Source organism: Salmo salar, chromosome 01 (assembly GCF_965601325.2).
Source record: "Salmo salar chromosome 01, fSalSal1, whole genome shotgun sequence".
NCBI classification, from domain to species: Eukaryota; Metazoa; Chordata; class Actinopteri; order Salmoniformes; family Salmonidae; genus Salmo; species Salmo salar.
This window is the reverse complement of record NC_138291.1, coordinates 66,570,041-66,714,219: the sequence shown is the minus strand read 5'-3', so window position 1 is coordinate 66,714,219 and position 144,179 is coordinate 66,570,041. Positions and strand designations below refer to the sequence as shown.

The following is a 144,179-nucleotide window of genomic DNA, read 5'->3' as shown; positions in this document are numbered from 1 at the left end:
AAAATGTTAAGCAAATTGAACTTGCAATTTCATCCACTGAAAACATTCACCTTTAGAAAGACAGCAGTCTATTTGACATGCAGAGGAAAAATATGTAACTCTCAAAAGGTCTCCTGGGCCCTTAGGGGAGTGAATGTACTGCATTGCATCTCATTCCCTTTCCAGACAATGTCTTTTTCTAGTGATTGTTCCACAGAGCCAAAGTGCTTTGTCACTGTGATGACAGTGTGAATGTCTCCATAAAGGCTGAATCCTTCACATTTTCACTTAACTCTATGCTGGAGACAACATGGCAACCCTTTGACATTTACGCATTACTGGTTTTCCACAGTAAATAATTGTGTGACAGATCACAGGTTTTTGACTGCTAATCAATCACAACATTATATTGAGATTGAGTTCAGGAACACCACTGAGATTGTGTTCAGGTGCATCTTGTTTCCATTGATCATCCTTGAGATGTTTCTACAACTTGGAGTTCACTTGTGGTAAATTCATTGGACATGATTTGGAAAGGCCCACACTGGTCTATATAAGGTCCCATAGTTGACAGTGCATGTCAGAGAAAAAAACCAAGCCATGAGTTCAAAGGAATTTTCCGTAGAGCTCCAAGACAAGATTGTGTCGAGGCACAGATCTTGGGAAGGGTACCTAAACATTTCTGCAGCATTGAAGGTCCCCAAGAACACAGCAGCCTCCATCATTCTTGAATGGAAGAAGTTTGGAACCACCAAGACTCTTCCTAGAGCTGGACGCTCGCCCAAACTGAGCAATCGGGGGAGAAGGGCCTTGGTCAGGGAGGTGACCAAGAACCAGATGGTCACTATGACAGAGATCCAGAGGTTCTCTGTGGAGATACGAGAACCATCCAGAAGGGCAAACATCTCTGCAGCACTCTACCAATCAGGCCTTTAGGGAAGAGTGGCCAGATAGAAGCCACTCCTCAGTAAAAGGCACATGACAGCCCACTTAGAGTTTTCCAAAAGCACCTACTGTAAAGACTCTCAGACCATGAGAAACAGGATTCTCTGGTCTGATGAAACCAACACTGAATTATTTGGCCTGAATGCCAAGTGTCACGTCTGGAGGAAACCTGGCACCAACCCTACGGTGAAGCATGGTGGTGGCAGCATCATGCTGTGGGGATGTTTTTCAGTGGCAGGGACTTGGAGACTAGTCAGGATCAAGGGAAAGATTAAAGGAGAAAAGTACAGAGAGATCATTGATGAAAACCTGCTCCAGGTTCACCTTCAAACAGGACAACGACCATAAGCACACAGCCAAGACAATGCAGGATTGGCTTCGGGACAAGTCTCTGAATGTCATTGAATGACCGAGCCAGAGGCCGGACTTGAACCCGATCTAACATCTCTGGAGAGACCTGAAAATAGCTGTACAGCGACACTCCCCATCCAACCTGACAGAGCTTGAGAGGATCTGCAGAGAAGAATGGGAGATACTCCCCAAATACAGGTGTGTCAAGCTTGTAGTGTCATACCCAAGAAGACTTGAGGCTGTAATCCCTGCCAAAGGTGCTTCAACAAAGTACTGAGTAAAGGGTCTGAATACTTATGTAAATGTAATAATTCATCTTTTTTGTATATAATACATTTGCAAAAATAAAAAAATAAAAAACGTTTTTGCTTCATCATTATGGGATAGTGTGTGTAGATTGATAAGAACAAAAAAAACATTCAATCCATTTTAGAATTAGGCTCTAACTTAAAATTCAAGGGTTCTGAATACTTTCCGAAGGCACTGTATATCATACAGTGGACACCTAAGCCTATAGCCTATTCATGCAATACCCTGATGTTTTTAGTGTACATATTCACAAATTGGGTATGGGAATTTCCACGTGGAGTTGATTAATATCAACAAATAGGGCACTAACAGCTACTGTACCAGTGTAGCTAGCTAGCATGCTAACCGTATCTAGCTAGCTAGGAAAGCCAAGTCAGCCTGTGCTCATGGTTCTCACAGGAGAAGTAAAATGATAGGCTACAATGACTTTGCTCATGATCATGCACGCTGCAAATGACACACGTTTACGTTTACGTCATTTAGCAGACGCTCTTATCCAGAGCGACTTATATAGTTATATGTACATTCACTTTGTAAGTTCCTTGAATGTTCTATTGCAGGTGCCTTTTCATTATCTGGATAGACACTTGGTTTCTAGCTAATGTTATTTCAGTCAAAACAGTTGAATGTGTAGTGAAGCAAAACTTTAGTGGTCAAATTTGGCCCATGGCTCAGGCCAAGGTGCTAAGTGGACATGAGGCTGTTTGGCTCAACTCAATCGCAAACAGGAATAACTTTGCATCTGTTTATGAATAATAAACAATGCCATGCTGGTGGGTGGTAACATTCAAATAAAAACGCAGCCCTGAAATGAAACATAGGTTGAAAAAAAATGGTATGTCATCATAGGAAAAGATATCGCATTAAGACAGATTTCCACGAAGTGGGCAGTTCGGATTTGTCACTTCAAGCCTTAATATATCATACTTTGACAAAAAAATGTAAGTATATATTTCTTTATATACCTAAAGGGGTCCTAAAATTCAAAATCATATAGCAAAATGATCCATGGTATGACCATCTTAAAATAATTCCATATTTTGGCTTAGTTCCCTCCTACAGACAAAATGTACTACAAACAAAATCATTCTGATGCCCTGTAACATGCTTTCCCGCTGGGCACAGGAGTCAGTTCCACGTCGGAGTCAGTTTAACATCTATTTTTGTCAACTATCATGAATTCAACCAAAACTTTCACCCTGTCAATGGATTTAAGTTAAAAGTTGAGTGAAAAAATACTCAATTCCCTTGGCTTGATTACTTTTTGCAAATCCAATCAGTTTTCCACATTGATTCAACGTCATCACATTTAATTTTTTGGTTGAAATGTGGAAACAACGTTGATTCAATCAGTTTTTTCCCAGTTGCTTGAGTCAATGTTGTATTTTTAAATCAGCCATTAGACGTGTACAACATCAATCAATCAAAGTCTGATATGGCACATTCACACAGATCCAGATGTATAATACTTCCACTCCATGTCACTTAACTGAAGGGCATCTCCATTGCTGTGCTTATATGTTTTTGTATGTGGGGAGGTAGATATGCTGAATTGAAACCAGATGACCTGGAATTAACTCCTGGTCAGTTGGACAGAGTATCAGAATGACCCTGAGAAGAGCCCATTGATGGTGTGCAGCACAGAGGTGCAGACTGGTTAGGAATCGTTCTAGGACATTGTAGTCTGAATGGTTTAGGTTATCCCTTATTACATGAAGGCCGACAGCAAATTAGTTCTAGTACTGATCAAACTCTAATACAATTTAAGCAAAACATTATTTTATCTAAAAACAGACCACAACAAAACATTCACTTGACCTTGCATTTTACCCTTTAAAGAGGGCATATCTATATTCACTCCCATCCTATTTGAGTGCAGACCACAGCATATACCATCCATCAAGTGTTTAGTGGAAGGTGTTGTGGTAACTCTAGGGGGACAAACATGTAGAGTGATGGTGTAGCTGACCTCAAAGTGTCCATTTGATTAAGGCAGTAAACTGTGTGTATGTCTAAGAGTGAGTCCAAATTACGAGTCAAGTTGAAGTATCACTCAGTGTTTGAATAACTGCTCTGGGACATTTCCATGTAAAAGGACCCATGAGCATCAACATGTGAAGTTCATAGGAGCATGTCAAATTGGGTGTCAAGTGAAAGCTAAGAGTCTATATTTGTGAAATTAAGGCATAATACATTTTTCAACCATTTTCCATGCTAAGAATTAGGAATAAGCAAAGGCTTTGATTGCTGGTCAAACAGATGGAAAATAGGTCTTAGACAACATTTACCAGAAAAACAATAATGTTGAAGTAAAGACACCTGCCAACTAATATCAACACATATTTCATTTTCGAGAAATTATTTACATTGCAAGTTGAGGGATTTCCACAACAGTAGCCAGGCTATAAAAAGTATATTGTCCTGCTAATAGGAAACATTTGCATGATGGGCTATATTCTTTATTATAACCACAATGTCACATATCATTTGTATCTACCTTTCCAATTACTTTGAGTTTGGGATTTACAAATGTGCGCTTTAATTATTAGCTATATTGTTTTAGTTTGAACGTGCAGACTTTTTTTCTATTATTGATTGTTTTATGTAGGATGCTACATTTTTGACCAGTTGCAATTGGAAGTAGGCCTTTAAAAAAAATCTACTTCTATTAGGCTGTTAAGCCTCATAGCCTACCTCAGCCAGTTAAGTTATTTTATATAGGTCGAGGCTCCGAAGAAATAGACTCCAATTAAGTCCTCGTTGTTTGTAAAGTCAAAATAAAATGAAGATTATTGTTGAAATGAATTGCTCGACTGGTGTAGGTTTTCTTCATCTGTTGGTGTGCAACACTTGCATAACAAGTTAGCTACATTTTCAGCACCAGCATACGTTCACCTCCTATTGATTGCGCTGCGGTTGCGGCTAGTTGTTTTTTAAATTGAACCTTTTAATTAACTAGGCAAGTCAGGTAAGAACTGATTCTTATTTACAATGAAGACCTACCCCCGGCCAAACCCGGATGTCGCTGGGCCAATTGTGCGCCGCCCTATGGCACACCCAATGATGGTCGGATGTGATACAGCCTGAATTTGACCCATAGACTTTAATAAAGCCTCTTACACCAAGATGCAGTGACTTAGACCAATGCGCCACTCAGGAGCCATGACCAACATATATATTCGTCTGGTTCATCCTTGGGAGCAATTTCCAAATGCCTGAAGGTACCACATTCATCTGTACAAACAATAGTACGCAAGTATAAACACCTTGGGACCACGCAGCCATCATACCGCTCAGGAAGGAGACGCGTTCTGTCTCCTAGAGATGAACATACTTTGGTGCGAAAAGTGCAAATCAATCCCAGAACAACAGCAAAGGACCTTATGAAGATGCTGGAGGAAACAGGTACAAAAGTATCAATATCCACAGTAAAACGAGTCCTATATCGACATAACCTGAAAGGCCACTCAGCATAGAAGAAGCCACTGCTCCAAAACCAGCAATAAAATAACCAGACTACGGTTTGCAACTGCACATGGCGACAAAGATCGTACTTTTTGGAGAAATGTTCTCTGGTCTGATGAAACAAAAATATAACTTTTTGGCCATAACGACCATTGTTATGTTTGGAGGAAAAAGGGGGAGGCTTGCAAGCTGAAGAACACCATCCCAACCATGAAGTACATGGGTGGCAGCATCATGTTGTGGGGGTGCTTTGCTGCAGGAGGGACTGGTGCACTTCACAAAATAGATGGCATCATGAGAAAGAGAAATGATGTGGATATATTGAAGCAACATCTCAAGACATCAGTCAGGAAGTTAAAGCTTGTCGCAAATGGGTCTTCCAAATGGACAATGACCCAAAGCATACTTCCAGAGTTGTGGCAAAATGGCTTAAGGACAACAAAGTCAAGGTATTGAAGTGGCATTCACAAAGCCCTGACCTCAATCCTATAGAACATTTGTGGGCAGAACTGAAAAAGTGTGTGTGAGCAAGGAGGCCTACAAACCAGACTCACTTACACCAGCTCTGTCAGGAAGAATGGGCCAAAATTCACCCAACTTATTGTGGGACGCATGTTGAAGGCTACCCGAAACGTTTGACCCAAGTAAAAAATGTAAAGGCAGTGCTACCAAAAACGAATTGAGTCTATGTAAACTTCTGACCCACTGGGAATGTGATGAAAGAAATAAAACCTGAAATAAATAATTCTCTCTACTATTAGACATTTCACATTCTTAAAATTAAGTGGTGATCCTAACTAACCTAAAACAGGGAATTTTTACTAGGATTAAATGTCAGGAATTGTGAAAAACTGAGTTTAAATGTATTTGGCTAAGGTGTACACTATGTAAACTTCCAACTTCAACTGTGTATATATATATACAAATCTGAACATTAACCGTGTGTAGGTAGATACGTGTGTACTGTAGGTAGATGTGGAAAGATAGATACAAGTGATTTGTTGCAATTTGGGGGGGGGGGGGGGGGGTTCACACCTAGCTCAGCTACTAGACAATTCTTTAGTAAAGGTTGAATAGTCTATTGTTCACCTAATAGCCCATGCTGCTACGCTTGTGAAAAACTAATAATAATACTTTTTCCCCTTTCGAAATGTTACAGATTCCAATTGAAAAAGTGTTTTTAGCCACAATTGGCCCCAACCCCAATTAATACATTTGGGCACAGTCAATAGCCCGCTGGATTTCGGGATAGAATGTTGAAGGTTTGAAACCTGCTCCCTGCTCGTTTCATTACATTATTATGCTCGTCTCAGAGCAAATAGCCTGGTTTGTTACTCCCATCTCATTCCCCGCTCTCTTCCACGCGTCATTCAGCACGCTTGTGGGCGTGCTGGCAGGATGTACTGTTTATTATTCTGTATATATGATTTACATATCAGCCTTTACTTAAATCATGTTCCTAGTCTATTGCGTAGTTACAATGTGTAATCATTGATGTCCCAGGAGCAGTAAACACTGTTGAAGTGTATAATTGTAATACATACATGCAGACACAGCATCATTCACAGAATGGAGTTTGATACACCTGGTATTGGATATGACTGAAAAGAAAACATGCTAAATAGCGATTTTCGTGAATTAACTTTATAACAAAAGAATATGCACAATCGTTTGTCCCTACATTAACTAGCATATTCCTCTCAATTGTACATTTTTTGCTTGACTCGTTATGACGTTATAACTACTTACATTTGATTCCCCCGTAATGTTTTGTCAGCCATCATTGCTGAAGAAAGTCACCAGTGGCTCCCATCAAATTCGCCATTGGAACCACTTGATATGATTGTTCATTTAAAACTTTGCGACCCAAACTCATAATGAGTGCTCTAACTCCCCCTTGTGGTGGTCTGGAGCAATGAAGTCGTGAAGCTGGGTACCTCCTAAGTCCTGCGGTGTAAACTCAACTTTTAAAGGAGGAACCACTGTAGCTACAATATATGCTCTCTTGTGTAAATAAATTAAACAAGCTCCAGTAGACTAATCTTTTTGAGTGTGAACTATATTACTGTACTGTATTATACTATATTAGATGGAGTGGTCTTCACGCACATCGTTCAAACAATAATAAAGTAGGGAGAGAACATGTGATTCTGGTGCAGCACATGCAGCCTACAAACGTACAAGAATAGGCTAACGAATTAGATTTTAATTTTGAAATATATTAGGACCTATTTGTATAATTAGTAGGCTGACGCATATATACCTTTCATAATAGTTCCCCTAATATTATTAGCCTACCTCCTCTTTATCTCTCTATTGTTGCTTCATTCCTTTCTCAATATCAACAACTTAAATAAGTTGTCCTTATCTTCATCATTCTAATGATATCCTTGAATAATATACGACTAGATTTAGATGCAGAAGGCTTTCACTTCTCTTCACGAACAGTTATGGGTCTGAATAAATAACTGCTAGCCTAGCGCATTCGCTCTTCTTTCAAACTACCCATGAGGCGATTGGCTGCTGTATTTAACATTCAGCAAACAAGAGCTTGCGTCCCTCCTCGAATAGTCTATTGGTATAAGAATTAGTAAAAAAAATTATGTCATGCAATCTATTCTAGTCTATCTTTTCCTGCATGGGACGCGTGTGTATTGCGGAAGAATCAGAGGCTATAAATTAGCAGATTATTATGCATAACCCATCATTAATTCACTAAATATAAGGCTAATACTGCATTGACTGCATTACCTGAAAGAGGTAAGGTAGGACATCTATATATATAGGGCTATATATATCAATCTAGAACAGGATTATACTGTATATTTTGTACTGTAGTGTACTGAACTCTATTCTACTGTAATCTACAGTGCTCTACTGTGATGTCCAAACTTTTGTAACAGACAGATTTGGTCCGGACCAACTAAATGTGGTCTTGTTTGGGGGCGGAGCTCATTAGAATAGCCAGTGTGTAGAATAATATGCAAATATGCAAAGGAGGATATGGCATATTTTTACCTTGTACCTTTTCAGGATACATCACCATGAAGAGATTATATTCAGATCGATAATTATCAATTTCTGTATAGTACAGACAAGGGACCCATGATGTAAATCCGTTACCATAATTCTGTTACCGGATGTAAATCCACTTCACTTACTGTAGTTCAATAACCAAAATAGATGTTTTCAAAGTCAAGGTGTCATGTCATAGATGACACCCCATTCTATCTGCAGACATCTTTAAATCTTAATCAGAGCAGATATTTCGTTTTTGGAAAATGTGGTCACTTAAAAAAGAACATCTGCACAGTTCTTCCAATAAATGTGTTTTTGTACCCTGTTCGGTAACACTTCACTTTAAGGGAATGTATTAAACCATTTATAAATTGTGTAGTTTACCATTTATTAATCATTACTCACACATTTATAAACTATTTACTAATTATTAGTAAAATAGTTTTGCAGTCCCTAATCTAAAGTGACCGCTATTTATATTTCTCACATAAAGATGGGTATGCCATTGGTAGTCATTCCTGCAGTACCTGGTAAAAGAATATGCACACAACACAGGATGTGTAGGAAATCTATAAGTGACCCCAAACTTTTGAACAGTACTGGGTGTATATATATACACACACACACACTACCGTTCAAAAGTTTGGGATTACTTAGAGATTTTTTGTCCATTAAATTACATAAAATTTATCAGAAATATAGTGTAAACATTGTTCATGTTGTAAATGACTATTGTAGCTGGAAACGGCAGGTTTTTTATGGAATATCTACATAGGCATACAGAGGCCCATTATCAGCTGCCATCACTCCTGTGTTCCAATGGCACGTTGTGTTAGCTAATCCAAGTTTATAATTTTTAAAAGGATAATTGATCATTATAAAACCATTTTGCAATTATGTTAGCACAGCGGAAAATTGTTGTTCTGATTAAAGAAGTAATAAAACTGGCCTTCTTTAGACTAGTTGAGTATCTGGAGCATCAGCATTTGTGGGTTTGATTACAGGCTCAAAACGGCCAGAAACAAAGAACTTTCTTCTAAAACTCCCTTGTCTATTCTTGGTCTGAGAAATGAAGGCTATTCCATGCGAGAAATTGCCAAGAAACTGAAGATCTCATACAACGCTGTGTACTGATACCTTCACAGAACACCGCAAACTGGCTATAACCAGAATAGAAAGAAGTGGAAGGCCCCGGTGCACAACTGAGCAAGAGGACAAGTAGTTTGAGAAACAGACGCCTCACAAATCCTCAACTGGCAGCTTCATAGTAAAAACACCAGTCTCAACGTCAACAGTGAGGAGGCGACTCCGGGATGTTGGCCTTCTAGGCAGAGTTCCTCTGTCCAGTGTCTGTGTTCTTTTGCTCATCTTCAACTCATCTTTTTATTGGCCAGTCTGAGATATGCCTTTTTCTTTGTAACTCTGCCTAGAAGGCCAGCATCCAGGAGTCACCTCTTCACTGTTGACGTTGAGACTGCTGTTTTGCGGGTACTGTTTAATGAAGCTGCCAGTTGAGGACTTGTGAGACATCTGTATCTCAAACTAGACACTCTTAATATACTTGTCCTCTTGCTCAGTTGTGCACCGGGGTCACCTGGCCCACTTGAAGGGGCGGGACTGAAACAGGAATGGCGGACTGAACGTAGTTATGTAGAGCACCTCAAGATAAAAGCGTAATATTCAATATCGGCAAGTTAGACTAAATATTAGCACTACACAATCTGGTGGGTGATAACCTTCAATCTGGATAATAACACAAAACAAATCTTAAGACTAGAGAAATGTATCGACAAATATTACAAAAACAAGCGACACCCAGACATGACGGAGAGTAAGACAGGGGAACCGATTTCTAAACGAAAACGTGACTCTTCTACAGACACAGACGATTTAATATTTTCACCACAAGGAATGGTAAACATCGAAACCGTTCTTTTAAAATCAATAAATGACAAACTAGGTATACTTGAATTAGTCAGTAAGGATATAAAAGAGTTGAAGGCAAGCCTCGAGATGAGCGTTGAAAAAGCTGCGACATTGGAGAAGGAAACAAGCAAGCTAAAAGTGACAGTCAATAAGATTGAAACCAAAGTGAATGAACTTAAAAAGGAGAACACCGTTCTGAGAGAAGCCTTACTTGACATACAGACTAGATCCATGAGAAAGTATCGGGTACTTACAGGTATCCAAGAGAAAGAAGGAAAAGTTCCTTAGTCCCTAGTTAGAGAGTTCCTTTCTTACAGCGCTGCAGATTCCACGCGAAGCTATCGACAAAATCCAACTCGAACGTGTACACCGCTTCGGGCAGAGGTATGAACGCCCAATCGTTGTCAAATTTGCTTCATTTAAAGATCAAATAATGGTTAAAATCCTGGGTAAAAGACTTGCATGAATGACCAGTTCCCGAAGGAAATTGCAGAACGGCGTAAAGTTCTGTATCCAATTTTCAAGGAAAATAGATTAAAAGGGAAACGAGTAGCTCTTGTCGTCGATAAACTATATATTGATAACCAGTGACACAAAGACTACTCCATGGCTATTTAAAAAATTACAAAGTTCTTATAGACGTGGAAAATAATGAAACACAATTCTAGCCCGGTTATGGATTATAATAATACAATACAAAATATAGCTTTTCTATATATTTTCAAATATAACTAATTGGAACTCAAAAGCACTAATTCAACATGGTGAAGATTAAAACTCAGTAAACAGAAGGCACAGTATGTGTGGATGGTGCAGTGTGTGTTTTTTTTTGTTATGTTTGGGAAAGTGTGGCGTTGAGTGAGAATGGAAATGGTTGCATATCCCAGAACCAATGTATTGCTGTGAGCGGGGGTGTGAGAGAGCTTTCAATGTTGTTCAGATGATGGATTTCCTTTTTATAATGAATTATATGTCTTGTTTATTTATTTATTTATTGTCCTATCATGGTGGAACAGTGTTTCAAAATAAATTATACATTTGATTTATTTATTGTGGATCCTATCACGGGGAACTACATTTTAAAAATAAATCATGTATCTAATTTATTTATTTATGATCCTATATTGATGGAACGGTCCACAACCCTATACCTTAGACACCCACCTGAATGACCCAGATACTAAGGAGAAGTCCCTAACTGTTTTATGGGCCTGCTGTAAGCAGCAGCACTGCCCCCTCAAGATTCTGAGCCCACTTGGCAGGGTTGGTCCTGCAAAGCCAAAGCCCCCTAAAGGGAGAGCATACTACACAAGGAAATTCTCAAAGCTGTTAATGAGAACCTTGACGACCTTGTACCTAGCCGGTGGGGATTCCGGTGGGGTGCCCCCACCCAGGCAGTGGCAGTGCTGGCAACACTAGCTGCAGTAACCCATGGGGAGGGGGTCACACTCGGACATTCAGAGAGGGGGTATATTATTGTGGCCCTGGTGGAACAAAATCAAAATTCTGACTGCATGGAGATACTTGGGCGTATGGTCAATACGGGGGACTGTGTTGTGGGTGTTTCATGGAAAAGGTGTACATTTGACCTCCGTCATCTAGGACGTGACAATGGTTAATAAAATCTCTCCATTTATACCCATTTTTTTTTTTGCACAGTCTTGCAGGCTTTCTCATATAGCTGCAACTGTATATGCATTCGTAAATCAATACCTTTTTTGAGTTGGACTCTGGGATGGTGCAACTGTTGAGAATTATGAGCCTATGGTTGTGTGGGGTGAAAGGGTTGAGCGTGTATGTGCGTATCCCACAACTATTGCGAAGGAGTAAAAGATGCTAGGGACAATATAGGGTGATTACCAAGAATTGTTTGCTGATATAATAATTGCTTGCAATAATGTAATTTTGGTAATGGCGAGACTGGTGAGAGATAAAATCCTTTGCATAAATTTCCTACATTACTACAAATATGAATAGCTAATTATGGAAATTAAGAAACAGGATTTAAAACAATATATATACACAGTGCTGTGAAAAAGTATTGATTTCTTATTTTTTTGCACATTTGTCACACTAAAATGTTTCAGATCATCAAACAAATTGAAATATTACACAAAGATAACCCAAGTAAACACAAAACAGTTAAGTGATATAGTTGAAGTCGGAAGTTTACATACACTTAGGTTGGAGTCATTAAAACTTGTTTTTCAACCACTCCACAAATTTCTTGTTAACAAACTATAGTTTTGGCAAGTCGGTTAGGACATCTACTTTGTGCATGACACAAGTCGCTCTGGATAAGAGCGTCTGCTAAATGACTTAAATGTAAATGTAAGTAATTTTTCCAACAATTGTTTACAGACACATTTCACTCTATCACAATTCCAGTGGGTCAGAAGTTTACATACACTAAGTTGACTGTGCCTTTAAACAGCTTGGAAAATTCCAGAAAATGATGTCATGTCTTTAGAAGCTTCTGATAGGCTAATTGAAATCATATGAGTCAATTGGAGGTGTACATGTGGATGTATTTCAAGGCCTACCTTCAGACTCAGTGCCTCTTTGCTTGACATCATGGGAAAATAAAAATAAATCAGCTACGACCCCGGAAAAAAAATCGTAGATCTCCACAAGTCTGGTTCATTCTTGGGAGCAATTTCCAAACGTCTGAAGGTACCACGTTCCTCTGTACAAACAATAGTACGCAAGTATAAACACCATGGGACCACGCAGCCATCATACCGCTCAGGAAGGAGACGCGTTCTGTCTCCTAGAGATGGACGTACTTTGGTGCGAAAATGCAAATCAATCCCAGAACAACAGCAAAAGACCTTGTGAAGATGCTGGAGGAAACAGGTACAAAAGTATCTATAGCCACAGTAAAACGAGTCCTATATCGACATAACCTGAAAGGCCTCTCAGCAAGGAAGAAGCCACTGCTCCAAACCCGCCATAAAAAAGCCAGACTACGGTTTGCAACTGCACATGGGGACAAAGCTCGTACTTTTTGGAGAAATATCCTCGGGTCTGATGAAACAAAAATAGAACTGTTTGGCCATAATGACCATCGTTATGTTTGGAGGAAAAATGGGGAGGCTTGCAAGCCGAAGAACACCATCCCAATCGTGAAGCACGGGGGTGGCAGCATCATGTTGTGGGGGTGCTTTGCTGCAGGAGGGACTGGTGCACTTCACAAAATAGATGGCATCATAAGGAAAGAAAATTATGTGGATATATTGAAGCAACATCTCAAGACATCAGTCAGGAAATTAAAGCTTGGTTGCAAATGGGTGTTCCAAATTGACAATGACCCCAAGCATACTTCCAAAGTTGTGGCAAAATGGCTTAAGGACAACAAAGTCAAGGTATTGGAGTGGCCATCACAAAGCCCTGACCTCAATCCTATAGAACATTTGTGGGCAGAACGGAAAAGGTGTGTCGAGCAAGGAGGCCTACAAACCTGACTCAGTTACACCAGCTCTATCAGGAGGAATGGGCCATAATTCACCCAACTTATTGTGGGAAGCTTGTGGAAGGCTACCTGAAATGTTTGACCCAAGTTAAACAATTTAAAGGCAATGCTACCAAATACTAATTTAGTATGTAATCTTCTGACCCACTGGGAATGTGATGAAAGAAATAAAATATTAAATAAATCATCCTCTCTACTATTATTCTGACATTTCACATTCTTAAAATAAAGTGGTGATCCTAACTGACCTAAGAAAGGGCATTTTTACTTGGATTAAAACTTTTTCCTTGTGAAAAGCTGAGTTTAAATGTATTTGGCTGAGGTGTATGTAAACTTCCAACTTCAACTGTATATTTTTTGATTGCTATATATACACAATACAAATCGAGGTGAGGGCGATGGAAATGCATTTGGTGGTTGATCTTCTTCTGTTCTGTAAATGGCACTGTAAGCTCTTTTCGAAGGATGGATCCCAGTCTTTTCAGGGATATGGGGGATCGGGTGTGGTCTGCCGGGCATTGGGATGACAACCCAACTCGGGATGAGGAGGGCTTTTAGCGGGTGGAATAGTGGGGATCAATTGGAGGTTTACTTAGTAGCAATGCAAATATCATGGTACAGCTATATAGACACTCAGAAATTCAAAAGGGGTGATGGTTTTAATTAACAGTAATTTTGATCCAAATGTGCAAATTGTCAAAACAGATCATCAAGGTAGATGGATTATTTTAAATATGTTATTGGACAAAAAACAGATATGGCTTACTAACCTATACGGTCAAAATAATGATGATCCAAGCTTCTTTGAAAAGATATGTAAGAATTGATCAACTCTACAAGCAACACTACATTTACATTTTACATTTAAGTCATTTAGCAGACGCTCTTATCCAGAGCGACTTACAAATTGGTGCATTCACCTTATGATATCCAGTGGAACAACCACTTTACAATAGTGCATCTAAATCTTTTAAGGGGGGGGGGGGGGTTAGAAGGATTACTTTATCCTATCCTAGGTATTCCTTAAAGAGGTGGGGTTTCAGGTGTCTCCGGAAGGTGGTGATTGACTCCACTGTCCTGGCGTCGTGAGGGAGCTTGTTCCGAGCGGAAATGGAGGAAAACTCGCCTCCCTGCGGACCTGGCATCCTTTCACTCCCTCCTCTCTACATTCTCCTCTTCTGTCTCTGCTGCTAAAGCCACTTTCTACCACTCTAAATTCCAAGCATCTGCCTCTAACCCTAGGAAGCTCTTTGCTACCTTCTCCTCCCTCCTGAATCCTCCTCCCCCTCCCCCCCCCTCCTCCCTCTCTGCGGATGACTTCGTCAACCATTTTGAAAAGAAGGTTGACGACATCCGATCCTCGTTTGCTAAGTCAAACGACACCGCTGGTCCTGCTCACACTGCCCTACCCTGTGCTTTGACCTCTTTCTCCCCTCTCTCTCCAGATGAAATCTCGCGTCTTGTGACGGCCGGCCGCCCAACAACCTGCCCACTTGACCCTATCCCCTCCTCTCTTCTCCAGACCATTTCCGGAGACCTTCTCCCCTACCTCACCTTGCTCATCAACTCATCCTTGACCGCTGGCTACGTCCCTTCCATCTTCAAGAGAGCGAGAGTTGCACCCCTTCTGAAAAAACCTACACTCGATCCCTCCGATGTCAACAACTACAGACCAGTATCCCTTCTTTCTTTTCTCTCCAAAACTCTTGAACGTGCCGTCCTTGGCCAGCTCTCTTGCAATCTCTCTCAGAATGAACCTTCTTGATCCTAATCAGTCAGGTTTCAAGACTGGGCATTCAACTGAGACTGCTCTTCTCTGTGTCACGGAGGCTCTCCGCACTGCTAAAGCTAACTCTCTCTCCTCTGCTCTCATCCTTCTAGACCTATCTGCTGCCTTTGATACTGTGAACCATCAGATCCTCCTCTCCACCCTCTCCGAGCTGGGCATCTCCGGCACGGCCCACGCTTGGATTGCGTCCTACCTGACAGGTCGCTCCTACCAGGTGGCGTGGCGAGAATCTGTCTCCGCACCACGTGCTCTCACCACTGGTGTCCCCCAGGGCTCTGTTCTAGGCCCTCTCCTATTCTCGCTTTACACCAAGTCACTTGGCTCTGTCATATCCTCACATGGTCTCTCATATCATTAATATGCAGACGACACACAACTAATCGACACACAACGACACACAACTAATCGCATCTCTGCATGTCTGGCAGACATATCAGTGTGGATGACGGATCACCACCTCAAGCTGAACCTCGGCAAGACGGAGCTGCTCTTCCTCCCGGGGAAGGACTGCCCGTTCCATGATCTCGCCATCACGGTTGACAACTCCCTTGTGTCCTCCTCCCAGAGTGCTAAGAGCCTCGGCGTGACCCTGGACAACACCCTCTCGTTCTCCACTAACATCAAGGCGGTGACCCGATCCTGTAGGTTCATACTCTACAACATTCGCAGAGTACGACCCTGCCTCACACAGGAAGCGGCGCAGGTCCTAATCCAGGCACTTGTCATCTCCCGTCTGGATTACTGCAACTCGCTGTTGGTTGGGCTCCCTTCCTGTGCCATTAAACCCCTACAACTCATCCAGAACACCGCAGCCCGTCTGGTGTTCAACCTTCCCAAGTTCTCTCACGTCACCCCGCTCCTCCGCTCTCTCCACTGGCTTCCAGTTGAAGCTCGCATCCGCTACAAGACCATGGTGCTTGCCTACGGAGCTGTGAGGGGAACGGCACCTCCGTACCTTCAGGCTCTGATCAGGCCCTACACCCAAACAAGGGCACTGCGTTCATCCACCTCTGGCCTGCTCGCCTCCCTACCTCTGAGGAAGCACAGTTCCCGCTCAGCCCAGTCAAAACTGTTCGCTGCTCTGGCACCCCAATGGTGGAACAAGCTCCCTCACGACGCCAGGACAGCGGAGTCAATCACCACCTTCCGGAGACACCTGAAACCCCACCTCTTTAAGGAATACCTGGGATAGGATAAAGTAATCCTTCTAACCCCCCCCCCCCTTAAAAGATTTAGATGCACTATTGTAAAGTGGTTGTTCCACTGGATATTATAAGGTGAATGCACCAATTTGTAAGTCGCTCTGGATAAGAGCGTCTGCTAAATGACTTAAATGTAAATGTAATACACCACTCCCAGGAAAACTCCCTCGTACGCTTTTTGTCTGTCCCTTTCCACACTGCTAACGCAAGAGGAAGAACTGACTAAGAGGACTGCAAACATGACTGCAATATCATTTAAAAAGATAACTACAGGTGAGTGGGAGCAACAATATAAATGATGCGTGCAGTTAGGTGCAAATGTAGAATTAAGTTGTGGTAGCAGATCGCCCAAATTAGCATTAGAATCATTAACAAACAGAGTAATGATTGAAATTCTGACAATTGCTCGGAGATCGTCTCCTGCGTCGACCACTAGTCTAATGTATGACATTTTAGCTAATAATTTCAATTTAAGTGACCAGGTTGCAAGTAAACTAGTATTTTCGATAGCCAAACAAGTCTCAGACAAGAAGTTCATTCGTCCAAATGACAAAGAAACATTCATGCATCAAGTGTTTACACTTCCACTCTGAACAGCCTGAGTTCACAGGAGAAACATTGGCTGCTAGCGCTTGTCCTCCCTCTCCCTATCTCGATACAGATAAAATAGATTTTGTAAGAAATGCAAATTAAATTGTTATTGGGTTAAACAAGGACTTCACAGTTTACCATCAAACAAGAGAGAGCTAAGAGAATTTAGATGCACAAATTTCTATACTAAAGATTCAAATGTCTAGACTTCAGATTCAACGCAATGAAATGGAGCATGGGCTTCAACAGTCAAAGAAACATTATCTCCCTTACAAATAAATATTAGAGCGTGCAAGAGACCTTGCGAAATTCAAACAAACGCAGTAAATGGAAAGATGTTCAAATAGATTTACTTCAAACTAAAATCCCAGAGCAGAGAATCACAGATTAGAGCAGGTTAATTTATAGTTGGTGAGAAATGTTGAGGAGCTGCAAGTAAAAATGAAAAACCTTAAGCGTGGAAAAGAGAGCAATTTAAATAAACTTAGGTGTAAGAAGAGAAAGGAAAAAGAATTGCAAGATAAAATGGATGATTTAAACAATGAGAGAGTTTACTTGCAATCCCAACAAAGCACAGAAGAAACAGGTAGGGGCCTCTCCACACTAGTGGATGGTTGTGTGTTCAGTGACAACACTAGGCAGACAGTGATGGAGCTGACCTGTGCATTGGGGGTCAGTAGTAACAAAGCACCTCAAGCAATAGATTGCGTAGTAGAAAATATGGCAGAGATGCAAATTGATAGGTTATCTAGCATATCGCCATGTAAAAATATTACACTGGTGGCAAGACAGGTGTCATTGCAGCAAATTCAAGATATGAATGATGCATGAAAACGAGGTTACGCTGACCACTGATGGGACCAGTAAGCTGGGTCATAAATACGGAACAGCAGGTTTTTGTTTTAAAGACAGCTCTAGGCTTCATTTAGGGTTTAAGACAATAGGCATCTGGTTCTGCGCAATACACGTTTGACACCATTGTTGAAATGGTACAGGACGTTGTCAATAGTGGTAAAACATAGTTTTCACGTGATCATCACATCAAACACATATTTACAAAAATAACAAACTTAATTGGTGACAGAGCGAGCATAGAGAAAAAAATGTAATGAGATTCTATCCCAGTTCAGGTCAAAACATATTATCAGATATTGTAGATGACACAGAAAAGGCTAGACTTTCTCTTGTCAATAAGCTATTTTGCGGTATGCACGTTATTGATGGGCTGGCACATCAGGTGGGTACAACATTAGCTATGTGGGAATCCCTTATTTTCCAACTGGACAAGGTAGGTAGTACTAGTGTAGATCCCCCCCCCCCCCCCCCCCCCACACACACACACACACACACACACACACACATCAGGCGGTGAGAGTGGTACAGTTAAGCTTATCCAAACTGTATGTAAAGTGGTAGAGGAACGTGCATGTGAGAAGAGTTGCAAGCCAGTCAAATTCAGAACATTCTTGCTTAACAAGAATGGTTCAGACGACGTTCCTTTAGTTATTTTCAAAGGAAACCGCATAAATATGATGTTCCACAATGCAGCAGGTGTTTACTATCTCTACACTGACTTGTTGGACTTTACGAGACTCACCCAAAATGAAAACAGGTTAATTCAAGCCGTCCATGCTGATCTGAATGTCATTCAGTTCATTGCGGGATGTACAGTGAGGGAAAAAAGTATTTGATCACCTGCTGATTTTGTATGTTTGCCCACTGACAAATAAATTATCAGTCTATAATTTTCATGGTAGGTTTATTTGAACAGTGAGAGACAGAATAACAACAAAAAATCCAGAAAAACGCATGTCAAAAATGTTATAAATTGATTTGCATTTTAATGAGGGAAATAAGTATTTGACCCCCTCTCAATCAGAAAGATTTCTGGCTCCCAGGTGTCTTTTATACAGGTAACGAGCTGAGATTAGGAGCACACTCTTAAAGGGAGTGCTCCTAATCTCAGTTTGTTACCTGTATAAAAGACACCTGTCCACAGAAGCAATCAATCAATCAGATTCCAAACTCTCCACCATGGCCAAGACCAAAGAGCTCTCCAAGGATGTCAGGGACAAGATTGTAGACCTACACAAGGCTGGAATGGGCTACAAGACCATCGCCAAGCAGCTTGGTGAGAAGGTGACAACAGTTGGTGCGATTATTCACAAATGGAAGAAACACAAAAGAACTGTCAATCTCCCTCGGCCTGGGGCTCCATGCAAGATCTCACCTCGTGGAGTTGCAATGATCATGAGAACGGTGAGGAATCAGCCCAGAACTACACAGGAGAATCTTGTCAATGATCTCAAGGCAGCTGGGACCATAGTCACCAAGAAAACAATTGGTAACACACTACGCCGTGAAGGACTGAAATCCTGCAGCGCCCGCAAGGTCCCCCTGCTCAAGAAAGCACATATACATGCCCGTCTGAAGTTTGCCAATGAACATCTGAATGATTCAGAGGACAACTGGATGAAAGTGTTGTGGTCAGATGAGACCAAAATGGCGCTCTTTGGCATCAACTCAACTCGCCGTGTTTGGAGGAGAAGGAATGCTGCCTATGACCCCAAGAACACCATCCCCACCGTCAACCATGGAGGTGGAAACATTATGCTTTGGGGGTGTTTTTCTGCTAAGGGGACAGGACAACTTCATCGCATCAAAGGGACGATGGACGGGGCCATGAACTGTCAAATCTTGGGTGAGAACCTCCTTCCCTCAGCCAGGGCATTGAAAATGGGTCATGGATGGGTATTCCAGCATGACAATGACCCAAAACACACGGCCAAGGCAACAAAGGAATGGCTCAAGAAGAAGCACATTAAGGTCCTGGAGTGGCCTAGCCAGTCTCCAGACCTTAATCCCATAGAAAATCTGTGGAGGGAGCTAAAGTTTTGAGTTGCCAAACGTCAGCCTCGAAACCTTAATGACTTGGTGAAGATCTGCAAAGAGGAGTGGGACAAAATCCCTCCTGAGATGTGTGCAAACCTGGTGGCCAACTACAAGAAACGTCTGACCTCTGTGATTGCCAACAAGGGTTTTGCCACCAAGTGCATGCATTTCATTAGCATGCAATATAACCTACTTATATAGCAATATAACATTTTCCCATGGACTAAAATTGACGGTCGACCATATCCCGAGTATCTTAGATATAGGGCTTTACAATCATCCAAAGATACCTGCAATTTAACATGTAGTCAGGGCGCCACCTTCATTCTTAGCCTGACATATAATGGTTGGGAGTATTTCAGAAATAACATGGGGGGTGGGAAATGTATGTAGCATGCTTGTGTTGTAAACCTACACCTGTTGGGAAAAATGCAATAACATAGGTGTGTTTAAGATACTATAAGCCTGTCAGAAGTTGCACAAGTGAATGGCATCACAAGAATGAGGCAATTTGGTGCATTTTAATGTTTGGAAAATACACAGCAGAAGCCAATAGTGTTTGTGAACATTTCATAAATTGACAAGGAGTTGCATCAGTTCTCATATTCAAGTGAATGGCATCACATGAACTAAGAGGTTTGGTGCATTTTAATGTTTGGAAAACAACAAGGAACATGAACACCGGATAGCATAATAAAACCTCAAGTCAATGTAAGGTAAAATAAAAGAAATATGAGGCAACTCAGAAAATGAATGCAAAGAAAATAACAGAAATAAACTGACTACCCTACCTCATGTAATGAAACAAAAAACGCTGCAAATAATCAAAAAGCCTAACCTTGCGGTGACAATTAAGATGAAGCCGGTCACTGCTATAAAGCGTGTGATTGGGTTGTGAGTGCCTCAGAAATAATCTATTAGTCCCTCAATAAATGACAACATCGTTTTCATGTGAAAGCCGATTTGTTAGAGACGCGACCCACTCGTTCGTTCTTTGTGTTCAGTTGCATTGCTCGCTGGCAAAGTTCTTATCCCTTGCTTGCTGCTAACTAGCCAGCTAGCTACGACTAACTCTGCAGCCAGAATAGTTACTGTTTTCTATTGACATTCATTTGGATACATCCATAACAATGAGCTGATAATGCCTGATTTTACCTGGCATAGCTAGAAATGTTTGCCGCCTTGTCAGGACACTCGTCAGCACTGACTGATAATTACGAGATCACATTGCATTTCAAACAAGATGCAAGAAGCTAGCTAAATAGTTCGTTGCTAGCAAACCTGCCAATATGACAACCTATATAAAACACTATCAGTTGCTGAAAACAGCTGGTCAAAATAGAACCACGTGGGAAGATTTCACAGCCGTAGCGGCGGAGGGGACCGTAGAAATTAATGTTCATCACTCTCCACGTTAGGCCATCAGATGCGCCAAGAACATATACCTCTGCAAAAAGCAAATCAATGCAAGCTACGTTTTTTCCTCTTTGGACCTGCATTTACAATGTATCCAATTTCTGTTTGTTTAGATGTTGGTTTAGCTTTCAGTGTCCCGATATCTTTTCCAACTGTCCCGTTATCCATTATCTGGTTGTAATGTCCATTCGAGAATGCCCTTCTTGCCAATTACAAATTAGTATTCAACAATGCTGTGGTTTAATTCCCTGTAATGGTAGAATTCAATGGCTATAGTTCATTCTTACATGTTCAATGTTTGAGGTGCCTTTGAAAGCAAAGGTCTAATTGAAAACATTATTGGCGTTGTTGATTTTTTTTTCATAATAGGAATGATGGTTTGGTTACCTAAACTGGCAAGTAATTGTTTGGTTACCAAGACAACTACTGTCACTATCTAGTAAACTTGCTAGCTACTTCAGTGGAGTTTTAACACATTTCTACCTGCAAATTAACACATTTGTTAAATTATAGCCATGATATGAAAGAGATAATCATCTCGGGGCTCTGTTTTCTCACGAAGATAATGCAACTCCATTGAAGGTTAGTTCCACTCCGCTTGCACGTCGTGGAACACACCTTCCACGTCGTTCATTGTTTTTTCCAGAGAACGCATAGCCCCTAGTTGATTATCTCTTACATGTTGGTAACCAGTTGTATAAAAGTGAAAAAGCCCTCGAAACCGGTGATTGGAGGATAGATTGGCACGGTTTGCCGGCACTTGACTTAATCTCGGGTCTAACAACACCAGTGCCAATATATCCTCCAAACACCTGCTTCTCGGGCATTATCACTTAAATATTACATTGTTGCTGAACTCATGAGCGGCATGATTTTCCATGTTTGAAGCGGGCCTGTATAGGTCTATTTATTTTTATTGTTAATGTAACTATCCTAAATATAGATTGTGTCATGCCTTTATTTTGCATTTACATTTTTGGCATTCAGAGCATTCATCTTAAGATAGCTAGGTTGGACAACCACATATCACAGGCATAGTTTGTACACTTTTCCTCAATAAAATAGTTATTAGTAATTAGGGGAGTGAGGTGAGAAAGGGGATTATTTAAGATACTCTTTGAAGAGGTAGGATTTCAGGTGCTTTTGGAAGATTGGCAGGGACTCTGCTGTTCTAGCTTCAGGGGGAAGCTGGTTCCACTATTGGGGTGCCAGGACAGAGAAGAGCTTGGACTGGGCTGAATAAGTGGCATGGGTTTGATGGCACAAGCGGGGAGCCCAGCCAACAGCGTGTTGCTGTAGTCCAGACGGGAGATGCCAGGATTAGTACCTGCGCTACTTCCTGTGTGAGGTAGGGTCGTACTCTACGGATGTTGTAGAGCATGAACCTGCAGGAGCGAGTCACTGCTTTGATGTTTGCAGAAAACAATAGGGTGTAGTCCAGGGTCACGCCAAGGTTCTTTGCACTCTGGGAGGGTGACACTGTGGAGTTGTCAACTGTGATGGAGAGGTCTTTGAGCGGGCAGGCCTTCCCTGGGAGGAAGAGCAGCTCCGTCTTGTTGAGCTTGAGGTGGTGGGTCGACATCCAAGCTGAGATATCTGCCAGGAACTCTGAGATGCATGTCACCACCTGGGTGTCACCACCTGGGTGTCAGAAGGCATAGCAATGATAGGAGAGACCATGTGAGGATATGACGGAACTGAGTGACTTGATGTATAGAGAGAAGAGGATAGGGCCTAAATGCAATCCAAGAGTGTGCAGAGCCTGAGACGGCCAGCCCTGAGAGGGTAGAGAGGAGGATGTGATGGTTCACAGTGTCGAAGGCAGGGGATAGATCTAGGAGGATGAGTACAGAGGAGAGATAGAGTCAGCTTTGGCAGTGCGGAGAGCCTCTGTGAAACAGAGAAGAGCAGTCTCGGGTGAGTGACCCTTCTTGAAACCTGATTGGTTAGGGTCAACAATATTGTTCTGGGAAATAACAAGAGAGTTTATCAGAAACAGCACGCTCAATTGTTTTGGATAGAAAAGAAAGAAAGATCATGCAGGTCTATAGTTTTTGATGTCAGATGAGTTGTGTTGGTTTCTTGTGGAGGAGACTGCATCGGGTCATTTTTGAAGTCAGAGGGGACGCAGCCGGTGGTTGATGAGGGAAGCGAGACATGGGAGGTCTCCAGAGATGGTATGGAAAAGGGAGGAGAGGATGGGATCAAGCAGGCTGGTTGTCGGGCAGCCAGACATCACTAGTGGCATGATTTCTTCTGGAGAGAGGGGAGAAAGAGGTCAAGGCGTAGGTCAGTTCTTTAACGATCTGATATTTTGTTTACTAGGCGGCCTACTACTTCGCACCGCTGTTTTGTTCTGTTCACATTTGTTTGGATTCGCTGTTGTGGCGGTATTCTAAGCCAAACTGCTGTTCAGTATTTTTGGTTGCATGCATGAATAACTAAGCTATGACTTTCAGCATTTACTCTGCATTATTTTGATAAGACAGCTGTGTGTATGGCTGGATTCACATAGGCTGTTTGTAATAGGTGAATTGACCTATCTATCTTGTAGCTTATATTCATCACCAAAATGGCCTAGCTGTAGGGCACTGTCCATTGTGCTGATACAGAGCAGCAGAGATCAAAATCTCTTAATGATCTCGGATTCTCTGCATTTAAACGTTATGTTTATTGTGGTATAGCTTGATTATATAAGCAGAATTCGATATAATTCCATTGGAAGGACCCCAGGAAATGTTGCACCCTGCCGACTTCAACTGCTCTCTTAGTTAATTTATCCTGGTGCCGGTGTGGTGATATAACTCGATCCCTTGGAATAAGGCCATAGGAGAGCTTATTTCAAAGAGTGCTCCGTAAGCCACGCCCCAGTGGGCAGAGTTAGGCATGATGGACTGGGACACGTTTTAATATGAAGAAAAGCCTCTAATTTTACAATGGGTCCACCGTGGTTCTGTGTATGCTAGTTATGCCAATATATTGGAATACATTGAGTGAGTTGACAAACAGACCACGGGATGCCTTTTCACACAGATATTTATTTGTTAAAGGTCCACGGTGGGTCTGTGTAAACTATGCGGTTATATTGGAGACAGGTTTATAGCAGTGAATGTCATCTATTCATTTACTGTTATAGTATTTCTAAGTAGCAGCATACCAGCAAGGGAAAGTAATTGTTCTCACTTTATGATAGAACATTAAGATTTTTCTGACTGACTGGTGCTCTTTACCTGAATTGGTAGGATTTCCTTGTGATCACAACAAAACCACTTATTTTGTTCAGATAAACCAATGGTGCCCTCTTTGCACCATTCATAGTGACAATAGTGCTAGGTGGATCGTTTTTCTAGATCTGCAATAGGCTAACTAGCAATCATACCACACGTAAAAGCATTCAAAGCTGCATCAATTTTAAATATGAATCCACAAGAACAAATAGGAATAGATGATAGGCAGTGGAGAGGCCAGGTGCATCATTTCGCATTAAATAACAGTGAAGACATGACACACCGCTTAAAAAGCTCCCCTACTGATCTTGTTTAGGGACAATAAAATGATCCTACCTAGACTAGCCTAATTAATTAATAATTTCATTGTTGTTTTCAAGCAAGTACAAAATTATATTCTAGTCTGCAGTGAAAATGTAATTTCAATAACGGCACAAAATCCCTGTGATTTGAATGTTTCATTCAATGTGGATCTACTCTCGACAGTTTATAAGGTCTAGAAAGCCACAGTAGCAAGCCAGTCTGGCTGTATTCTTACTTCTGATACTGAATGCGCTGTCGGTTGCAGATCATCATTCTCCCAAGTTGTTCCATGATAATGTGACCACTTACAGTGCATTCGGAAAGTATTCAGACCCCTTGATCTTTTCCACATTTTGTTACGTTACAGCCTTATTCAAAAATGTATTCAATATTTTTTTACCCCTCATCAATCTACACATAATAACCCATAACGAAAAAGCAAAAACAGTTTTTTAGAAATGTTTGCAAATTTATAAACAATAACAAATGGAAACATTACATTTCCATAAGTATTGAGACCCTTTATTCAGTACTTTGTTGAAGTACCTTTCGCAGCGATTACAGCCTTGAGTTTTCTTGGAAAGGGATTGGGGGATACCTAGTGGGTATTGCGCTACAAGCTTGGCACACCTGTACTTGGAGTTTTTCCCATTCTTCTCTGCAGGTCCTCTCAAGCTCTGTCAAGTTGGATGGGGAACGTTGCTAAATAGCTATTTTCAGGTCTCTCCAGAGATTTTCGATTGGGTTCAGGTCCGGGCTCTGGCTGGGCCACTCAAGGACATTCAGAGACTTTTCCCAAAGACACTCCTGCGTTGTCTTGGCTGTGTGCTTAGGGTCATTTGGAAGGTGAACCTTCTCCCCCAGTCTGAGGTTCTGAGCGCACTGGAGCAGGTTTTCATCAAGGATCTCGCTGTACTTTGGTCTGTTCATCTTTGCCTCGATCCTGACTAGCCTCCCAGTCCCTGCCTCTGACAAACATCCCCACAGCATGCTGCTGCCACCACCATGTTTCACCGTAGGGATGGTGCCAGGTTTCCTCCAGACGTGACGCTTGGCATTCAGGCCAAAGAGTTCAATCTTGGGTTCATCAGACCAGAGAATCTTGTTTCTCATGGTCTGAGAGTCTTTAGGTGCCTTTTTGCAAACTCCAAGTGTGCTGTCATGTGCCTTTTACCGAGGAGTGGATTCCCCCTGGCAACTCTACCATAAAGGCCTAATTGGTGGAGTGCTGCAGTGATGGTTGTCTGTCTGGAAGGTTCTCCCATCTCCACAGAGGAACGCTAGAGCTCTGTCAGAGTGACCATCTGGTTCTAGGTCACCTCCCTGACCAAGGCCCTTCTCCGATTGCTCAGTTTGGTCGGGCGGCCAGCTCTAGGAAGAGTCTTGGTGGTTCCAAACATCTTCCATTCAAAAATGATGGAGGCCACTGTGCTCTTGGGGACCTTCAATGCAGCAGACATTTTTTGGTACCCTTCCCCAGATCTGTGCCTTAACACAGTCCTGTCTTGGAGCTCTATGGACAATTCCTTCAACCTTATGGCTTGATTTTTGCTCTGACGTGCACTGTCAACTGTGGGACCTTATATAGAGGTGTGTACCTTTCCAAATCATGTCCAATCAATTGAATTTACCACAGGTGAACTCCAATCAAGTTGTAGAAACATCTCAAGGATTCTTAATGGAAACAGGATGCATCTGAGCTCAATTTCGAGTCTCGTAGCAAAGGGTCTGAATACTTCTGTAAATAAGGTATTTCAGTTTAAAAAAATATCTAAATTAGCAACAACAAAAAAACAGTTTTCACTTTGTCATTATGGGCTATTGTGTGTAGATTGCTGAGGGGAAAAAAATATTTAATCAATTTTAGAATAAGGCTGTAACGTAACAAAGTGGAAAAAGTCAAAGGGTCTGAATACTTTCCGAAGGCACTGTATATCATAAAGTGGACACCTAAGCCTTTTGCCTATTTATGCAATGCCCTGATGCATTTAGTGCTCAAATCTCCGACAGCTGAACCGTGAGATGAACAATTATTGTTTTTGGAAAGTAGCCTAAACCCCCCCCCCCAAAAAAAGACTATAAAAAGTTTGCATATGCTTCACATCGAAACCCAATGAATACGGTTTTTGTAAGTTGTTATAGGCTGTTTGGAAATGGAAATGTGTCTCATTTGGCCAATATCCCTTGTTTATTGATGCCGCTTTTTGCACCAGGTTGGATCTGAATGCATATAGATGTCTGGTAAATTTCTCAAATGTCCAGTAAATTAAAATCTTCATGTTCACGTTGTCCGGCGGCAAATGTTCCTAAAGGAAACTCTGAAGTGCGCATATTGTTTTTATGCAGATATTAGAATATTCTCATGAAAATCTGTCACCAATTTGATGGAAAACTAGCTCTAGCCACCCTTTGGGAGAAGGACAATGGAATGCAGCCAAAGTTAATGGTCGCACACCTTTGAGTCAGTAGTAATAAAGGGTATTCTGTAAAAGAGAAAATAATTGACACAAGTTGTTGTAGTAGTAACGTTAGGTAAGACAATGGATCCAGAGCTGTATAGGTTAACTATGGACTTTAAAGTAGCAGACAGGTAGCAGGTAGAGGAGGCCCAGGTGGGATTGGGACAGGTACGTCCAGGTGTCAGGCCAGGGTGTCCTCAGTCATGGTCCAAGAGCCTCAGGCCCTCCGGAAGGAGAGACAGCGAAAGATTTAAAACATAATGGTTAGTGAGAGCATGGCTAAGAACATAGTACACCAAATGCACTGGGAGTAGAGAATAATCAATAGTGTTGCCATGGACACTGGATAATCTGACTAACACACACACACTTGTTTGACCTGGCTGTGATACTGTAGGCCTACTTATTTTACTTTTCTGAGTCAATTCAGGTAGCATTCAATGTCCTACTTTTCAAAGAAATACCATTTATTCAATTATTTTGTTTTCCTTTCTTGTTACCTGTTAAATAACAAACAACCATGGATAACCACAATGAAAGTAAGGTGGAGAAACACCCATGTCAGCCAGGCCCATCTTTTTAATAAAGAAACACCATTTATTTCAGTCTAGTTTATTAACATAAATCGTTTTGTTCTGGTCACAAGATAATCCAGAAAATTGCGGTAAATAGCGCCACACTCAGGCAGAAAATGGAATGTTCTATTCTCAGCCAGGCCCGTCTTTTAAAAGAAAACAATTAAATGATAGATCTATTTGAGCAAAAATAAGTTGTTTTGTTTGATAATAACAAAATCCTAACAATTCAAGACCGACAAAGTCAGGCAGAAAAATCTGAATGGTCTATCAAAGTGAGAACAATTACAGTGGGGGGAAAAAGTATTTGATCCCCTGCTGGTTTTGTACGTTTGCCCACTAACAAAGAAAGGATCCATGTATAATTTTAATGGTAGGTTTATTTGAACTGTGAGAGACAGAATAACAACAAAAAAATCCAGAAAAACACATATCAAAAATGTTATAAATTGATTTGCATTTTAATGAGGGAAATAAGTATTTGACCCCTCTCAATCAGAAAGATTTTTAGCTCCCAGGTGTCTTTTATACAGGTAACGAGCTGAGATTAGGAGCACACTCTTAAAGGGAGTGCTCCTAATCTCAGTTTGTTACCTTTATAAAAGACACCAGTCCACAGAAGCAGTCAATCAATCAGATTCCAAACTCTCCACCATGGCCAAGAACAAAGAGCTCTCCAAGGATGTCAGGGACAAGATTGTAGACCTACACAAGGCTGGAATGGGCTACAAGACCAAGCAGCTTGGTGAGAAGGTGACAACATTTGGTGCGATTATTCGCAAATGGAAGAAACACAAAAGAACTGTCAATATCCCTCGGCCTGGGGCTCCATGCAAGATCTCACCTCGTGGAGTTGCAATGATCATGAGAACGGTGAGGAATCAGCCCAGAACTACACGGGAGGATCTTGTCAATGATCTCAAGGCAGCTGGGACCATAGTCACCAAGAAAACAATTGGTAACACACTACCCCGTGAAGGACTGAAATCCTGCAGCGCCCACAAGGTCCCCCTGCTCAAGAATACATATACAAGCCTGTCTGAAGTTTGCCAATGAACATCTGAATGATTCAGAGGACACCTGGGTGAAAGTGTTGTGGTCAGATGAGACCAAAATGGAGCTCTTTGGCATCAACTCAACTCGCCGTGTTTGGAGGAGGAGGAATGCTGCCTATGACCCCAAGAACATCATCCCCTGTGCCATTAAACCCCTACAACTCACCCAGAACGCCGCAGCCCGTCTGGTGTTCAACCTTCCCAAGTTCTCTCACGTCACCCCGCTCCTCCGCTCTCTCCACTGGCTTCCAGTTGAAGCTCGCATCCGCTACAAGACCATGGTGCTTGCCTATGGAGCTGTGAGGGGAACGGCACCTCCGTACCTTCAGGCTCTGATCAGGCCCTACACCCAAACAAGGGCAGTGCGTTCATCCACCTCTGGCCTGCTGGCCCCCCTACCTCTGCGGAAGCACAGTTCCCGCTCAGCCCAGTCAAAACTGTTCGCTGCTCTGGCACCCCTATGGTGGAACAAGCTCCCTCACGACGCCAGGACAGCGGAGTCAATCACCACCTTCCGGAGACACCTAAAACCCCACCTCTTTAAGGAATACCTAGGATAGGATAAAGTAATCCTTCTAACCCCCCCCCCCCTTAAAAGATTTAGATGCACTATTGTAAAGTGGTTGTTCCACTGGATATCATAAGGTGAATGCACCAACTTGTAAGTCGCTCTGGATAAGAGCGTCTGCTAAATGACTTAAATGTAAATGTAAATGTCAAACATGGAGGGGGAAACTTTATGCTTTGGGGGTGTTTTTCAGCTAATGGGACAGGACAACTTCACCGCATCAAAGGGACGATGGACGGGGCCATGTACCGTCAAATCTTGGGTGAGAACCTCCTTCCCTCAGCCAGGGCATTGAAAATGGGTCATGGATGGGTATTCCAGCATGACAATGACCCAAAACACACGGCCAAGGCAACAAAGGAGTGGCTCAAGAAGCAGCACATTAAGGTCCTGGAGTGGCCTAGCCAGTCTCCAGACCTTAATCCCATAGAAACTCGGTAGAGGGAGCTGAAGGTTCGAGTTGCCAAACATCAGCCTCGAAACCTTAATGATTTGGAGAAGATCTGCAAAGAGGAGTGGGACAAAATCCCTCCTGAGATGTGCGCAAACCTGGTGGCCAACTACAAGAAACGTCTGACCTCTGTGATTGCCAACAAGGGTTTTGCCACCAAGTACTAAGTCATGTTTTGCAGAGGGGTCAAATACTTATTTCCCTCATTAAAATGCAAATCAATTTATAACATTTCTGGATGTTTTTGTTGTTATTCTGTCTCTCACTGTTCAAATAAACCTACCATTAAAATTATATGCTGATCATTTCTTTGTCAGTGGGCAAACGTACAAAATCAGCAGGGGATCAAATTTTTTCCCTCACTGTAGTTTCCTTGGCTGATATGGCTGCTACTTAGAAATACTACTGTTGACCTTTGACAAATATATCTCTGCGTGAAAAGGGGTCCCTGGACTGTTTTGTCAACTCGATCAATATATTCCAAACACTGGTGGTAACCAGATGATCACAATAATTGATTTAGCCTAGTAAATGATGCCCCTCTTTGGTATGTTCTATAGCGAATTGTCTGGGACTCGTTGTTGTTTCCATGTTTCATACCCAAAGATATTTTACTTATTAAGTCAAAGAAGAAATGAACAGCAATACAGTGGTCTCAAATATATTAGCATAATTAGGCTACACAGAATCACGGCGGACCCATCGTAAAATTAGTTTTTTTCTTTGTATGAAAACGTGCCCCAGTCCAACATGCCTAGCTCTGCCCACTGGTCCGTGGATTATGGAGCACGCTTTGAAATAAGTGCTTAAATCGCCTTATTCCAACTGATCGAGTTCTCACCACACCGGGTCTGCCTGTGATACGTAGCCTATGTAAATAAAGTGTATGTGCACATGTGTAATAAATGTTTTTATCATAAAACGACCATCATGTGACTGTACAGCTCCATTTCCCTACATACAAACTCTTTCACGTTGCTATTAACTATTAAAATGTGTAGGCTATACGTTAAGCCCCACACTGAAAACATTGTGTTGGGTGTTTTGCAACGTGTGTATAAACTAATGTTTAGTTGATTACATGTTGCATTGATTTTGCAAACTCAGTTTTCTACTCGTCTGAGCAGATTGTGATTTGGCAACATCATGTCTCAGCCATATCCTTTCTAGCCAGTGGCTACCTGTCATTCAAGGCAGGTGGGGCTTTTGAGGCCCACATTTTTGGGGGGCTTTCCTGTTTTGCATGCTATTTTGGCAATAATACATGTCACATATCAGTTTGCAAACAATGTAAAAAATATATAATTGAGTTAATAAAACTGCATACAAAAATGGTCTCTTTCTTTTGTTTTCTTGAGTAAGACAGCTTCAAAATGCAGCTGTTTCAGCCTAGCTCTGGCTTTCTGTGGTGGGGCAAGTCAGCAGAAAATACTGAGCGTTGCGCTGTGATTGGCTCAATGTTCTGTCACTCATGGGGACACTACGTCAAATCACATATCTACAGTAGCTTTGATTGGACTGATCATGTCAACATCATACTTTCAAAATCTTAGCTAGCAGTCATCATCATGAATCAAGTCGACAATCTACTGGCAAATCCTTTTTAATCCTTGTCATATGAAGATAAATAATAAGTATAAATTATAGATAAAACGTATTGGTGCTCATCGCCCATTGGACATAAACATTACACAACAAGTTGGAAATTGCGATTTCAACAATGCGTGGTTTGGAAGGAATCAGAGTGTCTAACTGCAAGCATTGCAAAGGTCCAAAGTTTAAGATTAAGGCCAGGCACCACAGGCAAGAATTTGGATTTTGCTTCCATTTGTCAATTTTCAGATTTTGGAATATTTTACAACTATAACTTCCATACTTTCATAAAATGTACAAATAAATCGTCAATAATGTATGTAAATACTTTTTGTATAATTTTATCCCAACTCTGTCAACCACACCTACCATAAATGTCGTTCTTGATAGCATGTTTCATATAGGACTTTAACCAATATTTTTAAAACGGGGGGTATGGTTACACTAGTGACCATACCCCCCGTGCATCCGGCAAAGGCGGAGGTGTTGCTAACATTTACGATAGCAAATTTCAATTTACAAAAAAAAAAACAATGACGTTTTCGTCTTTTGAGCTTCTAGTCATGAAATCTATGCAGCCTACTCACTCACTTTTTATAGCTACTGTTTACAGGCCTCCTGGGCCATATGCAGTGTTCCTCACTGAGTTCCCTGAATTCCTATCGGATCTTGTAGTCATAGCAGATAATATTCTAATTTTTGGTGACTTTAACATTCACATGGAAAAGTCCACAGACCCACTCCAAAAGGCTTTCGGAGCCATCATCGACTCAGTGGGTTTTGTCCAACATGTCTCTGGACCTACTCACTGCCACAGTCATACTCTGGACCTAGTTTTGTCCCATGGAATAAATGTTGTGGATCTAAATGTTTTTCCTCATAATCCTGGACTATCAGACCACCATTTTATTACGTTTGCAATTGCAACAAATAATCTGCTCAGACCCCAACCAAGGAGCATTAAAAGTCGTGCTATAAATTCTCAGACAACCCAAAGATTCCTTGATGCTCTTCCAGACTGCCTCTGCCTACCCAAGGACGTCAGAGGACAAAAATCAGTTAACCACCTAACCGAGGAACTCAATTTAACCTTGCGCAATACCCTAGACGCAGTTGCACCCCTAAAAACTAAAAACATCTGTCATAAGAAACTAGCTCCCTGGTATACAGAAAATACACGAGCTCTGAAGCAAGCTTCCAGAAAATTGGAACGGAAATGGCGCCACACCAAACTGGAAGTCTTCCGACTAGCTTGGAAAGACAGTACCGTGCAGTATCGAAGAGCCCTCACTGCTGCTCGATCATCCTATTTTTCCAACTTAATTGAGGAAAATAAGAACAATCCGAAATTTCTTTTTGATACTGTCGCAAAGCTAACTAAAAAGCAGCCTTCGCAAATGGAGGATGGCTTTCACTTCAGCAGTAATAAATTTATGAACTTCTTTGAGGAAAAGATCATGATCATTAGAAAGCAAATTACAGACTCCTCTTTAAATCTGGGTATTCCTCCAAAGCTCCATTGTCCTGAGTCTACACAACTCTGCCAGGACCTAGGATCAAGGGAGATACTAAAGTGTTTTAGTACTATATCTCTTGACGCAATGATGAAAATAATCATGGCCTCCAAACCCTCAAGCTGCATACTGGACCCTATTCCAACTAAACTACTGAAAGAGCTGCTTCCTGTGCTTGGCCCTCCTATGTTGAACATAATAAACGGCTCTCTATCCACCGGATGTGTACCAAGCTCACTAAAAGTGGCAGTAATAAAGCCTCTCTTGAAAAAGCCGAATCTTGATCCAGAAATTATTTAAAAAAATATCGGCCTATATCGAATCTTCCATTCCTCTCAAAAATTTTAGAAAAAGCTGTTGCACAGCAACTCACTGCCTTCCTGAAGACAAACAATGTATACGAAACGCTTCAGTCTGGTTTTAGACCCCATCATAGCACTGAGACTGCACTTGTGAAGGTGGTAAATGACCTTTTAATGACGTCAGACCGAGGCTCTGCATCTGTCCTCGTGCTCCTAGATCTTAGTGCCGCTTTTGATACCATCGATCACCACATTCTTTTGGAGAGATTGGAAACCCAAATTGGTCTACATGGACAAGTTCTGGCCTGGTTTAGATCTTATCTGTCGGAAAGATATCAGTTTGTCTCTGTGAATGGTTTGTCCTCTGACAAATCAATTGTAAATTTCGGTGTTCCTCAAGGTTCCGTTTTAGGACCACTATTGTTTACACTATATATTTTACCTCTTGGGGATGTCATTCGAAAACATAATGTTAAATTTCACTGCTATGCGGACGACACACAGCTGTACATTTCAATGAAACATGGTGAAGCCCCAAAATTGCCCTCGCTAGAAGCCTGTGTTTCAGACATAAAGAAGTGGATGGCTGCAAACTTTCTACTTTTAAACTCGGACAAAACAGAGATGCTTGTTCTAGGTCCCAAGAAACAAAGAGATCTTCTGTTGAATCTGACAATTAATCTGGATGGTTGTACAGTCGTCTCAAATAAAACTGTGAAGGACCTTGGCGTTACTCTGGACCCTGATCTCTCTTTTGAAGAACATATCAAGACTGTTTCAAGGACAGCTTTTTTCCATCTACGTAACATTGCAAAAATCAGAAATTTTCTGTCCAAAAATGACGCAGAAAAATTAATCCATGCTTTTGTTACTTCTAGGCTGGACTACTGCAATGCTCTACTTTCCGGCTACCCGGATAAAGCACTAAATAAACTTCAGTTAGTGCTAAATACGGCTGCTAGAATCCTGACTAGAACCAAAAAATGTGATCATATTACTCCAGTGCTAGCCTCCCTACACTGGCTTCCTGTTAAGGCAAGGGCTGATTTCAAGGTTTTACTGCTAACCTACAAAGCATTACATGGGCTTGCTCCTACCTATCTTTCCGATTTGGTCCTGCCGTACATACCTACACGTACGCTACGGTCACAAGACGCAGGCCTCCTAATTGTCCCTAGAATTTCTAAGCAAACGGCTGGAGGTAGGGCTTTCTCCTATAGAGCTCCATTTTTATGGAATGGTCTGCCTACCAATGTGAGAGACGCAGACTCAGTCTCAACCTTTAAGTCTTTACTGAAGACTTATCTCTTCAGTAGGTCCTATGATTAAGTATAGTCTGGCCCAGGGGTGTGAAGGTGAACGGAAAGGCTGGAGCAACGAACCACCCTTGCTGTCTCTGCCTTGCCGGTTCCCCTCTTTCCACTGGGATTCTCTGCCTCTAACCCTTTTACAGGGGCTGAGTCACTGGCCTACTGGTGTTCTTCCATGCCGTCCATGGGAGGGGTGCGTCACTTGAGTGGGTTGAGTCACTGACGTGGTCTTTCTGTCTGGGTTGGCGCCCCCCCCTTGGGTTGTGCCATGGCGGAGATCGTTGTGGGCTATACTTGGCCTTGTCTTAGGACGGTAAGTTGGTGGTTGGAGACATCCCTCTAGTGGTGTGGGGGCTGTGCTTTGGCAAAGTGGGTGGGGTTATATCCTGCCTGTTTGGACCTGTCCGGGGGTATCATCGGATGGGGCCACAGTGTCTTCTGATCCCTCCTGTCTCAGCCTCCAGTATTTATGCTGCAATAGTTTATGTGTCGGGGGGCTAGGGTCAGTCTGTTACATCTGGAGTATTTCTCTTGTCTTATCCGGTGTCCTGTGTGTATTTAAATATGCTCTCTCTAATTCTCTCTTTCTCTCTTTCTGTCTTTCTCTCGGAGGACCTGAGCCCTAGGACCATGCCTCAGGACTACCTGGTATGATGACTCCTTGCTGTCCCCAGTCCACCTGGCCGTGCTGCTGCTCCAGTTTCAACTGTTCTGCCTGCGGCTATGGAACCCTGACCTGTTCACCGGACGTGCTTGTTGCACCCTCGACAACTACTATGATTATTATTATTTGACCATGCTGGTCATTTATGAACATTTTAACATTTTAACATCTTGACCATGTTCTGTTATAATATCCACCCTGCACAGCCAGAAGAGGACTGGCCACCCCTCATAGCCTGGTTCCTCTCTAGGTTTCTTCCTAGGTTTTTGGCCTTTCTAGGGAGTTTTTCCTAGGGAGTTTTTCCTAGCCACCGTGCTTCTTTCACATGCTTTGCTTGCTGTTTGGGGTTTTAGGCTGGGTTTCTGTACAGCACTTTGAGAATATCAGCTGATGTACGAAGGGCTATATAAAAATAGATTTGATTTGATTTGATGTTGAATCATACATCATTCAAATGCTTGTTTTCCGGAGCATATCATTAGCTAGTCCACAAACAGTCAATGTAATTGCCCTGTCATTTCTACACTGCGTGCACAATTATTAGGCAAGTGAGTATTCTGATCTTATCATTATTTCTATTCACATTTTCGAACTCCAAACCATATAAACTTGAATGCTTATTGGATTTAATCGAAGTCCTTGTATGTGACAAATTGAGCAAAGTAATATGAGTGATATGAGAATTTGCCCAAAACTGCATATTTGCCCAACAGACCAGTATTCAAAGCAAATGCTCTATTGCTTGAAACAAATGTATTAAACGTGAAAATGTATTTGTAAAAGGTATATTTTGTTTATTTGTCAGTTTAGAAGAGATATATGAATAACAGCTGAATTAATGTGACATAAATTGTCATATTTATGGAAAGTACATTTTAATTGCATTAGCTTATCTTTATCGGCAATTTTCTCAAAATGACATATTCCCCGTGCGCCAATTTATTTTTCTCAGTCTTCAAAGGACTTTGATGTACATTCACATTATTCAACACACAGGTTCTTAGGTCTTATTGTCTTACTTTTACAGAGGCTTTTTTTTTATATCTTGTGTCGTTTTGATTTTAAGTGTAATTTTATGTGTAAATATATGCACAATATGCATCCGTCATACATGTCAATAGTGTTTAAATAATTCCATGAAATTACAATATTTTGATAAAATAATCTGTAAAAGTCTAACCATTATTGTCACAATAAAAAAATATATAAACAATTCTGCCTTGAAGTAATGTGTTGAAAAACAGATTCTAGTAATATGGAAATTAGCTCATATTTAAGGAGGGTTTGCATCATTTGCATATTTTAAATAAATAAAACTTGTAATACAATAATATATTTTATTTATGTATACTTTCAACTGGTAAATTACAATATTAGCCTATGGTGCCTGGCCTTAAGGGTCTCTTTTCCTAGTTTAAAATTATAAACATTCAACATTGGCCATGCTGTCAATGAAGCATGATTTGTGCCTTGCTCAAAACAACTGTCAACTGAAAAATCTGACTTTAGTGAGTTCAAGACAACTGGGATCTTGAGAGAAAACGAGCTACGACTGGGAAAATACGTTTTGAACTTTCATCCAAATGACCTCTGGCCTCTTTCTAGAGCTATGACCTGAAGATCACTGACATCATCATGATTCAACCTTTTTTTCCCCTGAGTTCCCAGTTGTCTTGAAAGCACCATAAATCCAGAGAATGCCAGACTTTGATGACAAAGTTTAATGTCAAAATTTGCCCTTGAAGGCCCACCGTGCCACCTTCCTGTTCAAGTGAACACAGCACAACAAGGTGAGTCCAAAAATGCCTGTATGCTGCTGTATAAATTATGTAATATGCCAGGGAGATATGTATACTGTAGCTAAGAAAGTAATACTAAGTGTATGTTGTGTAGTAAGTTGTTAGTAGCCCATGTGCCTCACCCTAATAATTTGGTCTATTTTCACCTCTTAATTTTGCCTACTGTTCTGACTTGGTGGTGCACAAGTAGCCTATAACCTGTTTTTGAGAAATATTTTCTGAAGGCACTTTAGCCTTCCATTTGTATTTTATATTTATACCTTTGCTTATTCTATCTGGTCATTAACACAGGCCTACAGCATTGCACCAGAATATTGTTTAAAAAAACATATAATCTGTGCTTCAGAACCAAAAAGTTGCGTGTCTTCATTGTTGATTAATGACCAGTCATCAGCATTGGCCACGAAGGTGGCACACACATCCATATTTGTGACCAGAAAGCCCTTGTTTAATTTTCTCCGGTATTGCCTGGCAAAAACAGAGTAGTGTACCTACCGGAACCTTAATATTATACATATAAAGTACTGTTTAGAAATCTGCTATGGACGCATCTTTGCCACAACATTGATCATTTTCATATTTCAGATAGACATAGTTTGGGTGGGTTATAAATAAACTACACGTAACAGTAAAAGTAAATCCGGAACACTCAAATTTTGGTATGGTTACATAGTCTGCAGTGGAGGTTGCAGGATTGGATAGAAAGCATGAACAGTCTGTAGCTTTTTTATTCCTCACACATATCGTAATTAATTCATATGTTATGTCTTCATCCCATAATTATTGAAGGTAGTGCAATGTTACAGCTATCTTTAGACATGCAGTTCCACCACTGAAGTATATATACAAACTGATCTCAGAGCATTTCATATTATTCTGTACGTAAATCCGAGGGCAGTCTATTTAGTATGATATGTTACTTTTCGTATGATTTATATTCATTTGTGGAAGTCCATCATCCATTCATATATTATGTTACGAATTACAATGCGTGTGATACGTTATGAATTTGAAAAATGTAGGATAATGTTAGCTAGGTGACTAAGTGGCTAAGACTTACATTAGCTAGCTGGCTAATGTTAGCTAGGCTAGGGGTTCAAGTTAAGGTTAGGGTTAAGAGTTATGGTTAAAGGGTTAAGGTCAGGGTTAGGGTTAGCTAAAAGGATTAAGGTTAGGCTTAGCTAACATGCTAAATGCAAAGTAGCTAAAAATAAGTAATTAATTGAAAAGTTTCTAATTAGTTAAAATGCTCAAGTTGTCCATGATCAGATTTGAACAAGCAACCTTTCGGTTGCTAGACATTCGCATTATTTCAGTTTTTGCATTAAGTTACCTTCTGTCTTATGTAACCATACCAAATGTAACATACAGTATCATACTCATAGACGTCTAGTCTATGAGACCATGCTGTGCATACAGGTAGGCAGGCCTATGATTCTGCTTTCTCTGGACTACAGAGAAGTGACAGTGTGACATGATATCCCTAGTTGATATTGTAAAACACTGTTTATTTCTGCATCTTGCGTTTTGAAAATGCATCACCATTTTATTTGCGCAGAAATTGCATGCGTGCGCGAGTTTCGCATGCTTTGAACCACTACTCTTTTGGGGTTGCGGGTTAAAAAGTTTGGAAACTCCTGAGCCATCAAACAGATTGCTGATTTGCCGTACAGCTATAAAATCGGTTGCAGGCCACACTCAAATTGCAGGGAGAGAGGATTGCCGTAAATGATTGTGCAGCTACAAAAAGTGTTTGGTGATCAAGAATATTAACCGTTTACTTTGCTAGGTCACATGCAATGGGGCAACAAGCAACAATTACTAGCATCTTTTGGTATGTCAAAATTGCTTGAAATTTATAATTTACTTATGAAGCTTGCATTTGGATTTTGTTGTTGAGATTAACATAAGGGCTGATTGGTAGTCTCAATAAATAGACACAGATTTGTAAATTGAACAAGTCATTGTCTGTATAGATTAATTGTTTTACTTGACTTGAGTCTTAACCTAAAAACTTGTCTCGACTCAACTTTCTCTTTAAATGCACGATTTGAACTTCACTCGACCCGTTCTACTTGGAACTTGTCTTGAGACTTGGACCTTATGACTTGAGACTTGTTTGTTACTCGAATAATAGTGACTTGATCCCAACTGTGCTATTTTTGTTGACAAAATTAACACTGCCCTAAAATCTACTTACCTGACGCAACCTGTTTACATATGGCAAGAATAGAGTGAGCTTCCTGACACAGAGGGTATTTGAATCGGTTGGTTTCAGAGGAGAGAAGAAGGAGAATGAGAAGAAGGAGAATGTAAATGTGTGTGCTGCTGTGTGTTGCTACGTTAGTCATGTCAAGTTTGGGCCAATGTATTTTGCTCCTTTTTTTCTTCATTTCTCCTTGGTCTTGAGCACATGAATGCTGTCGCCAATGATAGCTCACTAACCCGTTATTCAATAAATCCGGCACCAATTGGAAATCATCTTGCAACCTGTGCTGCCGACCGACAGTAGGTATCATCTCTAGTGATGGGTCGTTTGCGAACGAGTTGGCTCTAAGAGCCGGCTCCTGTAGGTAAACGTTGGGATCCGGCTCGCATATCAGAAGAGCCGAATCTATTTATAAAATTATTTTAAAAAATAAGATATGAATAATCAAAAGATTGAAATGAATAGAATTAACTAATTCAAAGAACAAAAAAATAAATAAAATAATACAGCCCTAAATGCTCAAGCGCATACATATTCGTTCTGACTGTCTGCTCCGACTAACAGCCTCACCTGTTGTTCCTGTCAATCAGAAACGCAGTGTCAACCAATGAACCAAAGATGCATGAGGGAGGGCCGAGCCAACTCACTCACAGTCACACACTTAGCAGCCGAGGAGAGAGAGGAAGGACAGCTGTGAAAACAACAGCTGGAAAATGAGTCAGAAGCAGCATTTGGATGCATTTTCATAATGTAGACAATGTTTGAGCATAGTGTAGAATTTGCCAAAACTAAATCGTGGAGGACAGAGGTTTTAGAAATTATGGCAATAGTCTAAATCCAATGTACACCATTCCAAGCAGGAAAACCCTTTCAAAATCACTTATTCCACAACTGTACAAGATCACAAAGGCGTCAGTGCAGGAAAGAGTCCAAAAGGCTACTGCAGTTTGTCTTACTGCTGGTCATCAAGAGTAACCACTTATTACATGTCGATTCATGTCACTTCATTGAAGATTTTTCGATGTCTAACTGTCTTCTGGACTGCTTTGAGTCCAGTGACAAACACACCTCAGAGAACTTGGCAGAATAACTGTTGAGAGTGGCCAGAGAATGGCAAGTAGATGGAAAAGTGGTCTGTTGTGTTAGCGACAATGCAGCTAACATAACCAAAGCCATGAAAATGTTTAAATGGACCCATCATCCATTTCTTGCCCACACAATCAACCTGATTTGTAAGAGATGCTCTGAAGGTGATGAAGCCCACTGTGGACAAAGTGAATGCAGCTGTGGAATACTTCCACAGGAGCACAGTAGGTGCTGAAAAACTAAAGTCTACACAACACCAGATGGGGATGCCTGAGCTGAGGCCTAAACAAGACTGCACTACAAGGTGGAATTAAATATTTTATATGTCGAAGTGGTTTCTTGAGTCAAAGGATGCCATTTATCTCTACCCTGGCCATTGTCAATGCACCTGTTGATGCTCTGACCCAAGAGGAATGGGAGGTGGTGGAGGAGGTGTGTAATGTGCTCTGTGTGTACCTTGTGTAGAGGAGTCAGGCGCAGGACAGCAGATATGAGTAAATAAACGTAATTTACTCAAAATAGACAAGTATAATACAATAAAGCGAGCCCACATAACGGACCGTCTTACATGCAAACAATTACTCACAAACAAACATGGGGGAACAGAGGGTAATAATGAACAAGTAATTGGGGGATTGAAACCAGGCGTGTAAGACAAAGACAAAACAAATGGAAAATGAAAAGTGGATCGGCGATGGCTAGAAGGCCGGTGACGTCGACCGCCGAACACCGCCCGAACAAGGAGAAGGACCGACTTTGGCGGAAGTCGTGACAGTACCCCCCCTTGATGCGCGGCTCCAGCAGCGCGCCGACCTCGGGGACGACCCGGAGGACGAGAAGCAGGGCGATCCAGGTGGAAACGGTGGAAATCCCGCAGCAACGAAGGGTCCAAGACGTCCTCCACCGGCACCCAGCATCTCTCCTCCGGACCGTACCCCTCCCACTCCACGAGGTACTGAAGGCCCCTCGCCCGACGCCTCGAGTCCAGGATGGCTCAAACAGCATACGCCGGGGCCCCCCTCGATGTGGAGGAACCTCCCGCACCTCAGACTCCTGGAGTGAATCAGCCACCACCGGCCTGAGGAGAGACACATGGAACGAGGGATTAATACGGTAACCTGGGGGAAGCTGTAACCTGTAGCATACCTCGTTCAGTCTCCTCAGGACTTTGAATGGCCCCACAAACCGCGGACCCAGCTTCCGGCAGGGGGGCAGGTTTCGGGTCGAGAGCCAGACCCGGTCCCGGGGCCTCACTGCGGTGGCGGTCGGTGCTCGCCTTCTGCCGCCTCACGGCCCGTTGCAGGTGCACATGTGCGGCGTCCCAGGTCTCCTCCGAGCGCTTAAACCATTCATCCACCGCAGGAGCTTTCATCTGGCTCTGATGCCAAGGTGCCAGAACCGGCTGATACCCCAGTATGCACTGGAAGGGAGAGAGGTTAGTGGAGGAGTGGCGGAGTGAGTTTTGGGCCATGAACGCTGCCCACTCCCCCGGCCGGTCCTGGTAATATGACCGCAGAAACCTACCTACATCCTGGTTTACTCTCTCCACCTGCCCGTTACTCTCGGGGTGAAAACCTGAGGTGAGGCTGACCGAGACCCCCAGACGTTCCATGAACGCTCTCCAGACCCTGTACGTGAACTGGGGACCTCAGGAACCCTGTAGTGCCGGAAGACGTGAGTGAACAGGGCCTCCGCAGTCTGTAGGGCCGTAGGGAGACCGGGCAAAGGGAGGAGACGGCAGGACTTAGAAAACCGATCCACAACGACCAGGATTGTGGTGTTGCCCTGTGAGGGAGGAAGATCCGTCAGGAAGTCCACCGACAGGTGCGACCACGACCGTTGTGGAACGGGTAGGGGTTGTAACTTCCCTCTGGGCAGGTGCCTGGGAGCCATGCACTGGGCGCACACCGAGCAGGAGGAAACATAAACCCTCACATCCTTGGCCAAGGTGGACCACCAGTACTTCCCACTAAGGCAACGCACCGTCCGACCGATGCCAGGATGACCAGAGGAGGTTGACGTGTGGGCCCAGTAGATTAGACGGTCGCAGACAGCAGACGGAACATACAGGCGCCCAGCTGGACACTGAGGGGGAGTGGGCTCTGTGTGTAACGCCCTCTCGATGTCCATGGATCCATGGACCGCTCCTCAGGGTCATACATCCAGGACAGTGCGTCTGCCTTAGCGTTCTGGGAACCTGGTCTGTAGGACAAAGTCAAAACAAAACGGGTAAAGAACATGGCCCACTTTGCTTGGCGAGGGTTCAGTCTCCTCGCCGCCCGGATGTACTCCAGATTGCGGTGGTCAGTCCAGATGAGGAAAGGGTGTTTAGACCCCTCAAGCCAATGTCTCCACGCCTTCAGAGCCTTACGAACAGCCAACAGCTCCCGGTCCCCCACATCATAGTTTGGCTCCGCAGGGCTGAGCTTCTTCGAAAAGAAAGCACAGGGGCGGAGCTTTGGTGGCGTGCCCGAGCGCTGAGAGAGCATGGCTCCTATCCCAGCCTCGGACGCGTCCACCTCCACTATGAACGCCAAAGAGGGATCCGGATGAGCCAGCACGGGAGCCGAGGTAAACAGAGCCTTCAAGTGACCAAAAGCCCTGTCCGCCTCAGCTGACCACTGCAGTCGCACCGGTCCCCCCTTCAGCAGTGAGGTAATGGGAGCCGCAACCTGACCATAACCCCGGATAAACCTCCGGTAGTAGTTGGCAAACCCTAGAAACCGCTGCACTTCCTTTACCATGGTGGGAGTCGGCCAATTACGCACGGCTGAAATGCGGTCACTCTCCATCTCCACCCCTGAAGTGGAAATGCGGTACCCTAAAAAGGAGACGGACTGTTGAAAGAACAGACATTTCTCAGCCTTGACATACAGGTCATGCTCCAACAGTCGACCAAGCACCCTGCGCACCAGGGACACATGCTCGGCGCATGTAGCGGAGTATATCAGAATGTCGTCGATATACACCACTACACCCTGCCCGCGCAGGTCCCGGAAAATCTCATCAACAAAGGCCTGGAAGACTGATGGAGCATTCATCAACCCGTACGGCATGATGAGGTACTCATAGTGCCCTGAGGTGGTACTAAATGCCGTCGTCCCCCTCCCGGATACGTGTAACCGATGTGAAATGGCTAGTTAGTTAGCGGTGGTGCGCGCTAATAGCATTTCAATCGGTGACGTCACTCGCTCTGAGACTTGAAGTAGGGTTGCCCCTTGCGTTGCAAGAGCCGCGGCCTTTGTGGCGCGATGGGTAACGATGCTTCGTGGGGTGTCAGTTGTTGATGTGTGCAAGGGTCCCTGGTTCGAGCCCGGGTTGGGGTGAAGAGAGGGACGGAACCTACACTGTTACATTGATGCTGTTGACCCGGATCATTGGTTGCTGCGGAAAAGGAGGAGGTCAAAGGGGGGGTGAGTGTAACCGATGTGAAATGGCTAGTTAGTTAGCGGTGGTGTGCGCTAATAGCGTTTCAATTGGTGACGTCACTCGCTCTGAGACTTGAAGTAGGGTTGCCCCTTGCGTTGCAAGGGCCGCGGCTTTTGTGGCGCGATGGGTAACGATGCTTCGTGGGGTGTCAGTTGTTGATGTGAGCAAGAAGAAGAAGCGCGCCCCGTGCATTGACTCGATCGCACTGGCAATGAGAGGCAGCGGGTAGCTGTACCTCCCTGTGATCTGATTGATACCCCGATAGTCAATACACGGGCGTAAACCTCCATCCTTCTTCTTCACAAAAAAGAAACTCGAGGAGGCAGGTGAAGTGGAGGGCCAAATGTATCCCTGCCCCAGGGATTCGGAGACATATAGCCATCGTCTCCTCCTGTGACAGAGGATTCACATGACTCCTGGGAAGTGCTGCGTCTACCAGGAGATTTATCGCACAATCCCCCCGTCGATGGGGTGGTAATTGAGTCGCCGCCGCCTTACAGAAGGCGAGAGCCAAATCGGCATATTCTGAGGGGATGCGCACGGTGGAGACCTGGTCTGGATTTTCTACCGTAGCCGCACCGATGGAAACTCCCACACACCTCCCTGAGCACTCTCGTGACCACCCCTTGAGAGCCCTCTGTTGCCACGAAATAGTGGGGTCATGACAGGCCAACCAGGGTAGGCCCAGCACCATGGGAAACGCAGGAGAATCAATAAGAAAGAGACTGATTCTCTCCTTGTGACCCTCCTGCATAACCATGCTTAGTGGAGCGGTGGCATCCCTAATCAGCCACGACCCTAATGGTCGACAATCTAGGGCATGCACAGGGAAGGGCATATCTACAGGAACAAGGGGGATCCCTAAACTATGAGCAAATGAACGGTCAATAAAATTCCCAGCTGCGCCTGAATCTACAAGCGCCTTATGCTGGGAATGCGGGGAAAACTCAGGAAATGTAATGAACACATACATGTGAGCAACAGGGGGCTCTGGGTGAGGCTGGTGCCGACTCACCTGGGGTGACACGATACTGCCCTGCCTGCTGCCTCGACTCCCTGAGGAACCCCCCCCAGCACCGACCAGCAGTGTGCCCTCTGCGGCCACAGATGGTGCAGGGAATGGCCCCTCCTCCGGTCGCCCTAAGTGCAGCACCTCCCAGCTCCATGGGTGTCGGAGCGGTGGTGCTGGAGGATGGAACTGACAGGCCCCGATCCGGACGTCCGCGGGTAGCCAGCAGGTTGTCCAGTCGGATGGACAGGTCCACCAGCTGGTCCAACGTGAGGGTGGTGTCACGGCAGGCCAACTCCCGACGGACGTCCTCGCGCAGACTGCACCGGTAGTGATCGATCAGGGCCCTGTCATTCCATCCCGCGCTGGCGGCCAGGGTCCGGAAGTCCAAAGCGAAATTCTGCGCGCTCCTCGTCCCCTGCCTCAGGTGGAACAGACTAGAGGTCGACCGATTAATCGGAATGGCCGATTAATTAGGGCTGATTTCAAGTTTTCATAACAATCGTAAATCGGTATTTTTGGACACCGATTTGGACGATTTATTTTTATAAGTCAGTTAAGAACACATTCTTATATCAATGACGGCCTAGGAACTAACTGCCTTGTTCAGGGGCAGAATGACAGATTTTTACCTTGTCAGCTCGGGGATTCAATCTTGCAACCTTACGGTTAACTAGTCTAACGCTCTAACCACCTGCTTTACATTGCACTCCACGAGGAGCCTGCCTGTCACGCGAATGCAGTAAGAAGCCAAGGTAAGTTGCTAGCTAGCATTAAACTTATCTTATAAAAACAATCAATCAATCATAATAACTAGTTAACTACACCTGGTTGATTATATTACTAGTTTATCTAGCCTGTCCTGCGTTGCATATAATCGCTTAGGTACACGTTGCTCCATAACCATAAACATCAATGCCTTTCTTAAAATCAATACACAAGTATATATTTTTAAACCTGCATATTTAGTTAATATTGCCTGCTAACATATTTATTTTAACTAGGTAAAATGTGTCACTTCTCTTGCAACAGAGTCAGGGTATATGCAGCAGTTTGGGCCGCCTGGCTCGTTGCGAACTGTGTGAAGACTATTTCTTCCTAACAAAGACAGCCGACTTCGCCAAACGCGGAATGATTTAACAAAAGCGCATTTGCGAAAAAAGCACAATCGTTGCACGAATGTACCTAACCATAAACATCAATGCCTTTCTTAAAATCAATACACAGAAGTATATATTTTCAAACCTGCATATTTAGCTAAAAGAAATCCAGGTTAGCAGGCAATATTAACCAGGTGAAATTGTGTCACTTCTCTTGCGTTCATTGCACTCAGTCAGGGTATATGCAACAGTTTGGGTTGCCTGGCACGTTGCGAACTAATTTGCCAGAATTTTACGTAATTATGACATAACATTTAAGGTTGTGCAATGTAACAGGAATATTTAGACTTATGGATGCCACCCGTTAGATAAAATACGGAACGGTTCTGTATTTCACTGAAAGAATAAACGTGATAGTTTCCGGATTCGACCATATTAATGACCTAAGGCTCGTATTTCTGTGTGTTATTATGTTATAATTAAGTCTATGATTTGATAGAGCAGTCTGACTGAGCGATGGTAGGCACCAGCAGGCTCATAAGCATTCATTCAAACAGCACTTTCGTGCGTTTTGCCAGCAGCTCTTCGCAATGCTTCAAGTATTGCGCTGTTTATGACTTCAAGCCTATCAACTCCCGAGATTAGGCTGGTGTAACCGATGTGAAATGGCTAGCTAGTTAGCGGGGTGCTCGCTAATAGCGTTTCAAACGTCACTTGCTCTGCATGGGTAACGCTGCTTCAAGGGTGGCTGTTGTCGATGTGTTCCTGGTTCGAGCCCAGGCAGGAGCGAGGAAGAGGGACGGAAGCTATACTGTTACACTGGCAATACTAAAGTGCCTATAAGAACATCCAATAGTCAAAGGTATATGAAATACAAATCGTATAGAGAGAAATAGTCCTATAATTCCTATAATAAGTACAACCTAAAACTTCTTACCTGGGAATATTGAAGACTCATGTTAAAAGGAACCACCAGCTTTCATATGTTCTGAGCAAGGAACATATTGCACTTTTACTTTTTTCTCCAACACTTTGTTTTTGCATTATTTAAACCAAATTGATCATGCTTCATTATTTATTTGAGGCTAAATTGATTTTATTGATGTATTATATTAAGTTCAAATAAGTGTTCATTCAGTATTGTTGTAATTGTCATTATTACAAATAAATAAATAAAAATTGGCCGATTAAATCGGCACCGGCCTTTTTGCCCCTCCAATAATCGGTATCGGCGTTGAAAAATCATAATCGGTCGACCTCTAGAACAGACGTTCACCCGCCGCTCGACCCTCAGGCGGGTGGTCAAAAACTGCCGAAAGCTGCGGGTGAACTCTGCGTAATGGTCCAACGCCACGTCTCCTTCACTCCATACGGCGTTGGCCCACTCCAGGGCTTTGCCTGAGAGGCAGGAGATGAGGGCGGACACGCTCTCACGTCCCGAAGGAGCCGGGTGGACGGTCGCCAGGTAGAGCTCAAACTGGAGGAGGAACCCCTGGCATCCGGCAGCCGTCCCATCATACTCCCTCGGGAGCGCGAGCCGAATTCCGCTGGGACCGGGTGAAGGAGGGGTGGCCAGTCGGGCCTGCTGTAGTGGGGCTGGTGGAGGCGCTGGACGACCTCCTCCTCTCTCCCAACGATCCATCGTCTGCAGCACGCGATCCATGGCGGTGCCCAGATGTTGCAATATGGTTGCGTGTTGCTGGACACACTCCTCTATCACCACAGGGAGGGCGTCTGCTCCTGCTGACTCCATTCTTGGTGAGTTATTCTGTAATGTGGTCTGTGTGTAGCTTGTGTAGAGGAGTCAGGCGCAAGGACAACAGATGAGTAAATAAACTGAATTTATTCAAAATAGACAAATATAATACAATAAAGCGAGCCCACATAACGGACCGTCTAACATACAAACAATTACTCACAAACAAACATGGGGGAACAGAGGGTTAAATAATAAACAAGTAATTGGGGGATTGAAACCAGGTGTGTAAGACAAAACAAATGGAAAATGAAAAATGGATCGGCGATGGCTAGAAGGCCGGTGACATCGACCGCCGAACATTGCCCGAACAACGAGAGGGACCGACTTCGGCGGAAGTCGTGACAAGGTGTGCAGAGTCCTGGCACCCTTTGAGCAGGTCACTGTGGAGAGAGGTACAGTAAGCAGTTATTACTACATCATTATTTAATCCAGTATTATATATGTATATGAGCAGTAGATGAGAATGTAGTATCAGTAGACAAAACATGAACCTGAACAAATAAGTTACTGTTCTCTATTTTCAGCTATGTGACAGCCTCAAAAATGGTACTCCTGTGTAAGGGTCTGGAGCGAATCACAGCTAGCCGCCAGAGAGAAGCAAATTTAACCACAGGACATGTGACAGAGTTGATGGAGACCCTATGTTCATCAATGGACAACGTTCCACAGAATGGAACATAATCACGTGCTATCAGAAACCGCTGCACTTGACCCCAGGTTTAAGAAGTTAGCCTTCAGTGATGCCAGAGCGATTGATGAGGCTCTTCAAAAAATAACCTCAGCAGCAGGGAGGGACAGCCCCAGCGGTCAGCTGGCTCAGGCACCAGGCCAACAGGAAGAAGAGGGATTAGATGGAGCAGAAGCACCAGCAGTGCCACAAACGTCTGCTGTTTGGATGCTGTTTGACAAGAGAGTAACTGGGGATGCAGCACGAAGGAATCCCTCAGCAAATGCCATAATGGAGGTCTGATCCTGCAGATCCTCTGAGCTAGTGGAAGAACAAGGCCTCTGTCTACCCATGGCATACTAAAGTCATTACAGGGAGACTCTGCATAGTGGCCACATCCGTTCCCTCTGAGAGGGTCTTCTCGAAAATGGAACAAATAATTACTGAGAGAAGAAACCGCATCAGCACCTCGAAAGTGAGGCAGCTTCCATTTCTGAATGCAAATCTCTCATAAAAGCAAAATATGGTCAGCATTGCTGTGTGCTGCTGGTTATAACATGGCAATAAAGAACAGAGAAAAGAGGGACCAGTTTAATGTTTTAAGTGGGATGCTGCAGTTTTGCAAAAATGTTTTTATTTTTTTAATATGTTGCAATATTCTATTATTGTCACGTTTTATTTCCTCTAGTTTGGTTAGGTCAGGGTGTGATATGGGGTGGGCAATCTAGGTTTTGGTATTTCTATGTTCCATTCTATGTTTTCTATTTCTTTGTGTTGAGCCGAGTATGGTTCCTAATCAGATGCAGTCTATCGTTGTCTCTTATTAGGAATCATACTTAGGCAGCCCTTTTTCCCTCCTTCCGTTTGGGATCTTGTTTCTGTACAGCTCAGTTTAGCCTGCGGAATGTGACGTTGTTTATTGTTTTGATTTAGTGGTCTGAGTAAAAATAAATGTATCATGAGCACTCACCACGCTGCACCTTGGTCTACTCCTTTTGACGATCATCACAATTATGCTGTTCAGATTGTATTCGTTTTGAATGGTTAGATTTATATGCACTTTGTTTATATACATTAAAATGTTATACTTTAAATGCAAATGTTTAATAGCGTCCTTTTTCATAACAAACCAATGCATTTTTAAATACATTGTGGTTAAGTATGATTTAATAATAATTGTTTTAATACCAATCATAGTCCAACTATCGCAAACTGACTTGAAAAGATATAAAACATATTTTTTTAAAGATCCGTTTGGGAGCCAAAAGAGCCGGCTCTTTTTGGTGAGTTGAGCCGAACGAGCCGGCTCACTGAAAAGATACGGAATTCCCATCACTATTCACCTCCCTAGGCCCTGAGACACTGTTGGCTATCCATTGTTTGTGTGTGTGTTGTAGGCTATGTTTGCTCTCTCTTACCAGCAGATGGCTCTGCTGATAGCCTACCGTAGTTATTGTATGATTCTCGAACAAGATAACAACGTTAATCAACCTTTAAATAAAACGGTGTAGGCTAATAATTAAGTGTGTAGCTTATGTTCAGGAATTAGTCATTGTAGGATAAATAGCTTAGAAAGGCCTAAACATAAAACAAAAACGACATATTTAGGCTACCAGAAAATCATCTAACTTTAATTCTCATCACTTGATGTGCTATGTGCCACGTGCCTTTTTATTAATATATATATATATATATATTAGGCCTATTACACGTATGCTAGTAGCCTACTTGTGCGATGTCACTTTAATTTAATTTCAATACGTAGGCGTGTTTACAGGAAAAACACAGAATCATAGAGAAAATTATTATCATGGAACGTCCAGCAGCTATCATCATTACGAATTGAGTGATGTAGATGATGCGCCGCTCTGCAGTGATGCTCACTCCGACCTGCCTGATGCAGATTCATGTAGCCAATGCGCCCCGTGGGACGGACCAGGTCTACTTCGCTCATAGCGACTTTTATACTACGGCATCATCGGCCGGGCAGCAAGATTAATCTTTTCCTAAGAGGTTTGCGGCATGGAAGATAGTCTTCATTTTCATATCCACATCTCATTAACACCAGCGAATAAAAACACATAGTTTTTTTTCTCAGCCAATAAACCATATAATTCCTCAAGACGCTGCGATATCACATTTCCTACATCTCTACGGTAAGAATGTATCTGCTTTGATGATGCCACTTCTTTCTATTCATATGCCAGCCTTAGCCTAGCAACCTGAGCCAAGTGAACAAATAAAAAAAACAGTTCTGAGATAGCTCTCTAATGTAGACCTATCCGATATAGCCTACCCAACCAATCATGTTTTACAATTCAATCCGTGTCAACGAGCACTGTGAATAGGCCTAGCGCATTTATATATGGCAGATTTCAAAACCTCTATTCTCATATTGTCCATGGCATATTGTGTGCAAGCTTTGAATGCAACATGAATAATTCGATATTTTGCGTACCGCAGTTCCTTAAATTAGCATGATACGAGGTTGGCGACGTCTACACTACAGTACGTACAGCAAACCCGTTCCTCTTGCGACCACCAAGAATGTTCACGAATGCATTAATTGATAACGTTTGATAACTGTGGATCTAAACCTGTTTAAATTGCACTTTTCTGTGCCTTCCGAAGCTCATATTCACCAGCAGTATCTTACACCGTCACTAAGGACAGGGTGTTGAGGTTAGCCCACCCGGTTTAGACTGAATCAGGCAGGGGCGAGGAGCAGAGAACACATTGGATATTTATTTGTAGGCTACCCAATACAGCAGCAGGTTGCCTAATGTCACAACTTTGGTTCACCCTTGACCACCTTCAATGATAGATGCTGTATGAGACATGTGCATCTTTTAAAAGTAGATATTCTAGCTGTGTACCTAAGAAATTGCTCGATACTGTAATTGGTAGGGGTGCATTAGATATGTTATCTATTGACATGGGTTTTTACAAGGGCTGGCAAACCATGCCAATATATCCTCCAAACACCACCTTCCCGGGCATTATCACTTTTATACAACGGGTTACCAACATATCAACATAATGATTGACATATTTTCATTAAAAAACGTTATTTTGATGAATTTATTCATACCATTTCATCCTTACACAAGATATATATATCCCCGACACAAATCTAGGGTTGCTATCCAAGCCAGGCTGGTCGTTAAGTATTTTTGTTCTATAGCTATGGACGTGACCCAAACGTTTCGTTCTAAATGTTCTATTGCAATGGTTATTTTGAGACATTTATTTCTAGTGACATTTATTTGGAGACATTCATAACAATTAGCTAATGATGCGATATTTCACATGGCATAGAAAATGTGCTCTCATCAGGACACTCTTCTTCAGAGGAGCTAGCGAACAACACAGCTAACCCAATCACGTCAAACCGAAGCTGGGTAGACTGCAAACTAGCTGCATTTCGTTTCTTTTCTATTGACATTTCTTTGTATATATCCATAAAAACTATGCTGATTCGTGATTTCGACTGGCTGATAAAAGCTGCCTGCCTGTATTTCTCGTCCCGACTCCCAACCCCTACATGTTCTTTACTATGGGACAGCTGGAGATCGAATTTCAATATTGAAACAATGTTGCCAATGTCAGAGCAACAGACAGCAAGGTTTATACAAAACTCTGCTATTGAAAACCAATGTCTAGTCTAAAAGAAATGGGAGATAATGGCTAGATGCTTTTTACAGTGGAGATCAACTTTATAAATTGTGTTGCTGAACTGATAGACAGACAGTGGATTGCGCAGTCAGATGGAACAGAGTAAATAGGCATTTCAACATAATAGCTTTAGCCAGTGGTAATTTGTGGAATTAGCACCGGCTAGAATGTGGTTTTAACCAATCAATGTTTAGGATTAGACCCACCCATTGTATAGTTAAGTGATAACGCCCGAGAAGCCGGTGTTTGGAGGATATATTGGCATGGGTGTTAGTCTCAGGCCTGCAAACCAGTGCCAATACGGGCATTATCACTTTTATATAACGGGTTGCCAACATATTAAAATAATGATTGACATATTTCAATTAAAAACTTTATTTTGCTGAATTTACTCATACTATTTCATCCTTCCACAAGATATAGTCCCGACACAAATCTAGGGTTGCTACCCAATACGGCTGGTCATTTATTCCATTGGTTCGGTTGCCAGAGACCGACCAAGTCGTTCAGTCTTTTTGTTCTGTATATATGAACATGACTCAGTCGTTCATTCTAAATGTTCCATTGCCATACTGGCTGGCAACGTTCTTATCCCTTGCTTGCTATTGCTACAGTGCCTTGCAAAAGTATTCATCCCCTTTGGCGTTTTTCCTATTTTGTTGTATTACAACCTGTAATTTAAATAGATTTATATTTGGATTTCAAGTAATGGACATACACAAAATAGTCCAAATTGGTGATGTGAAATGTAAAAAAATTACTTGTTTAAAAAAAATGTTAAAAACTAAAAAGTGGTGCCTGCATATGTATTCACCCCTTTGTAATGAAGCCCCAAAATAAGATCTGGTGCAACCAATTACCTTCAGAAGTCACATAATTAGTTAAATAAAGTCCATCTGTGTGCAATCAAAGTGTCACATGATCTGTCACATGATCTCAGTATATATATACACCTGTTCTGAAAGGCCCCAGAGTCTGCAACACCACTACTTCGAACATCCCATGGAGCACCATTAAATCCATTATTAAGAAATGGAAAGAATATGACACCACAACAAACCTGCCAAGAGAGGTCCAGGCAAGGAGGGCATTAATCAGAGAGGCAACAAAGAGACCAAAGATAACCCTGAGGGAGCTGCAAAGCTCCACAGCGGAGATTGGAGTATCTATCCATAGGACCACTTTAAGCCGTACACTCCACAGAGCTGGGCTTTACGGAAGAGTGGCCAGAAAAAAAGCCATTGCTTAAAGAAAAAAAAGAAGCAAACACGTTTGGTGTTCGCCAAAAGGCATGTGGGAGACTCCCCAAACATATGGAAGAAGGTACTCTGGTCAGATGAGACTAAAATTGAGCTTTTTGGCCATCAAGGAAAACGCTATGTCTGGCGCAAATCCAACACCTCTCATCACCCCGAGAATCTCAACCCCACAGTGAAACATGGTGGTGGCAGCATCATGCTGTGGGGATATTTTTCATTGGCAGGGACTGGGAAACTGGTCAGAATTGAAGGAATCGTGGATGGTGCTAAATACAGGGAAATTCTTGAGGAGAAACCTGTTTCAGTCTTCCAGAGATTTGAGACTGTTACGGAGGTTCACCTTCCAGCAGGACAACGACCCTAAGCATACTGTTAAAGCAACACTCGAGTGGTTTAAGGGGAAACATTTAAATGTCTTGGAATGGCCTAGTCAAAGCCCAGACCTCAATCAAATTGAGAATCTGTGGTATGACTTAAAGATTGCTGTACACCAGCGGAACCCATCCAACTTGATGGAGCTGGAGCAGTTTTGCCTTGAAGAATGGGCAAAAATCCCAGTGGCTAGTTATAGAGACATACCCCAAGAGACTTGCAGCTGTAATTGCTGCGAAAGGTGCTTCTACAAAGTATTGACTTTTGCATCTTGAAAGTGGTAGGCATGTTGTGTAAATCAAATGATACAACTCCCCCCAAAATCTATTTTAATTCCAGGTTGTAAGGCAACAAAATAGGAAAAATGCCAAGTGGGGTAAATACTTTCGCAAACCACTGTAGCTAGCCAACTCGGCTAATTTTCAGTCAAGTCCAACAGTGCAGACAGAATAACAACAGTAGCTGCATTTGTTTAAGCTGTTTGCTAGTGACATTTATTTATTTGGAGACATCCGTAACAATGACCTAATGAGGCACGATTTCGCCTGGCATAGAAAATGTGCTCTCTCTTTAGGACACTGTTGTTCAGGGGAGCTAGCCAACAACACAGCTAACACAATAACTTCAAACTGAAGCTGGAAAGACTGCAAACTAGCTGCACTTCGTTTCGTTTTACCTTTTTTCAATTTGCATGTCTTTGTATATATCCATAAAAATGATGCCAGCTGATTCATGATTTCGACTGGCTGAGAAAAGCTGCCTGCCTCTCTCTCGGCCCGAATCCCAAACCCTACACGTTCATTACTATGGGGACAGTTGGAGATCGAATCTGAATATTGAAACAATGTTGCAAATGTTGGAGAGATAGACAGCAAGGTTTATACAAATCTCTGCTGTTGAAAACTACATGTTTGTCTAAAAGAAATGTGAGATAATGTCTAGATGCTTTTTATAGTGGAGATCAAGTTTATAACTTCCCTGCCTGGGCTGATGAGACATTGGATTGCGCAGTGAGAGGCAACAGAGTAAAAAGGCATTTCAACGTCATAGCTTTTAACCAATCAGTGTCCATGGTTTAGACCCACCCATTGTATAAATACATTTATGTGTGCTCTTCGTTTAGGTAATGTTGATTCTCCTGTCATGTTTATAACAGGAGCCTGCATTTAACCTTTCAGACAGGTTTCTGGGGGACTGGATTGATTGAATGTGTGCTGTGTTTGTTTGCATACCTTTCTAAAATCCGATCCTCTTAACAAAGGCACATCATTGAAAGGATATACCACGTGCAACAAGTCATTTCTCTGTTTAATGTGAAGAAACCCTATTAGCCTGTATAACAGCAAATAGACTCTGAGGTACATTTGTCAGTAATTGGTCCAATATGTGACATAGGCCTAGCATTCAAATTAATCAGTATTCTCATGCATGAATTATAGATGTTATTCATTCACAATATCAGTGCTGTAATATCCTTCAGTTCTATCCCTGATCAAATGACCAAAATAAAGCTAGATAATTTTAGACTGATAAACAGATGCTTCATCCAGAAGTCGATGAATAATATATTGGCTTTTTTACAGACCTGGAGATATGTGGGATGGGATTAGATACGTGTTGCTTAAATGGAGATGATTCATTTCATGATTACTTTTTTTTCATGTCCTGATTCACATTCTGGGTAGTGGGTAATCACTTCAATAACAGTGTTTCTCAGGTTTGGCTTTTGCTTAATTGCAATTCAGTTAAAGACAGACATTTCAAACAAATGGCATAGTTTATACTGTATGTGTATTTTGTGTGTAACACACCCATGGTTGCCCAGGGTTGTTATATGAATGTCAAGATCCACTTCCGTGCTCTGACATTGTTTGCTGAAAAGATTCAGATTGCCATCTGCCTAAGGAATAATTCAATGGTTGCCATAGAAGCACAATTATATTACAGCTATAAAATCTAATCCTGCAGCCTTTACAGTCCCATCAGGTATGCAGTTGGACATCGGATGGATAAAAAGGGGAGGGAGAGATTAGATGAGAGGGAGTGGATATGGATGAATTGTCCATCTCTGAGGAGAATGAGTCTAGATAGAGGTCAATTTAGCCATTTTCCCTGCTAATCTGAAGTGGGAATTGGCTGTGAACTGTTTACCATTCCATCCATAGGGAGGACACTGGGAAGCCGTGTTCACTTCACTGTGTTTGCAAATCGCAGGAAATAAACACAAAGGCTACATTGTCCATCTTTCATTATTCATATTCTGCTTGGAGTATGCTGCAAGATTTGGGGTTTCGTTCATTAAAATCTTTGCAAGGATTGAGTTGCATAGTATTGCCAGGAAGTGTTAAAGTGGCTGGCTGATATAAAAATGTATGAAATCTCATAGAAAATGTACAGTTTATTTTGAACTGCCCTGTATACCCAAATGTGCTGATACAATCAACACGGTTTATGTTTAAACCCCTGGTAGTATGCTCCTACTTGGCTCATTTGGCATATATTGCAGACCATATGGATTGACTGACAATTGCAAACCACCCTGGTGTGTGTTCTACTAAAGCTGAGATTGAAGGGTGCATCTGAGCTTATTGCTACTATACATCTGTTTGTGAGCAGCTGGGTAATTACAATTGGGATGATGAAGTTAAGAGGCTCTAGAATGTTGTTATATTTTATTTAGTCTGCTTTGTGTCCTTGAAATAGGATGCTTAAGAAGTCTTCTGTTGCTAAGAGGCCTGCTGGAGTGAGAGAAAGTAAAATAGAGAGAAGAAGCAGAGCGACCTTGTATGCACGTGTGTGCATGCACATAGGCTAAATCTGTCCCTGGGGGAGAGGAAACATGACACATTGAAGTATCAACCTGAGTTTGCATGTTACAATGCATTAGTCACACTGGAGCAAACCAAGTTGATAAGTTATGCCTGGCCTTTCACTTCCCTGTAGTGAAAGCTGTGGGAGGAGGTTGGCTTGCCAAAAAAATACACAACAACGTTTCCTTGTAATCAGAATGATAAACTGTGTGGGAATGGAATTGCCCATGCTCCTTATATGGATTGTGGGATGTGGGACATGTCAGTTATAGTGCACTGCCTTACAAAACCTCTATCTATGTTATCATCATTGGGCCTTTGCATAAGATTACTGTAATAGACAGTTTATTGTAGCATCACAGAGAGCAAGGTCATCAACAGGATGACCACATCGACAAGTCGTGATCGACTGTTGTGTGTTGCACATCAGATATCATTCAACAACTTGATGTGTCCTGATCTGACTCAGTGGAGAGGATGTTCATTTATAGGGAATGCCAGTGGTTACAGTGAGTAGATGTTGAGGGAGAGAAGGAAGTGTCTTTTCACTTTAATGTGCCCGTCTGCAAGCTAACACAAAGAGCTGTTTCTTTAAAACTCTTAACTTAAGCAGTCATGAAACCCAGCTGTGAGAAGCTAATTTGAAACATTTGAAAAGATGACGGTGCTGCGTAGTTCTTGAATGGCATCCTAGAAACTGAAACTGTAAAGTACAGTATGTTTTATGATTCCCGTGTGGCTCAGCTGGTAGAGCATGGCACTTACAACGCCAGAGTTGTAGGGTTCGATTCGCATGCGGGACCAGTACGAAAAATGTATGCACTGGGAGAGTGTATGCTAAATTACTAAATTGTAAAATTATTATGACACTAATTACCATGTATTTCCCATCATTGTGGAATAACTAATGTTTATTTTTCAGCATGATGAACATGTGAGGAGTTCTGATAAAGTTGGACCCCACATTGTAGAGGATACGTTGAGTTGTAATTGTAATGATTATGTTTGCCAGTTCCTGGTCCCGCCTTGGCTGTGGCCTAGAAGTGTAATTTTTGGTCCCCTAAAACTCAAGGGTGGGGATCTCTGGAGCCATTGGTTGAGGTTTTCTTTGCTCTTCCGTCCACGCTCTAAATCGATCACAGTCATTTATGACATGAAATGCAATATCTGTGATGAATATGTATCTAGCATTTCAAAGGCAAAGCTCCACACATCCACCTGGCAAAACCTCCTCAAACGTCCCCACACATCCGTGTTCAGTATGTCTAGAAACCACAACTACAGATGTTAGATGTCCTGCATCCCAGAAATATATCGACATGCACGTGGAATAGCCCTTTTAACTCTTTCTGCTTAAAGATGCTTCGTAGTGGAGCAACTAGCAAGGCACTTCCCTTAAAATACAACATAATCTTATGTCATTAACTAAGAAGCCTACAATGTATTTGTAATCCAACACTGGCATTTAAAATGTCACATTATTTGGAAATATTTTCCAATCAATGTTTTGGCTGCTATGTGGAGGCTATGCATGGCTTATGCACTACTTGATGCTGTGTGTTTGTAAGTAAGTTTGAATGAATGATCAAGTCACAGATGAGTGCTACATGATGACTTCACACATACAATCTTAATGACTGGCATATGTCCTCTCTCTTAGCCAATGGGCAAATTGAGTAATTATTCTGGCCTATAGCATGTCTACTTTACACTGTAAAACCTTTCCCTGTAATATACAGCATTATATTGACAGCAGAGTTGCCAACTAAATACTGTATGTTTTCTTTACAGCAGGGATGCTGTAAAATGATTTACAGTAAGAAAAACAGTGGTATTATACAATACAGCATTATACTGTAGCATACTGTAATCACTACAGCAACACAGCTGTATTATATAATTACAGTTGTTTGCTGGCAACTCTGCTGCCAGTATAATGCTGTAAATTTACAGTACATAATGTTACCATAATCAGGTTCATGGTACCAATGCTCTTACTGTAATATTTTTACAGTAATTGCATGGTGTTGGTGCAAGAAGGTTGGCTGCTTGGTAATGTGCTCATATATAGCATATCAAATATATATGTGGTTGTACCACCTAGCTATCTTAAGATGGATGCACTAAGTAAGTCACTCTGGATAAGAGCATATGCTAAATGACTCAAATAAAAACAAATATATTAAAAAAATGTATATATATATGTACCAGTCAAAAGTTTGGACAAACCTACTCATTCAAGGTTTTTTTTTATATTGTACTATTTTCTACATTCTTTAATAATAGTGAAGACATCAAAATGATGAAATAACACATGGAATCATGTAGTAATCAAAAAAGTGTTAAACAAAACAAAATATATTTGAGATTCTTCAAAGTAGCCACCCTTTGCCTTGACTAAAGCTTTGCACACTTTTGGAATTCTCTCAACCAGCTTCATGAGGTAGTCACCAGGAATGCATTTCAATTAAAAGGTGTGCCTTGTTAAAAGTTCATTTGTGGAATTTCTTTCCTTAATGCGTTTGAGCCAATCAGTTAGTTGTGTTGTGACAAAGTAGGAGTGGTATACAGAAGATAGCCCTATTTGGTAAAAGACCAAGTCCATATTATGGCAAGAACAGCTCAAATAAGCAAAGATAAATGACAGTCCATCATTACTTTAAGACATGAAGGTCAGTCAATCCGGAAAATTTGAAGAACTTTTAAAGTTTCTTGAAGTGCAGTCACAAAAACCATCAAGTGCTATGATGAAACTGGCTCTCATGAGGAGCGCCACAGGAAATGAAGACCCAGAGTTACTTCTGCTGCAGAGGATACGTTCATTAGAGTTACCAGCCTCAGAAATTGCAGCCCATATAAATGCTTCACAAAGTTCAAGTAACAGACACATCTCAACATCAACTGTTCAGAGGAGACTGTGTGAATCAGGCCTTCATGGCCGAATTGCTGCAAAGAAACCACTACTAAAGGACTCCAATAATAGGAAGCGACTTGCTTGGGCCAAGACACACGAGCAATGGACATTAGACTGGTGGAAATCTGTCCTTTGGTCTGATGAGCGCAAATTTGAGATTATTGGTTCCAACTGCCGTGTCTTTGTGAGACGCAGAGTAGGTGAGTGATGATCATCACGTGTGGTTTTCACTGTGACGCATGGAGGTGTGATGGTGTGGGGGTGCTTTGCTTTTGACACTGTTTGTGATTTGTTTAGAATTCAAGGCACACTTAACCAGCATGGCTACCACAGCATTCTGCAGCGATACACCATCACATCTGGTTTGCGCTTAGTGGGACTATCATTTGTTTTTCAACAGGACAATGACCCAACACACCTCCGGGCTGTGTAAGGGCTTTTTGGCGAAGGAGAGTGATGGAGTCCTGCATCATGTTGAGAGTGTGTGTGTTTATATATATTTATATACACACTCACAGTGCCTTCGGAAAGTATTCAAACCCCTTGACTTTTTCCACATTTTGTTATTATTGTTGATTACTGCAACTCGCTGTTGGCTGGGCTCCCTGCCTGTGCCATTAAACCCCTACAACTCATCCAGAACGCCGCAGCCCGTCTGGTGTTCAACCTTCCCAAGTTCTCTCACGTCACCCCGCTCCTCCGCTCTCTCCACTGGCTTCCAGTTGATGCTCGCATCCGCTACAAGACCATGGTGATTGCCTACGGAGCTGTGAAGGGAACGGCACCTCCATACCTTCAGGCTCTGATCAGGCCCTACACCCAAACAAGGGCACTGCGTTCATCCACCTCTGGCCTGCTGGCCCCCCTTCCTCTGAGGAAGCACAGTTCCCGCTCAGCCCAGTCAAAACTGTTCGCTGCTCTGGCACCCCAATGGTGGAACAAGCTCCCTCACGACGCCAGGACAGCGGAGTCAATCACCACCTTCCGGAGACACCTGAAACCCCACCTCTTTAAGGAATACCTAGGATAGGATAAAGTAATCCTTCTAACCCCCCCCCCCCCCCCCCTTAAAAGATTTAGATGCACTATTGTAAAGTGGTTGTTCCACTGGATATCATAAGGTGAATGCACCAATTTGTAAGTCGCTCTGGATAAGAGCGTCTGCTAAATGACTTAAATGTAATGTAATGTAAATGTAATGTTATGTTAGCCTTATTCTAAAAGGGATTAAAGAAAAAAAAAGTCCTCATCAATCTACACACAATACCCCATAATGACAAAGAAAAAACAGGTACATTTTTTTGGGGCAAACTGATATCACATTTACGTAAGCATTCAGACCCTTTACTCAGTACTTTGTTGAAGCACCTTTGGCAGCGATTACAGCCTCGAGTCTTCTTGGGTATGACGCTACAATCTTGGCACATCTGTATTTGGGTAGTTTCTCCAATTAGTCTCTGCAGATCCTCTCAAGCTCTGTCAGGTTGGATGGGGAGCTTCGCTGCACAGCTATTTTCAGGTCTCTACAGACATGTTCGGGCTCTGGTTGGGCCACTCAAGGTCATTCAGAGACTTGTCCTGAAGCCACTCCTGCATTGTCTTGGCTGTGTGCTAAGGGTTGTTGTCCTGTTGGAAGGTGAACCATCACCCCAGTCTGAGGTCCTGAGCGCTCTGGAGCAGGTTTTCATCAATGATTTCTCCTGCTCCATCTTTCCCTCGATCCTGACTAGTCTCCCAATCCCTGCCGCTGAAACACATCCCCACAGCATGATGCTGCAACAACCATGCTTCACCGTAGGGATGGTATTGGCTAGGTGATCAGCGGTGCCTGGTTTCCTCCAGATGTGACGCTTGGCATTCAGGCCAAAGAGCTCAATCTTGGTTTCCTCAGACCAGAGAATCTTGTTTCTCATGGTCTGAAAGTCCTTTAGGTGCCTTTTTGCAAACTCCAAGCTGGCTGTCATTTGCCTTTTTAGAGAAGTGGTTTCCGTCTGGCCACTCTACCATAAAGGCCTGATTGGTGGAGTGCTGCAGAGATGGTTATCCTTCTGGAAGGTTCTCCAATCTTCAATGGAACTCTTTCAGTGACCATTGGGTTCTTGGTAACCTCCCTGACCAAGTCCCTTCTTCCCTGATTGCTCTAGGAAGAGTCTTGGTGGTTCCAAACTTTAAGAATGACGGAGGCCACTGTGTTGTTGAAGACCTTCAATGCTGCAGAAATGTTTTGGTACTCTTCCCGAGATCTGTGCCTCGACACAATGCTGTCTCGGAGCTCTACTGACAATTCCTTTGACCTCATGGTTTGGTTTTTGCTCTGACATGCACTGTCAACTGTGGGACCGGTGTGTGCCTTTCCAAATCATGTCCAATCAATTGAATTTACCACAGGTGGACTCCAATCAAGTTGTAGAAACATCTCAAGGATGATCAATGGAAGCAGGATGCACCTGAGCTCAATTTTGAGTATCATAGCAAATGGTCTGAATAGTTATGTAAATAAGATATTTCAGTTTTTTATTTTGAATACATTTGCTAAAATGTCTAAAAACCTGTTTTCGCTTGATGATTATGGGGTATTGTGTGTAGATGAGGAAAAACATGTATTTAATCAATTTTAAAATAAGGCTGTAATGTAACAAAATGTGGAAATAGTCAAGGGGTCTGAATTATTTCCGAATGCACTGTAGGAATTCCCACTGTAAGGATTCTAACATACATGTTAGAATCACCTTTGGAGGTGATTACAGCTGTGGGTGTTTCTCTTTAAGTCTCTAAAAGCTTTGCACACTTGGATTGTACATTATCTGCTTATTATTATTTTCAAAATGCTTCAAGCTCTGTCAAATTGGTTGTTGATCATTGCTTGACAACTATATTCAAGTCTTGCCATAGATTTTCAAGAAGATTTAAGTCAAAACTGTATCATGGCCACTCAGGAACAATCACCGTCTTCTTGGTAAGCAAATCCAGTGTAGATTTGGCTTTGGGTTTTATTGTTTATTGTTATTGTCCTTCTGAAAGGTGAATTCATCTCCCAGTGTCTGGTGGAAAGCAGACATACCATGTTTGCCTGTGCTTAGCTCCATTTGGTTCATTATTTTCCTGAAAAACTCCCTACATAGTGTACGCTTAGCGATATTCCATGTTAGGGCAATGTGACTGATCTAGCCCCAGATAATAGTTTGGTAATTGATATTCACATATTTTTTAATTGCAAGTACTGCTTTTCTTCATTCACTTCCTCGTCTGTAAATAATATCATAGTGAAGAAACGTTAGTAAAAGTCCAGTAGAAAGCTAAAGCAGCATTATCTTTCCAGCTCCAGAGATCACTCACAGGGCCATTTCTGCCGGGATACACTATGATTCATATTTGACTGACAGCTTCTCTAATGTGATTTGTTTGTGCATGACCTGGTCAGGGGGTGGGGCTGTGCCATCAGTGACGGTCCTGTGTCAGTGTGGGGCTCCTGTGACTGTATCTGCTGGACTCTTGCAGGCTACTTTGCACAGCATGGTGATCAAGGGTTGAGGGAAATGTTTTATCATGTTTAGCCTTGCATGTTATTGTGCAATTGTTCATCTACAATCCAGTTTTTCACATTCTTGGATTACAAGTACGGAGTGCAGTTGTAATAACTTTACTATATTTTGTGACTTTCAGTGCTGTTGTACTTGTTTGAAAGTCACTCATTTATCATTAGGCAATGCTCTTTAGGTCATTGTGTTGCCATCACAAAAACAACTCCCAAAAAGTAAACTCACACCCATCTTTCTCCGTGGGGGTCCAGGTAGATTATGTATGCTCTGGCTGTCCTTGGCTGAGCCATACCATAATCCAGAGAATTTTTTCATTGTTTGTCATGGTATCGAAACAGACAGACACAATAGACACAAAATGTTGTACTGTGTCTACTAAATCATCAGGGAATAGATTATGACCTCCTTGTGATTTGTATGTTGTAGTCTCATCAGTAAACTGGTGTAGTTAAAATATGGGCTGAATGGACACTGCTTCAATTAGTCAAATGTATACTTCAGCCCAAAAAATTTATTACATTAGGAACATGTGAATTTATTAGTTTGTATATTTTTGTTGCTGTGAAACAGTGCACCTAGATGCATTCAGGGTCAATCCACTTAAAACCCTTTTAATAATATAAAGTAATTTATATGTTGGCATACACGAAAGATGGCAAACAGCTTTCATATGTTGCGTGGGTAAATATATGCTTAATTTGACTCAATCAAATCAAGTAAACTAGGGATGCACCGATATGACATTTTTGTCCGATACCGATATCCAATATTTTCCTTGCCATAGAAAACCTGATTACGATAACCGATATTTAACATTTTTGTGGCCTTTTAAGCATTCTAGTACAGTTAAATACTTAACACACACACATCTCAGTGCAAGAGGCATCACTACAGTCCCTGGTTCAAATCTGGGCTGTATCACATCCAGCCGTGATTGGGAGTCCCATAGGGCAGCGCACAATTGGCCCAGCGTTGTCCGGGTTTGGTCGTCATTGTAAATAATAATTTGTTCTTAACTGTCTTGCCTTGTTAAATAAAGGTTACACACACCACAGACACACACCAAACCACACTGACCAAAAAGTTATTTTGTTGGCATTTACGTATGTCTCCATTACCAGTAAAACGTAATCAAAACCTATTTCTTTCACTTACTTGCTGTGCTGTTTCGTTGTTCATTTGTTCAGTCTCAACCAGGATTTCATCATACATGTCAACCATTGAAGTTTCAGCTCTGTCTGTCCGTGGCCTCTCTTCCTCAGTGCGCACTGTCACTGTGTCCGTTTCCATCTTGTCCAGCTGTGTAGTGTACAATATGTAACACTTCACGTAAACCCTGTTTCTTGTCTGCATCGAAGTAGCGGTCCTTGTACCTAGCATCAAGCATGGTGGCGACACAGTAAAGAGGCTCAGAGAGAAAACCACCAAAACACTTGTTCACAGCCTCGAGTACTTTTGTAAGTTTTAACCCCACGGTGTGTGTCGACAGTTTTGTTGAGCAGGCGTTTCAATGCCATGACAGAGGGTATCACATCTGCTGCAGACGCAGTTGTCGTGTCTCTGACTATGATTAAATGGTATGACATGCTATTTTATCAAATCAATTACCTAACGTTTAATTGATTACGTGATTTAATTAAACCATGCAACAATTAAGCCATTAATAACCTGGGGCACCACGGAAGCATTAATTTTATATAGCTCGGTTATCTCCCAAATCCACTCTCTTAAAGATCTGAAGATCTTTACTATCAATAGCAGTCAATTGTTAATCGTCACCTTATTCAGTCTCATTCTGATTGTCGTAAGTACTTGGTTATCTGAACGAACCCTAGCTAATAAGTTGAATCAGCAATACACAAATTGGCTTAATTATTTATTTACTAAATACCTAAATAATCACACAGAATTACATATATACACAGGAAAGATCATACATCGATTACTAATCATGTCATGAAAAGCCCCTAGTGCTAACCCGATATGACGGCTGGTTACACAAAGGAAGGGGGTTGGGTTTGAATGAAAGAGTGGGAAGACTGAGGGACAAAGGGAATGGGTCTTTATCGGACCTTGAGAAGCTATGCTACCGTAAATACAGAATCTTATGCCTTCTAATAACCACTTATTCGGAAAATGAAAATGCAAGATATATTTACACTGAGCTGCGCTTCGATATGGGTCGAAGATGGAAGACTGGTTACCCAGCAGAGATCGTCATTGTCCTTTGAAGAATCTTTCTGATCGTAGTGTTATAGAGCGGATACGTTAAAGTACCCTGTCATTATTAGGAGATTGTCTGTCCTTTCCTAAGCCACGTACGTTTTCAGCTGCAGCTGATAACGCGACGTCTAGGAGGTATCACTTCTTATTTAGTGAATAATCGTTCAAAGTTCATACCAAGTTGCCACAATCAGATCACAGTGTATTCTGGCTGTTCTAGTGGAAAGTCCTAACATTTCTGGAACTAAATGTTAAGTTGTAGTTGAAATTAGCCCTTTAAATGAATGGACACCAGTCCTCACGTCATCAGGAACTATGGTTGACTTCCGTCAACGGGCTTTTGTATTGGGGGAGAGAAGGCCGTGTTTCATAGTTCTCAACCAATGTCTGTTCTCTTGGGTGTGGCCACTGAGAGAGCATAGTGTACTTATGAAAACAATTCTCTCATTTAGAAGCTAAAATTATATTTAATCTTTTCACAAATAGTTTCCTATTTAAAATTTAAATTGCACAACAATTCCATGTGAATCTGATAACTAGAATGTGTAGACTTTCCAAGATACAAGTTATGTCATTCTATCATCAGATATAATGTCCCAGACACCAACTGATCTGACATCATATTCTTTAAGTACCAACTGACACTTTCAACTGCTTGAGAAAGGGAAATATTGTTCTATTCCCCAACCTTTTGATGTTACCATACTCTCTCAATGTTAACAAAGGGCTTTCCAAGAGCCTATTCTGTAGATTGGAGAAAAAAGGGGGAAAGGTATTTATGGGGGGGTCATAAACCTCACCCAACAGGGCAACGTCATGACACAGTTGATTAGCTTATTTCTCTAATCAGTTGTTTGAATGGCGCTAGGAGTGTGTTCATGTTTCCAAGTTTCAAACATCTCAAATGCCATTGAAATGGCAGCAGCGGAATGAGAACCAGCACATTCTTGAGCATGCAATACGGCTTTCCTCAGTACGAAATCCTCGTCGACCCACTGTGTTGTCATACTCAGCATGCTCATTGAGCTGACATCGCTGGTCCAAATGTCAGTCGTGAAGCTAATAGCAGTGACACCCATAGCAAGTGGCTCATAGATGTGCATTTCAACAATACTGTGTAAGTCCGGTAGGGCAACATCTGAAAAATAGCGCCTACTTGGTAGTGTGTACCGGGGCTCGAGGTGCTCGACCAATCGGCAAAAGCCAACATCATCCACAACAGAGAACGGTTGATTGTCAAGGGCAATGAATTCCATTATCTGGTGTTAATGGATTTTGTCTTTGAGTTGTCTTGCTGAAATGTTCTTACTCTTTCAAATGACTGCTCGACTTGGACTTGTTTAGTTGTTGGAAGTGTGCACTTAGTATGTCTCTGCTTTTGTTATGTGTAGCTCTGTATTTTTCGTGGTGTCATTATGTCATCTAACTACGTTATATACAGTTGAAGTCGGAAGTTTACATACACTTAGGTTGGAGTCATTAAAACTCGTTTTTCAACCACTCCACAAGTTTCTTGTTAACAAAATATAGTTTTGGCAAGTCGGTTAGGACATCTACTTTGTGCATGACACAAGTCATTTTTCCAACAATTGTTTACAGACAGATTATTTCACTTATTATTCACTGTATCACAATTCCAGCGGGTCAGAAGTTTACATACACTAAGTTGACTGTACAGCTTGGAAAATTCCAGAAAATTATGTCATGTCTTTAGAAGCTTCTGATAGGCTAATTGACATCATTTGAGTCAATTGGAGGTGTACCTGTGAATGTATTTCAAGGCCTACCTTCAAACTCAGTGCCTCTTTGCTTGACATCATGGTAAAATCAAAAGAAATCAGCCAAGACCTCAGAAAAAGACCTCCAAGTCTGGTTCATCCTTGGGAGCAATTTCCAAACACCTGAAGGTACCACGTTCATCTGTACAAACAATAGTACGCAAGTATAAACACCATGGGACCACGCAGCCGTCATATCGCTCAGGAAGGAGATGCCTTCTGTCTCCTAGAGATGAACGTACTTTGGTGTGAAAAGTGCCAATCAATCCCAGATCAACAGCAAAGGACCTTGTGAAGAGGTTGGAGGAAATGGGTACAAAAGTATCTATATCCACAGTAAAACGAGTCCTATATCGACATAACCTGAAAGGCCGCTCAGCAAGGAAGAAGCCACTGCTCCAAAACCGCCATAAAAAAGCCAGACTACGGTTTACAACTGCACTTGCGGACAAAGATCGTACTTTTTGGAGAAATGTCCTCTGGTCTGATGAAACAAAAATATAACTGTTTGGCCATAATGACCATCGTTATGTTTGGAGGGAAAAGGGGGACGCTTGCAAGCCGAAGAACACCATCAGTATCATGTTGTGGGGGTGCTTTGCTGCAGGAGGGACTGTTGCACTTCACAAAATAGATGGCATCATGAGGGAGGAAAATTATGTGGATATATTGAAGCAAGATCTCAACACATCAGTCAGGAAGTTAATGCTTGGTCGCAAATTGGTCTTCCAAATGGACAATGACCCCAAGCATACTTCCAAAGTTGTGGAAAAATGGCTTAAGGACAACAAAGTCAAGGTATTGGAGTGGCCATCACAAAGCCCTGACCTCAGTCCTATAGAAAATATATGGGCGGAACTGAAAAAGCGTGTGCGAGCAAGGAGGCCTACAAACCTGACTCAGTTACACCAGCTCTGTCAGGAGGAATGGGCCAAAATTCACCCAACTTATTTTGGGAAGCTTGTGGAAGGCTACCCGAAACGTTTGTCCCAAGTTAAAGAATTTAAAGGCAATTCTACCAAATACTAATTGAGTGTATGTAAACTTCTGACCGACTGGGAATGTGATGAAAGAAATAAAAGCTGAAATACATCATGCTCTCTACTATTATTCTGACATTTCACATTCTTAAAATAAAGTGGTGATCCTAGCTTACGTAAGACAGGGAATTTTTACTAGGATTTTAAATGTCAGGAATTGTGAAAAACAGAGTTAAAATGTATTTGGCTAAGGTGTATGTAAACTTCCGACTTCAACTGTAGCTATGCACGTCAGCTTTGACATCGGTATTGCACATCGGCTTTGAACTAGACATTGGGCCGATGCCGATGTTGGCATTTTTAGTTAATATCATCCGTTTCCGATATACTAACCGATATATCGTGCATCCCTAAGTAAGCCAATGAACAGTGAAAGTCATGTACTGTCAACAGGGATAAGTAACTGTTTGTATGATATGTGTCAGCAGTTTTAGAATATGATCATTATCATGTAACCCAATAGAAGCTCCTTATCTGTCCCAGGTTCTCGTCCATTATTTCTAATCAGAGGAAACTGACATTGCACAATAGTTCTTCCCTTTTTCCTGGAGGCCCTATTTTCCCATCACAGCTCTGTGTGAGAGGGCTTCTCCAGCTAAGTTCACTGACTCACCTCTGCTTTGTCTCAGTGGCCGGGTGCTAACAATCTGGCTTTGTGTTTCCACTTGTGGGTAGAGGAACTCTGGGGCTGGGAGAGCGAGAGGGAGCGAGTAAGCACTCAGAGCCATGCTTTTTCCTTCGTACACTGCTAGAGCCATAGAGTAACGCCACAGTTAATGCTTTGTTTTGGGTGCTCAGATTCCAAAATGCAACAATGTGTAGCAATACTTAGTCGTTTAGACCACAATGGAATGAAACACAGCCAATTTCAAATATGTACAGAACTGGATGTGTTTCGTGTAGATTCCATAATAAAAACAGTATTGTGTATGTGTTTGGCTTGGCTGTCATGTAAAACATTTTAAGTATTCAATGTTTCTATTGTTGAGAAATAGCGTAACTGATTGTCTATTCCTCACTCTGTTCTGAAATTCTGCCGTGGGTGGGATTAGATTGCATGCTTAGCGATTTAATAGCTCTTGAAATGTTCATATTTTGCTTTGCCACACTGTGTGGGCTAGAACAAAGGGGTTTGTCTCAGTGCAGACAAAGAAACAGAATAACACACACACACACACACACACACACTCGTGACTGTGAACACTACACCCCTTCTCTTTCTTTCTCTCTTTTTCTCTCTCTATCCTCGACCCTCCCTTCTCTCACCCACACAGTCTAGCATAGTACAATCTCTCTCTACGGTACAGTTCACTCAATCAGACACCCATTCCTGGTGTACACAGGAAGTAGCTTTATAGTTTGTTCATCTCTTTTATAAAGACTTTTCCTCTGAGTCAGGCCCAAACAATGAGCAAGAGAAAAATGTATTTTGACTAACAAGCAGAGTGGAGTCCAGGTCATGACTGTATTCATTGAATTCCCTGGTCTTTTTGAAGCTATTTTGAATGTACTATATCTGGGGGTGTCACCATAGTAAGGAGGCAATGAGGTTTTCTATAGCCACTTTAATAGAAGCAACCATGGTCCAACCTTTTCTCTTGTCTTCTCTTTCTTCAGGTGGTATGTGTTTATGGAGATCACTGAGTTCGAGACGACTTTTAAACCGTGTCATGAACTGAAACTTGGAAGTCCCCTGAATCCCAGCCCACTGGACATTAGCTACAGGAACAAAGTGTGTCCTGATCACAACCAATACATCCCCGGCCAGTCCCACCAGACCCTGTTCCTCTGAGACTATGTGAATGTGGACTGTGTTATGGGTACAGAACCCCAAGTGCCCAGTCAGGAAGAGAATCAGACTTTCAGGCTGCTATGGACTATTGGATCAACTCCTGAATCCTGTCAGCTCTGCTTGGAACTGTGAGTAAACCCTGAGTCAATTTCATTTAAACTCAATCAATTTAGGGAATCAATCTAAATGCCATCTATTAATGCAAAGGGCCCCTTGTTTTCAATTAGGATTTAAATTCAATTCTTGAAATACTTTGTTGACCCTGACCATTCTTCCGACACAGTGATATAGGAGATTACAAAAACAAGATTATGGTACAGCTTCAATGTCAGTGCATATGATACTGTGACGACTTGTGTGTATGGATAAGCTTAGTGCATGTTGGCTGAAAGCAAATCCCATAACAGAGGCTCAATACAGTTTCATGCTTTTGAACAGGCAAATATTCAACCTTCCATCATCCTACAACAAAGGAAACAGTTTGTGTCAACTAGCCATTCTTTTGACAATTGATGCCATAGAGTTGTAAAGCATATAGTGGTGATTGTGATATTTGTCTGTAGCATGACCTGCTTCTTACCAGTGAAGCCATCCTTCCCTCTAGTACTGTTGCTGTTTGTCTGATAGGGAAGTTTCCCATTATGGCGGCTAATGCTTTACCCAGGGCCTAGACATGTATCTTTTCCAGCCTCTCATCTCTCTTTTCATCCTCTCCTCTGTTCACCCGCCCTTCTGACATGTATTTGTTTTGCACTTCAACTGACTGCTCCAGCCAGACAGCCATGCTACTGAATGTGTTTGGGACACAGGGGCGGAAATCCCGGGGAGGACGGGGGGGACACGACCCCCCCCATCCTGGGAAAAATATGATTTGTCCCCCCCAATATATCACTGAAACATAACTATGTAATTTAAATAATATTAATAATACGCAATGAAAGCAATTGTGCTGATTATAGACACTTAATAGCGCGTTTTTAAGTTTCAAAAGATTGCGACCCCCCCACCCTTTTCCTCACAATGGTTTGATCCACTGGCAAGGGAACAGAGGGGTCGTAGCCACTGTCTGAAAGGCACTCAATGAACGTAACTGACGTGAGGTTAATCCAGTCAATCGCGCACACACACTAGCTGAATATGCAGAGCTAGCGCGCAAATATTAACTATTAAGCTAGCTAGTACCTATTCCATTTATGTGGCCTCGTCAAAGATGGAATCTTTGCTATCGTCAATTTATTCCGAGATCAGCATGCAGATGATGTAAGTTAGTGCTTCAAAGTCCCTGTGATAAGGTTAGCGATAAACTGAAGTCCAAACTGAACAGAACTACACTCTCTTCTACCATTGTCTTAAATATATTTAATGGTCTTGTTGCAAAAGCTAAATTGTCGCAAGGGAACTTTTATTTATTTATTTTATTTAACCCGGGTAGCAAAGATTATAGCAAACACCACTGAAACTGAATTGGTGCTCGCTAGCTTTGCAAATTCAGCTATTGTTGGAAGCCAGCCAATATGAAACAAACTATTAACATTACAAAAGGTTGCCTCATATGTTGTGTAAATGGTGAACTCATACAGCTGTCAAGTCTTGTCATTTTAATCAGTTTCACATTTGCTAGCTACCTAGAATGATAAAAGATAAGATGATAGAAGCCCATCTCCTACTGTAAATAACCTACACACTGTGTGTGTGTGTAGCCAGCCAGCCAGGTAGAAAAATGGCAGAAAAATAAAAGACGGACATCAGAGTATTTTTCAGTACACCAAAACGCAAAGTAAGAACCCTAGTAGCCTAATATCTCAAAGATTAGTTGATAAAATGTTCATAAGAAAGAAATGAAATTCTAATGGAAATGTTTCACAATGATGTCATTAGGCAGAGCAGGCAACAGATGGCACACAGACAGCAGAGTTGGGGACAGATATGCAGGGACAGACTGGCAGAGACAGGGAGTCTCAGGTAAGTTAGTTGAGTCTTTGTTTGGCAACATTATGAAAGGTTCTCCATTTTTTTTACTTGTAAAATAGGAACATAATTGGAAAATGCCATGGATACCCCCACTCTCAACTTAAACTGGTGACTGAACTAAGATTTGTTAAAGGCAATGGTATTGCTGTTGTGAGTAGTTGTGTAGTTTTGGGTACCGGTAGTTAGGAGTACGGCAAACACCTTATTTCTTTGGTTCCTCAATATACATTTACCATATTACAATGTAGGCTATGTGTTACAGCACTACTTTTGGTGTCCCCCTCAGGAATTGCTCTTGAGAAAATTTCATGTAATTGTCCCCCCCAAAGTTGATATCAGATTTTCGCCCCTGGTTTGGGTGTTGCTTTCCACTGTCTTTCATTTTTCTCTCCTTGTAAAAAAAAATGTTTTTAGGTTTTATTGATTCATGGAGAAATCTGAAGTTAAATGGATGTGGATTGGGTTGCCACATGAAGATTAATGTTTTATCTTTGTTTCATAAGACAAAGGGTACACTATTTTAAATGTTTTTATTTAACTAGGCAAGTCAGAAAATAACAAATTCTTATTTACAATGACTGCCTAGCCCAGGCCAATTGTGCACCGCCCTATGGGACTCCCAATCACGGCTGGATGTGATGCAGCCTGGATTAAAACCAGGTACTGCAGTGACGCCTCTTCCACTGAGATGCAGTGTCTTAGACCTCTGCGCCACTCGGGAGCCACTAGTCTAGCCAATCTGATGAAATCTCTTTGAAATTGGAGATAAGGAAAGATTTCGTGTGCTCTAAATGGAATGCTATATTTTGGATGCCTTTTTTATGCTTGGATACAATTTTGCAATCCATGTATGTTTGCACTATGTCCATTGGTAAAGAACATACACAAAACATATTTCCATGCTCGCGGATACAGTATACATTGTCCTCTGACATTGGAACCCGTAAGATATGTTTTAACAATTTATAAACCATTCATTTTTTAATCCATGGCTCATTCATTACTGTGTGCCCTTTAGCTGGGATCATCTGGGTTCTTGTCAGGTTGTATACCGTAATGTTTTTCTTTACCCACATGTCAGAGTGGATATTTTGGGAACAATGGACAATTAGAAATTCAAATGCATACTCTTCATCAGATGAGAGCGGATTTCAGTTATACGTGTGTGTGTGTGTGTGTGTGTGTGTGTGTGTGTGTGTGTGTGTGTGTGTGTGTGTGTGTGTGTGTGTGTGTGTGTGCGTGTGTGTGTGCAGACATACAATAGCTTTCAGGGCTTACTGAAGTAAAGTAACAATGAACATTAGGATTTTCCACTCAGGGTTATGGCTGGGATTAATATTTACCCACCTATAACCATCAGTGTTGCTGACGGTCAAACTAGATCAGAGGGGATTCATCACATTTAAACAGTTACTTTCACTTCATTTGATGCACATACAGTACCAGTCAAAAGTTTGGATACACCTGCTCATTCAAGGGTTTTTCTTTCTTTATTTTTTATTTTCAAAATTGTTGAATAATAGTAGTGAAGACATCAACTGTGAAATAACAGACATGGAATCATGTAGTAACCAAAAAAGTGTTAAACCAATCAAAATATATTTTATATTCTTCAAAGTAGCCACCCATTGCCTTGATGATAGCTTTGCACACTCTTGGCAGTCTCTCAACCAGCTTCATGAGGTATTCACCTGGAATACATTTCAATTAACAGGTGTATCTTGTTAAAAGTTCATTTGTGGAATTTCTTTCCTTCTTAATGTGTTTGAGCCTATCAGTTGTGTTGTCACAAGGTAGGGGTGGTATACAGAAGATAGCCCTATTTGTTAAAAGACCAAGTCTATATTATGGTAAGAACAGCTCAAATAAGCAAAGAGAAACGACAGTCCATCATTAATTCAAGACATGAATGTCAGTCAATCCGGAACATTTCAAGAACTTTGAAAGTTTCTTCAAGTGCAGTCATAAAAACCATCATGTGCTACGATGAAACTGGCTCTCATGAGGACTGCCACAGCAAAGGAAGACCCAGAGTTACCTCTGCTGTAGAGGATGCGTTCAGTAGAGTTACCAGCCTCAGAAATTGCAGCCCACATAAATGCTTCACAGAGTTCAAGTAACAGACACATCTCAGCATCAACTGTTCAGAGGAGACCGTGTGAATCAGGCCTCCGTGGTCGAATTGCTGCACAGAAACCACTACTAAAGGACACCAACAAGAAGAAGATACTTGCTTGGACAAAGAAACACGAGCAATGGACATTAGACTGGTGGAAATCTGTCCTTTGGTCTGATGTGTCCAAATTTGAGACTTTTGGTTCCAACCGCTGTGTCTTCGTGAGACGCAAAGTAGGTGAATGGATGATCTCCGCATCTGTGGTTCCAATCGTGAAGCATGGAGGAGGAGGTGTGGTGGTGTGGAGGTGCTTTGCTGGTGACACTGTCAATTATTTATTTAGAATTCAAGGCACACTTAACCAGCATGGCTACCTCAGCATTTGTGCAGCGATACGCCATCCCATCTGGTTTGATCTTAGTGGGAAAACACACCTCCAGTCTGTGTAAGGGCTATTTGACCAAGTAGGAGAGTGATGGAGTGCTGCATCAGATGACCTGGCCTCCACAATCACCCGACCTCAACCCAATTGAGATGGTTTGGGATGAGTTGGACAGCACAGTAAAGGAAAAGCAGCCAACAAGTGCTCAGCATACGTGGGAACTCCTTCAAGAGTGGCTACTTTGAAGAATCAGAAATATAAAATATATTTTGATTTAACACTTTTTGGTTATTACATGATTCCATATGTGTTATTTCATAGTTGTAATGTCTTCACTATTATTCTACAATGTAGAAAATAGTAAAAATAAAGAAAAACCCTTGAATGAGTAGGTGTTCTAAAACGTTTGACTGGTACAGTACCTTTGACCATAGTATTTACATTAGCAATTGCTGCACAACTTAGTGGTGGATCAAATGAATGAAGGCCTTGTATGTTTTTGAACCAGAACAAATAAAATGAAATGTGAGTGAAATATGAATGAATGTTATTGTACATTGGTTGTAATCAAATCAAACAAATGTTATTTGTCACATGCGCCGAATACAACTGGTGTAAACCTTACTGTGAAATGCTTACTTACAAGCCCTTAACCAACAATGTAGTTTTAAGAAAAATAAGAGTTAAGAACTAAATTTACTAAATTAACTAAAGCAAAAAAAATGTAAGAGCAACAATAAAATCACAACAACAAGGCTATATACAGGGAGTCCCAGTACCGAGTAAATGTGTGGGGGTACAGGTTAGTCGAGGTAATATGTACATGTAGGTAGGGGTAAAGTGACTATGCATAGATAATAAACAGCGAGTAGCAGCAGTGTAAAAACGTGTGGGGGGGGGGTCAATGCAAATAGTCTTGGTAGTCATTTGATTAGCTGTTCAGTAGTCTCATCGCTTGGGGGTAGAAGCTGTTAAGAAGCCTATTGGACCTAGACTTGGCATTCCGGTACCGCTTGCCATGCGGTAGCAGAGAGAAGTCTATGGCTAGGGTGGCTGGAGTCTTTGGCAATTTTTAGGGCCTTCCTCTGACACCGCCTGGTATAGAGATCCTGGATGGCAGGAAGCTTGGCCCCAGTGATGTCCTGGGCCGTACGCACTACCCTCTGTAGCACCTTACGGCCAGAGGCCAAGCAGTTGCCATATGAACAGAAAGGGAAAACCTCTCAAATCTGAAAGCTCTTGTACAGTTGTAATACATACAGTACATGTAACTGCATATCTCTTGAATTATTAATACAGAGAAATGTAAAGGTTCCAAGTCTTCTGAAAGGAAAAGATACAATAAATATATGAGGATGTTATTTTTAACGGCAAACACTTTTCTCAGGGTCTGTCGTGCTTGCTCATGTTTGCGTGTGAGTTGAGGTTAAAACCTCTCTGGGCCAGTGGGATGCTTGCGTCCCACCCTAGTCAACAGCCAGTGGAATCGCGTCGCGCGAAATACAAATACCTCATAAATGCTATAACTTCAATTTCTCAAACATATAACTATTTTACACCATTTTATAGATACACCTCTCCTGAATCGAACCACGTTGTCCGATTTCAAAAAGGCTTTACAGCAAATGCAAAACATTAGATTATGTCAGGAGAGTACCCAGCCCAAAATAATCACACTGCCATTTTCAAAGCAACTAGCATGCATCACAAATACCCAAAACACAGCTAAATGCAGCACTAACCTTTGACAATCTTCATCAGATGACACTCCTTGGACATCATGTTACACAATACATGTATTTTTTGTTCGATAAAGTTGATATTTATATATAAAAACAGCATTTTACATCGGCGCGTGACGTTCAGAAAATATTTTCCCTCAAATGCTTCCGGTGGATCAGCGCTATAATTTACTAAATTACTATTCGAAAACATTGGTAAATTATAATATTGTCATTCAAAGAATTATAGATTAACATCTCGTGAATGCAACCGCATTGCCAGATTTAAAAATAACTTTACTGCGAAATCACACTTTGCAATAAACGAGTTGCTATACTCAGAAAAATAGGCTAGGCGATAAAGGTTAGCGCCATCTTGGAACCATTGAAATCAAATATACTATTGTAAATATTCCCTTACCTTTGATTATCTTCATCAGAAGGCACTTCCAGGAATCCCAGGTCCACAACAAATGTAGTTTTGTTTGAAAAAGTAAATAATTTATGTCCCAATAGCTCCTTCTTGTTAGCGCGTTCCGAAGGCTACTCATAATGTACGAGGTGCGCTGGACTTGTCATCACGAATGTGCAAAAAATAAAAATGTACGTTCGTTCAAACATGTCAAACGTTGTATAACATAAATCTTTAGGGCCTTTTTCAATCAGAGCTTCAATAATATTCAAGGCGGACGATTGCATTGTCTTACTAAACGTTTCGGAATGAGAGGGTATCCATGGGCGCCCGCGTCATAGTAGTAATGGCCCTCCCTCTATGACCAACTTTCCAAGCCTCTCTTTCGGTCAGTTTCTACCATAGAGGACTCCACTTTGTAAAGACTGTTGACATCTAGTGGAAGCCTTAGGAAGTGCTAAATGAATCCTAACTCACGGTGTGTTTCATAGGCAAAGTGTTGAAGGTGATTCCACAAATCAGATTTCCACTTCCTGTTAGGATCTGTCTCGGGGTTTTGACTGCCATATGAGTTCTGTTATACTCACAGACACCATTCAAACAGTTTTAGAAACTTTAGTGTGTTTCCTATCCAAATCTACTAATTATATGCATATTCTAGTTACTGGGCAGGAGTAGTAACCAGATTAAATCGGGTATGTTTTTTATCCGGCCGTGCAAATACTGCCCCCTAGCCCCAACAGGTTTTAAGCACAGCTGTTCCTTTTTGAGATGAAGCTATCATCAGATTCTCCACTTCCTTCTCCACTTCCTTTCTTACCATTCATTTATTTTGGCACTTTATAATATTTATACGAAACAAAAATATAAATGCAACATGCAACAATTTCTAAGATTTAACTGAATTACAGTTCATATAAGGAAATCAGTCAATGGAAGTAAATTCATTAGGGCCTAATCTATGGATTTCACAAGACTGGGAATAAAGATATGCATCTGTTGGTCACAGATACCTGTGAAAAAGGTAGGGGCGTGGATCAGAAAACCAGTCAGTATCTGGTGTGACCACCATTTCCCTCATGCAGCGCGACACATCTCCGTTGCATAGAGTTGATCTAGGCTGTTGATTGTGCTGTGGAATGTTGTCCCACTCCTCTTCAATGGCTGTGCGAAGTTTCTGGATATTGGCTGGAACTGGACATTCTGTCGTACATGTCGATCTAGAGCATCCCAAACATGCTCAATGAGTGACATATCTGACGAGTATGCAGGCCATGGGAGAACTGGGACATTTTCAGCTTCCAGGAATTGTGTACAGATCTTTGTGACATGCCAGTCAAAAGTTTGGACGCACCTGCGTCATAATGGTGATGGCCCTCTCCGTGTGACCACGTTCCACAGCGTGTCATTCTGTCAGTTTTCACAGTAGGAGACTCAAATCACTTTGTAAAGACTGGGGACATCTAGTGGAAGCAATAGGAAGTGCTCAATGAACCATAGCTCACGGTGTGATTAATAGGCAACGTGATGAAGTTGAGTTCGCAATTCAGAATTCCACTTCCTGTTTCGATCTGTCTCGGGGTTTTGACTGCCATATGAGTTCTGTTATACTCACAGACACCATTCAAACAGTTTTAGAAACTTTAGGGTGTTTTCTATCCACATGTTTTAATTATATGCATATCCTAGCTTCTGAGTTTGAGTAGTAGGCCGTTTAAAATGGGCACAAATTTTTTTCAAAATGCGCTGTGGCGCCCCCTATCCTAGGCGACCGTCAAGAGGTTAACATTAGACTCTAACTAGAAAAGCAAACTGCTCTGGGAAACAAATAATAACGTCCGCTAGGTAGCCAGCTAAAGTTAGCTAGCTAGCTAACAGTACACTTCAGCTTAAGAGATATAGGTAAACAATGAACCTAGCCAGGTAAACAACATTTAAGATCACACACGTCATGTAACGTTAGCTATCAAGCCAGCCAGCTAATGTTAGCTAGTTAAACAACAAAGTGGCAACAATGCCACAGTGCTGGGAGCTAACCAACCAGGTCTAATGTTAGCTAGCTAAACGTTGTCCTTTAACGCAATATTCTTTTGTCCTATAGAGACAGTAAGATAATTTGTTTCTAATTTGTTTCTGCTAGGGTGCCAGACAGCTAACGTTAGCTAGCTAGCTAACAGTACACTTTAGCTTGAAATGAAACCACTTTCTGTCAAAATTAGAAACGTGTAATATATGAAAATGTAGCTAGCTAACGCTAGACTTTCTTATCTGCATACATCAACATGCATCATGGACGCGTCTCCCTGTCAGGAATGCTATACCACGATTGCCCTTAGTTTAAAGATGTAATTCGGAGACAAGTGTTTTCTCCATCTCTTTAGCTATCATACTCTAATTCCACTGATTTCAAAATGTGTTCCTCCAGAAAATGGAGAGCAACACTTATGCAGCTCCACTAAACAAGACATTTTTTAAAAAGCAGCGTTCGACAGGTTTACCAAGACAGACTGACGAGCTCAGACAGACCCCTTCAATATGGCAGACCAATCCGAACTCCTCTCTTGGCATGTCCAGCCCACTCATTATCTCAGCCAATCATGGCTAGTGGGAAGGTTGCTTACTTTTTCTGTGGCTTAACCAACCATGCTCGTAATTTAACAGATGGCATCCAAGGTTGTTGTTAAGGCACATGGAAGTTCACATGTTCGAGAAGACATTTCTGCCCCCAAAATATTTTGATAAAAAAATATTTTTGAGCACTTGTTGGCTGATTTTCCTGATTTCCTGATTTTCCACTCTGCGGTCCAACTCACCAAAATCATCTCAATTGGGTTGTTGTTGGGTGATTGTGGAGGCCAGGTCATCTGATGCAGGACTCCGTCACTCTCCTTCTTGATCAAATAGCCCTTACACAGTCTGGAGGTGTGTTTGGGTCATTGTCCTGTTGAAAAACATAATGATAGTCCCACTAAGCAGAGACCAGATGGGATGGTGTATCGCTGCAGAATGCTGTGGTTGGCGTGCTGGTTAAGTGTCTCTTGAATTCTAAACAAATCACATACAGTGTCACCAGCAAAGCACCCCCACACCATTACACCTCCTCCTCCCTGCTTCACTGTGGGAACCACACATACATAAATAATCTGTTCACCTACTCTGCGTCTCACAAATAGACGGTGGTTGGAACCAAAAATCTTAAATTTGGACTCATCAGACCAAAGGACAAATTTCCACTGGTCTAATGTCCATTGCTCGTGTTTCTTGGCCCCAGCAAGTCTTTTCTTCTTATTGGTGTCCTTTTGTAGTGGTTTCTTTGCAGCACTTTGACCATGAAGGCCTGATTCACGGAGTCTCCTCTGAACAGTTGATGTTAAGATGTGTCTCTTACTCTGTGATGCATTTACAGTGCCAAGAAAAAGTATGTGAACCCTTTGGAATTACCTGGATTTCTGCATAAATTTTACATAAAATTTTACAACGATAAATGAACACAGTGTCCTTAACCTCTATGTGGTGCACTCCATCAACAGCAGGTGCATTTCAAGAGCGGCAAATTTGAATCCAAATAAATGTCAAAATTTTCAAACATACAACTATTTTACACCCTTTGAAAGATAAACATCTCCTTAATCTAACCACGTTTTACGATTTCAAAAAGGTTTTACGGCGAAAGCATAAATTTAGAGTATGTTAGGACAGTACATTTACAAGAGTTATGTGTAATGTTTTGTCAATTCAAAGACAGGGTCACCAAAACCATAAAACCAGCTAAAATGATGCACTAACCTTTTACAATCTCCATCAGATGACACTCCTAGGACATTATGTTAGACAATGCATGCATTTTTAGTTCTATCAAGTTCATATTTATATCCAAAAACAGCGTTTTACTATGGCATTGATGTTGAGGAAATCATTTCCCTCCAATAACCGGCAGTCAAGTCAACACCACAAATTAAATAATTAAAATTAGAAAACATTGGTAAAATATTATATTGTCATTTAAAGAATTATAGATTTACATCTCTTGAACGCAATCAACTTGCCAGATTTAAAAATAACCTTACTGGGAAATCACACTTTGCAATAATCTGAGCACTGCGCCCAGAAAAATACGCGTTGCGATACAGACTAGACGTCATGTTGGGGAGATCTAAAATCGAAAATACTATGTAAATAATCCATTACCTTTGATTCTCTTCATCAGATGTCACTTCCAGGTATCACAGGTCCATAACGAATGTAGTTTTGTTCAAAAAAGCTCATAATTTATGTCCAAAAATCTCCGTCTTGTTAGCACATGATCTAAGCCAGCCGGACTTCTCGTCATGAACGAGGGGAAAAAATATATTTACGTTCGTTCAAACATGTCAAACGTTGTATAGCATAAATCATTAGGGCCTTTTTTAACCAGAACATGAATAATATTCAAGGTGGACGAATGCATACTCTTTTATAACGTATTGGAACGAGGGTACCCAACATGAACTCGCGCGCCAGGTGTCTAATGGGACATCATCGTTCCATGGCTCTTGTTCGGTCAGATCTCCCTCCAGAAGACTCAAAACATTTTGTAAAGGCTGGTGACATCTAGTGGAAGCAATAGGAAGTGCCAAAATATTCCTCAGCCCCTGTGTTTTTCAATGGGATAGGTTTAAAGGTAATACAACACATCAGGTATCCACTTCCTGTCAGAAAATGTCTCAGGGTTTTGCCTGCCAAATGAGTTCTGTTATACTCACAGACACCATTCAAACAGTTTTAGAAACTTTAGAGTGTTTTCTATCCATATATAATAAGTATATGCATATTCTAGATACTGGGTAGGATTAGTAACCAGATTAAATCGGGTACATTTTTTTTATCCAGCTGTGCAAATACTGCCCCCTAGCCCTAACAGGTTAAACTAATAACACACAAATTATTGTATTTTTCTTGTCTATATTGAATACATAAATTAAACATTCACACTGTAGGTTGGAAAAAGTATGTGAACACCTAGGTTAATGACTTCTCTAAAGCTAATTGGAGTCAGGAGTCAACTAACCTGGAGTCAAAACAATGACATCAGTTTGGAGATTTTAGTTAGAGCTGCCCTGCCCCATAAAAAAACACTCACAAAATGTTACTTTGCTATTTACAAGAAGCATTGCCTGATAAACCATGCCTCGAAGAAAAGAGAAGACCTAAGATTAAGAATTGTTGCCTTGCATAAAGCTGGAAAGGGCTACAAAAGTATCTCTAAAAGTCAGCCCACGGTAAGACAAATTGTCTATAAATGGAGAAATTTCAGCACTGTTGCTAATCTCCCTAGGAGTGGCCGTCCTGCAAAGATGACTGCAAGAGCACAGCACAGAAGGCTCAATGAGTTTAAGAAGAATCTTAGAGTGTCAGCTAAAGACATACAGAAATCTCTGGAAGATGCTAACATCTCTGTTGACGAGTCTACAATCCATAAAACTGTCACGTCCTGACCATAGTAAGTTGTTATTTTCTATGGTAGAGTAGGTCAGGGCGTGACAGGGGGTGTTTGTCTGTTTTTGTATTTCTATGTTCAGTTTCTATGTTTTGTATTTCTTCGTGTTGGGCCGAGTATGGTTCCTAACCAGAAGCAGCTGTCTATCGTTGTCTCTGATTAGGAACCATACTTAGGCAGCCTGTTTTTCCTTTGGGTTTTGTGGGTACATTTACATTTAAGTCATTTAGCAGACGCTCTTATCCAGAGCGACTTACAAATTGGTGCATTCACCTTATGATATCCAGTGGAACAACCACTTTACAATAATGCATCTAAATCTTTTAAGGGGGGGGGGGGGTTAGAAGGATTACTTTATCCTATCCCAGGTATTCCTTAAAGAGGTGGGGTTTCAGGTGTCTCCGGAAGGTGGTGATTGACTCCGCTGTCCTGGCGTCGTGAGGAAGCTTGTTCCACCATTGGGGTGCCAGAGCAGCGAACAGTTTTGACTGGGCTGAGCGGGAACTGTGCTTCCTCAGAGGTAGGGGGGCCAGCAGGCCAGAGGTGGATGAACGCAGTGCCCTTGTTTGGGTGTAGGGCCTGATCAGAGCCTGAAGGTACGGAGGTGCCGTTCCCCTCACAGCTCCGTAGGCAAGCACCATGGTCTTATAGCGGATGCGAGCTTCAACTGGAAGCCAGTGGAGAGAGCGGAGGAGCGGGGTGACGTGAGAGAACTTGGGAAGGTTGAACACCAGACGGGCTGCGGCGTTCTGGATGAGTTGTAGGGGTTTAATGGCACAGGCAGGGAGCCCAGCCAACAGCGAGTTGCAGTAATCCAGACGGGAGATGACAAGTGCCTGGATTAGGACCTGCGCCGCTTCCTGTGTGAGGCAGGGTCGTACTCTGCGAATGTTGTAGAGCATGAACCTACAGGATCGGGTCACCGCCTTGATGTTAGTGGAGAATGACAGGGTGCTGTCCAGGATCACGCCAAGGTTCTTAGCACTCTGGGAGGAGGACACAACGGAGTTGTCAACCGTGATGGCGAGATCATGGAACGGGCAGTCCTTCCCCGGGAGGAAGAGCAGCTCCGTCTTGCCGAGGTTCAGCTTGAGGTGGTGATCCATCATCCACACTGATATGTCTGACAGACATGCAGAGATGCGATTCGCCGCCTGGTTATCAGAAGGGGGAAAGGAGAAGATTAATTGTGTGTCGACTGCATAGCAATAATAGGAGAGACCATCTGAGGATATGACAGAGCCAAGTGACTTGGTGTATAGCGAGAATAGGAGAGGGCCTAGAACAGAGCCCTGGGGGACACCAGTGGTGAGAGCGCGTGGTGCGGAGACAGATTCTCGCCACGCCACCTGGTAGGAGCGACCTGTCAGGTAGGACGCAATCCAAGCGTGGGCCGCGCCGGAGATGCCCAACTCGGAGAGGGTGGAGAGGAGGATCTGATGGTTCACAGTATCAAAGGCAGCAGATAGGTCTAGAAGGATGAGAGCAGAGGAGAGAGAGTTAGCTTTAGCAGTGCGGAGAGCCTCCGTGACACAGAGAAGAGCAGTCTCAGTTGAATGCCCAGTCTTGAAACCTGACTGATTAGGATCAAGAAGGTCATTCTGAGAGAGATAGCAGGAGAGCTGGCCAAGGACGGCACGTTCAAGAGTTTTGGAGAGAAAAGAAAGAAGGGATACTGGTCTGTAGTTGTTGACATCGGAGGGATCGAGTGTAGGTTTTTTCAGAAGGGGTGCAACTCTCGCTCTCTTGAAGACGGAAGGGACGTAGCCAGCGGTCAACGATGAGTTGATGAGCGAGGTGAGGTAGGGGAGAAGGTCTCCGGAAATGGTCTGGAGAAGAGAGGAGGGGATAGGGTCAAGTGGGCAGGTTGTTGGGCGGCCGGCCGTCACAAGATGCGAGATTTCATCTGGAGAGAGAGGGGAGAAAGAGGTCAAAGCACAGGGTAGGGCAGTGTGAGCAGGACCAGCGGTGTCGTTTGACTTAGCAAACGAGGATCGGATATCGTCAACCTTCTTTTCAAAATGGTTGACGAAGTCATCCGCAGAGAGGGAGGAGGGGGGGGGGGGAGGGGGAGGAGGATTCAGGAGGGAGGAGAAGGTAGCAAAGAGCTTCCTAGGGTTAGAGGCAGATGCTTGGAATTTAGAGTGGTAGAAAGTGGCTTTAGCAGCAGAGACAGAAGAGGAGAATGTAGAGAGGAGGGAGTGAAAGGATGCCAGGTCCGCAGGGAGGCGAGTCGGCCTGGAGGATAGGGGACAGAGAAAATCAAAGGATGCAGAAAGGGAGGAGAGGAGGGTTGAGGAGGCAGAATCAGGAGATAGGTTGGAGAAGGTTTGAGCAGAGGGAAGAGATGATAGGATGGAAGAGGAGAGAGTAGCGGGAGAGAGAGAGCGAAGGTTGGGACGGCGCAATACCATCCGAGTAGGGGCAGAGTGAGAAGTGTTGGATGAGAGCGAGAGGGAAAAGGATACAAGGTAGTGGTCGGTGATTTGGAGGGGAGTTGCACTGAGATTAGTGGAAGAACAGCATCTAGTAAAGATGAGGTCAAGCGTATTGCCTGCCTTGTGAGTAGGGGGGGAAGGTGAGAGGGTGAGGTCAAAAGAGGAGAGGAGTGGAAAGAAGGAGGCAGAGAGGAATGAGTCAAAGGTAGTGTAGTTGTTGGGTAGTTGTTTTCCGTTTTGTTCATGTACCTGACGGAACTGTTGGCTGTTATTTTTGTGTCGTCATTAAAAGAAATATGAGCACTTTACATGCTGCGCCTTGGTCCCCTTCATTCGACCCTCGTTACAAAAACACTAAACAAGAATGATGTTCATGGGAGGATGCCATGGAAGAAGCCACGGCTGTCCAAAAAAACATTGCTGCACGTCTGAAGTTGGCAAAAAAGCACCTGGATGTTCCACAGCGCTACTGTCAAAATATTCTTTGGACAAATGAAACTAAAGTTGTGTTGTTTGTAAGGAACACACAACGCTATGTGTGGAGAAAAAAGGCACAGCACAACACACCAACATCAAAACCTCATCCCAACTGTAAACTATGGTGGAGAGAGCATCATGGTTTGGGGCTGCTTTGCTGCCTCAGGGCCTAGACAGCTTGCTCTCATCGACGGAAAAATGTATTCCCAAGTTTATCAAGACATTTTGTGGGAGAGCTATCTGTCTGCCAATTGAAGCTCTACAGAAGTTAGGTGATGCAACAAGACAACAACCCAAAAGACAGAAGTAAATCAACAACAGAATGGCTTGAACAGAAGAAAATACGCCTTCTGGAGTGACCCAGTCAGTCCTGACCTCAACCCGATTGAGATGCTGTGGCATGACCTCAAGAGAGAGGTTCACATCAGACATCCCAAGAATATTGTGTAACTGAAACATTTGTAAAGAGGAATGGTCAAATTCCTCCTGACCGTTGTGCAGGTCTGACCCTCAACTACAGAAAACATTTGGTTGAGGTTATAGCTGCCAAAGGAGGGTCAACCTGTTATTAAATTCAAGGGTTCACATACTTTTCCCAACCTGCACTGTGAATGTTTACACAGTGTGTTCAATAAAGACATGAACAAGTATAATTGTTTTTGTTATTAGTTTAAGCAGGATGTGTTGTTGTGACTTAGACGAAGATCAGATACAATTTTATGACCAATTTATGCAGAAATCCAGGTAATTCTAAAGGGTTCACATACTTTTTCTTGCCACTCTATTTGGGCTGCAATTTCTGAGGCTGGTAACTCTAATGAACTTATCCTCTGCAGCAGAGGTAACTCTGGGTCTTCCTTTCCTGTGGCAGTCCTCAAAAGAGCCAGTTTCATTATAGCGCTTGATGGTTTTTGCGACTGCACTTGAAGAAACTTGAAAAATTCTTGATATGTTCCGCATTGACTGACCTTCATGTCTTAAAGTAATGACTGTCGTTTCTCTTTGCTTATTTGAGCTGTTCTTGCCATAATATGGACTTGGTCTTTTACCAAATAGGGCTATCTTCTGTATACCACCCCTACCTTGTCACAACACAACTGATTGGCTCAAATGCATTAGGAAGGAAAAACATTCCACACATTAATTAAGAAGGCACACCTGTTCATTGAAATGCATTCCAGATGACTACCTCATGAAGCTGGTTGAGAGAATGCCAAGAGTAAGCATTTCACGGTAAAGTCTACACTTGTTGTATTTGGCGCATGTGGCAAATAAAGTTTGATTTGATATCATTACCAAGCCCTTCAATGCCAAGAGCTGAGCAAAGAAAAGAGTCCCCACATCCAGCTGGTCCCGGGGCTGAGTTGACAAACCTGTTCTACTAACACACTGAAGCCTCAGGACCAGAACATCCAATCCATCAGATCAAAACAAATTACAACACAGTCAAAACAAAACTACAGTACTTATTGGGAAACACAAGCACAAAGCAAAATCCAGTGCTATCTGGCCCTAAATCGACAGTACACTGTGGCAAACTATTTGACCATAGTTACTGATCAAAACCTTAGAAAAACCTTGACAAAGTACAGGTTCAGTGAGCACAGCCTTGCCATTGAGATGTGTAGCCACTGTTGGGGGAGGATGCAGAGAGCTGTGGGTTGGCAGCGCACTACATTTCTGCCTGTCATAAGATGAGGGACAGTGTCTGACAGACCAACCAACCTGCACATGTCCTCTATGCTTATTGTTATTGTTTAATGTATGGTTATTTTGACCCTTGGTTATTGTTGTTACTGTTGTCCCTTTGACAGCATTGATTATTATTATTAATTATGTTAATATTGTAGATCTCCAAAGTAAGCTTTGGCAATATGTACATTGTTACATCATGCCAATAAAGCAAATGTAATTGAATTGAGAGAGAGAGAGAAAAATAAAGAGAGAGATTATTAACAATGGCAATATTAATAATTATATATATGCCATACAGCTTTTTCTGACTTTAACAGAGAATAAAGTGGTACTCTCAAGTCTGCACATGGATAAAACTCTTAACAATAACTGTACTCTTGTTTAACTGTACTCTTTTTTAATACGGCCTATGCATCCTTGCAGTGCCTTCAGGCTACATAGTGACTCAATGGTAACAGGAGATTCCTCTTCCTTTAAAGTGGTTGTTCCGAGAAAATGATATTTCTCATTCGGTTTTCACTGTTTCTCACTCCCTCCTATCCACTCCCTCCTAAGCGCTGCTCATTGCTATGTGAGATGTACATCTCTTGAGCTTATGTTTAGCTTTGCTCCAGTCTGTCTAGGACTACAGGGGATCTGGTTTCTGTTGACTATGAGATAATGCTGCCTGTTTGGACATTGATATGTGTATTTTAGGGATATGAGGTCAGAGGAGATGCACCATGCTGCTAAGTGGATATGCTCGGACAGGACAGGAAACTGATAGGCTATAAGGAGTTACAGAATCATACAGTCAGAGGGCCTGGCATCATCCTCTATTTTACTGACAACCCTGACATCGTCAGGCCAGAATTTGTTTGTATCGTGGGCGCCCTCTAGTGGAATTTAGTTAGTGGATATTTTTTTTTTTACAGCATTATGTATTCACTCATGTTCTGTTTTATCTCCACAGTCACAATGGTGTTGTTTCTGACTGCAACTATAATAACCTTGCATAACTCCTCTCATGAGAACCAGACTACAGGTAAGTAACTTTCATATGAATAGGGAGTCAAACAGGGCCTCGTTTCCCAGTTGCGATGTAACTTAAGCATTTCGATGATCTTACCAGATGCATCGTTATTTACGAGTCAACTTTTTAAGAGTGTTTCTCAAACAAGCACGTAGAGAGAACGTTTGTTAAGTGCAACGTTAGAACATCTGTCGATACTGATAGGATCGAAAGAAATGTCTTAAAGTAATCATGGACTGTCGTTTCTCTTTGCTTATTTGAGCTCTTCTTGCCATAATATGGACTTGGTCTTTAACCAAATAGGGCTATCTTCTGTATACCACCCCTACCTTGTCACAACACAACTGATTGGCTCAAACACATTAAGAAGGAAAGAAATTCCACAAATGTACTTTTAACAAGGAACACCTGTTAATTGAAATGCATTCCAGGTGACTACCTCATGAAGCTGATTGAACAAATGACAATATTGTGCAAAGCTGTCATCAAGGCAAAGGGTTGCTACTTTGAAGATTCTCAAATATAAATTATTTTTTCATTTGTTTAACACTTTTTTGGATACTACATGGTTCCATATGTGTTATTTCATCATTTTGATGTCTTCACTATTGTTCTGCAATGTATAAAATATAAAAAATAAAGTTAAAACCTGGAATGAGTAGGTGGGTCCAAATATTTGACTAGTACTGAATATCGAATCTTTGTTATCATTTACAAGCAAAATATCCTGTTGACGCCGGCAATACAAGTAACGTTAATAGTAGCAGTAGAGGACAACTTTTGCAGGCTAAGCTACAAGAGTGTGCGCGCTGGAGGCCTATGGACAAGTCGGCGAGCAGCGAGTTAACACTCCCCGTGGTCCCGTGTGGCTCAGTTGGTAGAGCATGGCGTTTGCAACGCCAGGGTTGTGGGTTCGATTCCCACGGGGGACCAGTACGGGGGGAAAACATTGTGGAATGTATGGATTCACTACTGTAAGTCGCTCTGGATAAGAGCGTCTGCTAAATGACGTAAATGTAAATGTAACACTGTGGAGGACGAAGGGAACTTGGAAACTACATTCACACGCTATGGCCATAATGAAGACAGAAGACAGTCACTATGCTGAAACGTGCGCTCGGCATTTCATGGCTCTAGCAAAGCAGTGGAACATTGAAATCAAAGTTACCACAGTTTGCACAGACAGTGTACGGAACATGATTGCAGCTGCGAGACATTTGCCTTTTGAACATCTGCCCTGATCGCGCACAGTCTCCAAATGTACATCACAGTGTCCCTACAGAACAGTGGGTTCGAAAATGCCCTAGCCAAATGCCACATTTTTGGGGGGCATTTCAAACAGCCCACCAAACGCTGCATTGCTAGGACAACAGCAAGTTCCAAATGTGCTAAAGAAGGAGTCATTCGCACAAGATTTCACAACAAGATGGAACTCCACTCTGGAAATGGTAAAGCCACTGGCCCAACAGAAAACAAACATCACCATGCCAATCACAGCAGAACTGGAGAAACTGCAGAAGCTGGAAGCACTATGGGAGCCCTGCAGGTAATATTCTTTATCTCTATATTAGTGTTATAATAAGATGTTGTATGTGTCTATGTGTGAGAGAGCAATTGTGTAATTGTGTGTTTGAGAGAGAGAGAGAGAGTGTGTGAGAGAGAGAGTCTGTAACAAGCCTCTCACAATTGACTGAAGTAGTTTTGAATTATCTTTCACTGCAGGTACTTGACTGAACTTTTGATAGGAGAGAAGTACATTTCCTGCTCAGTGGTGTTGCCTGCTTTGTGTCATCTCCGTTGGGTGATGGAGAGCTCTGATGATGACCCTGCCTACATGGTAAGATTCAAGCTGACATTCACAACAGACCTGGATAAACGCAAGGAAAACACCAACCTCACATGGCTGAAGATCGCCATAGCTCTCAACCCAAGGTTTAAGGAAGTGAAGTGCCTTCCCAGATCTGAGAAGGGTGAGGTGTGGGCTTTGGTCAGCAACTTTCTGAAGGAAGAGAGGCCTGCACAGCAACCTGATAAAGCAACAGAGTCAGAGCCACCAAAAAAGAAAGCTGCCCTTTTGTTGAATTCTTCTGAGTCGGACTCTAATAAAGAGGAGGAGTTCATTGAGAAATGTGTAGAGCGTTACAAAGCAGAGCTCAGCATCAACATGGAGGACTGTCCTCTACAGTGGTGGTCACAGCATGCAGGGGCACACACCAGGCTGGCCTGCATTGCACGAAGGTGCCTGGCAACACCTGCTATATCAGTACCTTGTGAGAGGTTGTTTTCACTCTCTGGGCATATCGTGCAAAAGTAAAGAGCAGCTTTATCATCTGAAAATGTCAACAGTCTTGTTTGTCTTTGCAACTGGCTCAGTGAAAAGAAACAGGAGGACTGAAGTGTATGGTCACAGGTTTATGTTCTGTGGAATTCATAACATTGTTGGACAAGTTATAGCTAACCCTCCAGTCAGTAATTGGGAGAACAATCATTTGGAATGGCTGAAGCTTTAAGTGTGTGTGTGTGTGGTGTGTGTGTGTGTGTGTGTGTGAGTGTGTGTGTGTGTGAGTGTGTGTGTGTGTGTGTGTGTGTGGTGTGTGTGTGTGTGTGTGTGTGTGTGTGTGTGTGTGTGTGTGTGTGTGTGTGTGTGTGTGTGGTGTGTGTGTGTGTGTAACTATTCTTGTGGGGACTTATGGTCTCCACAATAATAGTAAACAAATAAAAAATTGACCAACCGGGGACATTAGACATCAGAAATAGAGTTAGGAGCTAGGGTTGGGGTTAATTTATGAGGGAGCATTAGTAAGTTACAGGACTTTTCCATCTATTTCTCCCCAATTTCGTGATATCCAATTGCGATCTTGTCTCATCGGCCTGCAGGCACCCGGCCCGCCACAAGGAGTCGCTAGAGCACGATGAGCCAAGTAAAGCCCCCCCCCGACCAATCCCTCCCCTAACCCGGACGATGCTGGGACAATTGTGCACCGCCCTATGGTACTCCCGGTCACGGCCGGTTGTGACACAGCCTGGGATCGATACAGTGCTTTAGACCGCTGCGCCACTCGGGAGGCTGCGATTAATTATTTTAATTGTTTGACAGCCATAATATATATTTATTTATTTTCAAGTTTGAAAAAAAGTTCCTGACCTCCATGTCCTCATGTAGTTATGACCCTGCGCACATGTTGTTACACATCATGAAATATATTGAGGAAAACATTACAGACAGCAGCCTAGAATTAGCTAAATAGAATTCAATGGAATGAACATAAAATGTATGTTAATGTGATTGAAATATATAGGCCTACCTGCCCTATAATGTATTTATCTTTTGCAGTCATCTACATTTTCATTTGAAGCATCATTTTATTATTTGCTTGTATTTGTAGTCAACTTCGTTAGAGACAGATATATCTCTTGATTCTGTGTTTAGCGTACATCTTCTGTGTATGAAGTGATGCAAAAGGGCAAAAAAAGCATCTGACGACGCACTTAGCTGTTCTACGAGTGGTCTGAGGCAGTCGGTAAATAAAAAGCATTTAAGTGCATCTTCAGTAACTATGGTTTTGGGAAACAACTCAGCTACTTAAGATGGTTCTAGCGATGAGCTTAACGCTATGAAGGCTCTGGGAAACGAGGCCCAGAACAATCAGCATACATTAACTCGATCCTAAATTTAAACAATTGTTAGACATGCACAGTGCAATTATCTATTTAAATGGGTGCATATAGATGTTAAAATATTGAAAACACTTGTATGTGTAATATACAAAATAATATATTTATCTTTGTTTCCCAGAAAACCCCACAACCCAGGGTGCCCATGTACTTTCCTCTATGCTGGTCATCTCTCTTCTTCTCATCATCATCGTTCTCCCGACAGTATACTTCCTAAGGTAACAAACAACACTGGGTGGCTTCACCGCACCCCCACCCTTTCCTTTATCATCAGCCCAGCCCACCCCCACGTTGTGTGCGTGTGGTTGTGCGTTGGAAGTGTCCCAGCAACTGCTCTTCCGCTAAAACAGAAAACAAATGCCTAGCTGGGTCATATTATACCATGCTCGCTCGCTCACTCACTCACTCACTCACACACTCACACACTCTCTCTCTCACTCACTCACTCACTCACTCACTCACTCACTCACTCACTCACTGTCAACTCCTCTCTCAGTGGTGAGGATACTCTGTGCTTCTCATGAGAAAGAACAGCTTTCAGTACAGATGGTGGGTTTCTATTTATTCTGACTTGTTGAGCTGAAATATTCTCTTTCATCGGTTATGGTCAGTTCTTTCTTTTTTTGTTTCCTTTTCCTCTTCTCTGTCACACTCTCTGGTTAGGTTTAGAAACCACAGGAAGGCTCTTGTCACCTCGGTTGATAAGAAGATTCCAAATGGCTTCTTGGAAGATCAAGGTACGTCTCACAACTTCACTTTTCCACATACATCTTATGTATAGGACTGTTGCGGTAACTGTATTACCGCCACACCGGCAGTCATTGAGTCTTGACCACAGTAAAATTCCACTTGACCGTTGACTCACAGTAATCTCCTCTTATGCACTCTATCCATGTGTTAGTAGTACCCAACTCGCTAACGATCAGGTTCTAATGGCCTGGTACTCAGGGCTCAGGGCTGTATTGTCATCTGACATCAACGCAAATGCAACTGAAAATCACATCAAACACTTATCATCAAAAGAGTATGTGCTTTTAAAATTCTACTCTCTGTGATGATCAATTTGAAGAAAGAAGTTAAACAACACGTTGAAACTGAGTGTAAAACATGGTCGTTGTGGATGTTTCAAACGCAACGAAATGGACAGCACTTTCGAAAGTGATGGATGATTAATTCAAAAACATCCATATGTGACCTGTTTCAGGAAACTAGGCGTATGTCGCGGGTCACTACTTCACAGGAGAGCCGTTTGAACGTAAACTTTTTTGTCATAATACGTTTTTGGGCAGAAATGCCTTCTCGAACATGTGCACTTTCATGTGCCTTATTAACCTGTTAGGGCTAGGGGGCAGCATTTGCACGTCTGGATAAAAAAAATGTACCCGATTTAATCTGGTTACTAATCCTACCCAGTAACTAGAATATGCATATACTTATTATATATGGATAGAAAACACTCTAAAGTTTCTAAAACTGTTTGAATGGTGTCTGTGAGTATAACAGAACTCATTTGGCAGGCAAAACCCTGAGACATTTTCTGACAGGAAGTGGATACCTGATGTGTTGTATTACCTTTAAACCTATCCCATTGAAAAACACAGGGGCTGAGGAATATTTTGGCACTTCCTATTGCTTCCACTAGATGTCACCAGCCTTTACAAAGTGTTTTGAGTCTTCTGGAGGGAGATCTGACCGAACAAGAGCCATGGAACGATGATGTCCCATTAGACACCTGGCGCGCGAGTTCATGTTGGGTACCCTCGTTCCAATACGTTATAAAAGAGTATGCATTCGTCCACCTTGAATATTATTCATGTTCTGGTTAAAAAAGGCCCTAATGATTTATGCTATACAACGTTTGACATGTTTGAACGAACGTAAATATATTTTTTCCCCTCGTTCATGACGAGAAGTCCGGCTGGCTTAGATCATGTGCTAACAAGACGGAGATTTTTGGACATAAATGATGAGCTTTTTTGAACAAAACTACATTCGTTATGGACCTGTGATACCTGGAAGTGACATCTGATGAAGAGAATCAAAGGTAATGGATTATTTACATAGTATTTTCGATTTTAGATCTCCCCAACATGACATCTAGTCTGTATCGCAACTCGTATTTTTCTGGGCGCAGTGCTCAGATTATTGCAAAGTGTGATTTCCCAGTAAGGTTATTTTTAAATCTGGCAAGTTGATTGCGTTCAAGAGATGTAAATCTATAATTCTTTAAATGACAATATAATATTTTACCAATGTTTTCTAATTTTAATTATTTAATTTGTGACCCTGACTTGACTGCCGGTTATTGGAGGGAAACGATTTCCTCAACATCAATGCCATAGTAAAATGCTGTTTTTGGATATAAATATGAACTTGATAGAACTAAAAATGCATGCATTGTCTAACATAATGTCCTAGGAGTGTCATCTGATGGAGATTGTAAAAGGTTAGTGCATCATTTTAGCTGGTTTTATGGTTTTGGTGACCCTGTCTTTGACTTGACAAAACATTACACACAACTCTTGTAAATGTACTGTCCTAACATACTCTAAATTTATGCTTTCGCCGTAAAACCTTTTTGAAATCGTAAAACGTGGTTAGATTAAGGAGATGTTTATCTTTCAAAGGGTGTAAAATAGTTGTATGTTTGAAAAATTTGAATTTTGACATTTATTTGGATTCAAATTTGCCGCTCTTGAAATGCACCTGCTGTTGATGGAGTGCACCACGGGTGGCACGCTAGCGTCCCACCTAGCCCATAGAGGTTAACAAACTTGTATGCCATCTGCAATTATGAATTCAATTGTTAAATTATGAGCCTAGTTGGTTTAGCCATAGAAAAAGCCAGCAACCTTCCCACTAACCATGATTGGTTGTACATGCCAAGAGATAAGTTTGGATTGGTCTGCTATATAGCACGCTTCTGTCTATTCGAGCTGGTCAGTATGTCTAGGTAATCCTGTCTAACGCTGCATTTAACATTTTTTTATCGTGTATTAAAACTGCATAAGTGGTTGCTCTCTACTTTCTGGAGGACTGAGTTTTGAAATCAGTGGACTTCGAGTATGATAGCTAAGGAGATGGAGAAAACACATGTTTCTGAATTACATCTTCAAACTAAGGGCAACCATGGCATCCAACAGGAGATGCGTCCAACCATGAATGATGTATACGGGTAAGATAGTCTAGCTAGCTAGCTACTGTTGACTAACCCCATTCCGTACAAATGTGTGCAACCGCGGCTTGAAACGAGGCTGCAATGAAAACTAATGGGACTGTAGCAACTGTGTTGGCATCAAAATTTGGGGTGTGAACTACGTTTCTATTCAAGCGTTGGTTGACATGGTAATGGTCCGATAGTATTGGAGAAAAGTTGAAAAAAAACGGACCCCTCTGACACCTCTACGTTAAATTGTGACGTCATGACATAACGTACAGCACACATAATGCAACTAATTCTGTGTCATACAGCCTCTCTCAACCAGGTGTAGCGCTTCTCTCGCAGTTTAAAAACAAGAATGGGACAGGGTAAGGGGGGGATACCTAGTCAATTGTACAACTGAATGCATACATTTTTTGCTTCCTCACTGCAAGCCATCATGACTCTCAAAAGCCGCGACAGCCGCTGTTTACTTCTGAAGATAACATTAGCGCCGCCCTAAAAACTCAATTCAAATTCGACACAAACCTTCAAATAGGTATGCAATGGCACATTATATAAAGCTGTTTCCCCACACGCCTCATCTCCCCCTTTCCCTGTCACGAAGTAGGTTTCGCTTCCCCACCCACCATTTTTAAAAAGACCCGACGGAGCTCATTGCCTTCTTGAATCATGCAGAGATGAGCAGCATGAAGGTCTCGTCATTGATTTTGCTGGAAAGGTGAGAAATTGTACTTTACAATGGTATTCATATTACAGTTGACCTAGAAATATTATGTTTTTGGTCTCTAAAATAAGGTAAATTGTACGTTACAGTGCTTTAGCTAACTATACATTTTCAGATATTACACATTTCAAATTTTGACAAAGAGCCGTTTGCTTGGCTAGCTATAGCATGATGTTAGCTAGCTAACATTGAACCTGGTTGGTTAGCTACCTGCAGATTCATGCAGGCTAGTAATATCTTGAGTTGTGATTATGGTTCATTGTTTACCTAACTAGCTTGCTACATGTCTTAACAAAAGACTCCACTATGTAAGTAAGTAACCATTTCGGGTGTGTTCGTAAATTCAGTCTGGCCATCACTCCGATTTTATAGCACTCTTGTCTGAGTGTGCCAGAGAGGGCAGAGTAGCAATGAATTTACTAACGCTCAACACCCGTTGAATATGGCCGGTGTCAGTAAACGTCTGCAGAAAAGCGTAGTTCAATTGTTTCCAGCAGTACAGTTACAGTCACCAACGCTCTGGATAACATGAAAACAGCCTCATCAGCTCTGCCAGGGTGATTAAAATGGTCAGAGTGGAGTGTTCTCTCATTATGTGTCTGGAAGTAGTCAATGTTAGTCAGTTAGCTTGGGTGCTTGACTGCCGTTGTAAAGTCAGTACATTCGGATCAACCCTACTCATCGGCCAGAGCGTCCGGTGTGCGCTCTGATTACAAAACGCTCTGAATTTACAAACGGACAATCTGACAGCACAGTTGCAGTCACCAACGCTCTGGATAACATAACAGCCTAACCAGCTCTGCTAGGGCCAGTAATGTTCAGTGATCTGTTCTCTCTCACTTAGATGTCTGGAAGTAGCTAGTAAGTTAGCTTGTGTGCTTGACTGCTGTTGTTAGTACATTCGGATCAACCCTTAAAGAGATGGGTGGGGATAAAGTTTAATAGGGTGTGAACGATGCTGAATGGGTGTAGACAAAGAAGGGCTCTCCAATAGTAGTACCGAAACATTCAAAGGCCATTTTCTCAAACGTGAGTTTACAAGTTTATCAACTTTCAAAGCAAAATTACTTTCCCATTGTTTCTCCACTGTAGTGTATGATATACCATTGTGTACAGAGTCTCTACTTTTATCCAATGTAAAAAACTCAATTTCAAATTTTGCTACATAAGACCGATTTTGAGCCGGTCGGGCACATATGTCTATTAGAGCATATGCATAAGCCTATATAGGCAAATATCACATTAACATAAGAATTCAGACACCTTACTCAGTACTTTGTTGAAGCACCTTTGGCAGTGATTACAGCCTCAAGTCTTCTTGTGTATGATGTTACTACCTTGACACACCTGTATTTGGAGAGTTTCTCCCAGTCTTCTCTACAAATTCTCTCAAACTCTGTCAGGTTGGATGGGGAGCTTCGCTACACAGCTATTTTCAGGTCTCTCCAGAGATGTTCGATTGGGTTCAAGTCTGGGCTCTAGCTGGGCCACTCAAGGACATTCAGAGCCACTCCTGCGTTGTCTTGGCTGTGTGCATAAGGTCGTTGTCCTGTTGGAAGGTGAAACTTTGCCCCAGTCTTAGGTCCTGAGCGCTCTGGAGCAGCTTTTCATCAAGGATCTCTCTGTACTTTGCTCCGTTAATCTTTCGCTCGATCCTGACTAGTCTCCCAGTCCCTGCTGCTGAAAAGCATCCCCACAGCATGATGCTGCCACCACCATGCTTCACCGTAGGGATGGTGCCAGGTTTCCTGGAGATGTGACGCTTGGTATTCGAGCCAAAGAGTTCAATCTTGGTTTTATCAGACCAGAGAATCTTGTTTATGGAGCAGGTTTTCATCAATGATCTCTCTGTACTTTGTTCCGTTCATCTTTACCTCGATCCTGACAAGTCTCCCAGTTTCTGCCGCTGAAAAACATCCTCACAGCATGATGGTGCGACCACCATTTCTCATTGTAAGGATGGTGCCAGGTTTCCTCCAGACATGACGCATGGCATTCAATCTTGGTTTCATCAGACCAGAGAATCTGGTTTCTCATGGTCTGAGAGTCCTTTAGAAGCCTGTAGACAAACTCCAAGCAGGCTGTCATGAGGAAAAAATACAATTTAATCAATTTTAGAATAAGGCTGTAACGTGACAAAATGTGGAAAAAGTCAAGGGGTCTAAATGCTTTCAGAATGCACTGTATATAGACAGGTGTGTGCCTTTCCAAATCAGGTCCAATCAGTTGGATTTACCACAGGTGGACTCCAATCAAGTTGTAGAAACATCTCAAGGATGATCAATAAAAACAGGATGCGCCTGAGCTCAATTTCGAGTCTCATAGCAAAGGGTCTGAATACTTATGTACATTTTAATACATTTGCAAAATAAAAATAAAAAAAACTGTTCGATTTGTCATTATGGGGTATTGTGTGTAGATTGATGAGGGGAAAAAATTATTCAATCCATTTTAGAACAAGGCTGTAACGTAACGAAATGTGGAAAAGGTCAAGGAGACTGAATTCTTTCCAAATGCACTGTATATGTTCCAAAGGCACGCATCAGCGGCTTGTATGCTGGTGGCCTGGAGATGCTTAACGTGTTTGTTAATTAACGGCCAATTACCATGAGACCGGCAGGCTTTTGCATGACAATAACCGGCGGACATAATTTCATGACCGCCACAGCCCTAATTATATATACAATATTTAATTTGAACCATTGAGTATGTGTTGTGGGATATGATGCAAGCCTTAGGTTGTGTGTACATAGTTCTTCTTGAATTTCAATACTGATCTGTTCTCTAGATAAGTCGTCACAATCAAAACACAAAGTCAGGTCTATTCTGTAGCGATATCCTACTGAAGACATAATCTGCTATTGAGATCTGTCAAGACGAACTAATGCGTCTAAAAGGGTAGAAAATTATAAAAAGATTCACTGTATACCTTACCACACGCAGTTGAGGCCAAATTCAAACTTTCTAACCTAATTAATAATTATAATTTATTACATTTGTAAAGCACTTTTCATTATACACCATCTCACAGTGCATAAATACAACATTTAAAGAAACCAAATAGCAAATAATGAACACAACTTAACAGGTCAACTGACACAAAGAACACAGCTGATGCTACAAGGGACAAGGACACTAAGGATCACAGCTATCAGCAGAAAGCCTTACTAAAGAGAAAGGTCTTTAGACCCATTTTAATGGAGCCCAGAGTCTGTGGTGCCTTCAGGTGTTCCGGAAGGGCATTCCAGAGGCTGGGGTGGTCTAGCTGAGGGTGCGGGTGGGGTTAATGGAGGGCAGTTATTTGAGATAAGGAGGGGCATTACCATCAATACACTGGAAAATCAGCAGGAGGGTCCTGCATTCAATCCGGAATAAGACTGGGAGCCATTGCAGAGATGCCAGGATGGGTATGATGTGGTGGCGTTTCCACACTCTGGCAGCTCTGTTCTGGATGTATTGAATCTTCTGGAGACTCCTGCTAGGGATCCTGATGAAGAGTGCATTGCAGTAAACCAGCCTCGAGGAGATAAAGTCATAGACAAGCTTTTCTGTATCAGACTGAGTGAGGGTGGGACAGAGTTTGGCAATGTGCTTGAGGTGATAGAATGACGCTTTACAAAGGTGTCTGATGTGGCTGTCAAAGGTCAGGGAGGAATCAAGCTTTACACCCAGATTGGAAACTGACAGGCTGACTACACCGCTCGTTGCAAAATAAATGTAGAAATCTATATTATTCAATTATTGCACCCACACTGCTCGCGCGCCAACAAGCGTCTGCGTTGCCAAGGGCTAAAATAGAAGTCAGTTCTATTTCTGACGCAGATCGCGCTGCAAGTCCTGCCTCTCTCATCTACTCATTGGTTTATAGAAGCACGTACCCACGTGCCATCTCGTCATTGATTATACCCACGTGGGGGGCTGAAAGACGAAATAGGTTGGTGGCGGTAATGCACATAATTTATGAAAGTTGCCAATCGTAATATTACGTCAAGAGAAGAAAAGGCCTGGAAGGAGGAGAGATGACTAGAAACGATTCGGTTGACCATTTTATGTGTGGATTAATTGGTGCCGTAGAGGACCTTGTGCATTCCAGGTAAAATAACAACTCAATGTTTATATCCCAGGACAAATTAGCTAGCAACAGCAAGCTAGCTAAATAGGACAAATTAGCTAGCAAGTGCAAGCTAACTAGCTAGCTTTCGACCTGTCCCCAAATTAATATAATTGGTTCAGAGTTTGTTTTGATATTTTAACCTGTCTGTCGTGATCGCGTTTGGTGTGGGGGGACAAAATACATTTATGCATGATGGCGCACGCACGCAGCCGATTTGGGTTCCGTGTGAGGGGGAGAGAGGGATGTTCTGTCCTGCAACGGTGAGGGTGTGTTATTGTAAGTTATAAGTAAGATGTCACCCTCCTTATGTTCACCTCATCACATTTGTTATTAGGTCATCTACTTTTTTCCCTTTAAAAAACAAAAATGCAGAACTATTATTTCAGTTATATCACAATTATTGTACTGAATGTAAAAACATTGACGTTTACATTTATTTTATTGTTTTACACAGGAGAGCAGACAGTGGTCCTCCTCCCACGATCCGCATCTCCATACAAGCGTTACTTCCCCATCTCCCTGGACTCGCTAGAAGACCAGTTCCGGATACGCTCGGCAGACGACTGCAAGCTTTTCAGAGAGGAGTTCAATGTAGGTTCCTTTTCATACAACACATAGTAGTCACAGTAGTGTGATACCTTAATTTGTTAATGCTAATAATGTCACGTAGAGTTTATAGTTCTTTATGTTGTTACATATTATGCTGTATGTATGAGGGCTTCATTAATGGCTTCATAGTGTGACCCCCTGTGTTTGTTTTGTGTCTGTGTAGTCACTGCCCTGTGGCTACCAGCACAGCTTCTTTGAGGAGGCTAGCAGGGTGATCAACAGGGACAAGAACAGATATCCAAACATCCTACCATGTGAGTGATGGAATTGTTATGGGAATACATTTTGCAACCATAAAACCCACTTAAGAGAGAGAAAAATAAAATTATAACATGTAATGAAATTATTCTAAATAGGCTTACTTATTTTCCTAGTACAATTTAGTCTCTTTCTTCCATTTTCAACAGATGACCATTCCAGAGTGTTGCTAAGTCAAATCGATGGTTATTCTTGTACGGACTACATAAATGCCTCATACATAGATGTGAGTTATATTTACCATGTATTTCGTTCCATCCTATTATGAATAACTTCAATGCATCCAGTGTTACTTCCTTTCTCATTACGATCTAATAACTACTGTAACTTGCCAACACACATTTTCTTTTTCACCAGGGTTATAAAGAGAAGGACAAATTCATTGCAGCTCAAGGTAAATAAGCCATGTGCAACATTATTGTGCAAAATACTGTACTACTAGAGGATTCATTTTTTTTCAATTAACTCTTTTATGTGAGCATATGCTATTTTGCAGCACACTAGGCCTACTGTATATCTACAGTGTCTTCTTATGTCTGTGGTAAGCATGTCACTCTCTCTTTTCCATAGGCCCAATGCACAACACTGTGGCAGACTTTTGGCGGATGGTTTGGGAACAGAAGACTGCTACTATAGTGATGCTCACTAACCTGAAAGAGAGAAAAGAGGTCTCTCACTTTGACTGCTCCCTTGTCTGCATATACAACCTGTAAAGAACGTCTTCAGATTTGCTAATGGGATCTCTTGTGGAATGATTTGACAGTTCAACATTCTTAGATGTTCTAAAGGGCCTTTGCTAGGCCCCTTATTGTCTTCTCACACCTCAAGGTCATGGGTATCATTTATTTGACCCTTTCCTAACATTCCCAATCCATACAATGTGTCACCCCAAATAACTTGGCATCTGATATTGAACCTCAAGGGGCTGATCAATAAATAACAAAACAGAGGGTTTAGCGGCACTAAACAATTTGTTGATAAAGTCATCCCAAGGCTTGATTATAATTAGTCTGAGAGTCTCATTAATGGTCTAGAATATCAGAGTGATTAACTTATTGACTGACAGACTATCACCTCTGTCAACTCTATCACCTGGTCAGTAATATTAATCCCCATAAAAGTCTCTGCCATCCACATTGGTGAAACTATTCAAATAGTTGCTTTTTGCTTTGCTGAATGTCCATTTCGCCTCTCTTCAGGACAAGTGTTACCAGTACTGGCCAGACCAAGGCTGTTGGATGTATGGGAACGTGAGGGTGGCAGCAGAGGACTTTACTGTACTGGTGGACTACACCATCCGCAAGTTCTGTGTACAATATGTAAGTGTCATTGTATGTGCCTACATGACAACCCTGTGCATGATCCCTCACTTAGAAAACATGATGCTGTGTGAGTCTGTGACCAGGTATTTACTATCAGGACTCAGGATAAGACCCAGATGCAGACAGTTCGAATCAAAGATGTTTATTACTAAACAGGGTGCAGGCAAACGACAGGTCAAGGGCAGGCAGAGGTCAGTAATCCAGGGCAGAGTCAGTAATGTACAGAATGGCAGGCAGGGTCAGGGCAGGTAGAATGGTCAAAACCGGAAGAACTAGAAAACAGGGACTAGAGAGAACAGGAGTACGGGAAAAACCACGCTGGTAGGCTTGACGAGACAAGACGAACTGGCAACAGATAAACAGAAAACACAGGTATAAATGCACAGGGGAAAATTAGCGATACCTGAAGGGGGGTGGAGACAAGCACAAGACAGGTGAAAAAGATCAGGGTGTGACAATTTGCAGTTTATTATCTAAATGATTGATGTGTTTTCCTGTTGTAACAGCAGGGGAGTGACGGCCCCAGGGCCCCCTGCCTGGTCACCCAGCTCCACTTTACCAACTGGCCAGACTTTGGGGTGCCCTTCTCCCCCATCGGCATGCTCAAGTTCCTCAAGAAGGTGAAGACGGTCAACCCGTCCTATGCAGGACCCATCGTGGTGCACTGCAGGTACTGAACCAGGGAAGGAGACTGGGGATTGTAACTGGAAATTCATATCTACAGGCTGTACTAAATTAAGGCTATAGTGGTTAATATAAACTGTATGATATGTATAAGTTAACAAGATTATAGTGTAAAATTGTTTACTAAAAAAGTATACCAATCATCTTTCCTTTATTTAGTACTGGTATGGCTGGAATTTCAATGCCTCTGTCATGTCATATGAAACTACCTTACCAAGGGGCATCATGAACGATCTAAGGGGGCAGGGGGGGGGGGGGTCAGTTGGAGAATCTGGTATTATTTAAACACCTGAAACAGCATTTTCCTGCAATCTAGAGCCATAATCATTATGCTTGATTCTATGTATATTTTTCTGCATATCTAAGCATACATCTTGAGCTGTCTGTATCCTCCTGACTGGTGTTTCTTTTTTTAAAGAAATTAAATATGCTTCTCTGCATCTTTTTGATAAAATCTGGGTAAAAGATTGAAAGGAATGTGAGTCTTATACAGTACATTTAGATTTGCTTGCTTTTCTAAGGTCTACCAACCCTGCCAGCAGGCATGCCAGCTAAGATAGTTAGACAAGCTACTCTAACTTGATAGCCTGAAATGGCTTCTTGGTAGCTAGTTATGCGGTTGGTGGATTGGGAACCTATCTGGGATAGATAAAGCGAACTTCATAAAATTGCTGGTTGGCTAGTAATATTACTATATACAGTTGAAGTCGGAAGTTTACATACACCTTAGCCAAATACATTTAAACTCAGTTTTTCACAATTCCTGACATTTAATCCTAGTAAAAATCCCCTGTCAGTTAGGATCACCACTTTATTTTAAGAAAATGAAATGTCAGAATAAAAGTAGAGAGAATGATTTATTTCAGCTTTTATTTATTTCATCACATTCCCAGTGGGTCAGAAGTTTACATACACTCAGTTAGTATTTGGAAGCATTGCCTTTAAATTGTTTAACTTGGGTCAAACGTTTCGGGTAGCCTTCCACAAACTTCCCACATTAAGGTGGGTGAATTTTGGCCCATTCCTCCTGACAGAGCTGGTGTAACTGAGTCAGGTTTGTTGGCCTCCTTGCTCGCACATAATTTTTTCACTTCTGCCCACAAATCTTCTATGGAATTGAGGTCAGGGCTTTGTGATGGCCACTCCAATACCTTGACTTTGTTATCCTTAAGCCATTTTGCCACAACTTTGGAAGTATGCTTGGGGTCATTGTCCATTTGGAAGACCCATTTGCGACCAAGCTTTAACTTCCTGACTGATGTCTTGATGTTGCTTCAATATATCTACATAATTGTCTTTCCTCATATTGCCATCTATTTTGTGAAGTGCACCAGTCCCTCCTGCAGCAAAGCACCCCCACAACATGATGCTGCCAACCCGTGCTTCACAGTTGGGATGGTATTCTTCGGCTTGCAAGCCTCCCCCTTTTTCCTCCAAACATAACGATGGTCATTATGGCCAGACAGTTCTATTTTTGTTTCATCAGACCAGAGGACATTTCTCCAAAAAGTCAGATCTTTGTCCCCATGTGCAGTTGCAAACCGTAGTCTGGCTTTTTTAATGGCGGTTTTGGAGCAGTGGCTTCTTCCTTGATGATCGGCCTTTCAGGTCGACATAGGTCTCGTTTTACTGTGGATATAGATACTTTTGTACCTCTTTTCTCCAGCATCTTCACAAGGTCCTTTGCTGTTGTTCTGGGATTGATTTGCACTTTTCGCACCAAAGTACGTTCATCTCTAGGAGACAGAAGGCATCTCCTTCCTGAGCGGAATGACGGCTGTGTGGTCCCATGGTGTTTATACTTGCATACGATTGTTTGTACAGATGAACATGGTACCTTCATGCGTTTGGAAATTGCTCACAAGGATGAACCCGTCTGAGGTCTTGGCTGATTTCTTTAGATTTTCTCATGATGTCAAGCAAAGAGGCACTGAGTTTGAAGGTAGGCCTTGAAATACATCCACAGGTACACCTCCAATTGACTCAAATGATGTCAATAAGCCTATCAGAAGCTTCTAAAGCCATGACTTCATTTTCAGGAATTTTCCAAGCTGTTTAAAGGCACAGTCAACTTAGTGTATGTAAACTTCTGACCCACTGGAATTGTGATACAGTGAATTATAAGTGAAATCATCTGTCTTTAAACAATTGTTGGAAAAATTACTTGTGTCATGCACAAAGTAATGTCCTAACCGACTTGCCAAAACTATAGTTTGTTAACAAGAAAATTGTGGAGTGGTTGAAAAACGAGTTTTAATGACTCCAACCTTAGTGTATTTAAACTTCCGACTTCAACTGTGTGTGTGTGTGTGTGTGTGTGTGCGTGCGTGCGTGCGTGTGTGTGTGTGTGTGTGTGTGTGTGTGTGTGTGTGTGTGTGTGTGTGTGTGTGTATATATATATATTGGCTAAATCTAAATGTATACATGGCCAAAAATATGTTGACACCACTTTAAATTAGTGGATTCTGCTATTTCAGCCACACTCGTTGCTGACAGGTGTATAAAATCTAGCACACCGCCATACAAACATTGGACGTAGAATGGTCCGTACTGAAGAGCTCAGTGACTTTCAACGTTGCACCGTCATAGGATGCTACCTTTCCAACAAATCAGTTCGTCAAATTTCTGCCCTGCTACAACTGCCCCGGTCAACTGTAAGTGCTGTTATTGTGAAGTGGAAAAGTCTAGACGCAACAATGGCTCAGCCATGGAGTGTTAGGCCACACAAGCTCACAGAACGGGACCGCTGAGTGCTGAAGCGCGCAGGATGAGCCTGCAGGAAGTGTACCACATGAAGGAGGAGGATGTCTTCCCTGTAATTCACAGCATTGAGATTGCCTGCAATGACAACAAGCTCAATACGATGATGCCGTGACACACCGCCCCAGACCAGACGGACCCTCCACCTCCAAATCGATCCCGCTCCAGAGTACAGGCCTCGGTGTAACGCTCATTACTTCGACGATAAACGTGAATCCGACCATCACCCCTGGTGAGACAAAACCGCGACTCGTCAGTGAAGAGCACTTTTTGCCAGTCCTGTCTGGTCCAGCGACGGGGGGTTTGTGCCCATAGGCGACGTTATTGCCGCTGATGTCTGGTGAGGACCTGCCTTACAACAGGCCTACAAGCCCTCAGTCCAGCCTCTCTCAGCCTATTGCGGACAGTCTGAGCACTGATGGAGGGATTGTGCTTTCCTGGTGTAACTCGGACAGTTGTTGTTGCCATCCTGTACCTGTCCGGCAGGTGTGATTTTCGGATGTACCGATCCTGTGCAGGTGTTGTTACATGTGGTCTGCCACTGCGAGGACGATAAAATAAAATAAAATGTATTTATATAGCCCTTCTTACATCAGCTGATATCTCAAAGTGCTGTACAGAAACCCAGCCTAAAACCCCAAACAGCAAGCAATGCAGGTGTAGAAGCATGGTGGCTAGGAAAAACTCCCTAGTTTTTCAGCTGTCCGTCCTGTCTTCCAGTACTGCTGTCTTGGGCGTCTCACAGTACGGACATTGCAATTTATTGCCCTGGCCACATCTGCAGTCCTCATGCCTCCTTGCAGCATGTCTAAGGCTCGTTCACGCAGATGAGCAGGGACCCTGGGCATCTTTCTTCTGGTGTTTTTCAGAGTCAGTAGAAAGGCCTCTTTGGTGTCCTGAGTTTTCATAACTGTGAACTTAATTGCCTATTGTCTGTACGCTGTTAGTGTCTTAACGACCGTTCCATGGGTGCATGTTCATTAATTGTTTATGGTTCATTGATCAAGCATGGGAAACAGTGTTTAAACCCTTTACAAGGAAGATCTGTGAAGTTATTTGGACTTTTACGAATTATCTTTGAAAGATTTTCTACTTTGTAGAATAATAGTGAAGACTTAAACTATGAAATAACACATATGGAATAATGTAGTAACCAAAAAAAGTGTTAAACATATTAAAATATGTGTTTATATTTGAGATTCTTCGAAGTAGCCACCCTTTGCCTTGATGACAGTTTTGCACACTCTTGGCATTCTCTCAACCAGCTTCATGAGGAATGCTTTTCCAACAACCTTGAAGGAGTTTGCACATATGCTGAGCATTTGTTGGCTGCTTTTCCTTCACTCTGCTGTCCAACTCATCCCAAGCCATCTCAATTGGGTTGAAAATAGTAAAAATCCTTGAATGAGTAGGTGTGTCCAAAATTTTGACTGATACTTTATACATAAGTATTTTTTTTAAACAGGAAAAATCTGACGGGGCACTTTCCCCCTATGGGCATGTTGCCTCTGACTATACCACTGAAGTCAGACACTTGCAGGAACACCTGTTGAAGCAGGTGTTGGCACTGGGGCTTTGCTTCCTGAATGGGCCTCATTGATTGGTTTCCATCACCCTAAACTGATATCCCAGACTGCTGTCTGTGTGACTGGCCCTTCAAACACTGTGGATTTTGTTGGCTTGTAGACATGTGGCTTTTTAGAATATTTCTTATGGACATGTTGCAATTTAGCACATTTTAGGCCATACCACAATCAAGATTCCTGTTGCAAACTGAGCCACAGAAATACAGTGCATTAGCTTTCAATTGAATCATCTAACTTACCTCAGAGTTCTATGACAATGTAGGGGTCACTATTCTGTCCTGTCTCTTGTCTTTCCTCAGTGCTGGCGTAGGAAGGACTGGAACGTTTATCGTCATAGACGCCATGATTGACATGATGCATGTAGAGCGAAGGCTGGATGTCTTTGGGTTTGTGACCAGAATACGGGAGCAGCGCTCTCAACTCGTCCAGACTGATGTAAGTGTTTCCTGACATTTCAATATATTCCTGCAGTACAAACAAGCAAAGATGCCTCTTTCACCCCATCTCTCACTCTGTCTGTATTTCAGATGCAGTACTCATTCATCTATCAGGCTCTGTTGGAGTATTATCTATATGGTGACACAGAGCTGGATGTGTCCTCTCTGGAAGGCCACCTGCAGAAGCTCCACAATACCAGAGCACCCCTCGAAAGGCTGGGCCTAGAAGAAGAGTTCAGGGTAAGGGCCAGTCAAACACTTATTGTATATCTGCTTTCCTAAATTGTCTCACATTTATAGACACATTCAAATGAGGGTAGCCATCTCTCTTAAGTAGTCCTAATTTCACTCCATATCCTCTCCTCAGAAACTGACCAACGTACGCATAATGAAGGAGAACATGAGGACCGGAAACCTTCCTGCCAACATGAAGAAGAACCGTGTGCTTCAGATCATTCCATGTAAGGAATACTCTGACACTCTTAACTGGTCCATAATACATTACAATGCTACCACCATCAAACTTAGTGCTGTATTGATGCTTGATATGAATTCATTTTAGGCCTAAAAACTTTGCCAAGTTACCCCTTTGAAGTAGTCTTAGTTTTTGGAATTAATATACTGTAGTAAAATGACACAAACGACACAAGTAGTTGAACTATTGTTGGAAATAAATGAAGTTGTTAAGGTTTTTGCTTTACCACAGATGACTTCAACCGGGTTATATTGTCAATGAAAAGGGGGCAAGAGTTCACGGACTACATCAATGCATCATTTATTGATGTAAGTATTTAGAAGCACATTTAACTTTCTCCAGAGCCGTTTATGTCTTTACGTATATGATGCCCTGAACAGTATGGGTGTTCTTTTCCAGGGCTACAGACAGAAGGACTACTTCATCGCTACCCAAGGTCCTCTGTCCCACACGGTAGAAGACTTCTGGAGGATGGTGTGGGAGTACAGGTGTCACTCTATTGTCATGCTCACTGAACTCAAGGAGAGGGAACAGGTACGGACCCCACTGTGGCAAGAGCTAACTACAGCCTGATCAGTAAATAACAGCTGTTATTTTAGCAACAGTCATCAAAATTGTTAAAAGCTTTAAAATACAATTCTGATGAATGCTGCAGTTGGACAATGGATGAAGAACCTCTGAACTTTTAGCGTTTTTAAAATCCATCTTATATTAACGGATTTATAGCACATGAAACATTGTACTGGCACAGACAAATAATGAATGGAGTTCAGGCATTTTGGTGGGAATTCAGGAATTCAACTCATTGTAAATTGTCACTTTTTTTTCTAATATACATTTTCTTAGTATATCAGGTATTTATCAAATTAATTATATGTGCCTCATTTGCATATACTGTATATACTGGGTGTATTTGCATACATTATATAATGGCTGCAACCACCAAAGACTTCCCCTGTTTAGGCCTAACGCAGTGCTAACCTGCGCTGTCTATACTGCCTCATTAATTATGAATTACTGTTGTCACATTCCCTTGCATAATTTAATAAGTGTGTAGAGAAGGATACCCACGTGATTTAAAAACAAAATGCTTGGCTGTAGATTACACCTATCTATGCATACTTTACATCAGGGGTCTCCAACATGTCGATTTGATTTAAGAATTGACATGGACTCAGAACATCCAATTTTGTTGTTTCTCTATGAACAATTGTACTTTTAAGAGTAATTTGGGAAAATATATTTTAACATTATTTTATAGGGCCCCCCCTTACAGTTGTTTATAAAACATAGTGCACTACTTTCTTTTGTGCGTTAAGGACCTGGGGAAGAGTTGAAGGGGAGAGGAGAAGAGAATAATGTGCCTATTTAAAAGCTATAATTAAAAAAATAATAATTGTAGCATATCTATATATTTTTTGAAGTAGCTGTCATGCTAGAAAAGGTTGGAGACCCCTGCTTTACATTTTTTGAGAGATCAGTATCACTATAATCCGAGTGTTCATATTCGGTAATTGCTTTAATTTCAGTGCATCTAATTTGTAAAAATGTAAACTTTATTAAATGTTTACTTTTTCATTTGCACAAAAAATCAACACCAATAGATGCAACGGAAAACCATTGTATTCCATTGAGCCCATTTCAGCCATAACTAGAATGTGTTTAACGGGTCATTTCAAATGTTTCCGAGGTCTTAACGTTAGTGGGGGGAAAAAATGGCACAAGCAATAGTGGGAAAGAGCCAACAGTGTAAAATTAAAGCAATCAATCCAACGAGATTTAAGTGACAAGTCGATTTTGCACCCCTCAAATACAGGAAATAGAGGTCCTCAGGTGGGCTGGGCATACGCGTTGCTAGTTAGCTGCCTCTAATAGTGATACACAACATATTTATTTATCTTAGTATTTTTTGGGGGGTTAATATTATAATGTTCTATAGTCTTGAGCTTCTACAGAAATATCCATGTGGAATTGCCTTACATCAGGGGTGTCAAATACATTTTGCCCCGTGGGACCACTTCAGTGGTCTGGAAGTCCGCTCAAACATTCCTTGTCGTCAAAATTAGCAAAGATATTTCTATCCATCGTTTTTCTGTATTTTCAATGTACCCTGACTGTATAGCTTTAATTTCGGGAATTTATATTAAGCTGAACAGAGAGACTATAAATGTAGGTCCATTGTCATTATATTTTATTTTCAACCATTATAATTTCTACACAGTTTCGATTTGTTATTAGTAATTTCAATGTAGATGTAGGCTGTTTTTCCCACCTGTGGGCTTTATGTTTGACACCCCTGCCTGACATTTATCTGTCACTTTCCCCAGGACAAATGTTTCCAGTACTGGCCAGCAGAGGGCACTGCGACATTTGGAGACTACACTTTGGAGCTGAAGGGGGATGCCCTATGTGACACTTTCACTCTGAAGGACATGGTGCTCACATATGGACCAGTGAGTTTCCTTTACATAAACAAGCATTTACGCGAGCTACCCGATATGGATGTATTTTAAATATATTCTTTGTGATCTTTATTTTTGTCCTTGAGGATCACTGGGTTTGGTCCTCTAATCAATGGCATTCTGTTATCTAAATGTGTGTCTTATCTTGAAGTGAATTAGGTTAAGTTCATGTTAGGTTTATTTTTATTGTTACCAGGTATACGAATGTATGTAATGATGAATCACATATGTTTCCCATCACCAGGAAAAACTGTCAAGGCACGTCCGACACTTTCATTTCCACGGCTGGCCTGAGATCGGAATACCGGCAGAGGGCAAGGGAATGATCGACATCATTGCATCAGTGCAGAGACAGCAACAACAGTCTGGAAACCACCCTATCATAGTACATTGCAGGTAAGGTACATGTACTGTACACACACCAAATCTGGTAGCCCAAAACACTCATTACTATTGCCCTTTTAATTCTGTAGAGCGTAAGACGTTGAGGGGGGTGGGGATTTGGGGGGTGCAAAGCTGACATATGATTAAAAAAAATTCAGACGGTTATACTATGGATCATTTAGCTATTGGATTTTGAATTTTAGGACCCCTTTAGTTATAAAAAAAAAGATCCCAAATTATTTGAGAACATTTTGATTTTGGCCTTTACTAGTAAAGCCCATAGAAACGCATTGAATAACACATTCATAAATAGCAAAAAGGACAGTCAAAACATAAATAATAAAAAACAAGGTTTTGAAGTATCTGTCCTACAGTATATCTAGGAGATATAAAAAAACTCAGGAAATATATGTATATTTTTTTTGGCACATATTTAACCCCTTTTTGGGGTAGGCACAAAACTACCATCATACTTCCGTATGTTTTTTAAAACCGGTACAGGTTACCTTCAGGGGTCGTAGAGCATAGAGTGGTCATAATAGTTTGTAGTTCAAACCGTTTGGATGTTATAGACGTTTTTGTGCTAACTGTACTACCTTTCACCACAGATGTGGAAGTGCACTGGCAGATGCGGTGGATTGAGACACATCCAATGCAAAAAAAAAAACAGATATATCTCTAGCTTAAACTGACAGATTTTGATGGGGATATATATATTTTTTTGAAGTAACTTCAATTTTTTTGTTATGTACTGCGTCAATCGAATCTAGGGGGCTCAAAACACATTAGTAGCATACCAAACACAAAATTATGTTTTAAAGAATATAGATTACTTTTTTTCCATTTTGGTCATGTCAGTTTCAATAAATGGTACATTTAGCCTTTGTAGACTGTTCTACAGGCCAACTCTTTATAACTACTTGTGTGAAAGACTGCTGTGAAAGCTCTGATCAGAACATACGTAGCTCCAGGTGAAGTACTTATCATGCAGCACGGCCCACTGGGATTGATCCAATCCACTGATTCACAGTCAATTAAAACCTCTCAAAGTGAAATCATCTACGACTCGCACTTTGATTAATCTGATAGAATGAGCTAACGACAGGAAATGGTGTCATCACTCTCTCGTATTCCTTCATCAGGGCCTGTCTAAAGAGGGGCTTTTTAAAGCTTTTTCTCATCTGTTGGGAGTGGGTGCTTGCCCATTACAATCGCCCTCTCTCCTCTCTCGCTCTCACCGGCATTGTAAGCACTGACTCAATCCAAAGAGAGTGAGAGATAGCAGATTTATTAGTGCTACCGTTTGGATTAGTGTCTCTTTAAGGGAGGCTGATTATTAGTACTATTAGTCAAAGGTCACCTTTTCTCCAACTAATTGTTTCAATACAAATGGGAAAGGACGCTGTAAGCTGTTGGGTTTGCAGTATAGCCCTATGGCTAGGGAAATGGGAGACTAAGAAGGTGTAGATCTAGGAGCTCTACTGTTAGAGATATCTCTTATCAACCTCTTAACAAGATACTTTTGTATATATGGTGTATGTGGACACCTCTTTAAATTAGTGGATTTGGCTATTGCAACCACACCCGTTGCTGACAGGTATATAAAATCAAGCATCCTGCCATGCAATCTCCATAGACACACATTGGCAGCAGAATGGCTTTACTGAAGAGCTCAGCGACTTTCAGTGTGGCACCGTCATAGGATGCCACCTTTCCAACTGTAAAGTTTGGTGGAGGAGGAATAATGGTCTGGGGCTGTTTTTCATGGTTCGGACTTGGCCCCTTAGGCCTTGGCAACAGTTTGGGGAAGGCCATTTCCTGTTTCAGCATGACATTGTCCCCATGCACAAAGTGAGGTCCATGCAAAAATGGTTTGTTGATCGGTGTGGAAGAACTTGAATGATCCTACAATGAGCCCTGACCTCAACCCCATGGAACACCTTTGAGTTGTATTGGAACTCCGACTGCGAGCCAGGTTTAATCGCCCAACATCAGTGCCCGACCTCACTAATGCTCTTGTGGCTGAACGGGAAGCAAGTCCCCGCAGCAATGTTCCAACATCTAGTGGAAAGCCTTCCCAGAAGAGTTGAGACTGTTATAGCAGCAAAGGAGCGACCAATTCCATATTAATGCGCATGATTTTGGAATGAGATCTTCGACGAAGAGGTGTCCACATACTTTTAGTCATGTAGTGTAACTTACCTGAATGTTGTGAAATCAGTGCATTGCTTTGGCGCTCAATGCAGCCCAAACGGCATGACAGTGAACTGGTAGAACCCTGTGGGTGTATGTAATGTAGTATACTCCTTTGATTCACATTCAGTTCTAAGCACATAATTTCAATACGCTGTAATGGTAGTTAGTCGATGCTGTAGATGATGATGATTTTGTTCTGGGTTTATTTCTCAGTGCTGGTGCGGGTCGGACTGGGACATTCATCGCCCTGAGTAATATTCTGGAGCGGGTGAAAGCCGAGGGCCTACTGGACGTGTTTCAGACAGTCAAGAGCTTACGCATGAAGAGACCGCACATGGTTCAGACTGTGGTAGGTATTACATATCGTAGCATCAACACATTGTTTGCCATGTTTGGATACAATTTATATCATAGAGATTTAATGCATGATGGTAGCCTAAATTAATTAAAAGATACAGTATAAAGATTACATACATTCAAATGATCTTCAAAAGAATGACAATGATGTATTTCAGTGATTTATGTTTGTTTTGTGTGTTTTGTTTGTTGTTTCAGGAACAATATGACTTCTGCTACAGAGTGGTTCAAGATTTTGTTGACATTTTCTCAGACTATGCCAATTTCAAATGACAATATCTGCTACATATACCCATGTATTTTTCCACCAGGCATATACCATTTTGTTAGATCGCTCTTTTAATCTCTTTTTACGCTTTGCACTTAAACACAGTACTTAAACTTATTGTACCTTATTGTAATATATTTGTTTGTGTCTCTGTCTGTTTTTTTGTTTGCTCGTTCAAAACAGCCCAAAAGAAAATGGAATATTATGTCTATTTAGTCATGAACTTTCCAACTAGCTTTGTGTCCTCAGTATTTGGATGTCAAACGTTTTGAATTGAAAACCTAACACCATTCGATCAAAAACGGGAATGAAGGGTTTATTATGTTAACATTATGTATATACACTGAGTGTATAAAACATTAAGGACAGCTTCATGATATTGAGTTGCACCTGGTCAGTCTATGTCATGGAAAGAGCAGGTGTCCTTAATGTTTTGTACACTCAGTGTACATTTAATTAATTTATGCATATAATCTTTATCTATTTATATAATGTAGAATTTAATGTACATTTTGAGTATGTTAAAAACATTACCACGAGATTGCCTTTCGTTCGCTGTGGTCTGTACCATAGCTATGGCACATACTGTGGAAGTCCACAGATTGGACAAAAGAACTGCTGTTGTAAAGATACACAACCTGCCATAAGAGTTTGTCATTGTTTTACTGACCTTACAAGTGACTTAAAGGGCCATTTAATATTTGCTGTGTATGATGTTTTTTTTATATCAACAGTATTGGGGTTTTTTCTTTATTTGTGCTATTTTCTACATTGTAGAATACTATTAATTAACACATATGGAATCATGTAGTAACCAAAAAAAGTGTTAATCAAATCAAAATATGTTTGAGATTCTACAGCCACCCTTTGCCTTGATGACAACTTTGCACACTCTTGGAAATATAACATATATTTTGATTGATTTGACACTTTTTTTGTTACTACATGATTCCATATGTGTTATTTCATAGTTTTGATGTCTTCACTATTATTCTACAGTGTAGAAAATAGTACAAATAAAGAAACACCCTGGAATGAGTAGGTGTCTCCAAACTTTGGACTGGTACTGTACATACAGTTGTAATAACTTTTTAAAGGTAGAATATAAAGCATTTGTATGCTTTTCAAAATAACTACAGTATATTGGACCTAACATTTCAGCGTTTGCATGAAGCAGTGCCATACAAAGATTGGAAAACCTTTCTGATCAAGAATCAATTGTCGACAAGTGACTTCAACTTCAAGTAGACAGTCTGCTAAGCCAGCAGACTGTTTTTATGTTTTTCAAGACTAAATTAAGAAGTTAGATTTCAACAAAATATACATTTTACTATTCCCATATAGTTAATAAAACAGCCTTCATCTCTGTAATAAACATGATTGGTGTTAAGGGAAATTATTATAATACCAATGTACCAAAAATATAGTATTTATTCTGTTTATAGAGTTCTCAACTTGAAAAGTATACATTAAAAACAGGCATCAATTTCCTCTTGATAAGGAGTGTTCAGTCATAGTGCCCTCATATCAATCACTAATTAACTTGATTATTATTAGCATTTAGCAGACACTCTTATCCAGAGCAACTTACAGGAGCAATTATGGTGAAGTGTCTTGTTCAAGGGCACTTCCACCTAGTCGCCTCAGGGATTTCGAACCAGTGGTTTTTCTGTTACTAGCCCAACCGCTAGGCAACACGTTAGGCTACCTGCCACCCGGTTATTGACAATAGCAAATTTCAGGAAGCTAGTTTCTGGAATTTCAATGGGAAATATATACACAGTATATGATCATAAATGTAATATAACACAAATTTGAATTACTTGGTTACCTGGTTATTAAGTGTTGTTAGACTATCCTTTTCATACCAAAGGTACATTTATGCATTCATAACCTCTAAGGAGTGGTTATCTGTAGCTCTGTTGGTAGAGGATGGCACTTGCAATGCCAGTATAGTAGTGGGTTCGATTCTCAGGACCACCTGTATGTACTAATAACTGTAAGCTAAATGGCGAACTGTATTAGGTAAAGGTATAAGGATTGTGTCTTCATTTAGAATCAGTCTTATGTACTGAGTATGAAATTAAGGCTAGTGGTTCCTGTACAGTCTCTTATCATTTTTTTAATTTTACCTTCATTTAACTAGGCAAGTCAGTTAAGAACAAATTCTTATTTTCAATGACGGCCTAGGAACAGTGGGTTAACTGCCTTGTTCAGGGGCAGAACAACAGATTTTTACCTTGTCAGCTCGGGGATTTGATCTTGCAACCTTTCAGTTACTGGTCCAACACTCTAACCACTAGGCTACCTGCCGCCCCAATCTTAAGTCTGTATAAAGTTTACATTTTTTAATTCTGAGTGCAATAAATGCAAAGAAAATAAACAAATTTGCCATTCATTTCTGCATATTTGTAAAAGATACAAAACATGTGTATCAAACAGTGGAGGCTGGTGGGTGGAGCTATAGGAGGACAGGCTCATTGTAATGGCTGGAATGGAATAAATGGAACGGTATCAAACACATCAAACATATGGAAACCACATGTTTGACTCTGTTCCTTTTATTCCTTTCCAGCCAATACAATGAGCTTGTCCTCCTATAGCTCCTCCCACCAGCTGCCACTTGTATCAAAGTAACTTTTTTATTGAGACAAATATATAATTTAATTTACAAACATTACATATTTATAATATCTACACTGACGTCACCTCTTAACACATTACAAATTTGTTTGCTTCCATCAAATTCAGTTTGAAGCTTATGCACTAAGCTGGTCCCGTTGGTGACGTTTAGTGTCCATTAGGCACTTAGTGTGTCACACCTGTGGAGAAGGGATTATAATCCTAATGACTGTTCCATTTCTAACGACCCTTATAAAAAGGACCCATGATTATTCCCACCACACTGTAAGGAATAGACGGAACGGAGACAGTATGTGATTCATTCATATGCTTTCAAGTACATTTAAAATTGTTAACTGATTTATGTGTTGATAATATCTACTAAGTGCATGTTCAATAGGTAATCATTGCAAGACAATCCCAAACTATATTTGAGTTATGATAAAATATTTTGGACTATCAAATGTAGCTTGTATTTTACTGGCTTTTTTTCCAGCTTCCATGGATCTTAGCAGCAAAACGGTTGTGCAGGTGGTGATGTTGGCGTTGATAGCTCAGGTCACTTTCTCTCAGCATTGGTCGTATGGGTGGCTACCTGGAGGAAAGAGAAGTGTTGGGGAGCTGGAGGCCACCATCAGGGCAAGTACTATTTACCCTATGTTTACCTGTATGTAAGTAACTATGTCTACCTGAACATACATGTAATTGTCCTTTAAGTAAATCTACTGTGCCTTGAAAACCTGTGAACATGTATATATACACCCAGGGGTCAGTTCCCCTTTCACGTAAATGTATCGTTCCTACAGACAGTGAGTCACACAGCCGTGGCTTGCTAGTCACGTGGCCGTGGTTTGCTATATAAAGCAGGCAGACAAGCAACAAGGTATTCAGTTACTGTTCGATTGAACGTCAAAATGGGCAAAACAAGTGACCAAATCGACTTTGAGCATGGCATGGTGTCGTGCCAGGCGTGCCAGATCCAGTATCTCAGAAATGACCGTCATTTTTGGAGTGGGATATTTGTTCAAGTAGCAGTCTTTTCAAGAGTACATAGGCAAAGTTTATGAAGCTCTTTGAGGGTGTTGCATATCGAGTATATGGGTAATAACATTACAAATTCCTCTTACATATTGCTATCAAGATGATGGACACAGGTGGTGTAATGGTTCTTCCTGAGGAGACAGGTGCCCATGTCCCAGAGAGACTGAGACCATATGATGTAGTAAGTATTCATATTCATATTATAGGTTAGATAATGTATTCATTGTATTTCTAATGGTAAATTCCTTGTTTCGTCTAAAGATATTGAATTAATGTCTCCTTGTAATATGTTGTAAAAAGATATGCCAAAGTATCAGAAAGAAATGTTAAGATGAGAGTATTGGCTGACAAACGGAAAGCTTTCCTGAAGTGGTACTTATAAATGTATGGAGACAATGTTGCTAATTTCTGATACATCATTGTAATATACTGTAGATACAGTATTATACAACATAAAGTAGACTTCTGACGTTTTCACTTTGTTTCCCTAGATGTCAAAGAAACGGATGCCACATAAATAAAGAACTGTGAGACAATTCACAAAAAGCAAGAAGACAACGATGATGGAGCATTCAAGAACAGTTCTGTCCATTTCCAACTAAGATCACATTTAGATTGATGTAATTTACTTGAAGTATGAAACACTAACCTCCTGTAAAATTGTAATAAAGAGTGATTGAAAGATATGTCTCTTTGTATGTCCTTACAATACAGTATCTGCAGTGTCCTATCCAATTTTGGATTCATCAATTAGTGACCCATCATAAGATTGAGGTGGAGTTGACAAACCATGAATTGATTATTATCGTATATTTGTTTTCCATGACCGACAAGCCTGATCAACTTGTAATTCAACAACCTTAGCATGACAACAGCTGGTGATTAAGTAAATGTATTAAAATTCAATGGTGTCATTAGATTTGAAACAGTGGTTTATGTCCCTTTTATAATTAGATCGTATTGCTTGTCAGTCATGTATAATTTAATCCATAAAAACCCAAGACCAATTGCATTTTGAAACAGGACATTTATTTTACCTCAGATGTACTTGAGTATGTCACCTGTTGAATAATTGAATTTTGTTTAGTTAAAAAGAATTCTGAAATGTCATTTTTCGAATAGTTTTGCCAGGATCATAGACATCACTAAAAGACTGTGTAAAACTTTAATGTCGTTCAATAAATTGGTGTTAGTTATACACATTTTCATTTCATATCCGGCAAGGAAAGGAATCTGCAGGGGGCATTTGTTTTAAATAGAACTCATTTTCTGGCAAAGCCCAACAGACATGGTACCTCACTAATCGCGTAGTGCATTAGGGGCCCATGATTCATGAACTGTGCCAACACGAGGGAGACCCTTCATTGTTAGCGTGTGGTTGTAATGCCCACCAATGAACCCAAACCCGCCGGTACTTTAGGGAAAAGGTGAACATTTTTAAAGCACATAGAATTAGAAAGAAATTAAACCACTTTCCATTGCACTTTCAGAACAATGGTTCTTCATTTGTGATACCTAACATCGTTCGGTTAATATTCACGGTTACAATTTGCATAATGCAATCATTTTCTTAGATGAGGAAAGACTTAAGTATTTTACTTCAAAAAAGTACTTTACTCGTTTTTTACATGAGAACTGGCTCCAACTATTGCAACAAAGATATACAGTACCAGTCAAAAGTTTGGACACACCTAATCAGTCAAGGGTTTTGTCACGACTTCTACCGAAGTCGATGGCCCTCCTTGTTCGAGTGGTGCTCGGCGGTCGACGTCAACGGTCTTCTAGCCATCACTGATGCATTTTTCATTATCCATTGGTTTTGTCTTGTTTTCACACACACCTGGTTACAATCCCGTTCATTACCTGTTGTGTATTTAAAATAAAATGCAAGTTGGAACCAAATACGGTTCTTGAAAGCGATGCCATAGGGAACCATTCAGCGTCTCTGAAGAACCATAAATGGAATGGTTCTTTGAAGAACCATACAAAAATTTTAAAAACTAAAATGTTTTGGCCCTCCAGGACCGGAATTGAATAGCCCTGCAGTAGAATTTTAAGCTTTATTTGCATATTTTTCTGGGTCCCCTTAGAGTGAATTTTAGAGTTACCAGTACCACTCATGACTGTGCCTGCTAGTGACAGAGACATGGTTGTTGCATTCATTCATTTTCACTCCTGTGGCCTTCACCAAGTGAGATCCTAAGTGAATATGTTGTCATTAAAATGTAATTCTTTAAGACAATACAATACATATTTTGGTCCTGCTTTAAATTATGTGCAGTTAATAAAGGCTTCTTAAAGCCTTCATAAACACAACATAAATCATGATCTATAACCATATGTCATGTAAATAAAGAGTTCATAAATGTGTCATTGTGTGACATAACCACCAATATCAAATAATCTACTATGACATAAACCTGTGCGTTATAAAGGGTGGCATAAGCACCGCTTAATAAAAGCTTTATAAAATAATATTAAATTGAGGCTTCACAAAGCGTTTATAACCTTATCATGCATCTTGGTAGAGCATTGTAATGCCAGGATAGTGGGTTAGATTCCCAGGACCACCAATACGTAGAAATGTATCCACACATGACTATAAGTCTCTTTGGATACAAGTGTACATATTATATGGCATATATTATATTATATTACTCAAAAACAGTTATTGGATGGCCCAACCTCTTTCCCTCTAGGGTGCATAGTCAGTATTGGACCTGACCTCAACTTGCTGTGCTGCAGGATAGCCTTTTTTAAACCTGTTTGTATTTTTATTTAGCTAATTCTGTATTCTTTTCACAAATTCAGTTCTCTGGGTTTTGTTTTTCCAGGTTTCGGATCTCTCACAGTTTCTTCTGGCTTCCCCAAGTTATTTTCACACTTTTTTAATAGAAATACTGCACAATGGGATTTTCTGTCTTCACAACAATGCTTAAACCGCATCAGGGGACCACTTTTGATGTATGGAAAAAATCTAAGAAACTTTGATTTTTGAGTGTAGTTACCGTTTAATTCAGTGAGCATGCACTGTTTGGTTAGAAGTGTTTCTGTATCACAGCAACGGCACATGTGATGGAATTTGGAAATCAAATGGATACTTGTGGTAATACTGGACAGCGAAAAATGAGTAAGGTAACCTTTATTTATTATAATTTAAATGAGTTTGCAGTAGTTAAGCGTTGAGTTAGATTCCATAATAACCACCATTGTTATTTCAAATAATTTTGGTGACTTCACAGCAATTGCTAGCAAGCTAACGTTAGATCGCTAGCTAATATTAGCAGCATGGGCTAGCTAGCTATACCATTACAACATGTAGCTAGCTAGCAGTCTCAATTAAATACAAATTCCCCTAGATATAGCGTGATCTTACACGTTATTTACCTAGCAAGGTTAATTGATTACCTAGCTAGCTAGCTACATGTCGTAAGCTAAAGTGTACTGATAGCTAGCTAACGTTAGCTGGCTGGCTCCCTAGCTGATGTTATTATTCGTATCCCAGAGCCGTTTGCTTTGCTAGTTAGAGCCTAATGTTAGCTAGCTAACATTGAACCTGGTTGGCTGGCTCCCAGCAGATTCATGCAGGGTAGTAACGACATGATTTGGCACTATGTTCATTGTTGTTTAACTAGCTAACGTTAGCTGGCTGGCTCGTTAGCTAACATTACGTGACGTGTTTGATCTGACATGTTGTTTACCTAGCTAGGTTCATTGTTTACCTAGTTAGCTAGCTACATGTCTTAAGCTAAAGTGTACAACACCCATTGAATATGGCCAGTGTTGGTAAAAGTTGACAAAAAGCATAATGAAATTGTTGGCAAAAGAGCTGGTTAGGCCGTTTTCATGTTATCCAAAGGTAAACAAATCATTGGCCAGAGCGTCAAGTCTGCGCTCTGAACTCTCCGAGAGCGAAACGAGATGGGTGGGGCTAAAGCTTGAGATGGTGTGAATGATGCTGAATGGGTGTAGACAAAGAAGAGCTCTTCACTAGATACCATAACAGTCAAAGGCCATTTTCTCAAAAGTGAGTGTACTAATTTAGCAACTTTCAAAGAAGAATTTCTTTCCCATTGTTCCTCAAACATTCAGTGTATGATATACTATTTTGTAGCTCTGAGTCTTTACTTTTATCCAATGTAAAAAAACACCATTTAAAATGTTGCTACATGAGACCGGATCAAGTTGGTGAGTCACATATGAATCGAGTTTCCCATCTCCCCATTTAGAGTATTTCTGGTGCAGCACAGACATACCCTTATCAAGAAGGTTTGACAAAGGTATTTTCTAACAACCTGCTAACTTTCTTTGTTGTCACTTTTAAGGTTGGAACCAATGATTGATATATTCTACTGGTCAAACGTTTTAGAACACCTACTCATTCAAGGGTTTTTCTTTATTTGTATTATTTTCTACATTGTAGAATAATAGTGAAGACATCAAAACTAAGAAATAACACATATGGAATCATGTAATAACCAAAACGTGTTAAACAAATCAAAATATATTTTATATTTCTGAATATATGGAGTTTGGTACGCTAATATCTTGTGTTGGATTTGCCCCAAACATAACACTATGTATTCAGGACAAAAAGTCAATTGCTTTGTCACATTTTTTTTGCAGTATTGCTTTAGTGCCTTGATGCAAACAGGATTCATGTTTTGGAATATTTGTATTCTGTACAGGCTTCCTTCTTTTCACTCTGCCAATTAGGTTAATATTGTGCAGTAACTACAATGTTGTTGATCTGTCCTGAGTTCTGAGTTTTCTCCTATCACAGACATTAAACTCTGTAACTGTTTTAAAGTCACTATTAGCGGTTTCCTTTCTCTCCGGTAACTGAGTTAGGAAGGACGCCTATATCTTTGTAGTGTCTGGGTGTATTGATACACCATCCAAAGTGCAATTAATATCTTTGACATTGAATGTCCCTCTCAAGGGACATTCAATGTCAAAAATATTTTTTTACCCATCTACCAATAGGTGCCCTTCTTTGCGAGGCATTGGAAAACCTCCCTGGTCTTTTGTATTTGAAACTGTGTTTGAAATGTATTGCTCGACTGAGGGACCTTACAGATAATTGTATGTTTGGTGTACAGAGATGAGGTAGTCTTTCAACAGTGACTTAAGCAAATCTTTACTCTTTCATTTATTTAGGCTTGCCAAAACAAAAGGTTTGAATACTTATTGACTCAAGACATTTCCGCTTTTCATTTTTTATTAATTTGTCTACCTTTTCGAAAAAACATAATTCTACTTTGACATTATGGGGTATAGTATTTATGCAGTGACAAAACAATCTCAAAATAGTCCATGTTATATTCAGGCTGAGTATTACAGGACACAACATAATGTGTCAATAAATAGTTTATAAACGTTCTGTTGATTTATGAGGGTTCTCTCATAATCCATAGCTTACTGTAGGGTGTTTAGATGGGTTGATGGACATGCAAAGTTTGCATTGGTTTGTGTGTGTATGTGTCAGAGCCAAGATGATTTGGAGTAGTCCTACCTGAGACTACCGCACCAGATATTCCTCTTCTGTTCCCATGCTGGAGACCAGGGCTTGATTACAACCTGTTATAATGATCCAAACATTTTGTTTCTGATCTTTCAGTGGGGGAGAGGGTGAATGTGACAAAGTCCTGACTGGGCCCAGCACCGCACGGTATGGCTTGTTACATTGTTGTGTGTGTGTTTGTGTACTGAAGAACCTGTAACTTGGTTCCAGAAGAATGCCACATTCAATAGCTTACGTTGGAGGCTTACATCAAGCTAAATGTTTCTTGGTGTAACATTGTCCCCAGGCTATTGTGCACACAGCACATATGTATAAGCCTGGGATATAAACCATTCAAAGTTTGCCTTAGTAGGAGTGACCATAGCATTCTATGGGAGTGACCTTACTGAGTAAGGTATTTGTCATCAGGCTATGTCCTTTGCTAGAAAAACATTCCCCCCTGGTCGTCACTAGTTAACACAGTCACAAAGTCCTAATCATGGCAAAACCCCACCCATTTCTAAAATGTATCTTCTTAAAATTAGATTTCAAACCTAACCTTAACCCTAACCTTAACCACACTGCTAACCTTATGCCTAACCCTAACCAAAAAGCACATTTTTGTTTTCAGGATTTTTTATTATTATTATTTTTTATGATTTAGGCTAGTTTGAATTTGTGGCAGTGCTATATAGTAGAAACTATTCCCCCTGGCCTCAAGGGAGAAAAAAAATGACATGCCCTACCTTCCAGCTAGCTAAGTACGTAGCAAAAGACATATCTAGCTAGCTAATGGCTTCACCGAGAAGAAGAAAGACTACACCCTTAAAATCTGCGGTCAATGTGTGTGGCGCTTGCGGAAAAAACGATCCAAATAAGAGCTACAAACACCATCTCTTTATTGCCAAGATGTCGGACCAATATGACAGAGGTGCACACGACATATGGGGAAGGCGTTGTGGAAGATGATTGGTTGGTAGATGAAGCTGCAATCGAGCATAGTGGGAAATATGATAATAATGGGTGTGGTTTTGTTTCAACTCTGGTTATTAACACCAACAATGGGATTATTTTACACCACTGGGTGCTAATTTAACTTTTTACAGTGTTACTTTAACTCTTGCATCAACACTAGAAATGTTATACTGAAAAATCAACACTAGGTAATATTGTCCCATTTGCTGTTTGGTGTGAAAGGGACACATCTGCAGGCTTCCATATCGTAGATGCCACGTTAAGAATGTTAAGAACTCAAAAGTTGTTTGTTGGGCATAAGTTCTCCAAAGAACCTTAAGAGCTGAGGAAGAACCATTTAAGAAACAACATTTTTCTCAGTCTAGAATTGTTTCGACAAGGAGACAACATACTTTTAGGTAATATATTTGTTTTTATTCAATCAGTGCAGTTTTTCATACTTTTTCATCCAAGTAACACATAATTGGTTCATGAGGCAGGATGAGGGTATATATATTTGGTTAAAATATGTTTAGGTCTACCCACACATTCATTTAATGTTGTTCCAATTGTAACCAGTACACCTTCTTAAATCCCCCCTTTCTTTTCCAGATGGCCTCACCAAGGACCTAGTTAATTGCACATCTTTTAATACAAAACAAAAATTGCCGGTATCTATGTTTCCAAATTTGATTTAACCTCACTTTCTCCTTTCCAGACCCCCTGGTGGATATTCACTTTGTTTACCTGAAATTAAACCTCATATTGTTTACAGCCTCTTAGTCCCTGAACATTTTATAGCATTTTGGAATTATATATTTATTTATTTTTGGTAATGATTGTAGTGTTGGGATTCATTTCAATGTTGCCCTCATCTGCATGAAAATTATATAATTAACTTTTGATTAACCAGCTCTGTTGCGTTTTCTCCCCCATGCACACTGGTGAATAGTACCCACTGCATTCTAATGACTGTTTTCCAATTGAGTGGTGACCTTTTCATCCAAGACCTGCAACTGGAGCTTAACAACAGTGGCAAATAATCATGGTGGAGACAATAGTAGAGGCCGGCAGGCTAGGATGTCATCTTTAAATATAACAACAGAGATAAAAAGCAACCTTATAGGGCCTTAGTGGTGGTGGCAGAAAGCCAAGTGCTTGTGTTATTGGTTGGCTATTGTTAAAGATGGAGGTCACATCCATTGGCGCATTGAGAGGGAAAGGACAGGAAGGTAGAATAGCCCATTGTTACTTGTCCTCGCTCGGAGGGAATACTATTATGAAGAGCAATACATTTTGATTCTTTGTGCCATTGAGTAATCTTCAAAACAATACTTATTTTTATAATAGCTTCAGGAAAAATTTCTCAAAACCCATCCATCCAAGGCCAAAGCATTTCATTTTATATCTGTCAAAAGAGTACATCCAACAAGCATCCTACTTTGTTTTCATAATTTCAGTATCAGTTTAGAGATTATTATCTATAACAATTGGTCTCAGTATACTTGAAGAGAAAGAACAAATGCTATTTTCAAACATTCATCAGTTAGACCAGTTAAGATTGAGTGTATGATGAAGTTGTATGCCCTAGTAGGTGACTTATTATTGTGTCTCTTATTATTAACAGCTTGGTGAATTTCCCATGAGGTAACCGTGAGATGGAATATCAATTGAAGTTTCATGTGGGTAGTACAATGTTCCCGCAGGCTATAGAGAGAAGCAAAGTTAGTCTTCAGAGAGAGTTTAAATGCAAGGGAGGCCATCAAATACTTCAGAGGGAACTTAAAGGGATTTTAGTATCTCATAGTAAGGGTATCCATCAAGGAACTTGGGATGACAAGGTTATGTGGTGGTCTAAGGCAATCATTAGCCTATTTGATCTATATTATTTGACATATCAAATCATTTTGATATGTTTTGTAGTGATTATGTTATTGTTAAACTTTGGACTGTGAGCAACAAAGCACCAATTCAGTGTATTGTACCAAAACTAAAATTGCCTAATGGATGATGATGGTCTCATAATACATCACATATTACATTTGAATGTTTTGCCATATCCACATTTCCCCACATGGTGACACTCTTGAGCTGTCTGATTATGAATCTAGTCCATACCTCATCAAGCATTTCAATCATATAAATTGAACATTTCTCAAAATCAAACAAAGAATTGAATCAAACAGCTGTCACTTCAACCTAAAACATGCATGACACATGTTGGTGAAAACATTTAAGAATAATATATTTGAATTGCCGAGGATGGGTTACACTGGTCTTAAAATCCAGGTGAGTGGCACATGCTGCTGTTTTCACCAAAATATTTGCTAGGATGAACAAAAGTACATAGTGAAAGTATAAGCATGTCTCTCTCATTAACACATACTGTAAATAAACATTGTAATTTCTGAGTTACTGTAACAACAGGTATTTGCTATAGGATACATTTCTATAGTATATGTTAGTTATTACAGTAGACTGGGCTCCTCTCTTCTACTGTATGCTGGCAGGGAACCTTCCTGTTGAGAACCAAGTTATATCCTTTGATCAAAGAATAGTGTTAAAGCACTGTGAGGAGAAGTAAATATGAAATATTAATGAATACAGCTGTGCTTTGATGGATATGTGTGTCGTTCCATGAAATGAGTCCCTTTTGGGTATAGTATAACTTGGTGGAAAAAAAAACTTTTATTTCACCTAATTTTAACATTCTGTCATGAAGAGCACATGTTCAACTTAATAAAATAACCTGTTTTCCAATCTCAAGAGGTTAAATAAAAAATGACTATATTAAGTGCCTATATTAAGTGACAAATAAAGTAACAGGGTTGACCGTAACAGGGTTGACGATTTAATCTTAAATTAGCCATAAATCCCCTAATGAAAGGGGTAACTGAAGCTTGTTGTGTACGACATGGTGGTGTAATCAAATGCAAGCTTCACCAAACATTTTAATTGTTAAAAAAATGTTTTGCCTGTCTATCTATAAGTAAAAGGGTTGACGTGTTATGCTAGACCCACTCAGTTTTCCACCATAAAACTCCAGAGTCGGATTTGACTATTAGATGTTCAATGTTTCTTAAAAAAAAATGGTTTCACCATATTACATTTTTCAGTTCACATAACAGTGTTGACCTTAAAGGATCGTACCCTTTTTTTCAATTTTTGCCTAAAATGACATACCTAAATCTAACTGCTTGTAGCTCAGGACCTGAAGCAAGGATATGCATATTCTTCATACCATTGGAAAGGAAATGTGTTGAAGTTTGCGGAAATGTGAAATTAATGTAGGAGAATATAACACATTAGATCTGATAAAAGATAATACATATATTTATTTTATATATTTTTTTTACCATCTTTGAAATGCAGGAGATTGGCCATACTTTCAGATAGGAGTCTAGGTGTAATTTAGATGTTGACCACCAGATGGCAGCAGTGTGTGCACAATGTTTCAGACTGATCCAGTGAAGAATTACATTACTGCACAATATTTTGTATCAAGTCTGCCAGGAGTTTGCCCAAATGTGCCGAATTGGTCAATTGATACATTTTCAAGTACATAACTATAGAGAACATACAAAATGCTATGGTAATAAAAAATTTACATTTACATTTTACATTTTAGTCATTTAGCAGACGCTCTTATCCAGAGCGACTTACAGTAGTGAATGCATACATTTTTTTTCTGTGCTGGCCCCCCGTGGGAATCGAACCCACAACCCTGGCGTTGCAAACACCATGCTCTACCAACTGAGCTACAGGGAAGGCCAAAATGAAAGTTTACACACTCAGGAATGTCATACATGATGAATCATTAGCTTATACACTAAATTTCATACATCTTGATGGCCGTGGGGTCAAACTGTATACCCCAGTTGCTACATTTGAACATAGAAATTGATTTTATCAAACAAACCTATGCTGCATTTTATCTCTGGGACCCGCAGGATGACAAATCAGAGTAAGATTACTGAATGTAAGTACATTATTTAACTTCAGAGGTGAATGTATCAAACCAGTTGCTGTGATAAAAGTTTTTGATGTTGTTGTGCACTCTCCTCAAACAATAGCATGGCATTTTATCACTGTAATAGCTACTGTTAATTGGACACTGCAGTTAGATTAACAAGAATTTAAGCTTTCTGCCCATATAAGAAATGTATTTTTCCCAGAAAGTTGTCTGTTGTATATAATGTCATTCTAGTCACATTAGCGCACGTTAGCAACAACTGTCCCGGTTTAGGGACACTCATCCCGTAGAGATTTAAAATGAGGGCCAGGTTTTTTTTTATACCTAAAATGAAGGGGGATATCATCATTCATATGAACTCATCATTAGCAAAGATATGTTTTTTTAATGAAATAAACAATAATCTTCAGAAATGATTTTGTTAAAGCAACCAAATAACTAGGGCTTTATTTAATGTTCCATGTGGTCTATAATAAAGGGAAACTAATTTAATATAACAGGCTTTTAACATTCAATATTGGTGCACATTTTTTACTTACAATATCAAAGGGATGCAAAAGAGATTCATTTTGTGGAACGACCCATGTCTCAAAGTACCCCAGTAAGACACTGCTAAAGGCCAGTGTTTGCGTTTTGGAAATGTTATCTTAGCAGCTTGTTTCTTACAACAGTTAGTGCTGAATGTTAGCTCTGTTTTGTTTGCACATAGATCAATCATGAATCATACAGCATGTGTAAATAATTTATCCAAGAGGATTGTGATGTATAAATAATAATATCATTCATTTTTGTTTGATTTTGAAATCTCTTTTGGACAAATCGAATAATGAGTTTTAAGAAACCAGTTCTACTGGAGAGCCAGAGTTCCTACAGATGGTGTGAGATCACAACAGCAGATGAGATGGTTGAGGCTTTGTCACCACTGTGTGCAGCTTTTCATTTCCTGTTTCTAATGCCCATTGGGAGCTGTGACTCATCGGAGGTTATAAGTTAATAATGTACTGTAGAACTGTTCTCATCGGAATTAAGGGGGATAGCATCATTTACATGAACTCATCAATAGCAAAGATATGTTTTCTGAATGAAACATTTTTATTTTCTTGTGACCTCATACTTTTGAGAGATATCCTTCTTCTGTTGCCCTCTCTTTAAACTTTTCTGATAAAAATTTTAGTCTTTGGACCAGAGTTGAGATAATGTCGCTGTACTGTTAGAGGTGGGCCATAACAGTAAAAGTTCTTACATGATCATTTGGGTACGGCACTCCCCATGACCCACAACATCTAATGCTGGACCCATACTGTAAGCCTTCCTCCCTAGACTTTTCTATGCCATGTCCCCTAAGTAGGTTTCAGCCCATCGCTACATAGCAATTAGCAGTATATGGCAAGCTGTGAAGGAGGACAGGATCCATGTCCACGTTTTCAACCCCAGATCACGAGTCTCCAACCCGACTTCAAGGCAAGCCATGCAATTAGCCACAATAATGATAATGTGTTATAGGTGAACAGTGCTGGGGTGAGATGCGAATGGGAGGCTAATGGGGGGGGGGGGGGGGGGGGGGGAGGGGTTATATGTTGTGGGATATGAAGAAAATCAAACATACAATGCAATGATGAATTACATTCTAGCCTCTAATTATCCATTCCCTTATGTGTGGACCAACAGCATGTTTTTTGCATACTAGCCATCTCTGGCCAGTGGCCTTCAGATATCACACTGGGGTTCTAGCTTTTATTTCTTGTAAGAAAGGAGTGCTAGATGTAACTCATGCAGCTAGGCTGCTGAGAAGAAAGGGAGATCCACTGACACATTTCTTAGTTAGACTTTGCACAGCTAATGAAATACATTTGAATATATTTTGTATTAGTACAGAAAGATGAGAGATGTGAGCTATTGTATATTTCACCATTAGAGATGTTCTATGTTGATTCTGTCCCAACCTGTTTGAAATGACCCATTCCTTTACCACTATAGTAGAGGATAGAACTTTAGCTTACCAATAGATAGAAAAACAGACTGCCTTGCTCAGAGCACTAAACATAGCTCTATTCTCTGTGCTCTGGGAACAAGGCCGTTCCTCCAGTCTACCATTGGGCTTTATGGAGGATATTTCACTGGGTGTTGTGCAAAACGAACCAGTTCCCCAGAGTGGCAGCAACTTCACCTTGGTGGGGTAATGCTGTGATATTCTGTTTATTCTTCACTCACTTCATTTTACTCAGAGCAAAGCCCCTGGAGATGGCTTATCTTGGAGCTGGAACAGGTGCACTCTAATTTACTCCTATTGCTTGGGGAGCCCAGGGCCCCTGTAGAGAAGAAAGTAGCAATGTAGCACACTCCACTGTACGCCACAAACAGCCAGACAAAGAGCATTTAATGGAAAACTAAAAAGCTACTGCTTTGAGAGCAGCTCTATCATTAGAATGTAGCAGTCCTTTTCTTGACTTTTGGAATTTCGTTTTTTTTGGTCACATAATTTGAGGGATTTACATTCATACAGCACACTGTCTGATTGTGCCCACGTCCACTCAGTTTTAAATGAACATCAACTCCCAGCACAATGTAGAGAAAGTTCAGATGAAACCATGCTAGTCTCAAAACATGGATATTTATATTTTATCAGTTTTATTTTGCATTTAATCACACATGAAAACATATTGTCTCATTAAGACAAAGTGGTTGCCTTTGTTCCCCAAAAACAAAACTATTCCCAATATTTTGATCACCTTAACACTCTTGATTGTAACATTAGGAAGATGAGCTAGTAGTGGAGCCTTTTGTCCCACTGGCACAGTGTTTTGATCCTATTAGGCAACATAGACAGTCTGGGCTATGGCCTATACGCTTCTCAGTCAGGAAAAAGGTTCTATCCCCTCTCTTCGTCATTCTCCAGTGCCTTTAGAATGTGCTAAGGTTTCAAGTAAGAATTTATTTTCCAATTCCTTCTCTTTAGGAACCATGGATTCGAAGAGTAGAGCTGGTTTGTTATTTGTTCGGTATATTATAGGTCTGAATTCAGTCAGTGTTGTTCTTCTCTGGGGAATTATGCAATCAAAAGCAGATGCCTCAAGCAGTCTGGAAAGTGCCTCTTGTGAATAAGAGAAAATCTTGTACACAGCATTTGGGGGGGGGGGGGGGGGGAGGAATGAAAACATGGAAACAAAGCTAACATATATGGTATTGTTCCATGTAAAATATAGGCTTACCTGCATGCTGCTCGTTTTTCAAAGAGATACAGTATGCCAACCCTTTACATTATGGTTCAATCCATAACTGTTTGAGTATAAAATTAATACACATTCATCAAAACAAAAAACACAATTTCCTTCTGAATCATTTGCATTAGAGTGATTTTTCCTCAAGGCTCTCACAGACGAAAAATGTAAGTTCTTCAATGATGGTAGGTAAGCTAGGATGTCAGTGTTAAAAAGTAGAGGTCATTCACTCTAAACAAGGAAAATTAATTGAGGATAGAGTGTGTGTGTGCGCGTGTGCGTGCGTGCGTGTGCGCATGCGTGTGTTTTTTTATGTGTGCGTGTGTGAGATGAAAGATTATATGCACTTTTAATGAGTGTATCTACTCTAAGCGCACATTTTTAATTACCTTGCTGGGTGACAAAATTTGCTGGGAGTTTATATATGCCTGAAAGGTTTTCACTTTTTGCTGTTGTCAACTCGAGAGCATTTGAACCAATCAATACCTGTCTGTCCTGTGGCACACTCATAGTTGGCCATTAGGAGAGAGCTGCTTATAGTAAGCTCAGCCAATACTATTAGCCCTAGCCTAAGGGCAGTTCCATGCCTTAGTCAGGGTAGGCACCTGCCCCCGTCATCCCCACCTCACCCCCTGAACCCCCCTTCACCCCTCCCCCACCATTAAGCAGCTCCCACTGGACATCATTTGGACACATCGGCCAAAGAGCACTTCTTTATTCCCTCTCTTTTCTTTCCCTGGCTCCACCAAAAATCAATACATCTCCCCTTTTTCTTAGTTTCACATTTTGCCTCAATATGATTCACCTCTCAGCTGAATACACATGCAGGATCAGCTTCTTTTATCTTCTATTTCCTGTGAGTTATAGGTCCACAACTCTCATTTAAAGCAAAGAAATAGAGAAATGATTGGCAAGTTATTTTGCTCTTTTGATACAAAACAGATCCTATAATCACTATTTTATAAAGCAACTAGGTAGTTCATTTTTTTCATACACGTTGTGATCTGGTCTCTCAGAGCACTTGATATTACCATTGTAGGTTCACAAATGACTGCCATTGTAACAATAATATTGACCTCATGAAAAACACATCTCCAATGTCAATTTTACAAACACTTTGTTCATGGTATATGAAGTTCATCAACCCTAAAATATCTTCTCTGTGATTGTTAGACTCTACTCTACATCTCACTAGGGCCGGGATTCAATCCGTATACCTTTGTCGACAATGGTGCTTTTAAAAGCAATGTTCCCGCGTTTGTCGAGACCTCATGCATGGTAAAGACTGGATATGCCGGATCAATCGAAAAGTACCTTTAAATGACACATTTTCCGCAAAGTGTGATGTGATTAAATCCCAGCCTAGGTTTCTCTTTTCTTAGCGATGTGTCATACCAACCCCATAAAGAAGACAGGAGACCAGAACACCCACTTATTACTTCCATTCTTATTGCAGACAATACTCTTTTGCAGACTAAAGTAGTATATATTATAATTAAGGTAGCTACAGTCAATCACTTACTCAGGCCAACCTTCCCCATTTACAGCCATAAGGAGAGGAAGACAGCCCTAAGTCTCAGACACTCCTGTTTATAATAATAACTCTGAAGAGTGATATAGCTGGTTGGTGGTTCTGCAGCGCTGACGATCTCTGTGGTCACCTCTATCGACCGGGGTCCTAATGAGCAGCAGTAGGGTTGTGGCTAATGGTGTTGTGTCTGGCGTCCGTTGTAAACGCCCACACTGAGATTATCATTCCCAGGAGGTTGTGGGAAAGGTTGGGCCAAGTCAAGCCCTCAGGTTGGTGGCGACACACTTCAGAGGTCAAGGTAAAGGATCAAAATGAACAGAGTCAGGGTTTCCCTCGTTGTCTTGAGGTAAAACAGATCTAGTACTGTGTACACTGTTGTCTATCTCAATCCTAATGTCCATATTCACAGATTGCAACCATGCCTATTTGGTATTACAGTAATAACAACAATGCTTGGATTTTAGATGAATTCCCTCTAAAATAAAATTATGACAATCACTTTTATCAAACCACCCTGTTTTGTTAGCACTGTGGTATTGTGCACACCAAACACGATTTATCCAAAGTTGCATTCCAGTTGCTGAAACTATTACTGCACCAAAGTCAGGGGGACTCCACTAAACCTCCTACTGTAACTGGTATTAAGAGACCCTGAAAGAGACCTGGCTTGACAGACTGGTTATGGCTTATATGACTTCAGAGGTTTTCTGGCACAAACACACCCATCCCCTTCAGATAGCAGGGGAGTCATTGTCGTTTTCGATGCATGGACATTCTGTCTTTGTTGTGAGACAGCCAAAACGTTCAGCACAATCAGTAATAAGTACACATTAGATACTTGTTATCGTTGAACCAGTAACCTGTGGGGTAAGAAATTCACTTGTTTTCAATCAAATCTGCACTTCATAAGTAAATCAAGAATTGTAATCATAATCCCCAAAACTTTTTAAAATTAAACCTGCAGGCACTTCATGACTAAAACAAGAATTGTAATCGTAATCAAAATAACCTTTGTTTTTTTCATTACTCTTCCTAAGAGTGTGCTTTTACACCGTGGTAACAACAATATTTTACCAGCGCAAGTTTGATTGAATTCAGCCCCATAGAGTATTAGTAGGCCTCCATTGTAATGAAGTCAGCCAACCCAGTGCCCTGGTGGAGTCATGCCCCATTCAGAGTCACAATGCCATGTCCTAGCAAATGCTGAGCATGTAAAACAGATCTGTCAATTATTCAACATGAACAGGAGGATGTGTGGAGTGACATGGGGGATGGACAGGGGGCTGACTGTGCCTCGGGCAGATGGGGTACCGCTTTGATGTGAGTGTGTGGGCCCTGCAGAGTGGTGCAAGGTGTGCTGGGTAATCTGGCTGCACCCTATGTTTCTCCAACTCTCTTGCCCACTCTTCATATTCTATCACCTCTTCTCTCGGTCACATCTCTCTCTTGCCTACTTTCTCTCACCCCTGCCGCCTTTCCCTTTACCTAATGTTCTTGCTAGTCTTATATAGTAATTTTACAGAAAAATTGTCAACAGTCATAAGAAACAGACTCATCGGAAGTTGACGTCTTTTTACCAACATTAGAGTTGACTTGGAAGGGAAGCTAGGTGATTGCCATTGATCCGTGAACAGTATAGTGCCAGAGACTATTACAGTTACAGTATATCGTAGAAGACTTGGTGTAATATTGTTACTGTAGTGTTATAGAATTGGTATTACTCATTGATAGAGTGAATACTGAAAGTTCTCCTCTCTAGAGTCTCCACTGGCAGTCTTCCAAAACAAGCTTAATTACGCCAAGTTCCTAGCAGAGAAAAAGTTAATGGTTGACATTTATCTCCACCAGGAGTGCTCCTTCCAATAACAATAGAAACCCAAATAAGACCTAGTTAATATGCATAACGGCACCCATGAACTTAATTGTCAAGTTGCTTTTATCAACCTGTCAAAGGATTGACAATTAAAACAGCCTCCTTTAAAACTTTAATGAGAAGCAAGTAGGAGAGAGGGAGGATGGGGGAACAAAAAGACGCGAGCTTCATCCGTCATGAAAGACACTACAAGACAACTATACCCATTATTATTTCCTATCAGGAAAATAAACTATGCAAATGACATTATGCATTTTTAAATAATGAGTCAATGAGTAATAATTAATTTATTACCTATACTCTTAGAATGAATATTTAAAGCTGTTTTCAAGTTGATGAATTCATTAGATCATTTTGTGTTTCTTGTTTTGCCTCAATGTCCTGAATGTCTGCCCTTCTTGGGGAAATCCAGTTGAAGTGGATACTAAAGTTAAACTGGCAAACTTCTGAACTCTATAGTATAGAGGAAGAACATCTCCTGCCGACACATACTGAAAGCTAGAACAATGGTCAAGTTATCTTATGCCCTACGAGGGAGACAGAGGCACCATTTTCCACATTGACACCAGTATGCCTATTTTCCAGTGGGGAGTTGAAAGTGCTGACTCAGTCCCAGTGTGCTGGTTGTTGTGCTCTCTTACAGATGTGACCGTTAATATGCTTGCATCCATAATCATTAGTGTGTCTCAGTGCACAGGTAGCGGATGGGGCCCAGTGCGTCTGCCATTTTGTCTCGGTTCACTGTGCTCCCCTGCAGATGTGAACGAGACACACCTGCTTAGGGGCTCTCAAACGGACCGGCGCCATCCGTCACAGCTCACGCAACGCTTGCTTTGTCAGAACAAGGCCCTGGTTCCAGTCCAACAGCCCTAAGACTGTAGGTCAGTGGACGTCTCTGGTGGTAAGCCCCCCCACCTAATATTCTACACCCCCCACACACCTTTTTTTCCCCAGGTAAGCTCTCTCAGATAAAGCAAGTAAGACAGAATATAAACAGATGAATTCACAGAGACAAGGATGTTCAACTCCTTGCATGAGTAACTCAAGCTTCTGTTAAGGTCTATCATGGACATGCATTACTTGCATTCACATTTGTTTACACACACATAGGCATGCAGCATATCTCAAGCCGGCATTGGTTCCCATGGTCTGATCAGGCCAGCTCAGAACCCTAACCAAACCAAACTGGTGACAGCTATTAGTGGAAAAAGTACCCAATCGCCATACTTGAGTAAAAGTAAATATATCTTAATAGAAAATGACTCAAGTAAAAGTTGAAAGTCACCAGTAAAGTTCTACTTGAGTAAAAGTCTAAAAGTATTTGATTTTAAATATACTTAAGTATCAAAAGTAAATTTAAATATAAATAATTAAAAATTCCTTATATTAAGCCAACCAGACAGCACCATTTTCTTGTTTGTTTATTTATGAATAGCCAGGGGCACTCTCCAACATTCAGACATAACTAACAAACAAAGCATGTGTGCTATGAGTCCGCCAGATCAGAAGCAATAGGGTTAACCAGGGACGTTCTCTTGATAAGTGCGAGAATTGGACCATTTTCCTGTCCTGCTAAGCACTCAAAATGTAAAGAGTGCTTTTGGGTGTCAGGGAAAATTGATGGAGTAAAAAGTACATTACTTTATTTAGGAATGTAGTGAAGTAAAAGTAAAAGTAGACAAAATTATAAATAGTAAAGTACAGATACCACAAAAAACGACTTAAGTAGTACTTTAAATTATTTTTACTTAAGTACTTTACACCACTGGTGACAGCATGGGTCTCACCTGCTCCACGCTTCCAGATATCTTAGTGAACCACGGACCACTGAACAAATAGGAGATTTGGAAATAGCCAGTGTTTGTCTTCAGCTTTCACAGCTAGCCAGCTATATAAGAATATCCAGATAGACATAATATACTTCCCCGCCCATAGGTTACTGCATCTCCAGTAGCAGCTCATCAGGATGGAAAGTGTTGTTGAACAGCAACAAGAGGAGAAATACCCTTAGGCGAAGCCAAGAGAAAAGCTGTCTGTGGACTCACAGAAACACATCAATGGATGCTACTGTACATGCTTAGACCAACAAACAGAAATCAGTCACTGATGTGCCATACTTTATTATAAACACATTCACATTAAAGTCTTGATAAAGGCATCAATGTTGTCACATTTCTAAATCCAACCCTTTATATTTCCTTTGAATTTATTTTTAAATAATTGATTCAACAATATCAGACATCTAACAGATCTATCTAACAGATAGAGTATAGAGTCTGTGAATGTAATCATCATTGTTAGCTTCAATATACTGTATCTTTCCATTTGGTCCAACAGTAGGTCTATGTGAGTTATATTCTACCTTCATAGTTTGGTTCTTGTGGATTCTTGAGAACAAACTCTTCCTCTCAGTGTGATGAGAGAGCCCTCCCCAACCTCACATCCTATGCCACCGCCTTCTCCCCTCCAACCCTCTCCTCTGTCCCCTTCATCTCATCAACATCTTGGTCTTATTCAACACGCGCTGGAGACAACTGACAACATGTGAGATTCTTGACCAGGATGAGAGACCAGACCAGGGGATCACCATAACATGTAGCCTTGGGGTGCTGACTCGGGCTGGGGAAGCCGGGGGAGAGAGGCTGTACCACTGTACCACAACCCTGACTGTGTTTGTCTGTGCGTCACTATGTCTGTGTGTCTGTCCAGTGATTATGAACAGGTCCCAGACGGGAGCCTTCAGGAACCCCCCAGGCTACTCACAGCCTCCCTCTCCTCTGCTACGTTATCTGTCACTTGGGATTTAGAAAGCAGAGAAGTGTATCTGGGAGATACGTTCTAAATATGTACAGTGCCAGTCAAAAGTTTGGACACACCTACTCATTCAAAGAATTCATTTATTTATTTAGACTATTTTCTACATTTTATAATATAGTGAAGACATCAAAACTATAAAATAACACATATGGAACCATGTAGTAACCCAAAAAGTGTTTAGAAAATAAAAACTAACATTTTTATATTTGTGATTCTTCCAAGTAGCCACCCTTTGCCTTGATGACAGCTTTGCACACTTTTGGCATTCTCTCAACCAGCTTCATAAGGTAGTCACCTGGAATGCGTTTCAATTAACAGGTGTGCCTTGTTAAAAGTAAGATTGTGGAATTTGAGACAAGCAGTTGTGTTGTGACAAGGTAGGGGTAGTATACAGAAGATAGCCCTTGTTGGTAAAAGACCAAGTCCATATTATGGCAGGAACAGCTCAAATAAGCAATGTAGAAAATAGTAAAAATAAAGAAAAACCCTTGAATGAGTAGGTGTGTCCACATTTTTAACTTATTTTCTTTTGCATAAGTTCTTGATTCAATCATTTAAGAGAGACAAAGAAAAATATTTGTGGTTGAATTATATCACTATCTTCAATTGAGTAAATGTACTATTTTGTAATGTTCAGATTTCAAACAACAGTTGGACGTCAATAACCCTTCACAGATTAATAACGTCTCTGGATTTACAGTAACATGCTCTGTTATGGAGTGTGAAACTCTCTACTAACTCCAAAAAATCATAACTAATGAGTCCATTTAGCGCCCAGCACCGGACTCTGGCCAGAAATCTGCAGGGGAATTCATAGGCAATTTGCCACCAACTTAAGGGCTCTGCTCCCAAACGTTATCAATGAGCTTGTCAGGTAAAGGCCTAACCTCCTTTTGTTCCCTCCACCTCCCACCTTTCTTCTCCAGTCACTGTGCCTGTTCCCCTGGCCCCGAAGAGGAACCAGTGGCATGATGTCACACACCTGTTTGGCTGGAGGCAGGGGCCTGGAGACTCTAGGAGCTGTGGGGTGTCAAGTTGGCACCCCTGCTACGCCCTGTGGATGTGTCAAAATGGCAGATGATGGTCGGGGTGTGTGCAGCTGCTAGGGATGAAGAGTGCCAAGAGCGAATGTTTCCTGCGGTGAGTTTTAATTTGCTCTACCCATCTTCTGAAGAGTCCTCCCTCGCGCACACACACACCACACACACACACACACACACACACACACACACACACACACCACACACACACACACACACACACACACACACACACACACACACACACACACACACACACACGCTGGCATACACCTTGCTAATACCACTGCAGCTGTGGCGGGGGCCACCACCCAAGGGCGCAGTGGTTCCATATGAACACAGACAGCGGAAGGGATTGGATGAGGATAGCTAGGGAAAAGTTGCGAGGGGGCTCAGAGAATAACTAAGTTAAATCAAACTCAAAACAAAGTTACTGGCCCAAATCCATGTTGTTGTTTGTAAAATACTTTTTGTGGCATTCAGTTGGTAAAAACTCAGAAAAAAACATCCCAAAACTTGCTCATGGAATTTGTGGCTGCTGTTGCTGTTATGCCAGGGGTGCATCTTTCCTGACTCCACTTATGCATTTGTCACTGGTAACTTAAATCCCCATTGATCAGACAGCGAGAGTGAATTTCCCACTTTGCGAACAAACCCATTTTCACACGGGACACACACAGTTACCTGACAGTTACACCCAAACAAGCCGTGCTGTTTACTTCAGAACAAACACATAGATGCCAACCAACAAATCTATTCTCAATACACACATCACCCTAGACGTAAAGAGATTCAATTTTCGCCTACCGGGAGGGTTTCCTCTTTTTTTTTTGTTATAAAAAAAAAAAATCCCCTCTTGTGTCAAGACAGCTGCCTTTGATGTTGGCATCTAATATACAGGGCTAAAAAACTATGGTTTTCTGTGAGCTGACAGATAAAACAGAGCAAGACGCCATTACCCTGCAAAGCTGAATAATGAGGAGACCTGAACACACAGAAGACAGGAGCCCAGTTGAATTACCATGGTTTCTCATCCAAGGTGGGAGCTTTTTGACAGCTTTCCAGGCAGCACAACACATTTCCATACTGACTTTGCTCTGAAGTGCCAAAGAAAAGCTTTGATGAAAACATAACTGGGAAACTGGGAAATCTTTTTTTCTTCCGTCGAACAACAAAGACCAAACGACAATGGAAAACCAAGCAGTGTCAAGCTGCAGCTTTCTGTTCTCTAATTACAGTGTCGATATGCACTTGAATGTTCTCCTAGTCCTGCACTCACACACATAGTATACAGTTTAGCAATGTCCTTCTCTTTGAATTACCATCGGAGTAGACACACACCTAACATCTCTAAATCATTGATTTAGTTCCAAAAGGAGACAGATATTAAACAGCATCATACAATGTAGTTAGATCCTATATTCTGTCTATTGTACACTATAAAACCAAGTGTTTAGGATCTGAACATATAACTAAACACTTTTCTGTAACACTTTTTAAACGTGTTCATTTAGAATTTCAATGGAAACCTGTCACAGTGTTTAGATTGTAAACACCAGAACATGTTTTGAACACTAAACACTGGAGGTGTTTTAACATTATAGGGTGTAAAGCCATATTTGCATATTTCCCCTCATGTCTTTCGAGTGAAGGTGAGAGATACCCACATATGACTGTGTTTGTTAGTGACAGAGACATAATTGTTGCATTCAATAACTTGTATTCCAGAAGCCTTCACCAAGTGACTGCTTGAGTGAATGTGTTTCAATTAAAACTAAACCTTTCACATATTTAAACATTCATATGACCTTTAGTTATGGCCTAGTTGTTCTCAACATTGTGGTCTGAAATTCCTGGCTCATGGGCCACATCAGACCTGCAAGTCACAATACACTGGTTTGTGAATTGATTAGTAATTCCCATCGGAATCCAGCCAGAGGGAGGATATCCAACAACTGGAATATCTTATCACCCACAACCTGCTATGGTAAAAGACTAAATAAATAAGACTACCTAAACCATCTAAACTGGAACAACCATCTCAGTATCAGGTGCAATCTAGCCAACTCCTTACAGATTGGAAAAAGTCCAACCCCTTACAGATTGGATTAGTTTAGAAAAATGTATTTATATTTATCTTTGTATAAACTCAGCAAAAAAAGAAACGTCCCTTTTTCAGCACCCTGTCTTTTAAAGATAATTCGTAAAAAACTAAATTACTTCACAGATCTTCATTGTAAAGGGTTTAAACACTGTTTCCCATGCTTGTTCAATGCACCATAAACAATTAATGAACATGCACCTGTGGGACGTTCATTAAGACACTAACAGCTTACAGACAGTAGGCAATTAAGGTCACAGTTATGAAAACTTAGGACACTAAAGAGGCCTTTCTACTGACTCTGAAAAACACCAAAAGAAAGATGCCCAGGGTCCCTGCTCATCTGCATGAGCGTGCCTTAGGTATGCTGGAAGGAGGCGTGAGTATTGCAGATGTGGCCAGGGCAATAAATTGCAATGTCCATACTGTGATACACCTAAGACAGCGGTACTGGGAGACAGGACCAACAGTTGATAATCCTCGCAGTGGCAGACCACGTGTAACAACACCTGCACAGGATCGGTACATCCGAACATCACACCTGTACAGGATGGCAACAACAACTGCCCGAGTTACACCAGGAACGCACAATCCCTCCATCAGTGCTCAGACTGTCCACAATAGGCTGAGAGAGGCTGGACTGAGGGCTTGTAGGCTTGTTGTAAGGAAGGTCCTCACCAGACATCACCGGCAACATCGTCGCCTATGGGAACAAACCAACCGTCGCTGGACCAGACAGGACTGGCAAAAAGTGCTCTTCACTGACGAATCACGGTTTTGTCTCACCAGGGGTGATGGTTGGATTCGTGTTTATCGTCGAAGGAATGAGCGTTACATCGAGCCTGTACTCTGGAGTGGGATCGATTTGGAGGTGAACATGACCCTCCAGTATGACAATGCCACCAGCCATACTGCTCGTTCTGTGCGTGATTTCCTGCAAGACAGGAATGTCAGTGTTCTGCCATGGCCAGCGAAGAGCCCGGATCTCAATCCCATTGAGCACGTCTGGGCTGTGTTGGATCCGAGGGTGAAGGCTAGGGCCATTCCCCCCCAGAAATGTCTGGGAACTTGCAGGTGCCTTGGTGGATGAGTGGGGTAACATCTCACAGAAAGATCTGGCAAATCTGTTGCAGTCCATGAGGAGGAGGTACACTTCAGTACCTAATGCAGCTGGTAGCTACACCAGATACTGACTGTTACTTTTGATTTTGACCCCCCCTTTGTTCAGGGACACATTATTCCATTCCTGTTAGTCACATGTCTGTGGAACTTGTTCAGTGTATGTCTCAGTTGTTGAATCTTGTTATGTTCATACAAATATTTACACATGTTAAGTTTGCTGAAAATAAATGCAGTTGACAGTGAGAGGACGTTTCTTTTTTAACTGAGTTTAGTATATGATCAAATAATCAATCAATGTGCATGAGGAAACATAGATTTTAAAACAAACTATTCTAAAAGTCAACCAGCAACAAAGTATGCTGGTTGAGTAATAACATTATAATGAGGCCTTACACAGTTGAGTAATAACAACACAACGATATTGAAAATATTTCTTGAATTAAATGTCGTGTTTAGTTGTGCTTAAACGTAGGTAAGGTGACAGACATTCCTAACACCAGCGGCAGAGCCAGAGGGGTGTCCGGGGTGGCACTGGACACCCCTGACATCTGTTTGGCCACCCCGGGTGCCACCCCAAAATTGAATTCGCTACTGGCAGTTTGATGCTGATTGACACCTCATTTCACCTCTTGTTGAAAGAAGAATTTATTTTGATGTTCGGCGGCGCATTTTTCAAATTGAGGACGAGGAAGAGAGAAAATTAACGTTGGTTGAGAGATACAGAAGAATAGGATTGAGAAGAACATACAGAAGAAGAAGAGAGAATATTTCCACAGTTCCACAAGCTCTTTTTGTGATTTGCGAAAGCATCATATTTAAAGTAAGTTTTAAGGTTTAGCATCAGGTTTAGGTTTCCTGAACAACTTTTACGAAAGTTGAGTCACTGTGTAAGTTAACATTAGACATTTGGCTCCATTAACAGACATTTAATCAGATAAGAGAGATCGGTTCCCAATTTAGCCTAACATTATGTTTACATCTGTGCTAGTAATAAACGCATATGCAGTGTGGTGTTGTAAGTTACAGTATACGAATGTTTAGCTAATGTGGGGTAACTAGTAGGCTACAGCTGTCAGTGTTCAGCAAGTTAACAACCAGCAATTTAAAATCCATTAACTCAGTTAGATTTTCGTACTTGAACTGAAAACAAACAATTGTTATTATCAATCTGTTAACGTTACTAAAAAGATTACCACAATTTGCAGATAGCCTGTTTACAATCGTAAAGGAGTAATAAATTATAGTTTGCTAAGTTACTTACTGCAGAGTAGGGCTAGCCATGATCTAACTAGTAACTTAGGCTGGTAGATGATTTTAAGCTACAGTTATGATAATGGGGATTTGTAATTAAGATTGAGATTGGTCTAAAATGTGGGTAATTGGATGCTTAGATGTAACCATAGGCTGTCTTATTTTTGCATAGGGTCAAATAAACATGAAAAGAAAGGGAGAGATATCAGACTTCTTTTTAAGGAAGCACAAACAGGCAGATCAGGTGAAAACAGACCCCAGCCCTTGCATCACCACCGGACCCCAGAGCAGCTCCCTACCTGAGGCTAGTCAGAGTCAGTGTGGTCAGACTTCACAAGGACCCTGTCTACCACCACCAGGTCAGAGCATCTACCAGGCAGTCAGTCACATGCCCAGTTCAGAATTTAAGTTTAGCTTCAGCTTGTAATAGATGGTTTTGTCAGATAAAGCCTCACTTTAAAATGTTGGTTGTTGATTCATGTGTGTTCTTGGTTTGATGGCTGTGGCATTTTTGTAGTGATTATACACTAATGATTCTTGTGTTATTTTAATGTAATAGATATATCAAGGGATGACACAGAGACCTCTGGCTCTGAGCACGACAGTGAGCCAGAGCTGCCAGGAGATGTCATCGAGCCCCTCCCAACTGCATCAAGCACCAGATATGCTGTTCTAAAAGGACCCGATGGTAGGCCAGGCCTATACTTTAAACTACACATTTTAGTTAGCAGCTGTTAGTATCTAATATTGTGGATCCCTTAATTATACATTTCCATAGAGATATGACACATTATTTAACTTGTATTTCAGACATTTCAAGAACCAGAGAAGACGGTCCTGTACAGCCGTGTCTGAAAACATTTCCCAGAACTCAGCATGGTACTAGGAAAAGGGCTTTCAACTGCTCCTAGTATAAGGACAATTCTTGGCTTGAATATTCTGTAAATCAAGATTCGACTTATTGTTTCGCCTGTAGGCATTTTTCTCTGCTCAATACACCTTAATCTGCCTTCACATCACAGTCAGGTTTTTGTAACTGGAAAAAGGCGCAGTTTAAAGATTCTGGGTTTAAGCTCCATTCGAAGGCAGAGCATCATATCAAATCTATGTATGCTTGGAATCAGCATAAAAGGGATATTGACAGCAACTCATCAATGTTAGATGTCATAAATGAGGACCGGAAAAAGAAAGTGGAGAAAAACTGTACTTACATTAAAACAATTTCAGATGTGCTCCTATTAACTGCCACTCAAAATATAGCGCAGAGATGTCATCGAGAGTCTGATGACTCTCACAAGGGTAATTTTTTGACAATCTTAGAAGAAATAGCAAAGCATGACCCTCTCATAGAGAAAAGGATGCATGCATGTGGCAATGCTACAGTGGGGGAAAAAAGTATTTGATCCCCTACTGATTTTGTACGTTTGCCCACTTACAAAGAAATGATCAGTCTATAATTTTAATAGTAGGTTTATTTGAACAGTGAGAGACAGAATAACAACAAAAATATCCAGAAAAACACATGTCAAAAATGTTATAAATTGATTTGCATTTTAATGAGGGAAATAAGTATTTGACCCCCTCTCAATCAGAAAGATATCTGGCTCCCAGGTGTCTTTTATACAGGTAACGAGCAGAGATTAGGAGCACACTCTTAAAGGGAGTGCACCTAACCGCAGCTTGTTACCTGTAAAAAAGACACCTGTCCACAGAAGCAATCAATCAATCAATCAGATTCCAAACTCTCCACCATGGCCAAGACCAAAGAGCTCTCCAAGGATGTCAGGGACAAGATTGTAGGCCTACACAAGGCTGGAATGGGCTACAAAACCATCGCCAAGCAGCTTGGTGAGAAGGCGACAACATTTGGTGCGATTATTCGCAAATGGAAGAAACACAAAAGAATTGTCAATATCCCTCGGCCTGGGGCTCCATGCAAGATCTCACCTAATGGAGTTGCAATGATCATGAGAACGGTGAGGAATCAGCCAAGAATTACACGGGAGGATCTTGTCAATGATCTCAAGGAAGCTGGGAACATAGTCACCAAGAAAACAATTGGTAACACACTACGCCGTGAAGGACTGAAATCCTGCAGCGCCCACAAGGTCCCCCTGCTCAAG

At 41.3% G+C, this 144,179-nt stretch overlaps 2 protein-coding genes, 1 non-coding gene and 1 pseudogene across 3 annotated transcripts; all 4 read left to right on the top strand.

Annotated features, from left to right (window-relative positions):
• Positions 1 to 1,199, top strand: part of LOC145862312 (uncharacterized) — an 11,371-nt pseudogene extending 10,172 nt beyond the window's left edge.
• A 49,061-nt stretch (positions 1,200 to 50,260) lies between these two features.
• LOC106607391 (receptor-type tyrosine-protein phosphatase epsilon) lies at positions 50,261 to 113,710 on the top strand. Its single transcript, XM_014204316.3, has 21 exons — positions 50,261 to 50,590; positions 69,662 to 69,964; positions 87,477 to 87,548; positions 91,333 to 91,429; positions 91,875 to 91,948; positions 99,667 to 99,803; positions 99,985 to 100,075; positions 100,229 to 100,305; positions 100,437 to 100,473; positions 100,650 to 100,747; positions 101,279 to 101,398; positions 101,908 to 102,071; positions 106,731 to 106,866; positions 106,959 to 107,108; positions 107,236 to 107,329; positions 107,575 to 107,651; positions 107,743 to 107,877; positions 109,671 to 109,796; positions 110,050 to 110,201; positions 112,599 to 112,734; positions 112,941 to 113,710. Exons 2-21 carry the CDS (start codon positions 69,847 to 69,849, stop codon positions 113,013 to 113,015), a joined length of 2,166 nt encoding a protein of 721 aa, XP_014059791.2. The 5' UTR covers positions 50,261 to 50,590; positions 69,662 to 69,846; the 3' UTR covers positions 113,016 to 113,710.
• Positions 88,394 to 88,469, top strand: trnaa-ugc (transfer RNA alanine (anticodon UGC)). The gene has a single exon. It is a non-coding gene; the product is annotated as a tRNA-Ala (tRNA).
• A 1,913-nt stretch (positions 113,711 to 115,623) lies between the features above and the next one.
• Positions 115,624 to 117,355, top strand: LOC106608723 (progonadoliberin-3). Its single transcript, XM_014206827.3, has 4 exons — positions 115,624 to 115,942; positions 116,129 to 116,271; positions 116,774 to 116,854; positions 117,165 to 117,355. Exons 1-4 carry the CDS (start codon positions 115,858 to 115,860, stop codon positions 117,192 to 117,194), a joined length of 339 nt encoding a protein of 112 aa, XP_014062302.1. The 5' UTR covers positions 115,624 to 115,857; the 3' UTR covers positions 117,195 to 117,355.
• Positions 117,356 to 144,179: the final 26,824 nt, after the last annotated feature.

Excerpts from the sequence above, each read along its gene's own strand:
- LOC106607391 (XM_014204316.3), top strand. The coding sequence starts at position 69,847 with ATGTGGACTGTGTTATGGGTACAGAACCCCAAGTGCCCAGTCAGGAAG. Across the intron at positions 106,867-106,958 it reads CTCAACTCGTCCAGACTGAT|ATGCAGTACTCATTCATCTA; the intron begins GTAAGTGTTTCC and ends TCTGTATTTCAG. Across the intron at positions 107,652-107,742 it reads TCAATGCATCATTTATTGAT|GGCTACAGACAGAAGGACTA; the intron begins GTAAGTATTTAG and ends GTTCTTTTCCAG.
- LOC106608723 (XM_014206827.3), top strand. The coding sequence starts at position 115,858 with ATGACTGTTCCATTTCTAACGACCCTTATAAAAAGGACCCATGATTAT. Across the intron at positions 115,943-116,128 it reads GAATAGACGGAACGGAGACA|CTTCCATGGATCTTAGCAGC; the intron begins GTATGTGATTCA and ends CTTTTTTTCCAG. Across the intron at positions 116,272-116,773 it reads AGCTGGAGGCCACCATCAGG|ATGATGGACACAGGTGGTGT; the intron begins GCAAGTACTATT and ends ATTGCTATCAAG.